Here is a 111,395-nt window from a genome sequence, read left to right as displayed (position 1 = left end):
AAAAAACATTCATCATTTTAACCATGTCGATTGCTTATTTCACCACCCTATGTGAACCTAAGAGGAGGAGATATATTGAGAAGTTAAATTGTATTGGTCTGTCAGTGCCCCTTTTCCTTACCTTCCTTTTTTGGGAAAAATTATCCGACTGAATGGCCCAACGTGAAATAGGCCTACCCTGATATCTACAACTATTTGATCGAATCACCAGGTAACAGCATAATTTCACCTACGATCAAAACACACACTGTGACTAAAATAATGGGACAAGTTAGCTTTTAGAAAGCTATATACCGGTATATATGTGTGCAAGTGTAGCTTGGGTCAATTGGTATTCGTCCAAAAGCTTTCTATATCAGATAAATGCTATTATTTTGAACGATGGTTTGTTGTAAAAAGAAAAGAAGTGTATGACATTAAAAGTATTTTGAGTGGCAGGATAGGATCCCAGAATTTACCCATTCTTCCTGCTGATGCTTCACGTCTTATTGCCTGTATCCACTTTTGTCTCCTTAAAGGCTGGCTTTTACGGTTCGGAAGCTTATAAAAATGTATTTCTGGGTTGTTACTACTGTCAGGATTTACTAAAGACACGCAGTGAAAAAAATAGCGTGGAAAGTTTTTGTAGATGTTTCCCTTTCAGCAGGGGCGGACTGGGACCAAAAAGTGGCCCTGGACTTTCTGGCCCACAGCAGCCCACCACATCTCACATCACAACACATTGACCCATTAATGTGCAGAATATTTTTTAACACCTAGCATACAAATATAACACAATACAAAAATAAATGCTATTTAAACATTTATTTTAGGTAACACAACATATATTAGGTCATATTTGTAAAACCAAAGGGAAACAAACAGAAGAACATTAAGACACACAACATTATTAATATAAAACTATAAAGACAGCATATCAGCTAGCTAATCAGGGGGAGCTAGAGCCACCAGAGCCTGTTGAACTGCAACTCTTCGCGCCAAATGACGCTAGGGAGTCGGCTTTCATCTGCGCGGCCTGGGCTGCGTTCCAGTCCAAAATTGTCATGCCCTTCACTTGCTAACTTCCCTCCGTCTTGTTCACTCGGATGTACGTCATTGCTTACGTTGCACGAAGGAGTCAATCTGCAATTGGCTGAATTGGAACGTCCTAAGCCCTTGCTCACTTGGAATCAGCCATGGAGTTGATTTATTATTTAAATTTTTTTTTTCCTTTAAGAATTTGTTTAATGCAGCATCAAAATGTATATAGGTGTGTTTGGGTTGTTTTAAATTAAATATAAATAATTAATATATCAGAGTTGTTTGTGGTGGCGGTGATTAGACGATATCTGCGGTGACGTCACAATTGTGTTGCATTGTGGTATATGGAGCTGCCTGAAGTGTACATATGAAGTAGACTCGCTCCCTCGGACAAAATCGAGGGAACAAGTGTCTGTCCATATAAACTTCCCTTGTCCACTTCACGAAGTGGAACGCACTTCAAAATGGCGGCAGGGATTCCCCGAGGGGAAGTGCTTAGGGAAGTTCGCAAGTGCGTGTCTAAAAGTGGACTGGAACGCAGCCTTGGTGTGTTTCCAGGACGTGAACGAGGGCGTGTTTCAAGATACGCAATGGAGTAGACCAAACTAATTAACAGGGAGAGAGGGCAATAATACACTCACATGCATGCACACGAAACACACTCCTTGTCGGCCGCGCCCGCGCGATCGATTCCCTCATCCATTTGCGTAGAAAATGTAATATTATGATTTCCGTCATTTTTTTTATATATATATTTTTATATATATTTGTGTACCGGGCAGGTGTTCTGACGATTCATGCTACCCATCGAGATTTGCTACTTAATGGTCATGCGCATGTGCAGACGCACAGTTTTTTATAACAAAAGGTACATTTTCATGTGTTATATTGTAATTTCCCTTTAAAAATGCTAACTAGCATATGAATATGTGTACGGTCAGCCAGCTGAACAATAATAACTGAAAGTTTCAGTTACTAAGGAAAAGTGTGCTTTGACAAGTCAAAGATGAATATTTGATGATAATTTTTAATTTTCACACCGTTTTAAAAATAAAAACAGTAGTCTAAAGTATACAGTAGCTACTCATAACTTAGAATTGTATTATAATTGTATTTCATATAATATTAATCGACATTCTGTGATCGATTCGCGTTACGGTAGCATTTTTCGACAAGGCAGCACAAATCGTCAGAACACCGGCCCCTATTGGCCAGCGGCCCACCGGGAAAAGTCCCAGTGCTCCAGATGGCCAGTCCGCCCCTGCCTTTCAGTCGAAAAATGTATGGGATTTAAATAAAATATGGTAGTATAGTATCATGCTACAGTGCATTCTATCAGTTGCAGTCCTGGCGCCTCCTCAACATACTGTACAATGCCATGTACTTTACATTCACATCACATGTTAACACAGAGGTCGAGTTACACTCATGGGATATACTGCAATTCACAAAAGTTCATTATTTGCATGTGCTTTAAAGCCTGGCCGGTTAAAAATTAGTCCGTGTCTGTGCCGATGTCCGTGTCGATGTCCGTGTGCCCGTGCCGTTGTCCGTGTCGGTGCCAGTGTGCGTGTGTCAATGCCGGTGTCCGTGCCGGTGTTTGTGCCAGTGACCATGTCATTGCCGGTGCCGGTGTGTCCGTGCTGGTGCCGGTTTCCATGCCAGTGCTGGTGTTTGTGCCGGTGTGTAGGTGCCGGTTTCCATGCCGGTGTCCATGCCAGTGTGTAGGTGCAGGTTTCTGTGCCGGTGTCAATGCCGGTGCCGGTGTCCGTGCCGGTGTCCGCGCCGGTGTGTCTATGCCGGAGCCAGTGCCCGTGCCGGTGTGTCCGTGTCCGTGCCGGTGTCAAAGATAGTTTTAAGGGATACAATTATTGACCGCAGGCCCAGGGGGACTCTGGTTCCTTGAATGGCATCATGGGCGAAGTGAGGTTAAACACTGCCATTCAGCCAAGTGACCAGGAGGAGCGAGGCACTTTGTCTCAGTCACAGTATTAAGAGAGACCTTGCTGGCACTGAAGGCATGTAGATTTCAACTAGACCATCTTTTTGAAGTTTTACCTTATACAATTTTACTTGTGTCAATTAACTTATAACACAAATGAAGTGTATTTTAAAATAAATTGATATTTTTATTCAACTAAAAAAAGTTTTATTGCATCACGATCTAAACAGTATAGTTTTCAATCCACATTCAGGGATTTTGTGTAATATTTAAGCAAGACCAACTTAACAACCCCAAACAAACAAACAAAAACAGGAATAATGTACCTTTTGCAGGTAGGATAATTATTTAAAATTATGCATGACTTTTAAATGTAGGCCTACTGCTACTGTTTGTTATTATTGCCCAAAGGCACTAGAGAATTACATAATTTTAGAAACATAATTTCTCTATCGTTTGTGCTCATTAAAAATTAAGAGATACGTTTTTCACTTAACTCTTAGGCTGTCCATTGTGATGATATGATTGCACATTCAGACCGCAAACAATACACTTTTTGATAAGAGATTACGACAATATTTGAAATTTTACCACAATTACCCTGGGCACTTAAATAAATATTATATTTATTATTATAACGTTATTATAATATCCAACATGTTTAATGTGATAATCACATTTTCGCTAAGCAACAAGCAAGTACATTAGGCCTAATTTACCTCAATCTAGAACCCTTATGGGTGTGTTGTATATGGGTCTGCTGCTAAGACAGCTTTAAATAAACTAGACAGAGTGCAGAGTCGAGGTTTAAGATTATGTTGTGGAGCCATGAAGACAACTCCAGTGGCAGCCATCCAAGTAGAGATGGGGGAGTTGCCTTTAGATCTCAGAAGAGACCAGCTTAGCCTGGTTTTTTGGGCAAACCTTAAAGGTCATAGGGAAGACCATTTGAGTCAATCTACATTGGTAGAGTGTCAAGAGAGACAGAATGGTAGAAAAAGTAGTTTTGGGTGGACTATTGGACAGAAAATAAATGAGATGGAAATAGCCTTGTTGGATATAAGTCCCACAGTAGTATTTTCAAGAGTTCCTTTATGGACTCTTGAAGATCTTTCAGTTGATCTCAGTCTTTTGGAGGAAACTAAGAATGGGGATATAGATAGTAATATGGTGCAGGGGTATTTAGTTGAAAGATATGGGGATAGGATTATAATGTACACAGATGGGTCCAAAAGGGATGGGAGAGTGGGGGTGGCTTTTGTTATTCCAAAATTAAAAGTAGCAACACAAAAAAGAATTAATGATAATTTAGCAGTCTATACAGCAGAACTAATTGCTATTTTAATGGCACTCTCTTGGGCTGTGAGTAACAGGCCAAGAAGTTTAGTAATTGCTTCAGACTCAGCGTCAGCTCTGATGAGTATTCAGAACATAAATTCACAATCTAGACAAGACATTGTTGTAGAAATTGTCCAAATGGCTAGTACATTAATTAAAACTGGAGTCAATGTTGGACTTGTATGGGTTCCTGCCCACAAAGGAGTAATAGGGAATGAGTTGGCTGATAAGTATGCAAAAAAGGCAACAGAAATGGAGTATATAAGTTTAAGCATTAAGTATAGTAAAGAAGAGGTGAAATCAATCATTAAAAGAAAGATAAAGGAGAAGTGGCAAGTGTTGTGGGATAATGGTCAGACTGGTAGGAGACTATATAATATCCAAAAAAGAGTGGGGGTGAGTAGAAGTACTTGCAGAAATACACAGGAGGAGAACATCATTTCAAGAATGAGACTTGGGCATACAGGCTTAAACAGTACATTATTTTTAATGGAAAAACATGCTGATGGGAGGTGTAGTGTATGTAACACACAGGATACCATAGAACATGCTATTGAAGAATGTACTAGATATAGTAATGAGAGACAACAGTTAATCCAGCAGCTAGAAGATGAAGAGATACCTTTGAAAGTAAGAGATATTTTGCTAAGGAATTCGGGAGATTTTTGTTTTGGGGTTTTATTTTCCTTTTTTAGAAGAACAGGTTTAATAAAGATAATTTAAGTGTAGGGAAATAATTTATCCAGACCTACACTCCATTTCAGAAGGTGGCGGTAATGCAACCAGACGTTATTTGCCAACCGCCATAAAAACAAGAAGAAGAAGAAGAAGAAGAAGAAGAAGAATCTAGAACCCACCGGAACTTTAGCAGTAGCGGCCTGTACCCGGGGAACTTTAATGTGTTGCACCAATAGGTTAGTGTTTTGTAACATGTTTTTGAAGGGTGAGTAATATGCACATACCTTCATCATTTAAACCAGGTAATGCTTCACCATCTTCTGTTTAAAATACGTGTTAAAAGCCGTTTTAATTACATATTTAGTCACGCGATCATTATATACACAGAAATGGGAAAGGATTGATAATCGGTTTAACAGAATGGATGTTAGCATGCTCAGTTACATTCTGGATGATTTAAAGTTGTACTGTAACAGGACTTTTTATTCTGTTGTATTGTTTGGTTATCGGGTTATCGGTAGAGAAATACTTAATTGTTGTTTAGATTGACTATACAGCTTAATGATGGTAAATTAACGTAGTAGCAAATAAAAGGCTTAAGTTATACTGTAAATTGTTTCATAATTTCATTATGCTATTTCATTATGCTATTATTCATTATGCATAGTTTCATTATACTATCGTTCAAAAGTTTGGTGTTGGTTTCTCACCAAGGCTGCATTTTAGTATTGTGAAATGTTACAATTTAAAAGGATATTTTAATATTAAATATAAAATATATTTTAATGTATTTTGAAAATGTTATGTATTCCTGTGATGGCTGAATTTTCTGCATCATTACTCCAGTCTTCAGTGTCACATGATCCTTCAGAAATCATTCTAATATGCTGATTTGGTGTTCAAGAAACTTTTATTATGATTATCAATGTTGAAAACAATTGTGCTAAACCATAATATGTTTTTCAGGATACTTTAATGAATAGAAATAAATAAATAAAAAACAGGATTCATATGAAAAACCAATATACAAGTCCTCTGTCACTTTTGTTAAATTAAATAAATTCTTGCTTCTTGCTGAATTAAAGTATTATTTTCTAAATGATTCTGAACTTTGAACGGTAGATGGACTTACGTACTTGTAAAAATATGTCTGTTAAATTTTTTATGTGTGTCATCATTTTCTTTAATAAACCATTTATTCACGTCTAGGTGCAAGGCCGCCTTTATTTGAGTTATGGACTGACACACAGTTTGTGTAATGTAATCCATCATTTAGTAATCATATCTGTCCTTGTCTTATGTTTTAGGTGAAACAAACCTGTCTTGAGGGGATTCCACTCGTAATTCTAGGATTATGCTATTACCGTTACTTCTTCGTGGGTGCACTGCAAAGCACTATATACAGGAAGCACTTTCTAGCACTCGGTTATGCTTTAATTGCTGCAACATCAGAGGACTAGCCACATCCAGCGTCCAGCTCTTCCTCAGGAGAACCCCACAGCGATTCCTCAACCAGTCACGAGGAGCTAAAACTCACAAGAGGAAACATCAGAGCCAGGAAGATGACTGGAAGAAAAGGAACAAGACCATCCTGACATACATTGCGGCTGCCGGAGTGGGAATGATTGGCATGTCATATGCTTCTGTTCCTCTCTACAGACTGTACTGTCAGGTCAGTATTAGATTGATAATCTCAAAGCCATTTTTGGTGGATTTATAGTATTACAATAACATGTTCCTCTCTTACTTCAGGCAACAGGACTGGGAGGCACAGCAGTAGCTGGACATGACACAGACCAAGTGGAGACTATGAAGCCAATTAGGGAGCGTATTATTAAAGTGACCTTTAATGCAGACACACATGCCAGCATGCAATGGAACTTCCGTCCACAGCAATCAGAGATTTACGTAAGATTATAACATTTTTTTGTGACAATCTTTTTATTCAGTTTTAAAATGTATTGTTATATGCAACAAACATTTGTGTATAATACAATATATATATATATATATATATATATATATATATATGACAGAGCAAAAAAATGATTTGTGATAACTTTGGAAATTTATTAAATTAAAAACTTAAATAATTGCAAATAAAGTATTCATTCCCTTCTCTGGGGCGCTTGTAAATATTACTACACTTCTAGTGGAGTTTACCTGTGGTAAATTCAATTGAATGGGTATGATTTGGAAAGGCACACCCCTCTCAATAAAAGGACTAACTGCTGAAAATGCAAATCAGAGCAAAAACCAAGCCATGACGTCAAAAGAACTGCCTGTAGACCTCAGAGACAGGATTGTATCAAGACACAGATCTGTTGAAGACTGGAAAAAATTCTGCTGTATTGAAAGTTCACAGAAGCATGTAGCCTCCATAATAATCCTTTATGGAAGAAGTTTGCACCAACCAGGGCTCTTCCTAGAGCTGGCCTCCTGGCCAAACTGAGCAATCGATGGAGAAGGGCCTTGATTAGAGTCGTGACCAAAGAAGCTGATGGTCACTCTGGTTGAGCTCCATGATCATATATGGAGATGGGAGAAATTTACAGATGGACAAACATCATTGCAACACTCCACCTATCTGGGCTTTATAGTAGAGTGGCCAGACTCAAGCTTCTCTTCCCTGAAGAGACAAGACAACCCACTTGGAATTTGCAAAAAAGCTCCTAAACGACTCTCTCAGACTGAAAAAAACGATGAAGGAAACCAGGCACTGCTCATCACCTGCACAGTACCTTCCTAACTGTAAAGAGTGGTGGTAGCAGCATCATGCTGTAGGGATGTTTTCACCAGCAGGGACTGGGGGACTCTTCAGGGTCGAAGTAAAGCTCAACGCAGCAAAATATAGTGTTAATGAAAACATAGTCATGAGCATTCAGAACCTTGCACTGGGCAGAAGATCCACCTTCGAACAGGACAATGACCCTATGCACACAGCTAAGACAATACAAGAGTGACAACTCTGTGAATGTCCTTTAGAGGCACAGACAGAGCCTGGGCTTGAACCTAATCGAACATCTCTGGAGAAACCTCAACATGCCTGTCCACCGACAGTCCCCATCCAACCTGACAGAGCTTGAGAGGATCTGAGGAGAAGAATGGCAGAAAATCGACAAATGCAGATGTGTAAAGCTTGTCACATCATACCCAAAAAGACTTTAAAGGTGCTTTAACTAAGTACTGAGTTAAGGATTTGAATACTTTCAGTTTTTCCTTCTTAATAAATGTGCAAAGTTGTCACAGATCTGTTTTTTTCTTGGTCATTATGGTGTATGGAGTGTAGATTGATGGGATAAAAAGTAATTTAAAGTACCGTAGTTTAATGCAGCAACATAAAACAATGTGAAAAAGATAAAAGGGTTTGAAGTTTGAACACTTCCTGCCAGTACTAAATATTGGGAAATATAGGAATGATATAAATTTGGAAATATAGGAATATTCAGGAATGCCCTTTTAATGTGGGAATTCCATAAACAACATGTTTTTCATATAATGTCTGAAGGTTGAGACTATCCAAGTTGATTATTCTATGTTTGAACGTTTTCCCAGGTTGTACCAGGGGAAACTGCACTGGCTTTTTATAAGGCACGGAATCCCACAGGCAAACCAGTGATAGGAATTTCAACCTACAATGTTGTACCTTTTGATGCTGGGCAATATTTTAATAAGATACAGGTAAATATGTGATGCATTTAAATTAATCCATACTAACATTAGTATTATAATCTGTACATTTATGTTACAATTTATTTGTTAAAGTTGACATCTGTATGCAGAAATGTATGTAATCTATCCATGTATTACCTTCTTAGCTCACTGAATAGTGTGCTAAATTCTAATACACTGCTTTGTTTTTCCATCAGTGTTTCTGTTTCGAGGAACAGAGGTTAAACCCACATGAGGAGGTAGACATGCCTGTATTCTTCTACATTGATCCAGAGTTTGATGAAGACCCCAGGATGGCACGAGTAGACAATATTATACTCTCATACACCTTTTTTGAAGCCAAGGAAGGACAGCGGTTACCAATCCCTGGTTATAGCTAATTATGCATTATTCAGAGACTTTTAATCAGAATTATCTTCAGGAGATTGTGTTCTGTAATCATTTTGATACTGATTACTACATGTGATAATGTCTGAATAGTCTGAATCAAATGGTTATATCAAAAATTTAAGAGTGATCAAAGCTGATCATTTGTCTGTGAATGTTATGGTTAAGACAATAAAATTTAAGCTCTTGTTTTTGCACAAGCTATAACCCGTTGATATCAAATCACTAAACTTGTATATGCAACATTTGTGCATTTGTGTCAATATAGTCCTTAGGACGCTAGAGGGCAGCATTTGTGCACGTTTATTTTATTTTGTGCACATGATTCAAAACTTAATTGCATTGGAGTGAAAACAATAACGTGTGTTGTGCCGCTTTTTTTGGTCATTTTGGAATAAATAATATTACAGGGCATGTAATGTTGCCGCTTAAAAAAATTAATCTGTGCTAGATTTTTTCGATATCATACAGCTGTAACAGATACATGTTATATAATGCATGTGCTCTCAGTGGATCCCCAGTGAACAATATTGAGCAAGAACACTATGCTGAAACATGTTTTACATAAGCAGAGATAAGTCACAGAATGAGATCATAGTTGATGCAGGGGGTCCATAAGAGGATATATGAAACAAAACAAAAAACTTATTTAATTTCTATTTTTCTAAATATTGATCTGTAAATGTAGTCGTGGATGTATTATAATAGTGTTAGATATAATGAAGTATATCATTAGTGTTGGCTGGAGTGTTTTTAAAGGCTGAAAACCTGATGCAAAACACTATCATGGTAAAATATACAAAAAAACTAACACGCATTAATGGATTTGATAGCCTTTTATTCTCAAACTTAAATATAGTTATAAAGTACTGCGATTTTAGAAGAGATAAACTACAGTAACCTGTCTAGAAACTACAATAATATTACGTCATTAAAGCACTACGTAATTCTTCGTGCCCCGGAAAACAACAAACCCGAGCACGCGCTTGTAGCGCGCTGGAGCGCTGACGCGGGATCAGCTGAGCCACCGTCCGCGCGACAAAACTTAAATGGATGAACTTACGGGGGCTGATCTGCCATCAGCGCTTATAGGATCAAAACAGCAGATTGGCCACACCCTCTCCAACACAAAATGGGCGTTTACGGGATTTAATGGACGCGCGTAATGTCCAATAAACAAAGAGAGCTGCCCTAGCAACTCCACACAGGAACCAATCAAGGAAAATCTAAGGATGAACTTACATTTTTCTGTTCAGGGAGGCTGATAGAAGAGATGGATCGTGCCAGAGAGCTCAATGGACTAGGTTTGCTCGAAATACAAAGATAAAAAAAAACATTAGGAATGATTTATTAAGATTAACATTTATTTTACAAGTATAAACATCTAATTTAAGAAGAGTCACTTGCCTTATGTTACTATACTCTAAACATATCAGGGTCTTTATTTACCTACAAATGTGACGCAACAGCATCAGTGGATCCACAACCAGAATCTTTGAACAATAGGACAGCTTTAGTGATGTACTGGACATGACATTTTAAACACAGAAAAGACTAGTGAAGAATACGCAGGTTTGTTTTTTAAAACGGCTATATTGTTCAGTTCTGGTGTCTTGAGAAATTTAACAACTCCATCAAGGGACAGTTACATGATGCACCAGAATGGGTCATCGGGCTGATGTGAAGATGAACCACAGGAGCAGCCCAGCAAAAGCTTATGATTTCCTCCTGAAATTCCTGCTGGTTGGAGACAGTGATGTGGGGAAAGGGGAAATACTGGCCAGTCTGCAGGATGGATCCAGTGAATCACCCTATGGATACAATATGGGTAAGTTATGATCCTTGTATTGTACAAATGAGACTAAAGTTGGACAGTCTATGCATTTTCAGGTGAATCTATTATTATGGATTCATTGGATTGTAGGTTTTTTAACATTTCTATAATGTATCATGATGTTCAGACTACTTGCAAAAATGTTACAAAAAAGCATGCCAAGCATCATGACTACATCAACACAGTTGTAAACTGTGTTTTGTCACGAGAAATCTTGTCAATATAGACAATTTATACTAAATAAAACGATTGTCCACTGAAGTACATTTATTTTAAATGTTTAATTTATTATTACAGTAAATATGCCACATATTTTTTAAACATTAAAATCACATTGCTCATCTAGCCCTGGCTTGCCCAGCTCTTATTTGCAGCCCAGTAGTTTGTAGTTATGAGTTTCTCCCTGTTTTGGAAAACTCTTCCCATGGGACAAAATCAACTGTAGTGAACTCCCCTCCCCGCCCCTTTGGGCTTTCACAGCTAAATAACATATTTTCATGCATCTTGTCTAAAAGACCGTCAACATTCTTTATGTGACAGAAGCAAGTGGCTGGTATCACATAACTAACAAAACACAACATCTTTACACGTAATGACTTGTATATCACTTATTAACTAAGTACCAATCAGCTCTCAGTGTGACTCCTTTAGGTCTGTTGATTCTTTTCTTAGTAATTTCCATTTCTTCAGAATGCTTTCAGGGTTTTATTGTTATTTCACCATGCATGCTTGAAAAGGAGGAACAATATGCTTCATGTGCACAATTTTCATTGTCACAGCATTTGGTCAAAGTCCTAGGTCTGATGGACAGAGTCTAATTTTAACAGCTTAGATTACACTGGAGTGATTTAGCGAGTAAATTGACAGCCAATCACAGGGTTGCCAGGTCTGCACAACTAAACCAGCCAATCAAGCAATCAGAATTGAGGGACAAGTTTACAGTTTATGTCAAGATTAGGTTTACAACCACTGTTAGGTGCTTCTACATCAGTGTTATTCACCTATCATTTCTCATTTTTAGGGATACCATAACCATATAACTTATGGTTAGGATTACATTTTCGGACAGGAATGTTGTTCCAGGGTCAACAAAATATGTTGACCCATGAAAACGTCTAACTCAGCAAAATCTGGATGTGCGGGGGTACCGTGTTCCTGGGGTTAAAAATCACGCTTCAGGGGGGACTACAAAAACAACGCGCGGCAACAGTGTAAAACTAGCCCAGTACAGCAGGAAAACCTGTGGACTTGGCAACACTGGCCAACCTGTTCATTATAGGGTCAGAGGCTGACCGAGATCTGGGTGGCTTGCACAGTTGTGTACTCATTTACCCAAGCAGCTGAGGATGCAATGCCAGCCACTTTTAGAAGAGGGGCAACAGGTTATAGATGGAACAAAAAAAAAAATCTTTAGAACAAGAGCCCTTAAATAGTCTTTGAATCGCTGGACAGGACTATTACTACATATTCCTGATGTCGACATGAATTGCCATTCGCAACCCATTTTACCTCTATAATGTGACTTCACGAGCATGCAGGACTTTTGTGGATTGTGAAAAGCTGACTTTCTAAACCAAAATGAACATCTTAAGTGTTGTCAACAAATAAGCATTTTGATTAATCATTACAAAAATAAGGTGCATTGATTACTAAGTCATAATAAGATCAGAAATGTGCATTAAGAAAGTAAATAGGGTCAAGTTTTCATGTTGACTTTAAACTCTTCTCTAGTTGCTCATTTCTAGCTCAACAGTGATGAAAATTTAATACCCCACCGCAGGCTTGTGAAAGTGACTTCATACTACATTCATTTACATACTCTCTAGAAAAAATATTGCCCCCGTTGGGCCAGTAAACAGCCCTGCCAGGATGCTAATACTTAGAAAACAGATTCGAGGACATTGGGTATGCAAGCAATTAATAGACTTGCTGGAGCTTTTTGCTGTTTAGGTTGCTTACCAGATTCAGAACACTTTCTACATCCTATTCTGCCATATTCTATAACTTTTGTATTTATTTTACATCATAACCTTGAGAGCAACTCACAAAATTCCTTATAAGTGCATACATGTACATGGTCGATAAACTGCATTATGATTCGACAGGGAAAGCTCTTGCCTAATACTCTTGCCAGCAGAAGTCTCTGTTGGAATTTCTGTTTATAGAGATTATTACTACTGGCCAAAGCTCTTACGTAACTGTGCTCTCTGACTGCTGAGCGAAATGCGGCTGAGGGGAATAAGGATGCAGCCAGGCTTTGCTGGCGAATGTGGCGATAAAGGAGTGGAACATTCTGATGTTTATCTAAACACTTGCATGTACCTCTCAAGCCATTTGTTTGTTTGAACAATGAAAAGGGAGCATTGACTCTTGGTTTTAAAGAAACAATGACAGTTGAAGCTTTGCAGCTGTTCTTCACCAAGAGAGAAATCAGTTCTGTGCCACTGAAACATTTATCCCACCGTCTTATAAATAACGAACAGGCTGATGTCTTGCTCAATGTGTTTTAGGTTATGTAATGTCTGTGGAGCTTAATCAGGGTAGATGGCATATTTAATTTTGCACAAATGAAAATGAGGCTGTGAGGGGTAGAAGAACAGTCTATTCTTTATGTTGTATTGTCTTAGATGAATTGAAAAGATTATAATGTCCGCAACACTGCTACTTACTCCCATATTTTAATAAAAAAGGCAACGTTTCGACCCTACTGGGTCTTCTTCAGGCAATTAGCAAAACACATTTGATACAGAGTTATATAGGCCTTACAATCTGACCCACCCCGTGATTTCAATTAGCTTGATTGGGTCTAAACAAGCCTAATAACCTCACTCATTAATTAATTAAGAGAACACTTGCATGGATAAAACAATCAACATACACAAGAATCAATTCCATATGCACATAACTTCCTACAATGTAGTCAGAAACATGCAATTAACTACCAAGAAACAGTGCATACTCACATATACATGATGTCATATATATATAAATCCACAACCAAATACATAGGCTACATAAATACACATTATATTATGACATATACATGACACAGAGCCATTCATGTTGTATTGAATGGCTAACCCTAACCTAACCCTAACCCTAACTTTTTGGATTTACTATTTGAACACAATGTCTCCTTATGGTCTTAATGAAGATTTTGACATAAAGCCATTCTTATAATGAATGGCTCTGTGTCATGTATATGTCATAATATAATGTGTATTTATGTAGCCTATGTATTTGGTTGTGGATTTATATATATATGACATCATGTATATGTGAGTATGCACTGTTTCTTGGTAGTTAATTGCATGTTTCTGACTACATTGTAGGAAGTTATGTGCATATGGAATTGATTCTTGTGTATGTTGATTGTTTTATCCATGCAAGTGTTCTCTTAATTAATTAATGAGTGAGGTTATTAGGCTTGTTTAGACCCAATCAAGCTAATTGAAATCACGGGGTGGGTCAGATTGTAAGGCCTATATAACTCTGTATCAAATGTGTTTTGCTAATTGCCTGAAGAAGACCCAGTAGGGTCGAAACGTTGCCTTTTTTATTAAAATATGGGAGTAAGTAGCAGTGTTGCGGACATTATAATCTTTTCAATTCAGTAGTCTTTTTTGTCCTGCACCTGCCAGAAGGTGGGATGTGCACACAACAACTTGTTTAAACGTATTGTCTTAGATCACATCTAATTTTAAATGATCACCAAATATGTTTTTAGTTTATGTTGCATTACCTTCTTGGATTTATACTGACACCTTGCAGCATCACACAAAAGCGACTCTTGCAATTATGGGTGCCATATTGTTTATTGGCCAGCATTAGGTTTTTGTAATTTATTAGTATTGGTCAATATTTTGGAAATGAATGTTTATTTTTGCATGCTAATTTGTCCTATTTTTACATTTAGATTACCTTTGCCGTCATCCAACACTCACTTACTTTTATATTTCAAAACACTAATAACTCTGCTAATATAATCTTTAGCAAATCTGAAAAGGTACATTGATTTTTCATACTGTATATTTTACTGCTGTAATGCCTAAATTAATTTATAGCATTGACTGAGTTTTTAGTATTTTATTTTTAATTGATAAAAAATAGTATCGAATTTTAAATAACTAGTGCTGTCAAATCAATTAATCGTGATTAATCACACATCTAACGTAAAAGTTTGTGTTGACGTAAAAAAATGTGATATGGCTCTGTGTGTGTGTGTGTCTATGTACATACACACACATATATATATATATATACAGTATATAGGCTATGTGTATAAATATATATGTGTGTGTACAATATATATATAAAAAAAGTTATAGTATACACACACACATTATGTAACACAAACTTATGTTAGATGCGATTAATCGCAATTAATTGATTTGACAGCACTTAGGCCTATATGATACTGATATGACTCAAGTGTTTATCTCAATGTAATTTACACATCCACATACAGTGGGGAGAACAAGTATTTCATACACTGCCGATTTTGCAGGTTTTCCCACTTACAATTACAAAGCATGTAGAAGTCTGTAATATTTATCATAGGTACTCTTCAACTGTGAGTGACGGAATCTAAAACAAAAATCCAGAAAATCACATTGCATGATTTTTAATTCATTTGCATTTTATTGCATGACATAAGTATTTGATACATCAGAAAAGCAGACCTTAATATTTGGTACAGAAACCTTTGTTTGCAATTACAGAGATCATACGTTTCCTGTAGTTCTTGACCAGGTTTGCACAAACTGCAGCAGGGCTTTTGGCCCACTCCTCCATACACACCTTCTCCAGATCCTTCAGGTTTCAGAACTGTCGCTGGGCAATACGGACTTTCAGCTCCCTCCTAATATTTTCTATTGGGTTCAGGTCTGGAGACTGGCTAGGCTAGGCCACTCCAGGACCTTGAGATGCTTCTTACGGAGCCACTTCTTAGTTGCCCTGGCTGTGTGTTTCGGGTGGTTGTCATGCTGGAAGACCCAGCCACGACCCATCTTCAATGCTCTTACTGAGGGAAGGAGATTATTGGCCAAGATCTCGCGATACATGGCCCCATCCATCCTCCCCTCAATACGGTGCAGTCGTCCTGTCCCCTTTGCAGAAAAGCATCCCCAAAGAATGATGTTTCCACCTCCATGCTTCACGGTTGGGATGGTGTTCTTGGGGTTGTACTCATCCTTCTTCCTCCAAACACGGCGAGTGGAGTTTAGACCAAAAAGCTCTATTTTTGTCTCATCAGATCACATGACCTTCTCCCATTCCTCCTCTGGATCATCCAGATGGTCATTGGCAAACTTCAGACGGGCCTGGACATGCGCTGGCTTGAGCAGGGGGACCTTGCGTGCACTGCAGGATTTTAATCCATGACGGCATAGTGTGTTACTAGTGGTTTTCTTTGAGACTGTGGTCCCAGCTCTCTTCAGGTCATTGACCAGGTCCTGCCGTGTAGTTTGGGGCTGATCCCTCACCTTTCTCATGATCATTGATGCCCCATGAGGTGAGATCTTGCATGGAGCCCCAGACCGAGGGAGATTGACCATCATCTTGAACTTCTTCCATTTTCTAATGATTGCGCCAACTGTTGTTGCCTTCTCACCAAGCTGCTTGCCTATTGTCCTGTAGCCCATCCCAGCCTTGTGCAGGTCTACAATTTTATCCCTGATGTCTTTACACCGCTCTCTGGTCTTGGCCATTGTGGAGAGGTTGGAGTCTGTTTGTTTGATTGAGTGTGTGGACAGGTGTCTTTTAAGAAGCCCTCCTGTTCTCCACTCATTACCTGTATTAACTGCACCTGTTTGAACCCGTTACCTGTATAAAAGACACCTGTCCACACACTCAATCAAACAGACTTACTGGTTGGTAGGTGATCAAATACGTATGTCATGCATTAAAATGCAAATGAATTACTTAAAAATCATACAATGTGATTTTCTGGATTTTAGATTCCGTCACTCACAGTTGAAGAGTACATATGATAAAAATTTCAGACTTCTACATGCTTTGTAAGTGGGAAAACCTGCAAAATCAGCAGTGTATCAAATACTTGTTCTCCCCACTGTATGTGAAATTTGTCAGTTTTTGACATCATGTACAGTTTTTTTTTACTGAGTGCACCTTTAAATATGGTGTCTACCCTGACTAAGGTCTATAGGAGTTTAATTAAGCTGTTTTAAATTCTGGCTGATCTGTTTGATGTTATTTTCAGGTCAACCACATCTCCACATGCCACAAAGCAGCTTGCAGTATATTTGATTTGTGTATAATTTCATGACTTTAAATTTCATGGGGATGGATCAGTAAGTGTTAGCATAACTGTTTCTCCCTAAGCTCTAGATTTTGAACACCATTATCCACGGAGGCTTCATCCTCATCCACTGACTCCCGTTGATCCGGCGTATGTGTCATCCCGTCAGAAAAGGTCTATGGCTCGCTGCTGGTTGTTGTGAGGGAGGTGAGGAGAGGTGCAGAGCAGGGTAATTGCGCGGGGAGACAGAAAGAGTTAGTGTGAAAAAAATCTGTCAGGATGAATCAGAGCTTGCCCACACAAACAGGAAGACTGCATCCTACAGGCAGACATTTTTATAAAGAAAAAAAAAAATAGTACAAGCTGGTATTATACAATATTTGTCTAACTGCATCACGTTGAATTAAATAATTCACAATAAGCCTTTTATCAAAAGCTTGATAAAAGATTGATTTAGTGGTGGAAAATATGATGTAAGCGCTGATCATGTTTATTTGATGATATTTTTGTACTTTAGTATGAAGAATCATCTAATTATCTTAAGAATTTATTGCTAAATTTTTAAAGAAATAAATGCTTTTATTCAGTAAGGACACATTCAATTGATCAAAAGTGACTGTGAAGACTTACATTTTAACATAAACACATTGTATTTTAAATAAATGCTGTTATTTTTAACTTTCTATTCCATTCAACATTGATAATAATAAGAAATGTTTCTTGAGCACCAAATCAGCATTTAAGATTGATTTCTGAAGGATCATGTGACACTGAAGAGTGGAGTATTAGAAATTCAGCTTTGCCATCACAGGAATGAATTACATTTCAAAATATTAAAATAAATTATTTCAAATTGTGATAATATTTCACAATATTATTTTTACTGTATTTTTCATCACATAAATGTAGCCTTCGTTAGCATACGAGACGTATTTTAAAAATCTCACCAACCACATATTTTAAATAATATAGTGAATGTTTCTCTGACCTAATCAAGTTGACAGATATTATTGAAGCATATTAATAATAGCCTGTTGTATCACAAATAAATAAATCTTTGCATTTATTAAGTATTGTAGATGCAGTCCTTTTGACTCCAAACAGAACTAATGCATACTTTTTCATGAAGGACTTGATACCCGATAGGCCTACTTTATTTTTATTGTACAGAACATGAGGGTTACACCTCACCATTTTGATATGCTGCAATTCCTTAAGAGTGACCTCACAGTTCACAGGGTGTCTTGGGATTGTGTTTGGTTCACTTGATTCCATTCTTTAGTGATAGCCATGGTGTTTTTAAATCCTCTTTCTGTCACCTTAATGGAATCTCCCAGTTGTTCCATGTATATTTTCACAGTGTTGGATTTCTTTCTCATTGCAGTGGAATGTGTGATAAGCTCTGAAATTCCCTATAGGAGAGAGCATTCAGAATGCCAGTGTGTATGTGTGTGGAACCTGGAACCCCCATGGAGGTGACACTAAAGCTTTCCAATCTCAGCCCAGACAAGTGTTATGTTCATAACAACAGACATCACTTAATCATAGTTGCTGTCATCCAAATTCATGATCAAAAGAGGGACATTGTAACTGTAATATTGGTGAAGACTAAAAATGCTAACTTTATTTGAACATAACATTCAAACTCTCACTGGACCACTCTACAGCTGTTCTCACCACTTGCTTTTCCCATTTGCAGTTATTAGATTATTAGTAGTGTTTTCTTGGGCATTACTATCACTCATACTTTTGATCATACTAGGAATTTGAACAAACCCCTGGTTTGTTTTATAACCCGTCCTGCACTGTTTATGTTATCAACCTGAATGATAAAGAAGTGTGAAGTCCGCACACTGAAAATTACTGCTCCAAAGGAATTTATTAAAAGGCAACGTTTCGACCCTCAGGTCTTCATCAGGCACAATATCAATGTAGAGTGAAGTCAACTTTTAATAGACACAGGTGACACACACACACACACACACAAATCATATGACAAGTAACGTGACAAATACAAGTCATGTGACAAGTCACACAAAAAAAAAATTACAAGTCAAAAAAAATAAAGTATAATAAAAAAAAAAAAAAAAAAAAAAAAAAATTACATCACTATAAAAATGGCAAAATGGCTAATATCAAAATCTTAATTCAACCCCTAAAGGTGACAAAGTGCTTAAAGTATTAATCCAAAAACATTCCCTCTGTAATAATTTCTTCTCATAATCTCCTCCTCTTGAGGATTTTGTAACCTTTTCTTTACCGATATACTGCAAAGCGCTGACGTTATGGCCTACTTGTCTAAAGTGAGACGCTGCGCATATCTCCAGTTCTAATATTACTGCGATGTTCACTAATACGAGTGCGTAATTGTCTGAATGTTTTACCCACGTATGCAAGACCACAAGGACAACGAATTAGATCAATCACATGAGTGGAAGCACAGGTAATAGTACCACGTATCCGAATATCACGACCCGTCACAAGAATCTTTTAGTTAAATCAATGGATTGATGAGTATAAGATTCATCCGTGCTACAAACTCTACGCACACGCTTAAATTGACTGATAGGTAAACTCTTAATTAAAGGTCTAGGATGGAAACCATCGCCTCTTAAAATAGTATTACGATCCGTTGATTTTCGGTACAGATCGGTATGGAGTTTCCCGTCACATATGTATACTCGAACATCAAGAAAACTAATGCTTACTGGATCGCATTCCATAGTAAAATTCACATGCTCAGTCCTTGAGTTTAGATCATTTAAAAACATCAACATCTCTGCAGGTGTGGCCTTAGTAATCATAAAAATGTCATCAATATACCGTTTGTAAAGTAAAATCTTAGGAAAAAAGGAATTTGACTCATTTAGAATAAAGTCATTTTCAAAAACTCCCATATACAAGTAAGCACAATTAGGTGCCATTTTAATACCCATTGCAGTACCTTTCACTTGTAAATAAAAATCGTCCTGAAAACGAAAAAAGTTGTTAGTTAAGACAATACTTGCTAAATCCAATAAACATGCTGTACTAGGTTTTACATCCACAGATCTTTGTGTTAAAAATTGTTCTAAAGCAAGTAAACCTTCAGTATGAGGGATATTGGTATATAAACTCTGAACATCAAAAATAGCAAGAAGCACATCATCAACAGCAAAGTCAGCACCATATAATGATTCAATAAAATCCATAGAATCTCTTACATAAAATGACAACATGGGTACAAATGGTACGTGACTTGTATTTGTCATATGATTTTTTGTGTGTGCCCAATTAAGGTGATCACCTGTGTCTATTTAAAGTTGACTTCACTCTACATTGATATTGTGCCTGATGAAGACCTGAGGGTCGAAACGTTGCCTTTTAATAAATTCTTTTGGAGCAGTAATTTTCAGTGTGCGGACTTCACACTTCTTTATTTGTTTATATCATTAGCCCAAATTGGGTGTTATGGATGTGCACACCATTTTTGTATTTTTTGATTTATCAACCTGAATGATACCTCAAATTGCGCAGCTTGTTTAAGAGAGATGCTTTTACTTTACTACGCATTCAGGCTTAGTTTGGCAGGGACAATATGTAAGGACCAGAATATCAATTAGACGGGATCTTAATGGGATCTTTTACCTTGGACAACTATAAACTGCCCAGAACCCTTTAACTACCGCTAAAAACCAATCATAAGAAATTAGTTGTTGTTAAGCAACACCCTGGCAACCAGTCAATGAATTAGCATCATGACAGTAGGACGGTACTTCACTTGTTTTGATAGTGAAGTGTCCATCGAATATGCACTTCGGAATCTTGGCAGAAGTATCTGTAGGGGGTGTGCGATATCACGATTTTTGATCGTGGACGATTAAAATGTCTTCACGATCTGCTTTTGAAGAAATATCGTAGTATCATGCTACAGTGCATTCTATCAGTCGCAGTCCTGGCACCTCCGTCCCAACATACTGTACAATGCGATGTACTGTACATTCACATCACATGTTAACACAGAGGTCGAGTTACACTAACGGGATACTGCAATTCACAAAAGTTCATTTTTTGCACATGCTTTAAACCATGCCGGTTAAACATTTCATTCGCGTGCTGATGCGCTGTTCTAACATGGGTTTTTCTGAGCACACCCGAAGTGCACACCGGCACAGGCACTTAAAAACCTGTCAAACAGCGCCTGGTTACTGGACTTATTATCTGTCTTATTGGGTTAATACTGTCAAATACACTCAAGGTTTACTTAAACACAGTTGGTTATGTCTAAAGTGAAAGCAAACATTTGAGAGAAAATCGGGTGCGTGTCATGCGTGTATATTAGATGCGTGCCGGTCTTAAAGCGACAGTAGCCTAATAGTAAACATGCTGCCGCTTGTCCGGGATAGTTTCCCCAAAAATGAAAATGATCCTTATTTACTCACTCTTGTTGTTCCAAACCTGTATTAATTTCTTTCTTGTGCTGAACACAAAATAAGATATTTTGAAGAATGTGGCCCGTGCTGTTGTCCGTGTGTCCGTGCCCGTGCCGATGCCGCAGTATGTGAATTAGTTTTGAAAAGATTTTGAAAAGAACATATATTGTAATGAGCAATGCAGTCTTGTTTGAGTTTTTTTATGCTTGCTTGCAGTGGATGAATGTAAATATGTGTGTATGTCTGTGTGTGCTTGTGGGTTTGTTTATGTGTACTTGCTGCTTGATTTGATAAATGTATATTTGTGTGAATTGTATCAAGGCATCTGTGTGTGTGTGGAGTGTGCGTGTTTCTGTGTTTTAACTCATTTCACGTTTTTGTCTCTCACTAAAATCAATGAAAAAGTGACAGTTTATATAGTCACTTTGAGGACAAACAAAATCATATTGATAATATCAATAATTTATAAACATTCATGTTCATAAAACATTAACAATAGAATTTGTAGCTCTGTGTTTTAGCTTTGAAATGCTTGCACATATTTCACAACCTGGCACACAACTAAGTTTTGAGGTTCCTGCTGATACCTTTCAAGACCTGAGGACAGTTGCATACATATAGCCATCATGTTAAGACTGTCTTATGAACTAGTATGACCAACTAGCAGTTAGTTAGGGGTAATCTGTCGTACTTTTCGGTATCAAATTAGATCAATCTGTTTTTTTTTATGTATCCGACTTGAAAAAGTTATGACCAGTCTTAATAAGAAAGGAATTTGATAGTAACACTATCTTAGCAGCAACCTGCCATGCGATGTTTATGTAATGTGTTGGATATTAAAATTAAAAATAAAAATTCCTGTGTTCTACAACTTCCTGTGTTCAATTAACTTTGAATACGATCACTTGATACTCTTAATATTATAATAGATGTAACTAAGTTGATGATGGTCCATGAACATAAATTAGCATATAAAAGGTAAAAAGTGGGCTTAAGCCTTGTTTATACTCACCGCATCCTCATGAGTGTGAAAGTGCGTGTGACAAAAATGACATCTTTGAAAAACATAATCGAAAAAATTACGTCAACCCCATTTTGCGTGGCGGTGTGCATGGAATTTTTTGTAATTTTGCATCTAAACTGGTACCCAGTTTGCGCTTGTCTAAATTAATTGCTTACATTTATAAAACAAGCCTACAATAACAAAAAAAAGAAGTCTTTATAATGAAAATAAAGGTCCATGTTTAATAAAAATTTTCATAAAATTAAATGAAAATGTTTAATGAAATTAGAAAATATTTAAGAGATATATATATACACGCTTCATTTAGTTTTATACATATGTTTTTTTTTATTTGACAGGGACAATGCAAACAAACATAGTGTCAAAACAAAGCTAGTCTGCTAGTGCTGCATATAAAGTTTATAGCAAATGCTAGTTTTCAACTCCTGTCCCTGGTTGGGCTTTTATACACAATAAAATGTACATACTTCACTACTTCAATTTAAAAAATATAAACATGATATATAAACATGCATATCATATACAACTCTTACCTACTTACAATAATTAAAAATGAGTACATGAGTTCTAATATCCATACATTTTTTTCTAATGTTACAAGTAATAATCTCAAGGTTTGCTGGGTTTTAAATGATTCTTTGGTTCTGGGTGTGGTGAAGCGTAATAAAAACAAACATTGTCACTTGTGTACCTTCTCACCGCTGCTTCCTGATGGTTTAACTTTAGAGCACAATTACTCAGTCACCCCCTGTCATTTCAAAGAATAGTACAACAGTAAGGGCGTCAAGTATAAACGCCTCGTCTGTTTGGAGAGGAGCGAGTGCAGTCGGCAGAGGCTCGCAGTACGGAGCCAGGCGAAAGTATATTAACAAGGCGTTACTTCTCCTGTCTAATCAGTTAGCCATGCCTGTGTTTTGTGATGCCTGAAGCTCAATCAGATTAAGTTAGGGGTCATATCTTCATTGTGATTGGTTGATTAGGTCCCAATCAGTGAGCAGAAATTTCTTTTATTATAAAAAAAAAAAAGATTGGTTTAAACCAAATACCATGTGTTGTCCGTTCCAATGGACTCAGGGTCTGAAGGGGTTAATGTGCTTTGGTTTGTTTGTGTAGGAAACCTGTTCGAAAACGGGCATAAATTACACACTTCACCTTTAAGTAATTTTGTTATTTCTTTTTCACTTGTAGGCATTGACTACAAGACAACTACCATACTCCTCGATGGACGCAGAGTCAAGCTCCAGCTTTGGTTAGTAGCTTTACAACACAATTACTTTTTCTGGTAAACCGGAAACCCATGACTGCAGCACCTGACAGCTCCTTGAAATACACGTTAAACTGTTAAATTTCAGCTGGATTTCTTCCTGTTATCTTCTTGAACTCAAACCGAGCATGAAGAGAGATTAAAGTTTCCATCACGCCTGTGTACTCTCAATGAGGTCCTTTTGGTTTCCAAAATATGAAGTGAACATGCCAAACGTCTGGCTATGTTAATTACAGCGCTCCTCAATAAACTTCCAGTGAAAAATTCAGCCAAGTCAATCCCACTAGCCATGCCTAGAAGTTGTTTATACATTCTGGCACATTTCAAGAGAATTGAGCTTTTTGCAAGAATCTGGAATCAATTATTGATAATCTGGCCTTGACAGACGAAGCATTTTAGAGCGAAGTGTTTGTGATGCTCCAGTCCTACCCACTGGAACATGACTGGCTTGGTGCTGCGCTCAGCCCTGGATGGTGAATGATTCATTTCACTGCTCCTACTCAAAGTCTGCTGCCCTGGCACCAACCACAGAAAGCTCCTCGTGTCACCAGGCAGAGGCAAAGACAATAGCTACAGACGTATTGAAGAACAGAAGTAAGATGAATGTGTTCTTTGTGATGCGGACCCTCTGTGTTGTGTTGTTTTTGCAGGGACACCTCAGGACAAGGCAGATTCTGCACCATATTCCGCTCATATTCCAGAGGAGCACAGGTATAACAGCAAAAAAATTATAAAAACACTTTACAAAAAAACAAATACAAATTTTGTATTTAACAATTTAACTTAACAATCATTTACAATATTTTAATATAATAAAAAAAACCTTTAAATTATTCATAATTATTTACTTTAAAATGTAAATAATAATTATAAAAATAATATTTGAAATAATTTATATATAATTGAAAAAATATTCTATTCATAATTATAATTTTTTTAAATGTAAAATAGTGGGAAATAATTTAATCAGTCACCATTTTTGGGGTTTGTGAGTAACGGATCTGTTTTAAATGTACACTTTTAAATTATTTTATTAATAATTATTCATTTAAAAATGTAAAGATTTAAAATAAATGTACAATTATATAGACAAGTAGACTTTAGGAAATGGGCTGTTGAATATCTCTGAAATCCCAGTGTTCCCAGACAGTTGTTAAACACCGCAGCCAAAGATCAGCAGTTCCTGTTGAAAGTGTGGTTTGGTGTAAATCGGAGTGGACTGGTATTGTTGACATGACATTTCCTTGTTCTGGCAAACACAGATATCCTAATAACAGCAACTCTTGGAGCAATGCCACAATCTTTATTGACATTACATCATAAACTTCTTTGCCAACAATTTTAGTCACATACAATATGAGATGATAAATAGTACTACTTCCAGTACCACATTGACTTTGAAAAACGTTTCCTTATCATCTGAGATGAGGATGAATGTGTTGTGTATTTAATTCAAACTCAAAAGCTTTGCAAAAATTCAATTTTTTCTTACATTTTGAATTGAAAATGCATTTAAGTTTCATAAACTGTATGTTATCTATAACTAACACAATTTGTTTCTCACAGGGTGTTATCCTTGTATATGACATTACAAACCGGTGGTCTTTTGATGGCATCGACAGATGGATTAAAGAGATTGATGAGGTAAAATCAGATCTATCAGATCCGAAAACTCCTATAGTATTTAGAGTAATAAGCATGTTTAACCTGATGTGCAATCTGGGTATAAACAGACATGAGGTCATCCTAGGGGTTTTGGAATTACATTGAAGATCTGAATAAAACATAAGCTAATCATCTTGAGAAGGTGCTAAGATAGACGTGTATCTCCATAAATCAGGAAATGTGCTGTTTTATGCAACTCGCTTATGATTATAATTGTTGCAATTATAAATGATAATAACAGAGGCTTTGTAACTAATCTGTGTCGATAGCAGGGGGCTGATGATGCGCACTGCGTACACTGACTGTGCGAGTTGTTTCAAAATTGCTTTATTAATAAAGTGATTGTCTTGACATAAATATAAAACACATCACGAAACCAGTAATGTCCTGAAGAGATCGTTTATAACCATTGATGTACTGTTTTATTTTTACCCAGCATGCACCAGGTGTTCCCAAGATCCTGGTGGGAAACAGGCTTCACCTGGCCTATAAGCGGCAGGTGACGACTGAGCACGCCCAGGCCTTTGCAGAGCGACTAGGCATCACATTCTTCGAAGTCAGCCCTCTCTGTAACTTTAACATTACTGAGTCCTTCACTGAGCTGGCCCGAATTGTGCTCATGAGGCATGGTATGGAGCGACTCTGGAGACCCAATAAAGGTAACAAGCCTCTATTGTCAGGATTCATACAAACAAAATAGATCATGTGTTTATTATAGGGCTTGCATTTACATTCAGACATACTGTATGTATATATATATATATATATATAAATCCTAAAATTATTACTATATATATATATATATATATATATATATATATATATATATACATACAGCATGTCTGAATATAAATCCTGAGATTATTACTAATTATATATAATTATATATATATATATATATTATATATATTGATGTTTGGCCTGTCAACTTCCTATCTTTTTTTATTTTATTTTTATAGTTGATATCACACTTACAAAATCAAAATATGGAAAGTGGAATAATATTTTGTAATTATCAGATGTATTTAATAGTTTTCAAACTGTTTCTTGGGTAAATAGAAATTTCAGTGAGTTTACAACACAGAGTATTATTTTCCTTTAGAAGACTTTATTTTTTTATCCTCTGTAGGAGGCATCAGGACTTTTTATATTTTGGGGAGTCTCTACAGGTGTATAGGTTAAAAAGACAATATTCCTATGAAATACAGTATATTTCTATGCAACTATTAGCGTTCTCAATATTGTTCTCATTATTACAGTATGTTTTTACATTACAAGTTAGCCACAAAACGTTAAACACTGTACAGTATAAGATTGGAGTACCATTGTTTGCATGTTTGCACATATTGTGTAATATACCAGGAAGTAAAAATAATTTAAACAAATCATTCACTATCAGAGTATCATACTTAACATAGTTGAGAAACTAAGTGAAATGATTTATTCATATATGCTTAGTGGAAGTTTAGTACAGAAATACAACATGCATCTTTAAAAAAAAAATTAAATACTATGTGTTAAAGAAGAAATCTGATGATTTGTGAAGGAAAAACAATTTTATGTCTGCTAGTGTCTTGCCTTCTTAGTTCTTGAGTTCTGATGTCTGATACAGGAAATATTATATTATTATGTTATATATTATATTATTATATTCGATCACAATATTAAAATTAAATTAAAATGTTATATTTCTATTGAAAATATAATTTGAATAATTATTGTAGTAAAAATGTCACTTAGATAAATGTCAGTTACATTTACAATTAGATAAACGTAAGTAATTAAGTCATATAAAATAGACAAAAGACAGATAAATCTCTACAATAGTCAATGGTACAATACCATCGTTGTTGTTTCACTGCACTTCCATCAACATCTCCCTATGACTCATTATGTTGCTGAGGTTGGAAATGTTCTCTCAGGGAATTAAACAAGCTTCACCATAAATGCTTTTGACATGAGATGATGCATTAAGGAACGCTGTCAGACCTTTTAGTACTGCCTTTTCTGAGAATGACCACATAAACAACAGCCATACATGTTTTTTTTTCTCAGACCAATGCTGCAATTATGTATAGACCAAATGAACGCTTAAGAAACCTGAAGTATGTAAAGCTTTGAGACTTTATACTGCTCACAGCGGAGACACCCAGTGTTTCAAATATCAATGTAACGGCATGCCGCCCCCACAGCACATTTCTCTTAATAATCATAGCTTTGCTTTATGCTAAAAAAAAAAAGAAGCTTGTAGGAACAAGATCAAGGAATATGAAAACATTTACTGAATAAAAGCATCATATGTTTATTTTGACTGGAGATTATTTAAAGGCCAAGGAATATGATAAAACCGCTTCTTGTTTCCATTGCATGACTTCATCCTTGTAAGACAAACAAACTGTTTTAAATCATATGATGATAGATGGCTTGCTAATCTACATGTGAATTTTGAATTTGAGCAGTATTTTATTAGAAAAAATCAAACATTTATCCTTCAACCATGCATTTTTCCATGCCTGTAAACTGAGGATGTTTTTAAGGTTCTTTGCTTTAACCAAAACCTGTTCTTTTCTTTTGTCCAGTGTTGAGTCTGCAGGACCTGTGCTGTCGTTCTATCGTTTCCTGCACTCCAGTGCACCTTGTGGACAAACTTCCACTTCCTGTTGCCTTAAAGAGCCATCTGAAGTCCTTCTCTATGGCCAACGGCCTCAACGCCAGGATGATGCATGGACGTTCTTACTCGGTCATAGCCAGCAGCGCTAAAAAAAGGAACGGAACCAAAAAATCCAAAATCATCTATCCGCCACTGAGCCCATCCCAGAACTGTGCACGGACGAGCTGCAAGATTTCATAGATCAATGCAGTTGCTGTACTTACAATACACACTCACAATGCAATTTAAACAAGGAGCTAGTGTTCAAAGCCACCACAGTCTTACAATAAATAAGAACGAGATAGAGAACTGTGGTTCGTGAAGTCTTTGATTTATTAGGTGTTTGACCAAACTTGTTAACAATGTTGGTTTGTTTGAAACACATCCTCCTGGCTATATCTAATTGGGATTGCCGGAGAGAAGTGCAAGAGAAGATCTGTTTCTAAGTGTTGCCAAGCCTTTATAATGCTCTGCATTGTTTAAATAAATGTACAAGTTCTTCTGTCTTGTAAATGTATTGATGGTACTGCATTTTCCTGTGGAGGACTCTTTTTGCTACTGAACTTGGACCAAGCCAGCAGGAGAAACAGACAGCTTTCCTCTTTTGTGATCACTTTCAAAATGGACTTTACTGATAAGTAATACCAGCTTAATTTTTCTTTAATACTTTTTTTCAGACACTTTTCAGGGGCTAAGAGAGAAAAGTCAAGGTTGAGATCGACACAGCTCTTTGTATTGTGTATATAATTTGTTTAGTTTGATACTACATTGTTAGAATTCTTAATTATTGTGATACACTTGATCTGGTACCAATATTGTTATTAAACAATACGTTTATATGGGAAACACACCAAAGACGTGGGAGATTCATGTGGCTTTATTTGTCACGTTGAAAACAATGCTACTATTTCAGATTTAAACTGCAAGCAAACAGAAATTTCTAACATGCTGTCATATCGGGTTTTAAATAAAGATCAGTGATAAAATCAAGAGGTCATGTAGTCTTTTATCAACCACGTGTCCACTAGAGGGCAATGTTATCTTTTAGGTGGTCTTGTCTCCAACTGGGTTTGCTACTAGTGCTATGATTTATACTTGTGTGGACGAGAGTGGAGGGATTGGTGAAAAGAAAATTAATGATTTTTCCAAAATAAACGAAAAATAGGCCGAAAAAAAAAAAAAACATGTTTGTGACATACATCAGCAAAATAGTGCAATACAGTTTAGGTGCCAGGGGCAATAAGGCTAGCGTAGCGGACGATCTGAAAGTACTATTATTGAACTTGAAGCTCTTATTTTTAAATAATTATTGTTATTAGTTGTCTAAATTGTACTTTTAGTGTGGGATAACTATTTTAGAAGGTTGAACTTTTCTGTTTTTTTTTTCAGGCTGAAAAATAGTCCCTCTCTTATCCTTCCGCGTATTACGCGAAAATGGCCGCGAACGCCATCCCGTGGTTAAAACCATATTATGTCTATGGTCAAAACTGGAGAAAAATTGGATGTAACTTTGCACGGACAAGGTTAGTAAGACATTTCATGACACTTATCTCAACGTGTACGCTTTAGGTTTGTGGCAATACTTTAAGTTTCGAAACTGTGTTTTTTCAAGTTTTGAACAACACATACTGAAGGTTTTATCCAGATCAAAACCAAGACTGGATTAACGTTACGTGGTCTAATTTTATTTATTTTATTTATTTATTTATTTTTACAAATCATTTTTAAGATTTGATCCAAATCCAATAGCTGAAATTAAACTGGGCCCTGTACTTGATTTGGAAAATAACCAGACTTTGATGGTGCACTCAGTATTTTTATTTTGAGCCTGCCAACATCAGATAAAAACTAGAAAAAAAAACAATTAAAATGTTTAGATTTTTTTAATTAGTAAAAAAAAAAAAAAATACAACTCACTAACAACATATAAACATTTAAATATTTAGGATAAAAAGATAAGTTATAGTCATCATGTATACACTGTACACTTTAAAAAAAATGTTTTAAAAAAATTCTTTATTGGTACATCTTTTACTTTAATGTTATGAATAATCTTGGCTTATTGTGTAAAATGAGTGTGTGAAGAGAACACAAATGTATTTCAAAAGGTTCAGATTAGGATTTAGTTTCCAAAGAATGCATCTGAACATGAACTGCAGAGGGCATACTTCACACATCTATGCGAATAGAACAGTATAACAGACCAGCTTTTCAAACCTGCTGAATACCTGGAGCCAGTTACATAGGCTATACATAGCCACTATTGTTAAGACTGTCTTAAGAATTAGTTTGACCAACTAGCAGTTAACCAAGAGGTAATTAGGTAATTAGCATTAGTGTGTTTCGGATTCAAATAAGGCCAATCTTTTTATATTACTTCAAATTAGACCAATCTTATCTTAAAAGTAAAGGTTCCAAAATGGGGTTTCCACAGTGATGTCAGAAAAACTGGAACTTGTCACAGCTCTTACATATTGTTGCCCTATTGTTGGTTTGATTGCTTCTGTTCTCCACATTTGTAAGTCCCTTTGGATAAAAGTGTCTGCTAAATAATTAAATGTAAATATAAATGTAGTCTGCAGTTTATGCAACTGGCCACTGCTTTGGATCCTGCATGCAACCTTCCAGCAATATTCGACAATTCTGTAAAAATGTGGATAGTCTGTCCAGTTCCAGTCTTGCCTTGCGGTTATCTTACATTCAGTGTTGCCTATTTCAAATGAATTATTAACTTAAAGAACATCGTCACATAGATGTCATGTAATATTCTTCCATTTTTCTTACCCGTTTGTCAAAATGTTGTCATACGATATTAGATGTAGTATCGAGGGGGATGGATATGGTATCTTCTGGTGACACTGTCAGGCTTGCACATGTATTAGCGATATAACATCATTCTGATATGGAATGATAAGGACACGTCTTTCTTCAAGGCACAGGGTGAATAACCCTGTCACTGAAAGACAAATGGCTGACCCGTACAGCTTATAGAAGGTCGAGAACAAGCTTGTGCACATGCATATGCTCTCATAGTGACACTTTGGATTAGTGGACCTGTCAGACAGGAGTTATGTTAGGAGTTATAGTATTTATTTATTTATTTATTTATTTCATGCATGAACAACCATAAGTCTCCTCTGGACTGGTCATTTGGCCTTCAGTTGTGTCCTGCCTCATAGTCATAAGCTTAAACAGGGTAAGCTGTCAAAAAGGTCAAAAATGTATTACATTTATGTGTTGAGATGTAGGTTTGTGGTATAAACGTGTTGCAAGGACACTATGGAAATCTCTCTCACACACATTAGGGATGGGTAATGATGGTTGACTAGACATCTAACATCCAAGTATAGTGCTTACAGTGTGCTGTGGTTTAGTTGTAAGACAGTTTGCACAGTAAACCCCTATCAGAGAGAGTGTGTGTGTGTGTGTGTGTGTGTGTGTGTGTGTGTGTGTGTGTGTGTGTGTGTGTGTGTGTGTGTGTGTGTGTGTGTGTGTGTGTGTGTGTGTGTGTGTGTGTGTGTGTGTGTGTGTGTGTGTGTGTGTGAGTGTGTGTGTGTGAGAGAGATTTTTATGTATTTTATTCAAATATTGCATCGTCACTTCTGGGATTTTATGGAATTATTGAGAAAATCTAAATTTTTACCCAGCCCTAACACAAAAATTAGTATAAAATATATTGAATTATTGAGAAAATCTAAATTTTTACCCAGCCCTAAAACAAGAATGAACATAAAATATATTGTTTAAAGATATACTTTATATTTCATGTTTAATATTCAGAGACCATTCGTAGGTTCATTTGTGTAAGCAAGCAGTGTAATTTGTAAAATTGTAAAAAAAAATTTTTTTTTTTTTTTTTTTTTTTTACACAATTGGCTCAACCAATGGTATGATTTTGGGGCGGGACTATCTATTTGACCAACCAATGGTAGATGAGGAGGAGTGATTGGGAAACCTGTTTGAAAACACTATATAGTGCTGCAGAAATGACATACTTTACCAAATAGACATTCAGGTTACCCTCTTACAACTGATTTTTTTGAATATATAGTTTTACACAAAATACTGGCAAGGGCTACAACACAAATGCTAATTTAACTTTTTATTCATGAACTTCAGTGTTCCATGCATCCACGTATTTCCCCTTATCTCGTAACTGCCATGAAAGCTGGAACAGGCCATTATTTTATTAGCTGTGTTCTCACATGTTTTGTTTCATAGATAATATTTGCACCCCAATGAAATATTCATGATGAGTCTCTCACTTTACTTTAAATAGAGCTCCAGCACAGCTCATGTCAAAAGCGTAATTTGCCTCCTTTGATAAATATTAGACCTAGACTTGTGGTGATTATATCAGACACATTTGCATATCCCTTCATACCAAGCTACATTATCCAAACAGTCAGATAAGGCATGTCACCCCAAGCCATGGTGTTTGGATGCTATATATCTTGCTGAGAGTGCGGTGAGCCAAAAAAACAGACAGATAGTCCACAGGTGTGGCTGCGCATATGGAGTCAAACTCATCCCACCTTGCAGACAGCCATCTGGCCAGCACAGAAAGATCTACTTCAAACGTTCGCTTATTCAGTTGTCCATCCCTCTGTCCTTCCAATCCCTGTGAAAACCTCTGTCTTTGTTAAAGTCAGAGTATCAACTCTGTTACAGTTGGCTGTTAATAATTAATGTGCAATTAATTCAGCTGTGTTTTAATGGACTTGTCAAACCTCGTTAAGGACCTATTTTTGGAAACTAGACCACCAGGTAGTGCGTGTGTACCTACAGAGTGCAGAACAGTCATGACTATGAAATATTTATAAGGACAAAAGATTTCTTTCATGCTTCTTTTTCCAGTTCAGATCAACCTACATGTTATTTTATCCCACTGGGGATCTTTACTGTGCAGACCACTTGAAGATGCCGATTTTCTTTTTATCAAAGGGAATACTGCTCTTTCTTCTCTTGTATGTCATCTCAGATTGGCAATACAGTGTGTGCAAATTTGTTAAGACAGGATGATCATGAAATATGTGCTTTAGTCTCTAAAGAATCTGGTTGAATCTGAATTGAGTACTTGAATGTCTCTCTCTCAGACAGAAGAGCACTTGTGTTGACATGTAAATCTTTTTTTTCGTCTTTTTTTAAATAAATCTGCCATACAGTGTAAAGCAGAGGTTTGTAGAGTGGATATAAAAATAAATTCCCTACAAATCTTGAGTGTCCTTCAAAAAATGCAATGAACAAGACACGTCTGTTACTGCATCTATTAGTAAGCTGTTTCCTTATGATGAGAATCAGATAGGACTGGGGAATAGAGGTTTGAAGTGCTGTTGTCTGAAGAGGTGTGTGTAAATGACTATCATGACTCTGGATAGTGATGAAGCTCTATAGCTATATGCATTCACATCAAGAATAGTAAATTTAGGCCTTTGTCCTTTTTTGTCCTTTATGATTTTCTTTCTTGTCAAAGCCTATAGGCCTATAGGTGGCGCTGAGGATCAGATGGTTTTCCTGGTGTTGTTTGATTGATGCCAGGTACAATTTGCAGGATTTCAGTTTTAGGGAGCCTCAAGCAAGTGCATGAGCTTATGTGGCTTAGAAGAATATATTTTGCTTTTTTTTTTTTTTGGTAAAAGGAGGATTTTGAGTGAAATAACTTCATATAGCTATTACAGATGGCATTTTCAGCAAACATAAAGACAGATCACATAACAAAATTAAGAGTTCTGTCTGACACAGATGATTAATTGCAGATTTTTAAGAAATTTAAACTGAAGGTTAAAGCCCCCCTAAGTAGGGTCTAAAAGTGATAGCACTGTTTTGAAAAAACATGAAAGTTATAACAGCACATGCATTTAGTCTGTTTTTCATTCAAAAACAAAATACGTTCCCCTGTAGCTGTAGAGCTCATGTGTTCATGCAACAGCATGAATTATCAAAGACTTGAAATACAGTTCTCTGCATGGACTACTTTTATGGTGCTTTTTTGGATCTTAAAGCGATACTTCACCCAAAAATTCTGTCATCGTTTACTCACTCTTAAGTTGTTCCAAACCTATGTGCATTTCTTTCTCTAATGGAACTCAAAGGAAGATATTTTGAGGATTGGAACCAAACAACATTGGAGCCCATTGACTTATTCCACTGTGTGGACAAAAACACTTGAGACATTTCTTAAAATATCTTCTTTTATGTGCCACAAAAGGAAGAATATCATAGTTTTAGAATGACATGAGGTTGAGTAAATGATGATAGAATTTTCATTTTTGTGTGAACTATCTCTTTAACATCATTTCTAACCTTGTACACCATCATACAAAACACATTTTATGATTTCAATCCAGGACTAGTTTATCAGCTCTATTTATGTCCTATGTGTATCATTTTTGTCAAATCACACTTTTGACTTCTGGATTGACTTAACTCTTCTGGATTTCTGGTTGTCACTGAAAGACAGTATTATACTGTCATGTGAAACATTTGTGAGGACCATGAGGAGATCGTATCCAAATGTGTACCATATTAAAACCTGTCTAGTCTGTTAATATTGTTTATAAGATGTTGTCATATGTTAGACTCTTAAAGCAATGTTACGGTCAGAATCGAGACTCTTTTGATTTTTTCCAGTTGCTTCTCAGGGGAGTAGTACAACAAACTTAACCCTGCTGCACGTTTCCTTCTCATTTTCCTGCTTCTCTTTCTAAAGTCTATCTAAAAATAGCCAGCAGCGCAGCAAAAAAAATCTGAAATGTCACATTTCATAGATGAAAGACGAAAGATTGGATTTATTTATATGCAAGGCAATATTTATATATTTCCACAATCTTGCTATTTTCCACTTTCAGTCCATCTGATTCAGTGTAAATTTGGCGGTTTTCTGCTTTTGGCACGCTAGCTGCTGATGCTAAGACACCTGATGGACAGGCAGCCTCCACCTGAGCCCTAAGGGGACACTTGACCGCACATTTTCTTCCCAGGATCTGGCACGGCTACCAGCTGAACCTGGGGAACCTAAACCATCTGCATTTCAATTTACAGATCAGAGAAAAACCCACATTTTTACTAGTGACTGAACAAGAGATTTTGTGATGTTACACACATGATCCATTGTATTTCACAAAACAACTCAATAACCCATTTCACCACAATTACAGTTCAGGCAGTTATTCTACAAGTGTAGGGACTTTGAAGCAATTTACTTTAGTTAACTAGTATAGCTGACTAAATTGCTTTGAACCGAAGCCCTGTATTGTGATAATTACAGCACGACAGTATAACTCGCCTGTGTTTCATTTCTCTCAGACACTGTCAGGGTGCATTATAGGTGAATAATCAAAAGTATATTGACATTCAAGAAAAACTTTCAAGCGCAATGAATTTTACAACACAGAGTCTGCCACAGACTTACACAATCCATATATTTCTTTACTGTATTGCCACAGGCTATCTGAGCACATCAAAGATAAACAGATTTACAAATTTGAGAAATTAAGATTGATAAGAGGACTAAATATCTTGTCTTAAAATGTAAAGAAAATTAGATCTTATGTTTCACATTAAAGAAAAGTAGATGTTTTTCAAACCCTTTTAAAACAAAGTTTGGAGATTTTATTTTAATGCCAATGACATGCTATTCGTCTCTTTTAGTTGATTTGTGTTAGAATTGTGACCTGCCTGGCGTCCCTTACCTTACCTTACATTCATGATGCTGCACACTGTGGTTGAGGAGAGAACCCCTGATATGACTTTGGGTGTAAATACTGTATGAAAGCGCTATTTAAATGACTCATTCATTCATTCATTCATTTTATGTCTCTCTCGTTGGTTGTCGCATTGACAAACTAGGGCAAATTTAAATTCTCTTTTTGAAATGGACAATCAGGAGCTTAGTTGAGGAAAGGTATGAAATGTATTATTTGTTTTATGTGTCTATGTGTAATGAAAAAAAAGAGCATTCCTCCCCTCAGCCTCACATACTTAATTGCAACTTTATATCTCACAATGCGACTTTATATCACACAGTGGGACTTTATATCTTGCGATTGCTATTTTATTTCTCGGGATTGCAATTTTATTACTCAGATTGTGACTTTACTGTAAATCTTACAGAGTAACTTTGTCACAGTGTAACTTTATTTCTTAAACTATCTAACAATTCCTATTTTATTCCTTTTTATTCCCAGGCATCCAAAAGAACGGCTTCCAAAAGAACTGCTGCTGTCATACATTATCAGAAAACATTATGCATCAGGTACTATTTTTAACTAAAATGTTCACTCTTTTTTTTTTTTGTCAAGTATGTGTTTAAATCCATTTGCTTGCCTTAAAGACAGTTCATCATGCATTGTAAGTGACTTCCAAATTCCAATGTGTCAAATGCACAAAAAGTTAGCTCAGTTCAGCTGGAGCATATCTAAAGAGTCACACTGGTTTCTCCTCCTGTCAGTATGCCTCATCACCTGGCCTGGTCTAAAATAGCACCACGGTATTTATAGTTTCTTAAAAGCTGCCATGTGCACAAAGTGATTTAGACAATTTAGAGAGTTCCTTTTGAGCAGACGGAAAATGAGAGGAGACAGGAGATCTTTAAAGCTGGGACAAAAAGGGAGGGGGAAAAAACACATTCTAGTGGTGAAAAAACACATTTGTGTTACATGACAGCATCCCAGGTGATCTTTTTTAAACAGTGTAGTATATTTTTAGTTTCATGTTTGAAATATGTCAGCAATCAAAGAATGAGAGGCTGTGTGTAGTTTATAGCACTGTTTTATAATAGTCTACTTCAACTGAAACACCAGGGTTCTGCCATTTAAGGCTCTCATAAATGGGAAAACCAGTATGGTTTTATCCTGGATTATTGATTACAGTAGAGATGAGATATGTGGAATCGTTCTGTCTCCTGACTGGTGGAAAGTTTAATTTGCAGTGTCAGGTGAGCAAAACTATTTTTTAACTAATGAAATTAAATCCAAACAAATCTTAAAATTAACTTTCCGCTTTCATCTTTCAACTAATTTAAAGTTTAAAATGATCCATTTCCATTTTGACATTATGTTCACACATTTTTTTGGTATGTGATCTTTCCTTGATACCTACCCAAGCAGAAAGTCCCTTGCAGTTAAATTTCTAAAGATATATCTCTTCCGTGACCAATAGATTGAATCTTTTTAATATACTAGCTCTTAAGAAAGAAAGAAAAAAGTTTATTTAACTATTTCTCACTTTCATCTCTGTTCTTTTCTCCTTAGGGTGAATCGCTTATGTTTTATTCATCATCTATAAGTCTTTTGTAAAAGTGTCTGCTAAAGAAACACTTTAAAAATCCACATACATGTATCCGCACACACACATGCTTGCATATGAAATAGCTACATATTACATGTGAAACTCTCTCGAATACTTTTACTACAGCTATTATACGTTTTTACTATTACAGCTATCGAGATTAACGAATCGTGAGATGTTTTTAAAGTATTTAGATCTATTCCATCACATAAAATGTTGCCGTGATGAGCATTGAGCAAGCAGATGACAGTCTGTTGATCGCGAGAATGAAGATCTTATCATTGCAACGCAGTTTCTGCTTTCTCTCTAATGCTTTCACCAATGCAAACAGATGATGTAGCCTACATACAGTAAGAGCTTTGTTGTGCAGTGTAACGTGCGTCCTTGATTTCATAACGAGTTGTCGAGATAAACTCGCGCTGTGTGGAAAGATTGTTCTTTGATCGTTTTCTGAATAATTTGTTCACAATTTAAATAAGATAATTTTCATCCTAAAAAGAAACGATGTGAAGTTGATATTTTAGTCATTGGCTTGACTTATGCATAAACAGTATTGAACGATTTTGAGAGAAAGATTACCTGTCTGAACTTAAACAATTATAGCCTGGTTAAAACCAGACCATTCTCAGTTGTAACTGAGTTATGGTCTGGCAAAGCGTCATAGACAAATCATTTCCAGAGGGGCGTCACCAACGGACGTCGCGGATAGACCTAAAACCAATCAGAGCGATGAAGGAGATGACGTATGCAGAGCGGTGGAGTGTTGTTCTTTGCTCGGTTTTTAACAAAAAGGAAACGTTCAAATCGCTTAAAACAGACCCGATAGCTGATTCGAACGAGTGATGTTCGACGGCGGCATCCATCTTTGTAATGTAGGCTACAAAATCTGCTTCAAAATCCCAGCGCTGTCCTCATCTGTAACGTAAGAACTACGGAAGCAATTGCAAGTAACAATATTTATTGGAAAACTCAGAACACAGTCCACAGACAGGCTAGGTAGAACACTCAGTACACGATCCACAGACAGGCAGGTAAGTGGCGCAGGGACTCGATGGTCAGATGGATACAGTGCAGGTGAAGTGAGGTGACGATCAACAAGACGAATCCAGAACATCCACAGGGAACAGACAGGAACAACGAAGGATACTGGAACGTAGAGGGATCAAACACCGGACATCACAAACAACGATCTGACAATGGAGATGAGAAATGGGTGAGATTAAATAGACCGGGATGATAGACTGCAGCTGGTGATGAGTGATTACTGAATGAGCTCTGATGAGCAGCCACGCCCCTCTAATCAGCACACACACACATGTAACAACAGAAACACGAGACATGAATGAGACATAGGATTTACCCACCGTGACAGTACCCCCTTCCCTAGGAACGCCTCCTGGCGTTCCCAGACTCCCTTACCTGTCGATTGTAATCATCGATAAGGGAGTGATCCAGAATGTCTCTAGCTGGCACCCAACTTCTCTCCTCCGGACCGTAACCTTCCCAGTCCACCAAGTACTGTAATCCGCGTCCCCTCCGTCTCGAGTCCAGAATACGATTAACCGAATATGTGGATTCCCCATCTACGAGGCGCGGCGGGGGGGGGAACCGGGACTGGCGGATTAATGCGAGCATAAAAGACGGGCTTAATTTTGGAAACATGAAAGACGGGATGGATTCTCCTGTACACTGGAGAAAGATTCAGGCGGACTGTCACCGGGCTAATGATTTTGGTGACAGCAAACGGGCCAATGAATTTAGGTGCAAGTTTATTCGAAACGGAACGGAGAGGAATATCCTTGGTAGAAAGCCACACTTTAGAACCGACGACGTATACGGGAGGCATCCGCCGGTGGCGATCGGCTTTGGCCTTGGTGCGCGCCCCCACTTGGAGTAGAGTCTCACGGGCTCTCGTCCAAGTGCGATGACACCTCTGGACGAAGGCGTGGGCGGAGGGGACCGCGACTTCGGATTCCAGACTAGGAAAAATTGGTGGTTGGTAACCTACACTACACTCAAATGGTGATAGGCCCGTGGATGACACTGGCAACGTATTGTGGGCGTACTCCACCATAGAAAGTTGCTGACTCCACGAGGAAGGATTCTTGGACACTAAACATCGCAACGTTCGTTCCAAATCCTGGTTGGCTCGCTCAGTTTGACCATTGCTCTGGGGATGGAACCCAGAGGACAGACTCACAGTCGCCCCCAGAAGTTTACAAAACTCTCTCCAAAATTTGGATACAAATTGGGGTCCTCTGTCAGAAACCACGTCTGTCGGGAGGCCATGAATCCGAAAGACGTGGTCAACGACAAATTGACCGCTGTCTCCTTGGCTGAGGGTAATTTGGGCAAGGGAATGAAATGGGCCACCTTTGAGAACCGGTCCACCACGGTCAAAACTACCGTGTGACCCTGGGAGGGTGGGAGGGCGGTAATAAAATCTAGTGCGATATGGGACCAGGGTCTAGAAGGCACCGGCAGCGGTTGGAGTAACCCGTCCGGAGATCGATTGGAAGTTTTACCTGTGGCACAAACTGAGCAAGCCAATACAAAACTGCGAACATCACAAGCCATGAGAGGCCACCAGAATCGTTGCTTGACTAAAAACATAGTACGATTGACTCCTGGGTGACAAGCCACATTGGAACAGTGACCCCACTGAATAACGCTGGACCGTAAACTCTCCGGCACAAACAACCGGTTCGGTGGGCAACGAGTCGGAGGCGTTACCCCTTCTAAGGCCTTCTTGACCTTCGATTCCACCTCCCATGTGAGTGTAGAGATGAATAGATTCTCAGGTAAAATGCACTCGGGAGTAGACGGGCGATCGGAACGGTCAAAAATGCGCGATAAAGAATCGGGTTTGATGTTTTTGGAACCCGGGCGGTACGAGAGAGTAAAGTCAAAACGTCCGAAAAAAAGAGCCCACCGAGCCTGCCTGGAATTGAGTCTTTTAGCCGTACGAATGTATTCCAAATTCTTGTGATCGATAAAAGGTACCCCCGACCCTTCTAACCAGTGGCGCCACTCTTCCAATGCTAACTTGACTGCCAACAACTCTCTGTTGCCAATGTCATAATTGCTTTCGGCAGGGGACAAACGATGGGAAAAAAACGTGCAAGGGTGCATCTTGTCCAGTGTTGGGGGTAACGAGTTACAAAGTAACGGATTACAGTAACGATATTACTTTTTTGGGTAACGAAGTAAAGTAACGCATTACACTAAAAATATCGGTAACTACACTACTTTACTATACTATAGGAACGCGCTTTCCTGCGTTACCCAAGCCGTGTTTGCTTGTGTGTAAAGTTCTGTCTAGTGGTGCGTGCGCACCGTTGCCATAGAGATCAATTTGAGTGACATAGCTGCCGGTGCGAAGGAGAGAGGGAAATGGAGACGGAGACGGAGACAGGGGGTCTCTGCAGCGCGAGTCTCCGCTGACTGCACGCGCACCTCCCCAAACGGACGAGGCGTTTATACTCGACGCGCTCGCCATTGTACTATTCTGTGAAACGACGGGGCGACTCGAGTAATTGTCCTCTTAACCATCAGGAATCAACGGTGAGAAGAAGAAAGGTCCACACGTGACGATGTTTATTTTAGTAGGCTACATCACCACCAATAACACTACAAAAAGAATCGTGTACGTAAAATCCAGTAAACCCTGAGATTATTACTTGTGACATTAGAACAAAATGTGGATATAAAAACATGTATGTAGACTATAGAACTAAATCAACGATCTCTTAAATAGTTTCTAATTTCACTAAACATTTCATTAAGTTTCGTGGACATTATAAAACATGGATATTTCTATTAAAAATGCTTATTATGCTATTGTAGGCTCATTTTGTAAACATAAGCAACTGATTTAGACACGCAAACTGTTTGCCGGTGCGGTCACGGTGAGACGTAGGCTACATGCTCGGGCAGATTCGGCTTCTTGAAGTCGTTCATCCTCGGATTCGGCGCCGCGCGCGCTGTTACAAAAACTCTTCTCAAGTCTTGGAGCACAGCAGGTAACACAAAACAAAATGAACAGGCTTGTTGCAGGGTTCATTGTAGAGGAATGCTTCCCCTGCCGACTATTGAATCGCCAAGAAAAATGCATTTTAAATTAAGATTAAAAATGTAAAAGTGACCTTTATTTTATTATTTTTCATTGACCACTTCATTTTTTTTTTTTTATTGCCATGAGTCGAATAAAAAGCTTGTTTTGTTCTCAGGAGAAGAGTTTATTCTCATGTTTCCCAAAGCCTGTGTTTTAAAACTTGTGTGTTGACCCCATTTTAAAATGACCGCACCATAGCCTCCTTTATCCTGTTGTTTGTGGATTTTACAGTGAGATATATTTCCTTGTGCAGACAGGGATATTGTTCTTTCATATGGTTTTACATGCCATTTTGTATATATTTATACAATAAACACTATGTAGACAGGCTAAGTGATGATAGGGCTATGATATTTGTCCATAAATTAAGAAACGGGAAAGTAAAGTAATAAGTAGTGAAGTTACTTTTCAAACGCAGTAACTAGTAAAGTAATCTCATTACAATTTACAGAAGTAACTAGTAACTAGTAACTAATTACCTTTTTTGAGTAACTACCCCAACACTGATCTTGTCGTCTGAAGGAGAGCGCTGGGATAACACTGCACCCACCCCCACCTCTGACGCATCGACCTCCACCACGAACTGACGTGATGGATCAGGGGTTATCAGGATGGGAGCTGAAACGAAGCAGCTCTTCAGTTTGGCAAACGCAGCTTCTGCTGCGTCTGACCACCTGAACGTCGTTCTGGGGGAGGTCAAGGCAGTCAGAGGCGCGGCTAGTCGGCTGAAATTGCGAATAAAACGCCGGTAAAAATTGGCGAACCCCAGAAACCTCAGTAGGGCCTTACGGGAATCAGGACTTGGCCAATTTACCACAGCCTTAACCTTGTCAGGATCCATGCGCATTCCCTCAACCGAGATGATGTGACCTAGGAAAGGAACAGACTGTGCATGAAACACGCATTTCTCCGCCTTGACAAAAAGCCCATTCTCTAACAACCTCTGAAGCACCTGTCGTACGTGTTGCAGGTGTTCCTGGAGAGACGATGAAAAAATCAATATATCATCCAGGTAGACATATATGAATTGATCGATCATGTCTCGCAACACGTCATTGACAAGTGCTTGGAAGACCGCTGGGCTATTGGACAAGCCGAAAGGCATGACCAAATATTCAAAGTGCCCCCTAGGGGTGTTAAATGCGGTCTTCCATTCATCCCCCTCCCTAATGCGGACCAAATGATAAGCATTTCTTAAATCCAATTTCGTGAAGACGGATGCTCCTTGCAACCTCTCGAAAGCTGAAGACATCAATGGCAAAGGATAAGTATTCTTTACCGTGATGTTGTTCAGCCCCCGGTAATCAATACAAGGTCGCAACGATCCATCCTTCTTCCCCACAAAAAAGAACCCCGCCCCCGCAGGAGAAGAGGAAGGGCGGATGAACCCTGTTGCTAGAGAATCAGAAATGTATTTCTCCATGACCTCTCTCTCTGGGACAGAGAGTGAATATAATTTGCCCTTAGGCGGAGACGTACCTGGCAATAATTCTATAGCACAGTCATAGGGACGATGTGGAGGGAGAGAATCAGCCCGAGACTTACTGAACACCTCCTTCAGATCCCGATACTCCGTGGGCACGTTAGATAAATCCACGGTCTCCTCCTGTAACACATGAACAGAAACAGACGGACAAGCAGAGACAAGACAGGACTTATGACAAAAGCTGCTCCAAGCCGCTACGGATTTGAGTTGCCAGTCTATTTTGGGATTGTGACGAGTGAGCCATGGGTGACCAAGAACTATGGGTGCAAGCTGAGTGTCCAGGATGTAGAATGAGATGGTTTCTGAGTGATTGCCTGATGTGGTGAGGATGATATCTTCAGTAACCAGAGATATGGTGGGGAGTTTCTGACCGTTGAGGGCGTGCACTGCAATCTGATGGGTGAGTGGTTTGAGGGGAACTTGGTGCTTGAGTGCAAAGTTGTGATCCATGAAGTTTCCTTCGGCGCCCGAGTCCAGAAGTGCATGACAATCGTGACGGTGGTTGGACCATCGGAGTCTAACCGGAAGGAGAGTCGATGTCGATGAGGTCTTCTCGGCGGAGATCCCACCCGATAGTAGCCTCATACTTACTACCGGGCTGGGCCTTTTAACGGGCAGTTGTAGGCAAAGTGTCCCGCTCCTCCACAGTACAAGCAAAGGCCCTGGGATCTCCGCCTTTCCCTCTCCTCCCGGGAAAGCCGGGCTCGACCTACCTGCATGGGCTCGGGATCGTAGACGGGGCTGACCGCGTCCCCACCTCCAGCACGGTGACCCTCCGATTCCGCCGAAGAACGGTAATTGGGATCGATGTCCTTGACGTAACTCGGCCAGCAATCTGGCCGCTTCTCTGCCTCCCAAGGCACGGTCGAAGACCCGTTTCATTTCGTCGGAGAGCGCTTGGAACGAGGTGCAGCAGTCTTCCTGGTTTTCCCACACCGCCGTTCCCCATAGTGCCGCTCTCCCAGTCAGCAGCGTTAGCACGAAAGCCACTTTAGTTCTTTCCTCCCGGAAGGTTCTGGGCTGGAGAGAGAAATGCATGGAGCATCTAGTTAGGAAAGCTCGACAAAAATTGGGTTCACCTGAGTATGTCTCTGGGGCTGGTAATCGTGGTTCCGACTGGGAGGGGTCCACTGGTGGTATTTGGGGAATCGGCGGTGGGACCGGCGCAGCGGGAATACGCAGCTGTTGGACTTGCTGGGTGAGCCCGGACACCTGCGCCACTAACGCCTGAACAGCACGAGCGGTGTCGTTGATATTTCTCTCTTGATTCTCCATCCGCCGTCTGCTGTTATTGACGAAATCCTCCAACGTCTCAGGATTGTCACACGCTGCTTCCATTTCTGGTCAGATCGTTCTGTAACGTAAGAACTACGGAAGCAATTGCAAGTAACAATATTTATCGGAAAACTCAGAACACAGTCCACAGACAGGCTAGGTAGAACACTCAGTACACGATCCACAGACAGGCAGGTAAGTGGCGCAGGGACTCGATGGTCAGATGGATACAGTGCAGGTGAAGTGAGGTGACGATCAACAAGACGAATCCAGAACATCCACAGGGAACAGACAGGAACAACGAAGGATACTGGAACGTAGAGGGATCAAACACCGGACATCACAAACAACGATCTGACAATGGAGATGAGAAATGGGTGAGATTAAATAGACCGGGATGATAGACTGCAGCTGGTGATGAGTGATTACTGAATGAGCTCTGATGAGCAGCCACGCCCCTCTAATCAGCACACACACACATGTAACAACAGAAACACGAGACATGAATGAGACATAGGATTTACCCACCGTGACATCATCGTGTAAAGCCCGCCCCAACGTTTCTGATTGGTGCCGCGATTTTGACGGATTGGAAATGGGCTTGAATGAGCTCTTTGCCAGACTAACTTTTAGAGCAAATCTAAATTTGCCAGAAGTTGTCTGGGTTTTCCCAGGCTAGAACAATTAGGCTACACATCAGAAATTGTTGCTTGGTGGCTCGATCGATTTATTTTCAGACGTTCATCGAGGCCAGCTCTGTATTGGCCCAAGTTCAGGAAACAGTCGTCGGTGAAATGTTTGGACCATAAAAACTTAGGGAAGTTGTGTCGGCGCATTTCCAGAGAAAATAAAATTAACCCATTGTATCTTCAGAGGCTCGGATGAAGGAACTAAAAAATACTTCTGTGTTCATTTGTACATCTGAACACTGATCAACTGCCATGCTTCGCTCGTTTGCAAGCCATGATATCTCTTAAGGGAAAAACTCAAATCGCGCTCGCGCGTTCGTACTTCCTAGCTCATTTTCTCATGGGCGAGCCAAATTCTCTGTGTGGGCAAACCAGAGAAAGGGGAGGTTACCTTTCCTCCGTATGACGTCATACGGAGGAGATTGAAGATCAGCCCGTCTGAGCTTTCATGTTCTCAAAGGCAGAGAAAGATAGCCAAAGCTCGGTTTACACCGATTGAAATTTTTAGCCACTGGGGGACCATATAGAGGCTAGGGGAACTCATATTAATGTTAAAAAACCTCAGAAAGTGAAAATTTCATGTCAGGGGACCTTTAAAGTTTCTTATGCTCACTAAAGGTGCATTTTATTTGATTTTTAAAAAAATAGTGCAAACAATAATATTGTTAAATATTATTGCAGTTTAAAATAACTGTTTTCTATTTTTATATATTTTAAAATGTAATTTACTGTGAGGGCAAAGTTGACATTTTCAGCATCATTACTCCAGTCTTCAGTGTCACATGATTCTACAGAAACCATTCTAATATGCTGATTTGGTGCTTTTTATAACATGTTCTGTCTGAATACTTGATTTTGATTGGCTGGAGGGTGTGCATTAACCGCTACTGAATCGCTACATTATATTTATCAGCAACAAGGGGGTATAGCAACACTGTTTTTGAAGTAATTAAACTCTCAGCTTCATGTTAGTATAGAGAGTGAAACACTGCACAGACACAGGTAATTCACACACGCATCTCTCTCGAAACATAAGTAAAGAAAAAAGAAAAAAAGCAGGCATTACTCGAGTGTTCAGTGATCCTTCAGAAATCATTCTAATATGCTGATCAAGAAAAATTTCTTATTATTTTCAATGTTTAAAAACTGCTTAATATTTTCGTGGAAACGGTGATACAATTTTTGAGGATTCTTTTACTAATAAAAAGTTAAAATGAACAGCATAGTATTTAAAATAGAAATTTTTGTAACAATGTAATATTTTTACTTTTACTTTTGATAAATTCAATGCATCCTTGCTGAATAAAATTATTAATTAAATAAATAACAAAAAAATCGTATTGATGCCAAACTTTTTAATGATAGTGTGTTTATGAATACTCTTATATTTTAACTCTTTCCCTGCCATTGATGGAATTTTCCGGCTATCCGTGTTTTCACCCTTATACGGTAGGGGCGCTATTACACATCTTTTAAAAGAGTACAGAATCTCAAAACACAGGCAAAAAAGAAGCAGAAATTAGCAATAGCATATGTAAGCAGATGCATTTGTAAAATAACACAATTATCAACGTTAAACAGCATGTAAATCAATACCGCCTAACATTACAGAATGAAATGTCGACCCAGATGTTTATGGACTCGATCTACTCCATCTATGTTTTGATCATCGTTCTGAATCTGATCCAGGTGTAGTCTTTAACAAAAACATGATTTTCTCAGCTTTTTGCTAAAAAATGTTGCTTTTTTTTATAAAACGTACCCACATTCAAGTGTTGAGAAAGAAAATGCATGAAGCTATTATAAAGCAATAAACATTTTTTTTTTAAAGCAGGGGGTCTGTTCTTTCTTTTGATATATTTTATGTTCACAGATATTCCTACAACAAAATATTCTGGGAGCCATGAAATTTATGTGAAAATGATCAAAAATGTTGGCGCTGGCTGGCAACTTTTAAAAAAAATGCCAGCAGGGAAATTGTTAATATAAAATTCACATTGTCCCTATGAGAAAAACAGCTTGATAAACAAATAAATAATGTCTTTATAAAAATCTAGAAAGGTTGGTTTAGGATTAGGGGATAGAAAATGTAATTTGCTTAGTATTAAAACGATCCGATAATGGTAAAACAAACATTTGTGTGGAGAACGTGAATAGATTTGGCAATAGCTGTCTGACAAAAAGCTGTATTCACAGTAATCCAGATCTGAAGGACAGGCAAGGTTGAAGGATGTGGAGGGACAACTGTAAGTGTCAGAGACAGAGAGAGAGAATCAACAGGAAACTTGCCTGTTGGACCTGCTCATCTCTGAGCGACAGGAAAGCTTGAAATGAAAGAGCATTTAGATTGCGGCAGGAGGATAATGGCAAAGAGGGTGGGAAAGACAGACAGAAGCAGGAGTAATAGAGGTAGAGGGAACAAACAGGATAGGGAAGTAAAGAACAGACATGGTGAAAAGGGACTCAGGATGGAGAGAGAGAGAGAGAGAGAGAGCGAGAATAAAAGCATGGGAGAATGAGGAGGGGGGAGGCAGGATAAATCTGTACAGCATCATGATTAGGTATCAGAAGCTTGTTCTGTGGTCTGGAGAGCAGAAGGCAGATCACATCAAACAGATGAGATGCTCAGCACATCTGCTCTACAAACTGGACAAACATCATTTGTGAATTTGTATTTATTCTGGAATGCTTTCATGCTTTTCTCAGCTAGCACTACAAGAGCTGCAAACTTTTTGGAAACCGGACTAAAACCAAAAGCGGCACCTGCGGATATAAAAGATTCTGAAGATAAGCAACACATTTTGACAAATTAAGAAGCATCTTCATGGACTTCCTTCTCAAAATCAGCAGACTACAACTCCAGAGACGGAAAAGGTCACATACACAGCTCCAATCTTTCATTCCAATCTATTTTAATCAGCTGTGCTCTCTTCCCAGCATCCTTCTCATTTCATCATGATTATTCCCCAAGGTTGGAGAACTAGGTTGGTCGCAATGGAGCGGACGGAGGCTATGGATGAGCGGTTTGATTGAGGATGAAGGGTTAGTCCATGCCAAAAACTCTCTTTTTTTTTTGACTGATGCACTTTTAAACGTACTTTTCAGCTTCCAGTTCACATGCTACAGGCATATCACAACTTTAGGCATAGGTAAACAAGATCCACGTGAGATTTATTCAAGATTTATAGAGTAAGACACCACCTCTCGCATTCGCACGCCAATCCGTGAGCACAGGGTGTCACCGCCACGCGGCTCCCCACCTGCTCTCACACCTTTCCTCAGTCAGAGATCACAACTGCAACTCTCCAGCTGTCTCTCATCGGCGTCACGAGCCGGCGAAGCTGCCAACAGCTGTTTCTACTCTTTTTTTGGACACTTGTCTCTCTATTTCTCGCTAATTCCCTCCATCTCTTTCCTCACCGTGTCACTGACACCATCTTTAGTTTGACCCTCTTTGCCAGGAAGGGAGAGGGAGAGAAATGCCATCACCACAGCAGGGTCTTCAGCTGCCACACAAGTAGACTCACACAAGTGTTGAGAGAAGGAGAGAGAGACAGTGCGAAAGATAGAAAAGGCCAAAAGGAGGTGAGAGGAAGCAAAGGCGAGAAGAGGAAACAAGAGGAGGCGGAGACGCACAGCTGAAGAATGTACAGCTTGGGGTCGGGCTCGGATGCATCCAGACGGCACAGGTAAGGAAACTCCCTTTTATTCAGTCCACTGTTGACAGCTAGTGTACAGCTTCGCTCGACCTTTGTGCATGAAGAGCGGCTTTCCGTCTCTGGGTCTTGTGTGCGTAGCAGGGGGAATGCCTGCGGGGCTAAATCTGCCATAGTTAACAGGTGGAGCGCCGCTCTTTCTTGTGGCTGCTCGCTCGCTGAGTGCAGAAACAGTCCTCGAAAGCGTAACCGGGAGAGTGAATGAGGTTCTGGAGACCTGAATGCTTTCTGACACACATACCTGCACTGGCAATTGGGAATGTCAGAGGCGTGCATATATCAGCTTGCAGTCTGTGTCAGTGACGTTGGACTTATTTACACACAGTTAAAATGGGAGAAAGAGGGAAACTGGGTCATTTATGACAAATTGGGTTAAAAAACACCTGTTTTTAATCTTAAACTCTTTACATTTGTAGAAAAATTATAGCAAAGGGGGTCGAAGGCTTTTTTCAAACTCAGTAATCGTGTTTACATATTATAGATATAAATATACAGTAACACTGTTCCATCATTAATGAATAACTACACCGGAACGAATGAGTAACGCAATAATAACATTCTAGTAACTGCTATTAACTAACAAGAAACTCTGATTAATGAATTAGTAAGTAATAGCGCTCAGTTGATTGAGGTATTTCGCTATTAGCTAATCAATAACTATTATTTTTTCATACCTCCCAGATAACTACTAAGAACTACTATAGACAAATTCATAATTAATGTGAATAATGCATAATTTATAATTAATTCTGGTCAAAACCATTTTAACCCACTAGTAATGACTCAAGTGTTACTACATCCTTTTAAAGGAATTATTATTTGGATTATTCAGTATTCCAAAGTGAAAAGCGCCCTAGCAATGACTGGAGTCATTGTAAACTTTTGAGGTTTTTGTAAGGTTTTGAAAAGCAATGAGTCATGACTCAAGTGTTACTACATCCTTCTAAAGTAATTACTAATTATTTGGAACAGTATTCTAAAGTGAAGATCATGGTAACCCACTAGTAATGACTAAAATGTTGTTACATCCTTCTACAGGAATGACTAATTATTTGGAAAAGTATTCTAAAGTAAAGATCATTATAACCCACTAGTAATGACTCAAGTGTTACCAAATCTATCAGAACGAATTACTAACCAATACTTTACAAAAGCCTCAAAAGCTTACAATAACCTCAATCATTGCTAGTGGGTTGCCATGATCTTTACTTTAGAATTATTTATATATTATGCATTATTCATGATGATTATGAACCTGTATATAGTAGTTCTTAGTAGTCTTCTGGGAGGTATGAAAAAAAAATAGTAGTTATTGATTAGATAATAGTGAACTACCTCATTCAACTGAGCGCCATTACTTACAATTTCATTAATCAGAGTTTCTTGTTAGTTAATAGCGGTTTCTAGAATGTTAATATTGCGTTACTCATTTGTTCCTGTATAGTTATTCATTAATAACGAAACAGTATTCTAACGTGTTACCAAATATACATATTGGAGACAGGAGATTGGCCAAGGTCAAAGAAGGGAAATTGATTTTCTGGCTGTCTTGATGTTTTTCTTATGATTTATTTTCCTCACAAATGGAATGTGACGTCCTGTAAAGTGTGTGTATGACAGTGACAAAATGAGGCTTACCGTTGACATATGTACAGTATGTGCGTATTTATTTATTCATATATTTCAATTTGTTAGATTAGAAGTGATAGAAAGTGAGAGATAGAGCCAAAGTATGTACATTCATAAACATTCTGAGTCATTTATCACTCAAGTATCATCTGTTGGTGTGTGTGTGGTTTTGTCTCAAGAGAAAACGAGAGCCTACTCGAAAGGTCTGACATCTTATTGTGATTTATTTATTACAGACACTTCGGCCCCTCTTAGCATTCATAAGACTGAACCAGTGATTGTTGCCGAAAAACACATCCGTTAATGTCCAATCACAACTGTTTGGAGTGTGACTAATACATCACTATTAACATCCGATTCTGTCTGCGCCGCCACACAGGTTACAAATGCTGGCAATGGCGATACTACCATCTGTATTTCAATGTCAGAATCTGACTCACTGAAACCTGTATGATTATGGCTGAACAGGTGAGATCACAGAGATTTGGAAAAGTCAGCTGATATGTGATGCATGCAGATTTGGGGAACACTAATGTCTGCTCCGACCTTGACATTTTGAGCTCTCTCACCTTGGATCACTGTTAAAAATGTATACAGCATGGGGTGGATTTGTGTGGAATACTAAATAAGCAGGTGATCTGTTTTTGCTATACAGTTGCTATACACTTCACTGTAAACAAGTAATGGTGTACCTGTGTAGTTTAGAATGAGCTTAATTTGTGACAAATTTGAGGTTTGTGTAGGCAAAACTTTGCTGCTTCTTAAAAACTTACCTCATAATGTTTGCGGTCCATTGAGTTTGTATCTTAGCGGTTGCTCACACAGTGGTTAAAGCAGACGGTAACATCTGGACAGGAGGGATTCTGTCATAACCTCTGTGGCCGCAGCTTAAAAGTTAAACTTACCATGATCCCACTCTTCTCCTGTGTAATTGAAGACCAATACAATAGCAGGTAGCTTGTGTCCCACATTACAGAAAGCAGGCATAGCGAAAGCCACGTTGAGACGAGGAATTAGCTTTGTGTGAGTTAACATCACTCAAGTGAGAATGTGTTTGGGATCGTTGCTAGAAATAGCAGCAATAGTGCAACTCCAAATGTAATTCAGCTTTAAACTTACTAACACTCTTGTTTGTGGTGGAATTTTACCTCGGAGAAACATACATCGACAGAACGCACAAGATGGTAATTCGGTGCTAATATAACACACCATCTGGCTGCTGTGTATGACGGTCTGTGTATGTTTTATGGCTCTTTGATTGTGATTTTTGATGGTTGCAGATGTCAGTTTAACCACAAATGCGATTAGTTCAGCAAAATGTGTAGTTTGTAGTTGGAGTGATGCCCACTCTACAACCATTTGAAGTTGTGCCGGATGGGACATAAACGTATATTTTTTGTACTTTACCAGATGAGAGCAGTTTTTTTTTTTCAGTCATTTGAATATTTTCAGATGATTTTTTTATTCAGATGTTTTGCAGTGAGGAAACATTACTGTAACTGTTATTATTTATACTTTTCTGTCCAAACAAAATAGTTTTCATGCTTTCAATTTCTTTTCAAATATGCCCATTCTTGTTGTGGAGGTTGTTTAATATTTCTGTTCATTTGACTACCATTTACATTACAGTTTGGTTTATGGTCTAAACTGAATGGTGGATGTAAAGGTTGTAGTTGTAGAGGTAAAATGTATTAAAAGCCATTGTGCTTTAATCAGCTTCACTCATCAGACGCCGCGTGGCCAGCTGGCACCCACAGCTGGTGTTTTACTTTGAAAATATTTCTATCTGCGATTATCTACATGGAAGGTGCAGATTAAATTTTGCGATGAGTCGTGTTTATGTGTAATGCTGTGAATCCAGTGAAGTGCCTTACAGTAACACAGGCACCCCTGTGCATTTATCACAGACCTGCACGATCACTATTCATATACTATTCATGTGAATTCATATGAATTCACTATTCATCATATAAGAAATATACTTTCTGTCTTTATATTATTTCATAAAAATATAACATTATTTATATTTATATATATATACAGTATATACTCAAATGGGTAGTACAATAGGACACCAATCCAGTCCAATGATGGCATAAAATAGAATGGATGTCAGCTGTTTTTTTTTTTTTTTTTTTTTTTTTTTTTGTCTGACAGTGATGAACTCTTTCATTTTCTTTCTTTTGTTGATTTGTTTGAAATAAGAACACATGCTCTAACTGTGTGATGTGATTGTCCATGGGATCTATGGTCAAACACATATCAAAGTGGCCATTTTAAAAGAGATCTGAAGACTTGAAAAGGACATGAGAAGATCACTCCAACAGCAGATCTAACAGACTCAAAAGAGGAGTGTGAATATATTATCGTGCAGCAGCCTGACGGTGTGTGTGTGTGTGTGTGTGTGTGTGTGTGTGTGTGTGTGTTCCATTTGCTGTCATCAAAGCAAAGCTGCAGGTGTCTCACTGCTGTTCACAGTGTCACGTGCAGCAGGCCAACGAACACACTCACTCTGAAGACATCCAATATAGGGGTGTTTCTTCATCTATTGGCACTTCTGTCCCAGAGGTTGATTGTTATTAAAACTTACAGATTTCAACTTTTTTTCTTTCTTATATTAAGGTCAATTAAAAGTGTCTTGGAAACTTTTCACCAGGCATTCATTTAGTTTTGCTACTTTTTAAATACTTTTAAAAACTTTAAAAATGTTGTTATTATTTTAGTGTCAGTTAACATTTTTCATGTTTTTTTCTATATGTCACAATCATTTGTTAACAAACAAGTATTCATTACTTGAGCTCATTCTGCCTTAAATTATTACATTGTTCAAATTAGTACATTAGCTAACTGTGATTGTACATGTACATTTCTTAAATACATAACTTAGACAGTTACCTCTGATAACAGACCACTCTAAGTTGTAATGTGGACTCATTTTCTGTAAAGCTGCTTTGAAATGATGTGTATTGTGAAAAGCGCTATACAAATAAATGTGAATTGAATTGAATTGCATTTTATTTTTAATAACCCTTAATAACCCTTTAATAACTTAACTATAATAACCCTGGATGAAATATGAAAACAAAGTAAATCTAAGGTAATTGTGGACAGAACTATTTTTTTGGCGTAATTTCCAGTCAAGTTGTAATTTTGTCAAATTAACTGTGAAAATATATTTTATTTAGGATACGTAATATGTTTTGTCTAAATGTTTCAATTTGTCTTTTACACCATAGAATGCTATTGCTATTAAACACAATGGGAAATGACATTGTGGTGAAAATGCTCATGATATCAACTTTTGGACAATTAAACTATAGTGACGGTTTGCAAAGTGTGTTTTACCAAACTCCACAAGACCTGAAGTGCCTAGTTGAAGAAACACCCTATGTATATTTTTGAAATGAAAGACACACATTTCTTTCTTTTTTTACCTTACTCCTCTCTGTCGTGTTCCCTAGAAACTCGTACAGCTGTTGCTATGTTAACTCCGCTGCTTGGGTAAGTGTGAGGATTTCATTGAGTTACGACGAGCATACAAATATGCTCATTGATGCTTTTCCAGTATTAAGTGGAGTTTGAACAGTGTCTTTTTAATGAGGATTTTTTTTAAAAAGCAGACAGAGAGGGAAAGAAAGAGAGAGGACAGAGACCATGACGGCTTTAACTCTTTCTGAGTGTCTGTGGTTTCTCATGGCAAGTCTTGTGTTTGGTTTTTGTTGCTTTTGCACTTGGAATGCATATCTCCTTTCTTACTTAACCATCTGTCTTCCACTTGTGCAGATAGTCCCACATTGGGTGAGGAGCACTACTAATAAAGTCGGTAGCAAAACAACGCAGTACAAATCATAAAAGCGGACAAGCGAATCCTCATGCATTCTTAACGTATTATATACCCTTAACGTGGCAATTTGGTTTATTAGCAGCCAGATGTATTCATGGGAGCGTTTTAAGGAACATGATAGCTATCACAGTGTGAGTTATGCATTTTTCATGCATAGTAATTACAGTCCATGGTCCAACAGCTAGCTCTGATAGTTTAATAGGCTGCAGTGTCACATTCGTAAGATGTTGGCATGGATGGATGGGCCTAACCTTTAAGATTCTAATTCAAGTGCATCTCATCAGATTCTGGTTTAGTTTGCTGTTGAAAAGAAAGTCCTTGCTCTTTCCTACAAGCCAGTTTAATTTGTGTGTACTGTAACACACTAAAGTGTAGCGGCAACCTAATGGTTAAAGTTCAGCACTGGCAGCCCAAAGGTTGCTGGTTCATTTCCAAGTAGCTACGACCCAGAAACCGGAGAGTTACTGAGATCACTATCATGCTCTATCACCATGGTTACCAGTAATGCACTTGACCCGAGGTCGCTCGACTCGCTCCAAGGGGCCTGTCCTTGAATTACTAGACTTTAAGGTCTATACGGTCACTTAAGATTAAGACAAACAATATATCCTATAGACCTTTGCACTGTAAAGATATCAGTGGTTCACAAACTTGCAGTGGTGTGAATTGAAATCGTTAAACAAGCATTCGTCAGGGTTTTTTTCTCACTAAAGGTGAGCTTTCAATGACCCACACCATCTGCGGGTTGGGAGATCAGGGACCGGCCCCTGTGAAGTGTTGAAAGCTGAGTTTAGATGTGATTCCCTGCTGGATATATTGTAAACCTCCCACTCAGCCTGCTAATGGCCTGTTGTTTCACAAAGGCGCATGCACACACTGTGACCAGAACACATGCAATCCGAGATTATGAGTGACAGAAATAGACATCCAGACCACGTGAGTGGTTTTTAAACACAGGATTACTATACATTAGAGCACAATTGCTCTTTATTTATGCTACACGAGGAAACAATTTCGTATTGCGTGCCTGTCATTTGTCTTCAGTATAAATGAATTAAAATAAATAAGTTACGTTGTTTGTGTTAGAATTTAACTTGTCAAACCACAAGGATTTAATCAAGATTATTCTCATAATTGGAAGGGTTAGTTCCCTTTCGAAGGGAACTCAACAATACGTCATCGACGTTATGGGGAACGCCTCAGGCGTGACAGGTGTCTGAAATCACTATCAAATCACGTCAATCACATTGACCGGCGACAGCCCGTGAATCATTAGCGTGAATGATTAACGTGCGACCTGGAAGTATATAAGGGCGCCTTGCAAACATGACAAATCATCTCATCGTCTTCAGGGACTGTTTTGTATGAAACGCTACTCAAATTACGAAAAAGGTAGGATGAAACGCACAGCAAAAGCAGATTGTTTTCGTAAGTGTGCCGACCCGTGTCCGAGGTTTCTGACACCGGCTGACACACACGAGCTGTGCGTTTTTTGTTTGGGAGAAGAGCACGCACGGGAGGTTCTCGAGGGAACCTTCTGTGCGAACTGCGAGCATTTTTCTCTTAAAATGCTCCGCTCTCGTCTGGCCCTCTTCTCGAGTGAAGGGGGCTCAGCATCTGTTCCTCGTGGTGCAGGTCCCGCTCGTGCTGAGGCAGAGCGGCGACTTTCATCATGGGGTTCTCAGATGGAGCTCGTCGATCGCCTTGAGAGGGCTGTAAACCTCTCAGATGATTCGACGGCTGACGAGAGCGAACTGCAGGTCGATGATGGGGAAGATTACTCACCGACTGTACCTGCAGTTGCGGCTCTTCCGGACGCGCAGGAGATGGTTGGGGAGGTTTATGATCAGGAAGATCTTGAACCTCCTCAGCCACCCTGCCCCATGTATGCTGAGCTGGTGGATGTTATGGAGCGCGCTGCTCACAGGCTGCAGTTGCCTTGGCAGCGCGCTAGAGGAGGGGCCGCTCGCGGAAGGCTCGATGATCGGTTTCTCCCCGGCCATACACCACCAGCTCGGGTGAGCCTTCCATTCCTTCCTGATCTACACATGGAGATTGAGAAGGCATGGAAGAACCCATACTCTGCACGTATTCACCAACATCAGCGGGCCAGTTTCGCTGATGTTGAGGGGATCGGAGAGCATGGGTATGTGTCAATGCCGCCCATTGACGAGACGTTCGCGAACTATCTCGTGTCTGGGCGGGCAGCGACACTAAAAGCTCCAACCCTGCCATCCAAACCGCTGAAAACAACGGCTCGTTTGAATGGCAGAGCATACACGGCAGCAGGTCAGGCCGGTGCTGCACTTCATACCATGGCGGTGTTACAGGCGTACCAGGCCGACCTGCTGAGGGATCTCGACCAGGGGGCAGGGTTGTCCCCTGAGGCGGTGGCTGAGCTGCGCCGCACCACAGATCTGGCTCTCCGGGCTACCAAGCAAACCGCTGCCGCGATCGGTCGGTCGATGGCGGCGATGGTGGCCACGGAGAGGCATCTGTGGCTAAATCTAGCTGGCATCGGGGAGAAAGAAAAAACCTTTCTCCTCGATTCACCAGTTTCGCCTTCCGAACTCTTTGGCACCTCTGTAGAAGCGGTGGTGGGGAAGTTCAGGGAGGCGAAGGCGCGCTCAGCAGCATTTAAAACATGTATACCGCTGAGATCCGCGTCCGCACCCAGGCCTCCGAGCCTGGCCTGGCCCTTCACAGTCTGAGGACCGTAGGCAGGGCCAGCGAGCCAGTGTCGCCTCTCGTGCGCCCCCTCCCTCAAGGAGCAGGTCGCAGAGGAGGCGTGACTCCCGCCACAGAAGAGATTTGAGGGAGGTTATCCAGAACAAACGCTCACGGCGTCGGTAATGGATAACCTCCCCGGAGGGTCACGACATTCTGCCCTCTCTCTTCTGACCCCCAGGCGTTCATTACATCAGGCCTGGGGATGGGCCTATGATGAGAACTATGTTCTGATGGCCCACCCGGGCCTGGTTGGTGGAAACGCCCCTTTCAGGCATGTAAAGTGGCGGTTCCCAGGTTCGTATAGAACTTCTGGCGAGTCTTCACTTTGCACGCCGCAGGTGAGCTGCTGGTCTTTTCAAGGAGTATATTTTTTGTGATAAAAAATAACATATTTTTCTTTACAGACCTCGTTCCCTGTATAAAGAGTTATGGGGTCATGTCAAGGTAATAAAGGTAAGGTAACTTTATTGGATTATTAGGGCCCTGAAGTTCCCCGTTAGGTGGCCTGAACGATAACTATGTTAGCCTTTGGGCTGTTAGCCACCTCAGGGTAGAGTAGTTGGTCTCTCTCTGATAGTATGTTTTACTTAGAGTGTTGACTGACGCTAGAGCTTCAGATAGATCTTATGTCCGGCCCATGGGACCGTTTTGACTTTTCTGAGTATTTCGCCCCTTGAGCTCTGTTGAGTTTTCATTAGGTTGAGCGTTCTGCAGCCCTTTGTATGGAATAATACAGACTATATTCTTTAGTAGGCTGTGGCTCCTCTGAGCCCTCAGATAGATCTATGCTTACAGGTTGGCCCTCACCAGGGCCGCCTCTGTAGCTGGCCTAGGCTGTGCCAGAGATATTAGAGGCGTTCTGCTAAAATTAGCATTTCTTCCTCTGACCCTTCACTTTGTGAATGTAGGTTTTTGGCATCCCTGTATAATCAGCCTCCTCCCATGGGAGTCGTTAGGCCAAGGCCCGCCCCCTTCTCTGCATTCTGGGGTGACTAGAGTAATGCAGCGTGGTGCAGAGGATGGTTTATAAGGACATGGTAGGCCTCAGTTAGGCCTCCGTGGTATATAAGTCCTTTTGAGCAGGGTTAGGCCGTCTTTCGCTTCACGAAGAAGACTGAGTCTCCTGCCCGACCCTGCCGTGCAGAACTGGCCTACGGATTTAGGCCGCCAGTGTAGGCTTCACTAATACCTTGCTGAGCTACTGCTCAGGCTGTGGGTTGTAGGTGGTTGGCTTTCATTCAAGCCCCACTCCCCTAGGTTGGGCACAGATGTTTTTCTGTTACCCCCAGAGCCGCTGGCAGGCCCGCACCCTGGTAAACTCAGGGTGAGGTGTGAGTATTCCCCTGTGATTCAGGGTAGGTCTGAGCACTTCACTCCCAGTTCTGTTTTTATCCTACCTCGCACTACTATGGCTCGGGTCGAGTATGAAGTAAGCCTTCACTTCTTCTTTGGTCGAAGTTCGCGCCCCTGAAGCCAGAGCATTGCCCTGTGCTGACGCCCATGCATAGATGGTAGGCCCCTGACTAACTGGGGCCTCCACTGAGGCAGAGTGGCGTATGTTGTACTCCCCTTGTTCTAAGGGTATTAGCTCTCTATGCTGAGTACACTGCCATGGGCAATGTGATTAAAAGGGCTGCAGCTGGCTGGCCTTAGCAGGCCGCCTTGGAACTGTCACCCGGACTCAGCTACCAGTTGCTATCAGGTAGTAGGCCCCTCAGGCCTCCCTGAAGGTGAATTCCCACTTAAGATGGTTATCAGGTAGTAGGCCTCACCCGGCCTCCCTGAAGGCGAATCCCCACCTACATTGGCTATCAGGTAGTAGGCCTCACCAGGCCTCCCTGGAGACAAGCCCAAGGACAGACAACTGGACAGCTAGCCTGACTTTCTATCGGGTAGCAGAAAAAGCTCCCAGATATTATGGCTGTCAGGTAGTAGGCCTCACCAGGCCTCCCTGAGGGTGAGTTCCCCACGTACTATCGTTATCGGGTAGTAGGCCTCTCTAGGCCTCCCTGTAGGTGACCACATACTGTTGCTATCAGGTAGTAGGCCTCACCAGGCCTCCTTGTGAGTGGTTCCCTAGCGGTGCTGGGTTCAGGAAGCTAGTGGCCTCTTGCTATCATTTCAGCTGGCCTTATCAGGCAGCTGCTGAAGGCGAGCTTGCGCCCTGGCTCAACTAAAGTGTTCATTCTCTGCTACTGGTTCCCTCTCGGAACCTCTTTCCTGCCTACAGCCTGGTTTTGCCTACCAGGGGGACCATATGCTCCCCTCATTGAGGGTCGCTGTGAGCACGCGGACTCCTGAGTCTGGTCAGACGGTCGTAGACCTCTCGTGAGGCCTCCCAGTTAGATCAGCCCTTAGGCCTTCAAAGGCCTCCTCAGTGTTTGTAACACAAGCACTGGGTAGATCCATGGATCGAGTAGAGAAACTCCCCTCGCTGGTAAGGGTTGGAAAGCACTTGCTGAGTCATACTCTCCGGGATATCCCGTCTCTGAGATCCGGGCCGAGTGGTTCACTGCCAGCTTCGCAGTCCCTCGGGTTGGATGCCTTACTTAAGGCAAGTGTCCAGAGGCTCTGTCTTCGGACAGACAGGAAGTGGCCAGACTAAGTGTCTATGCTCTGACGCCAGGTCAGGCCGTCCTGGTGGCACTTCGGGGTGAGTATGTTCCCCTGAATAGTGACTGGCTGGGGTTCCTTCGGGTTCCCTAGCCACATTCCCTAGAAGGGACCCCTTCTAATTGAAGTTGTGGTCCTAGGCCTTTGAGCAGGCCCAGGTAGTCCTTTCATTTAACTATGTTTATGGAGGTTTTCCTGTGTGGCTTATAGCTTAGGCTATGACCGTAGGGAATGCTGTCACTGACAGCCCAGTATGACCTGACGGTGAGTGGTTCTAGCGTTTCATTTGAAATTGCTAGTTCTGACAGTTGTCACTGCCTGAGGGCATGCACTCCCCTCAGCATGGCGGCGTGGGTATATCGTTCCCCATAACGTCGATGACGTATTGTTGAGTTCCCTTCGAAAGGGAACGTCTCAGGTTACAAATGTAACCTTTGTTCCCTGAGAACAGGGAACGAGACAATACGTCTCCCTGCCATGCCTCGGGGCTTGCCTGCCGTACAGTCCCTTCAGACGATAAGGTGATTTGTCATGTTTGCAAGGCGCCCTTATATACTTCCAGGTCGCACGTTAATCATTCACGCTAATGATTCACGGGCTGTCGCCGGTCAATGTGATTGAAGTGATTTGATAGTGATTTCAGACACCTGTCAAGCCTGAGGCGTTCCCGATAACGTCGATGACGTATTGTCTCGTTCCCTGTTCTCAGGGAACAAAGGTTACATTTGTAACCTGAGACGTTCACCTGAAAATGAAAATTATTCCATAATTTTCTCACCCTCAAGCCACCGTATATGACTTTCTTGTTGCAGCCAAACATAATCGGAGTTATATCTAAAAAAAATCCTGGCTCTTCCAAGCTTTATAATGAGAGTGCATAGTAACTGAGATTTTGAAGAACTCACTCTCTCGTGAACTCGCGGACGGACATTACCGGAAGCTAGTGATTACAGTTTATAAAGTTATAATTATGGATATTTTTCTTACAAAACCGCATCACTTCGATTCAGAAGGCCTCTATTAACCCCCTGGAGCCGTATGGATTACTTTTATGATGGATGGATGCACGTTTTTGGGCTTCAAAATCTCAGTTACTATTTACTCCCATTATAAAGCGTGGAAGAGCCAGGATATTTCTTAATATAACTCTGATTATGTTTGGCTGAAAGAAGAAAGTCATTTTACACCTAGGATGGCTTGAGGGTGAGTAAATTATGGGATAGTTTTCATTTTTGGGTGAACTAACCCTTTAAGTGTAGGTACTGTGTTTACACATACAGTTCCTTTTTAACAACAAAACATTTTTTTGTTTGTATAATTATTAAGTTTGGATTTTGTGTGGATGGCACTTGTAGGATATTATTTGTGTGAGCATAATATAGATTTCTGAAGCAGTATTTTTTATTTGTCACTCATCTCCACAACAATGCACTTTACAACAGTGTCCTATTTTCATCTCACGATGAACGTACAAAAATCAATATTGCTGAATTATCACTGCTGTCTCCCCTTATAAAAATGTAAATGTACACTGTGATTCAACAGTTGTGCTCCTTAATATTTTTGAGGAAACTGTGATATATATATATATATATATATATATATATATACTTATAAATAAATCATACACACTTAGAGAGAATACAAGTCTGACATTTTATAAACTGGCAAACAAGTAACAATTCTGAAATGCTAAGTGTTTGCTCTCTTTCTTTATCTCTGTCTGTCTCTCAGGCTCTAGGAGGCTGAAATGGCCACTCCTCAAGGGTGCTGGGGTCCCTCTCTTCAACTCCTCTTCTTCTTTCATCTGTTACTCAATGTAGTGCCTCCCTGTCTGGGACGTCCATTCTTTGGCCCTCCTTCGGTCAACGTGGCTGTGGTTTTCAGTGGTATGGCCCACCACAGTGAGATCAAGGGCCGTCTGAGTCCAGAAAACTTCCTAGACATGCCCCTGGAAGTGAACCCCATCACCGTGCTTGTGAATGACACTAACCCCAGGGCATTACTCACACGTCTCTGTCAGACTATGGCAGCAGAGAGCCTCCACGGAGTGGTGTTTGAAGATGACGTGGACTCAGAAGCTGTGGCACAAATCTTAGACTTTATCTCCTCTCAGACGTCCATTCCCATAGTAGGCATCAGTGGAGGTTCTGCAGTTGTCATCCCACATAAAGTAAGTGTTTGAAAAGGTGGCAGCACGTAGATCTTAGGGATCTGTCAGCTAAGGAAGAAGGTTTAATAAGAAATGGGAATTACCTGAGATCACAATCCAATCAATATTTAAGTTACTACGAAAGGATTGTCCTTGCAACTATAAAGAACATTTGGATAACCTAAAATTACATTTTAATTAAGTTTTTCCCCATTTTTATTTAACCAACTACAGAAAAGTGTATTCATTGGGTCACATTTATGAAACACAAGCAGAACAAATATCTGTACAAATTATTCATTAAGCTTTTTAAACGTAAAACATTCAAAATGGTCACATTAAATTTAATGCGATGGAAAATTACTTCACAGAAAATCATTCATAAAACTTTTCGGCCTCAATTAAATTTTACAAGTAATGTCTGTGTAAATTGTTTGTAAAACTTTTTGTATATAAATTTTCACATTGAAATGAATACAACAACTTTCATCAGAAAGTGTTTACAAATAATTGCTTTGTGACAAACACATTTCTATGTGAATCATTTGTAAAACGGAATCATTTGTTGTTGCATTCCGACAGTTTATGCACCAAAAAATTTTTTAATTGTAACTGAATTACACCAATTCACCCACAAAAATGTAATGATTTACACCTAAATGTGTTTGTTACACAGAAAATCGTAATGAAAATGTAATTAAATGCAGTAATCATGCATACAAAACAACATTTTGATTATGTTTCATGAATTAGGTTCAATGTGTGGCCAGCATACCACTTAAGTTTCAATAACATTAGCCTTCATTCATGAACATAAACAGTAAATGTATTAGAATTATGACAATGTAAGTCCCCTGTGCTTTACTCAGAGTACAGTAAGACTCAGCTTGAAAGAAAAACATTAAAAAATGTATTTCAAATATCAAATCAAGATTTAATCAGGGGTATCTGTGAAGTAATTTCAGGGACGCTGTTCTCACAGCTCTTATTAGACACAGCGAGTATAAAATAACTGCTGTGAGGTCGACAAACGTTAGCATGTGCATGTGGTTTGTGTGTGTATTTTCCAGCTATCCCCCTGTACTGATATGCTATTGAACAGATGCGTGGAAAAGTGATTTTGTGAGGTGTGAAAATCAATATGTGTTATGATGTATAACCAGCACCCAACAGTTGTGTCCTATTTTCCACTGTTTACTGAGGTGTGGAAACTTCTGAATTACATCAAAAAATGATATAAAATTACAGCTGTTCAATGCCCATTTTTAAGGCAACTGCGTATAAGACTTTCATGACTGTAATTTTACATGTAGTGAAGGCATTTTGTGTCTCGTGGCAGCTTAAACTTTGTTTAAATGAAGTACAGATGACTGTCTTGTCTATTGGAAAAAACACAATGCAGTCTCCAAGGTCACATATATTCTTTGGATTTAACTTTTGAAAAACCTTCATCACCACAACTCATAAAAGTTTGAAACAACATGAGGGTAAATGATGACAATGTCCATTTTTGGCCTAACCAATCCTTTAATTTGATCAAACATTACAAAAGGCTTGTGCAGTTGTGTCGCTTTTTCTCTATTAGTGCATGCGGTGTGGATTTTGCAGCATCTGATATCTGAAATCCACAAAAGAAAAAAGTAAACTTTTAAGACAGTAAAACAATCATTACGCATTCAGACTGGCAAAAGATGTATATCTTTAAATGAGAAACACAATAGCCCTTGATTTAATGGGACAGATGAGTATCTTCAATACCAGCTATAGAGTGGATGACTCCTTCCTGCCCAGCTGTCATTTTCAAATGCCTTTCAGACTTGCACGGATTGCAGAAAAATAAGATTGATAAGATGTTTAAAGTGGAACAGAAAGCCAAAAATATGCGTTTTGTCTCCAATGTCAGATAATTTTGTAAGAACTGGATTAAAATGAAGCATCCTGGCAGGGAATAATTTTTCAGGACTTTAACCATAGACCAAGAAATATGAAGAACCTGAATAATTTGCCAAATCTTTTGAACAGCCCAATGACCATGTTCCTATTTTTATTAAAGAGCACTGAGGGAAAACCTGAAAAGAATCCCTTGCATCCTTCATATTTATAATTTCCAATTCTCATTCATGTAATAAAGTTGTAATATTTCGGACAGCACACTGACTTCAGGAATAGACTTCATAGTAAGGGTTCAACATATAAAATATCAATCAAATTAGAAAAATTGCCACAAAGAAATATTTGCATAAAGCTATGATGAACCATATTTCATACCTCATTTCCAGATTGTGGATTAGGCATTTAATCTCCTTTGAGAAATGCGTGCATATCATATCATAAATTTGATGCGATTATAAATTTCCTGTTGTATAGGCTTGCGGTGGGCGGAGGCAGAGATATGCGACATCCTGTTCTACTTTGTTCGAATCTGGTCATGTTATAGCAAGACAATACCATTGTATGTTGCACATGTAAATCCCATGCAATTGAATAAGCTGTGGCTGATTATTTAGTCTAGCTTTAGGGATTGGACTGTGGGTCACAAACATCTGCTATGGGATTTTTTCATGAAATCCCAGTAGCATCGGACACTATCAATGGCCAAGTGCCTTCCAAATAAATAAAGTGAGCTTAAAATATCACTTTGGCACTTGATGTTACAATCTGGGTGGAGCTTCCCTTTTTGGTAAGTGGGTGCCAGCTCCAGACATTAGATAAAGCCTGTATGAAAATTAAAAGAACATGGCCTGAAATTTAATGTACCGTATTAATTTACTTAACAATAAAAATTCCAGGAAATATTAAATATTATTATATATTTTAAAGGGTTAGGTCAGCCAAAATTGATACATTTGTCATCATTTACTTGTTCCAAACCTGTAGGACTTTCTTTCTTCTGGAGAACACTATAGAATATATTTGGAAGAATGTTGACTTTTGAAGAATTGACTTTCATTGTAAGGATAAAAAACATTATTCAGAATATTGTCTTCTGTGTTTTACGGAAGATAGTCAAACATGTTTGGAAAGAAAGAGGGTGAGAAAATCAAAAAATCTCTGTGACTTCTCTTATAAAACAACAATTATTTTTGGTAAATGAATGTTGAATGGCAAACATGTCGGAGATTAGCTGACAGGTTGTCGATTCATTAAATTCTAAGCTGTATTCCTACAAAAGCAGTGTATTCAGTGTAAGCCTCTCCTCCATTAACATTCATAAAAAAAAAAAAAAAAGTTAAAATATTTTTCTAAACATGGAGGCTTGCCTTAAATCACCTTTGCTTTCTAGAAATCCTAAAAACCTTGATTAGCATGTTCAGGTGTGTTTGATTAGGGTTGGAGCAAAACTCTGCAGTAAAGTGGACCTTGAGGGCCAGAGTTAAGAATGCCTGGTTTAATGTCATGTCTGAATAAGTGACTGAGGGTGCATGGCACCTATCGAAACTCATGGGACTAAGTTCATGCCCAAAGTGCACATATAGGGAAAGTCCTTGAGGGATAATCCCATTTTTCTGCGAATGCAAGTTTTTTCAGACGTGTTTTGACTGCTATGGCATAACTTCCAACTGGTCTTGCTGAGGCTCTTGAGTGCTAATCGCAGGAGAGCTGAGTCTGGGTGATTGTATAACTTCTTAAAGAAAGAAAACTGGCGGAGGAGGAGGACCAGTGAGTCCCAGAGCACCTGACCTCTCTCTCTCCAAGAGGTAGCCTACTTTAACCACAGAAGTTATTTGAAGGACACCGGATCAGTCTGTCAGGTAAGGGGAAAGCTCTTAGTCAGAGAGGAGTCTTGGGAAAATGTCTCTCGGCTCCTGACACTCCCAGACCTCCACACCCATTTTTCTCACTTTGGAACTTAATTGGACACCACCTCCTCCGGTACCTTTGAGTCATCTCATGCTGTGCGGTGGAAGGAAATGCGTTTGGCAGTGTAGGGCATTAGGACGCTTGCTTGTTTGAAGTTAACTAAGTGCAAGTGAAATTAAAACAGCACTAATAGATCATTTTGGATTTTTTACATGCACAACTGTGGCTTGATATTGACGCTAAGTGTTATTATTCACACATTTTTACATGCAAATATAATATTGCGAATTTTTTTTTTCAAACAGCACATCACACCGGGATTATATTGAACAGCTGCATGGATAAACGAGTATTAGGTGTCAAGTGTAAATCTATTCAATAGGATTACAGAAAGAGGAATAATGGTTGAAAGTCAGGCAATAAATCAAGTCCCTACGCGTGGCTGTGGTACAGATAGGATCAATAGTCTAGTGAATTGTCTTTGCGTTGTAAATCCAATTCTCGTATCTCATACTTTGGAACGTGTTCAAGGTTAATGTTGCTCAGTAATACATGTTATTTCAATGGTATGAGAAAGTCCCATGTACCATGATTGAGTTACTATGGATCTCCTGTATATGTGTGCAACCTGTAAAACTGAAATGCAGAACAATTATAGTGCAGTGTGAGTTATGGTTCCCATCAGAAGCTCATTCATTGGTCAATTTTAAACATTGACCAATGAATGTTTTGGGGTGACAAAAAGGGGGGGGGGGGGGGGTTGGGAAGAAGTAAGCCATTATTCCAATCTTCAGTGTCATATTCAGAATGCAGTGTTGGGTAGCTACTTTGAAAGTGTAGCTTGTGTCACTACTTTTAAATCGCTCATAATTTAAAGTAGTTAAGCTAGCCTTTTGAAATAGTAGTTAGTTACACTACAAGTAACTAACAAAAAGTTGCTAACTACATTGAGAGATTTAAAAAATACCTTGTAAAATATATAAAGTATATTATATATAATATTTAATTTATAAATCAATCACAACCATGTTTGTCTGGCTCAACAGCTCTTGCAGAGACTTAAAATGGTGAATCGTTTCTTTTTGAACTGACTGAATTAGTTTAAAATTTGACCTTAAAACGTCCTCTCTATTTTGGAAAGTCTGATTCCTTATAAAATCAGTTAGTTCAAAATGAATCACAGTAATGAATCAAACTTTCCAACGATATATATTTGAGAGAGGATGTATTAAAAGCTTAAAGCAGTATAATGTGAATAGAAAAAACACTTGTTTGAAAACCCCTACTGTTAGAAAAAGGAAACTTTGGAAACTGCTGAGCTAATGGCAGGTCAGTAGACAAGAGCTAAAGGCAAGTTGCTATTTTAATTCTTCCATAACACTGCCAAAATGTTTCAATTACTAATTTAAGTAATTCAAATAAGTAATTTTTTGTCATGTGTACAAGTTACCAAGTACAATGAAAAACTTACTCGAAAGCTACTCCAAAATACAATAAACCTAACTGCCATGAACACAAAAATATACTTACAGTACACAGACATTACAAAATAATTGCTATGCAATAAGATTTTTGCAGTGACAAGATTAAGTACAACAATAAATGATCTCAATGTGAAATAAAGTGAAAAAAGGGACATTTTGACATTATGAAGTGTACCTAACACTAACATAAGTGTTAAACATTAGTGTGCGTTGAACAGTTTTATGGCATTGGGGTAGAAACTATTCCTGAATCTTGTAGTGCATGTTCGAATAGTCCTGAGCCGTTTGCCAGAGGGCAGAAAAGAGAAAAGTGCCTGTGGCAGGTGACTAGTCGTTCATGAGGCAGCGTGTAATGTAGACGTCCTCAACTGCTGGGAGTCTTTTTAGCAACCCTTTGTAGGGCTTTCCTTTCCTGTGTGGAGCAGCTGCCATACCTGGATGCAATACACCATGTAAGGACAGAAAAGTGAAAAAAGCTTTTTTCAGACGCCTAGGGAAATAAAGGCATTGATGAGCCTTTTTAATGATGGATGCTGTGTACTCAGTCCATGTGAGTTTAGAAGTGAGGGTGACCCCTAAGAATCTAATGCTGTTGACTCTCTCTGCTTTGTCCCCTCTGAAATAAATGGGTGTGTGTACCTTATTCTGCTTCCTAAAGTAGATCACCAGCATCTTAGTTGTACTGACATTGAGAGACAGGTTGTTGTTCTGGCACCATTGTCCCAAAAGTCTCACCTCTTCTCTGTAGGCTGCCTCGTCATTGTTGGTGATCAGACCCACAATGGTGGTATCGTCAGCAAACTTTATAATGGTATTGGAGCTGTGAACGGCCACACAATCATGTGTAAACAAGGAATACAGCACAGGGCTCAATGCGCTTCCCTGTGGCGTGCCAGTGTTGAGGGTCAATGAATGTATAGTTTTACAATTTTCCCTCAGTTATTAGCATGTTAATTGTAACATATCTTCAGGTTTGGTTATTTTGGTAGGTCCATTCCTTGGAATGATTGCATATATCTCTTAAAACGTCTTAGTGTCCTTAAGTAATAATTTTATGGTACCCACACAAATGATTGTAGTTCCTTTATCTTCTGTCTTGATTCTGCAGGCTGAAGGCTCTACCTTTCTCCAGATGGGATCTTCTATAGAGCAGCAAATAAATGCAATGTTCAAAGTGATGGAGGAGTACAACTGGGGTAACTTTGTGGTGATCACCAGTTTGTATCCCGGCTACGAGACCTTCGTGGACTACATTCGCTCCTTCACGGACACCAGCTACTTCCTGTGGGAGCTGCAGGATGTGCTGAGCTTCGAGATGTCCGTGGGGGCCAATGACATCCGCACACGTAGGCTACTACAGCAGGTGGACTCGCAGGTATATCTAGTGTACTGTTCCCACGAGGAGGCGCAGTACTTGTTCAGGATGGCCTCTGATGTGGGGCTTCTGGGGCCTGGATACATCTGGGTCATCCCCAGTCTGGCTGTGGGGAACCCTGAAGCGTCCCCTCCTGACAGTTTCCCAGTGGGCGTCATCAGTATTATCACAGACCGCTGGAGGAAAACACTGCGCCAGAGGGTTCGGGAAGGAGTGGCAGTCATTGTAAAAGGGGTGTACAGTTTCCACAAGCACAGAGGATTTATTCCTGAGGGTCACAGTGACTGCAATAGTCCTGCCAAATTGAATGCCAACAATTCTCTCTTCAGGTAAGACTTTTTCAGACTGCCAAGTTTAGTAAAGGTATTTTTGAAAAGCACCTTCAGATTGTTTTTTTTTTTTTAAAGGATTTAAAACCCATGTCTTCCCTTGTGAAAAATAAGTACACTTTAGCATACTTTTAAAAAGAGAACATAGTACAGAATTAGTATACTTTAAAGGGGTCATCGGATGCAAAATTCACTTTTATATGGTGTTTGCATTCAAATGTGTCTTTGCAGTGTGTGGACACAACCACCATGAAAAAAATCCATTCACTCCTTTTTTTAATCCTCAAAAAGTCTGAACACTCTCAATAATCAGGCGGTTTGGATTTTCTGAGCACTATGATGTCATAGTGCTCATGCTCCGCCCACGACCACTGACGGACTGTTCCGTATTAGCATATTCCTCAGCCATTCGACACCCCCTATGGAAGAGAGGGGTGGGGTGAGCAGTTGCTCCATTTAAAGAGACATGCACCGAAACAGGTCACTGAACAAAGCTGTTTTTGAAGAGGTAAAAAGGGTGTTGTTTTACACAACCATTGAGGAATTTTAACCAAAGTATATTACAAACTTTACATGAACACCCTAAAGAATCATACCAACTTGTGGAAAATGGGCATCCGATGACCCCAGAATATTGAGTGTGAACAGAATGTAATGTTTTCGGACTCTTAATTGAATGTTATTTGCTATTAAATGAAAATGTATTGTTGTGTAAATTTATATTAAATGCAGTTAGCTGAACCTTAGAGTGCTTTTTTGACCCACTTAGGGAGGACTTAAGTACATCTTTATATGTAATTTCATAATCACTTCTTTTGAAATATGGTTAAACTGTTCTTCCGAGCAGTAAATGTACTGACAAGCATTTATGAACTAAAATATATGTTAATGTAATTTAAAGTTCGTTATTAGAAATGTAATTACAAGTATATTTAAATACATTTATATATTTAAATATACTTGTAATTACATTTCTAATAACGAAGTTTAAGTTGACATTTAAAATGTACAGTATTAACTTTAAATGTAATATCGAATAACAAACTACTGTTCAAATTATTATCAAGTACCTTACATGTGTTTTAGTATGTTAGACCACACATCTACACGTGCACTTCTATAAAGCATGAGAAAGGATTATTAAAGCATAATGATTTAAAATGTACTTTAAAGTAAAACTTTTAATTTGACATTATTACAAAGGGCACTTTGTACTTAATTGTGTTAAGAAACATTCATGATGAAAGTGTATTCTTTTTAGGACCTTTATTTTAATATTATAATATTATCTCTCATTATTGTGATTTATTGATCTTCATCAATATCATGTCTTAAAAGAAATAGAAAAACTATATCATAAACATCCCTTTGGAATATCTGGAGTACTCTGACTGCCAGTAATGTTTTATGAACCTGTCATATATTAAGTCCTTCCTTGGCCAGCATTGCCCTATTTTTTGTCAAAAATGTTGATCACATCAAATTTAACAGGAAAGTGTGGGTGGCAAATTTACAAATACTCAAAGTCCTGACAATTTGAATTTTCACAGCTTAGTTGGCCGCTGGAGATTTCATCATAAACAGCTTTCCAGACAAAACATTGCATTTTTGCACTTTTTCTTGTGGTCTTTCTCCCTTGTAATGAGACTGGGAGATTCTCCAGATTTCCTTGTTAAATCTGCCATTCACCTGGGAGTCACCGTCCTCATTAAATAGTGTTCCAATTGCCTCTCCGAGCTTTCTGTGATCAAGCGTATCAGAGACACATGAGTGACTGGGTTCTCCATCCGGAATGTTCCCAGGCTTCGGTGCTGTTCATGTGTCTGCCCGTTTCTCTGGCATAAAAAGAAACGTCTGTCGGAAGACAGTTTATAAATCTTTAAAGAACTGGCTTTTCAGACGTGTGACTAGTTGGGCAGTATCAAAGGATTCATCAGGCGGCAAAAAGGAATGTATTCTCTTGGGGGAGAAAAAAACATTATATTAGTAGGATGGTCTGAGTTGACATGGAAAGATGGGTAGAGGAAGGAATGAAAATTGCATATTTGCTTACCCTAATGTTATTTCATGTATCTTCTTCACGTGGTTCTTTTCAATACACAACAAAAACCGACAACGAAAAATGGGCAGTAAAAGCAAGTTAACTCAAGAACCACTATTGCATGTTGTGTACAGTGAGTTGAACTTGAGAACTGGATCATTGAATGAATTGTTCTTTTCAATGAATTGTTCACAAAACTGACTGATTCGTTCACAAATCAGAGTTCAACTCAGTGACTCGATGATCAAATCACAGCAGTTGTCAAATTAACAGCTCACAGGAAAGGAAGATTATTGGTGAATAATCTTAAATTTCCATCTGTTTGTCATGCATTGTTGTGTAGGCTACTTGTATGGTTTGTTTGTTTGTTTTTTTGTCATTTTTCATATTTTCAGACAGGTGAACTTTGCACTGCCTGTGTGAAGGTTTTTTTTATAAAGAGTAATTTGAAATGACACGAGGGTACATAAATGGTAACAGGATTTAAATTGTTGCTATAAAATTAATTTAAAATCATATTTGGGCATATTTGTCCAATATAATGCATTCTTTTGCATAACTGAGATTGAATAGTTCTTTATAAGCTTTGTTGTTTACAAAGGAGCTATACATATTAGAGAAGGTGGAAAAGATGGATATAGAGTGGTGTATTTGGGTTCCTCTGAGGATTTTGTTGTTTATAGTTGTATAGTCATGTCATGATTTTAGCCATTATTGAAATGATGTCTGAATAATGATAACTGCTACTGCACTTTTTATCATTAAAATTGAATGACAGTGTTAAATCCTGCCTCATGTTCTGCTCCACCAGTAGCTGGTTCTATAAGTGAACAATTCGTTTAGTAAAAATGTTCAGGTCTATGAGACAAAGAGGATTAAGAGAGAGAGAATGAATACTGTAAATGTATTAGTGTCTGTACTCTCTGATTTATATTCATTTGACGGTGGGGAAAAATATTATAGGATTGTATTTGAAATGTCCTCCTTTCTGCCTAATAGTCTTCTGTCTCATTTCAGAGATTGAGAAAAATTATACAAAAAGCAATTATACAATCACTTAAAATTCAAATCGACTTTCTTTTTGGTTTACTAATTTAAAGCTACTAATTTGTTCTACAGGCATATGCGAAATGTGTCATGGGAGCATAAGGACCTCTCCTTCAACGCTGATGGCTATCTCACTAATCCTTCCATGGTGATCATTGCTTTGGATCGAGAGAGACACTGGGACAAGGTTAGTCTTATGATTAGATGGAACAATAACAATAATAATATTCACCACACAACGCTGGAATATGGAACATACACAGATCTGGAGATACAGTTTCCTTAATTGTTTTATCTATTCCTTATAGTAAGTGTTTGGAAGTCATATCTGTCTATTTCTGGAACACCCATTAGAGTAACAACACTACAGATAATATAAAGACTGAAAAAATAATAATAAATAATTTCGAGTGACTACATTGTACTGTAGTGACACTGGGTGGTAGATGCCAAGATGCCAGGGAATGCACTGGTTTTTGGGAATGCATAATGTTTTCAACATTGATAATAATAAGAAATGTTTCTTGAACACCGAGATAACATGTTATAATAATTTCTGTACTTTTAATCAAATAAATGCAGCCTTGGTGAGCATAAAATACTTCTTTCAAAAACAAAACAAAACAAAAAATCTTACTGAACCCAAAACTTTGAACAGTAGTGTAAATATAAATAATATTTAATATTGTGTATTCCCTGTCAAATAAACTAGCAGAATAAGAGTATCACAGAAGATATAATCTATATGATATATATAGTCTAATATAGTTATAATTGTATACATTATAATACTTATTATGTATAATTTTATTACATTTTTCCCTTTTTATTATAAGATATTGGCAGCTATTTCACTGATAGGTTGGACCATTTCAATATCTTTGCCTTTTTAGCTTTTATTAATCACAGATTTTTAAATTAATACATAAAGAATCAGAAAATCCTGCCTCATAGGCTCCTCCAACGCTGGACATTTATTACTGTCCACACCAGGTCATGATGCAATTACACTTGGCTTTCTGAAACAGCCCTTTCTTCCTCACATGGCCAGCCCTCAAGCACTTTGGCCTCTGTGATAGGGACATGTGTAGGCCGCCTGGCAATGTGTGAACACCACCTGACTACAAAAAGAGATTAGAGGAATAAACAGAGATCGGTCATCACGCCCTCTTCTCTGTGGATTAGAGGATACGGATAAACGTGCTCAGATTCTCAGTCCTGTTGATGGCTAGTAGATGACAACTAAATTGAAAGAACTTTTGTAACCTTGTTTTAAAAATAGGGTGTAAATGTTTTCTGTAAATTTCAGGGGCTGGATTGACTAAATTTGTTTGCCACTTGTTTGTGTTATTTCAACAATGCAATTAAAAATAAATATTTAATTTAGTTAACTCGCTCTTTTTAGCTCAAACAAGCCTCCTTTCTATGTAAATTAGGCTCATACATTGTGCCTTATTCACAAAAATCCGTTCTTTTTGCCAGGCAGAACTAGCATTGTGCTGTTAACAGTCATGTGTGGGAATTCAATTTAAAAGAGATGTTTGAGTACATTTTTAATTGATCATGACAGCAGTAATTCATCAAATGATAATCAGATGATGGAGAAAACCATTATAATTTGGGCATTTATTCAGCCACACTGTCGACGTGCACTTGTGCACTTAAATAGCTGAATCAAGTGTCCGAACCTGTGCAGTTCCAACATTGTATGCTAGCTTTTGCAAGTCTGCTCTATTTAGCTTGACATGCAAATAATGTTTTTGCAGGTGCGTTTGCTGATTTGCATAATTCCTTTAGTAAATGAAGCACTAACACAATGCAGACAGTGTGTGCAAATAAACTGCACAATTAGTGGGAGCAATTCGTACAAGTAGATGACAAGTAGATTTACGTGTAAAGGAGCCGCAAAGAGCTTGTGTTATTTTTGAAAAGTTTTGATCGATTTTTCTTTTAAATTCAGTCTTTAGTTTAAACTATCGCCTCTGGCCTTCATGGCTCACCTGACCCCCCTCTGTGTGACATAACAGTTTATCTATATCTGGCCACCTTGCTCTGTAGCCCCTCTCACGCTCCCATTGACACTCTCTGCACCACCTCACTTTCCCATGCTGTGCACACCCTGCTCATGTTGTGTGCTGAAGTCATTAGCTAGATGAACCATTGGTTCACTTTTTTAAAGTACAGGTGTACTGACAGCACAGAGACTGTTTTTCTCTGCTGGTATCAGGATAGTATCTCCAAGACAGACAAAACCCAAATGACACAGATCCTTCCTGGAAAAACACTGCTTTCGAAAAAACATCCTTGTGCATCTGTGCTATTGTGAGATTTTGAAGGAAATGCTTCAGGATCCAGATATTTTGCATTGGACATCAGGTGGCGACCTGAAACAGTATGAAACGTAAAACACAAAAGTAAAAGGTAAACAAAAACAATGGCATCCTCTGAGAAATCTGTCTAATTTGTTTAGCTTCTGTCAAATATAGAGTTTGATAGAACACTCTGCCTACAAATACAAAGTTCTGTCCTTAACTCAATCTGCTTCCAATCACATCTTCTCTATAGGTCACAGCTTCCTGCTGTATCAGTAGCCAATGAGCTCACTGCTCAAACTTCAAATACGGGTCAGCATTTTGTCTAGCAGTTGCAGCGCGCTTTCAGAAACCCTCCACCTTCCCCAGCTCCACCTGTATAGATCTGCTACGGGTAATTCATGAACGCTATATTGTACAGCAGCAGCATGTCTTACTTGCTCACAGCAGCGTGTCGTGTATGTATTGGCAGTAGCAAATCCCAATAACCAACAGCAGCAGCAATAACAGCAGCATCAGCGAAGCAGATCCGTCAAAACCAAACATCAACATTCTCATCCATTACCATGCCAAACACTCAGAGGGCCCTATTTTAACGATCTGAAACGCATGTTTCAAAGCGCAAAGCGCAAGTAACTTTGTGGGCGGATCCCGGCGCTGTTGCTATTTTACCGGCGGGATAAATGCCTCTTGACTTGCGCCTGGCGCAAATCTAAAAGGGGTTGGTCTGAAGTAGCTTCATTATTCATAGGTGTGGTTTGGGCGTAACGGGAGCAAACCAATAAGAGGGTCATATCACATTCCCTTTAAGAGCATGATGAACGAGGTGCGCTTGTTCCATGGCGCAAAACTATTATAACGGCTCATTACAGGCGCGCTTCAGAATTGGTTCACAGCCGAGGAGATCGATGTTCTCGTCAGGGCCGTAAAAGAAAGAGAAGTGACATTGGGGATGGGACAAACCCACCCAAATTAGCTTCGGTTAAACATGCATATAATAATCGGGGTAAATGTGTAAGCTTTATGCCTATTTTTCAAATTGTCATGGACACAACAATGATTTCCCTCGTGTTTTAATATTTTTCCTTATAATAATATATCATTTGCAAAAAGTAAAATGCATCTGTGTAGATGAGAGAATCATCTACAGTGTATGCACGTTGTTCACACTCTGTATTATGGCCAAACATGCGCGCTTAAAATAGCATCTGAATGTACGCGCAACGCGCCACTGACTTTAGACTAGGTTTTTTCTGGTCAGTGGCGCAATTGTTTTCTGGAACTGCAAAATAGCACTAGGGAATGTTTGCGCCGAAACACGCCTCCTTTTTGCGCTGAACCGCCCAGGGAGCGCAAGTTCATTCCCTAGTTTACCGACGTGCGTCTGTGGAGGGAAAAGTCCGCTTTGCGCGGGTGCAAAATAGGAATGATAAATGCGTCAGTGTACAAAGTCATTTGCGCCGGGTGCAAGATAGGGCCCAGAGAGTTGTCTTAAAGGGATACTTCACCTCTGGAAAGATGAATGTGTATTTAAAATGGGTCATTTATGTAGAAGAAATGTGAAATTATTTTTGAATTTGGAGCTTTCTGGACTGAGAAAAGCCAGAAAATTTATTTTTGGCTTATGTGGATGAAAGACAACAACTCCCAGAATGCACTTGCTTCGCTGCCCTAGGAGGCCACGCCTACCGGTAACACAGCGCAGTAGTTCAACAAGTCTAGGCTACTAGTGAGTCTCCATGATGAGTCTGCCCGAAAATGTGTTTCGAGATCGCCCAAAATGTCCGGGATTCGGCTTTTGCGTTCTACAGTCGCCATTCATTATGTTTACTGTGGCGAGCAGGACGAGACTGAGGGCCGCGGGAGAACGACGCGAGGCACACGGTCTCGCATCTCTCACGGAGGAGCGGGAATTTTCTTAGCAATGTTAAAACGCACATCAACCGATCACTTGTTTAGCGTTCATGTAAAAACTACATTCAGATTCACCAATCGGAATGAATTCAGTTAGATTGAAACAAAAGGTGTGCATGTAAACAATGAATGGCGACTGCAGAAAGCAAAAGCTGAATCTCGGACATCAACGGCCGGACATGTCCGGGAAAAAGAGGATGGTAACCCCTACTACTCAGCTTTCTCCACAGAACAAGAGCCTGCTAGCTTAGCTTCCAAAAAAAGATGTCTGACACTATGTGTACATTCTGTGAGTGAGAGCCCACCCTCTATGGGCGGGTTGAGAACAAGCGGAACAGCCCCTACTACTGGCTGTAGTCTTTAGCCTCTGGCCAAAAAATCCTCCGATGACGCAAAATGACGATTTTTGCGTCATCGGAAGGTTTTTTTCCAGACAAAAAATACACAAATCTCTCGTCTCAGGGGGATATGAGGGTGGAAAGCATGGTAATTCGAAAATACTACAGGTTTTCTACTAATACAAAGCTTAATGCTAAATCCTGAAGTATCCCTTTAACAGAACTAAGTATATGGGGAGTATTTAATGGTGTTTTCGTCTCATTTAAAGGTAATAAGGTAATTTTACTGTCTTAACTATCCACAATTATATGGTTAGTTGCATTTTATATGGGCATTTAATGTTTGTTTGTTTTTTCCTGCTGTCCACAACCCTTTCAAAACAGACCTGCAACCCATTTTCGGTTGTGAACTGCAATAGACAAAATGCTGTTGTAGTTTAAGTGCATGATGACTTGGTTAAGTTTTAGACCACAGATCTGTATATAGATCAGTGGTTTGGACAGACATTGGCTTTTGAAAATCTCAGTTAAAGAATCCCAGATATGCTAGGCAGCTGTAAAACGAAATAGGCTATTCCAAATAACAGATATCTACTCCGAACGAAATCTGGTTTGTGCCTCAGAATGAGAATAGAATACCCTGTTATTACAGCCATTTTAGTCTGCTGAATTACTATACCTCTCATTTTCACTACACAGCCTATTTCAGTTGCTGGTCTGAAAGTGCTCACTAAAACAGGTATAGACAGAAATAACTGCTGGGCTTTGTCTGGATTCATTCTTTACACATAAAGAACAGTTTCCACGACGCAGCCCTCATTTAATGTGCAAATAAAATGTTCTTTAGTGCTCTTGTTGTCATTGCTAATGATCAGATGTGATGTGCCACCAGGCTGTCATGTTATCCACACCTGGAGTCTAGAGATTGAATCTATTTGTTCTGCTGAAGTTTATGAATGATTCTTCTATAAATCCCTGTTGCCGAGGCTTATCACGCTCACTTCCCCTCACAGCTAATACCATAACCAAACATGGATTACAATTCCCAAGCTGAAAAGCCTCGGCTGCATTTGGGAAAGGCTGTCAAACAGCTGCTGCACAATTAGTGGCAACACTTTCTTGAGCTTTCCTGTCTTTTGCCTTAAAAGGATATGCAACAGTGCATCCTTCTTTAGCTCTTTTTACATTTTTCTTTAAACAATATGCTGCAAAAAATGGCTGTTCGCTCAAAATCTGTAGCAGGGGTCAGACATTCAAGAAGCAGTCACGTAATAACCCCAGCTAATGGACTGCAGCTTTTTAGATAGAGGAGTGTATGTTCTTCTCTCATGTCACTTTAAAACAGGGTCACAGAGACGGACAGCAGGTTCGTACATCTCCCCCTTGGTATTTGGGTGTGACGCATTGATTCTTGGGAAATTTTAGTAGAGGCACGCCTGAGTCAGACTCTCCATAGTCTCTTTTAAGCTGAGCTGGACCAGTGGGTTGAGCTCTCTCTGGATAATAGGGCTTTTCCACAGTCTACAAACAGCACTGTAAAGATTCCCCATGAGCCTCTGAGCCCTGGGAGATTTACGGCTTTGTGCAACACCTTCATTACTGGAGTAGTATAAATTCTAACCATTATTACAAATTCATTTTAAGTTCAGTGGAAAAAACAAAAAAAATAAGAGCAATAAAAGAGAATAACATAAGAGAGCTGTGGGATATTTATTTGATTATTCATCATGCTGATGATGTGACAAACGAATAATGATAAATAATGATATGTTGATAAATACAACATACCCGTGAGGAAGACACCATTGCACTTTAGAACATTTTCCTTTATCACATCTGTCGAATGTTTGCTTGTGTGGTTTTGCCTATCCAAAGACAAGGATACAAGGTGATGGAACCCCCTACATGGATAAAATTAAACCAGAAATTACAAACATTGTCAGGGCTTGACATTAACTTTTTGAGGCATTTGTCCTTCGGACAAGTACATTTATGTTTCTCTTGTCCATGCACAAAAGTCACTTGTCCGGGTAAAGATTTATAATTTTATCTAGGGCTGCACGATTTGGGGAAAATGTCATATTGCGATTATTGAGTTCAATATTGCGGTTGTGATATGCGATTGCGATATAATAAACAAATGGTTTCATGAGTCAACTTGTTTGGTTCTAAACCAAATGCACACACAGATTAGTGATAATTCTGAAATTAGCAATAACAATTAAATGATTGATAACACCTATAATGATCAATAAGCCATTGATGTCTGGATAAAAATTAACTGTCTAACAGGTAGGACATATACAGAAATTGAATAAAGTTATCAAACAGTCTGGGCTGCATAAATTATAAATTATATATAGACTACTACTTATTGAAGCTACACAAGTTCTTTAGTCAAGAGCAGTGAGTAATTTTCTCTGTTCCCTTTGTTCTTTCAGGAACTTTACTGACAGAACGCTTTATTGGTAGCTGGCCCTTTAAGAGCAGCCGCTGGGACAGAGACGCGGATATCACACGCGCCTCATTCTCTCACGAGTCACAACTCTTTATGTCCATCATAAGACTGTTCTTATGTTATGAAGATACTCGACAAATGACATTTTTGCTTAATTGTGTGTGTTGTTGATGTTCGTTCAAGCGCGAAAGAGAACTTCTGGCGCGCGGTCTGTGCATGCATACTGGCGCGCGTCTTTCTGTGAGTCACAGGACATTCACAGGCAGCGCGAAAAAATGTGTTCGTTTCAAATCGGTAAAATTAAATCTGTAAAATAGACGTAACGAGTGGCACATAACGTGAAGTAACATGGCATTTTATTTTGTTTGAAATTGAACTTGTCCGGTCGGACAACTAATTTTCTCTTCTACTTGTCCTACAAAAAATCCACTTGTCCCGGACAAGCGGACAAGCCTTAATGTCGAGCCCTGATTGTCTTATACCATCATTCCATCATCATTTTATCATTCCAAAAGCGTCCACCTTCAGGTTGTGGTACGTGTGTCTTTTCGCTGTGAAATCTTTACTGGTTTGTTTTTTAACTAACCGTAAGAATATCTTTTATATTATTAGTCATATTTGAAGATTAACACTTTTTCTTACGTTTTATTTTTGTTCAGTTTGGGCCTCTGAATAAAATGTAGGTGTTTTTTCTCTCCTCAAGTATCAGCTCTTTATTATCCTATATCATACCAAAAATGCCAAATGCATCAAATATGATAGTCAACTAAAAAAAAACCTTTTTTTAACCTTTTCTGACAGTTATTTAATATGTCAGGTTTTATGGTTAATGAAAATCTAAAAATGCAAAAGGATTTATGTGAGGGATAGCTTCAGGATTAGGGCATAGGAAATATAATTAGTATTAAAACAGTAGAAGTCAATGAAGAAATGTCTATATATGTTTTAACCTTTAACCATTCATAAGGTTTAATCCACATTTAAACCTCTTCTGAAACCCTCCACAGGTAGGAAACTATGAGGGAGGGATTCTGCAGATGCGTTACCCTGTATGGCCCCGTTATGGGAGCTTCCTGGAGCCCGTATCTGACAACCGCCACCTGACCGTGGCTACCCTGGAGGAGAGGCCTTTCGTCGTCGTGGAGAGTGTTGATCCTGCCACGGGCACTTGTGTGCGCAATACTGTGCCGTGCCGTCGGCAGTCCAACCGGACTGAAAGGTACACCTGTGAATGTGACTTCAAAAGGTCAACATCTGTGGCTGTTGTTTATGAAGGTATTCATCAAATGAGGTTGTTTATGAGACCAATATCTAGAAAATTTCATAAAGAGCCCAGTCTCCACATTACATTATCCTCTCTCTGCTGCACATTGCAAATGTACTATTTGATTACATTGATCTTTAAAATGAATTGTCTCTTATTAAGGGGAGCAATAAAGAGTGTCCACTGGATGGATTGTACCTAGTACAGGGATAATAGGTACCCATTAATAATTATAAAATAAGCAGCAGCAACCTTTTCACTTTCTAGAATGAGTCATTAAACAAACAAGAACATTTGAAACCGAGAAAGAGTTTTACTAAACTTTAGGTGGAAACGTCTAACATTTAATATTAAGAACGCATTCTGCCTACAGTATACCACTGTTTTATATAATATTTCCCAGTTTTTTCTGATATTAGATAGCAGAGCTGAAAAAAATAAAACCCAGACTGCTAATTAAAAAGAAGTCAAATAACGCCTACACAAAACTGGCAAACATCCCCATTTAGTAATATGCCACGAGAGTCACTTAGCATATGCAACTTGTTACAGTCCAGCAAGCCTATTACACACTTTATTGGGATGTTGCATCTGCAAGCTTGTAGAGAGTTTAAAATGCAGATAATTACTGAACCTTACTGAAGTATTATTTATTTTTAAGGGATAGTTCACCCACAAAATGAAGAGAAAAAAAACACATTATTTGTATGACTTACTTTCTTCTGTGCTGGAATCTTAAGAATATTAGTCCTGTTTAGTTGCTATGTACTCTAACCCTTTTATGAGAACATCACCTTATAGCAAAAGACTGTTAAAAGTACGTACTTACTAGTATTTTTTTAGTCTATCTAAAAAGGGAAATGAGACACAACTTAAGCACCTTGGAGGCTCCCAAACTTGGCTACTAAATTTTAGTGCTCTCATTGAATGCCACCCATTCTTATCTTGATTTACCAGAGGGCTTAATGATTTAAACAGAAGCTCATTGGACTGAAGACCTATTATTAGGAATTGTTTTGCTCATTCCAGCAATTAATCCCTCAACCCTCCTTGCCCTAGGCATAAACTTGCTATTTAAAATCTGTGACTCCTTGATCACTGTAATTTGCTTTCCTCTGTGGATGGAATTCTTAGACATGAACAATAAAATAGTGTAATTCCAAAAGTTGGTTCCTCCAGGTAAATGAAAGCAGATTCCGTGAATTGTGTAGCTCTGGAGGTAACACATGCTGAGTGTGTCATGCCCAGAGAGAGAGAGAGAGAGAGAGAGAGAGAGAGAGATGACAGGCTCATTATGGCTCCATGCTGAGGGGAGAGAGTGTAAATAAATCATAAAGCAGAGTAATCACCCCATGGGAAGCGTGTGATGGCTGAAGGGGAAACAATGATCAATAACTGTAATGGTGACGTTCTGCTCTGGGCCCATCACAGACCTTCATGCTAATTGGCACCCATGTTCAGAAAGTTCTGAAAAGTATGACAACTGCTTTTAATTGGACCTGAGGTAACAATGGGCATTTTTTTATGTTTAAGTGAATTTATGGATTTATTATACAATGATTCCCAATTCTTGTCTACCAATGTGTTTACACATGCCAATTAGTCATTTATACAAATGGGAAAACTATTATTCAGGATTTAAAGTAAGTGTATACCAAAATATGGTTGGGGAGAATGGGGTTTGTTGTCACAGGTTTTGAGTCAAAAGTTCAATTACGCAAACACACTTTTTCTCAAGCACTGGCTTTGTATATTGGTTTCAAACTGTTAAATAATTTGATAATTCTCTCCTTAAACGGATAGTTTACGTAAAATTAAAAATGTTTGTCATCATTTACTCACCCTCCAGACAGTTGGTTACCAGACAGTTGACGGTAGCCATTGACTTCCATAGTAGGAAAAAAAAATAGTATGGAAGTAAATGGCTACTGTCAACTGTCTGGTTACCAACATTCTTCAAAATATCTTTGTTTGTGTTCAACAGAAGAAACTCAAACAGGTTTGGAACAACTTGAGGTTGAGTAAATGATGACAGAATGTTCATTTTTGGGTGAACTATACCTTTAAACATAAATTTTTTACATAATTTTGTCCAAATGTATCACTTCCATGCATTAGGACAAGATTCAGCACTTATTATTGTCCCAATGTTGCTGTTTTATAGAATTAATCTGGTGGCAAAAACAATGTTAATGTTTCCATCAATTTTGTTATTTCACGAACTACATAATTGTTTTAATATTTAAATATAAACTATAAATATAATTTATTTATACATTTGTATTTGGGATAATACACATATATACAGTACACTACAGTTAAAGAGTTTGTGGTCAGTAAGATTTTTTTTTAAAAAATTAATTATTTTATTTAGCAAGGACACATTAAATTGTTTAAAAGTAAAGACTTTTACATTGTGACAAAAATAAATGTTGTTCTTTTGAACTTTATATTCATTAAAGAATTCTGAAAAACATTATAACATTTCCACAAAAATATTAAACAGCACAAGATTTTTTCTTGAACACCAAATCAGTATATTGAATGATGATCATGTGACAGTGAAGACTGTAGTAATGGCTGCTGAAAATTCAGCTTTTGCCATCAAAGGAATAAATAAAATTAGAAAGAAAATTAAATGATAATAATATTTCATTTTTTCTGTATTTTTTAAGACGAAAAAAGCAGCCTTGGTGCTTGAGCATAGGAGACTTCTTTCAAAAACATTACAAAATCTTACAGAACCCAAACTTGGTAGTGTAGTGTGATCTAGGTCTCCCATATGGTATACTCTTTTTAAAGTTCAGCAGCACCAGCGGTCACTGCCATTTATGATGCCATGTATATCAAGGTCAGCAGACTGTGGCACTATTGTGGCACTGTGTTTGGAAATGAAATGCATTAGTCTACCACAACCAAATCGATGTGCTTCACCCATTTCTGCAATAGATAGGTCAAGCCACTGTACATCTCTCAAACAGCTGTTTCACATTAACTGACTGTATGCAATGATAACAAAGATCCATATCCTTTGTTTAAAGGAGAAATAATTGATTGACACTCCCTAGGATGCAAGTGTGTCTGTGTCCATTTTACCAGGAAACTGATGCACTTTGTCCCTCTGTCCCTTGTGTTTTGTGTGTGTGTGTGTGTGTGTGTGTGCGTACGTGCGTGCATGCGTGTGTGTGTGTGTGTTTGTTTGTTTGACTGATTAAACATCTCATCCTTAATTCACAGCCCACTTAACCCAAACTGCCAGCGCCATTTGCAGGTGGTGAGACAGGCTAGAAAAGAGACAGGCTTGTTTATGTTATGTCCAGATCGCTTGCAGAGGAGACTCTCATCTTTCCAAACACTTCATTTGTCTTTCTTTGTTATGGTTGCTGCCAGTGCCGCACACCCTGCATTGCCGGCCCTCCGCCCCAAGTCCACTCCCCGTACAGCTCATTACGCAGGAGGTCTGGGGGAGGTTAGAGGTGATGTATCATTATTGCTCTCAGAGTTTCTCTGCTCAGTGCCTCCAGCATCTAACGGTTAATGGAGGCCATCGCTTTTTTCCGAACATTTTATTGTGAATGCTCACAACCAAGCATTACATTTCTATAGATTCTGGGCTATGGGTTTTTAAATCGCAGCAGTTTGTTGAAGAGAGCAGTGTTTATTTGCTTTTTGAGCCTGTATTTATCTACTTATATGTAGCTATTATTGATATGAGTAAACATTATTATGTAGGCTATTTATTGTTCTTTTCAGGTCAATAAGAAAGAAAAGCCCTCAGACGTACTATACATTAGTGGCCAAAAGTGATGTCTGGCCTAGGAAAATTTTCATTCAAATAATATAAAGAATTTGTTAAAGATTTTGTAAGCATATTGCATAGTTGTGCTTGGAGTCATTTTTTTTTTTAATTTGTGATAATTGAAATGTAAGGCTGGTGCCAGTAAGTCTGATCGACCCCTCGAGGAAACAAAAGGGGCTCCTGAAAATTAACACTTGAACTATCTCTTGCATGTGCAACAGGAACTTCTGAGATGCAGCTCACACCTCACACACACTACTTCCCTTGCATCCCCCCCCCCTCCTCACCTCCCTCAGATCCTCCATTCTAACTACCTCCTGTATGTAAAACAAGAACCCCTTCAAAGTGTGAACCCCTCTAGAGGGGACCAAAATCTAATTATAATGACAGACAACACCATTTGGTAAGAATATTAAATTATCTGGGTATATAAAGAAAAGGAGCAGAAAAGTTCAGGGAGTCTGTAGGTTGACTGCCCACACAATCGCTGTGTGTAATTTTCGTTGCCAGGTAATACTTTACAAATTCCTCGATTTCTGTATGATTAACTGATGATTTCATGAATTGGATTTTGAATTGTTGCTTCATTACCTGGTCAATAAATTGTAAACGTTTGATTTTATTCTGATGACTCTGAACTGTTTTTTCCCTATTAGATTATCGGATTCGTATATTTCCACATCTTTTGGTCAGTTTTAGTGACGGCTAATTTCCGATATCATTTTAAGTGTACTTTAACGAGGAGACAAGCTATCGCCGACTAGTATCAACAAATGTTGATTTGATCTTCTTAGTTTCCGGTGTGTCTATATCCACTGTTTTAAGTTAGTGATTACTTTAGATCTATGTGCGTGGTCTCGGCCACGGGTTTGACCTGAAGTCAGTTTAAGAGAAGTGAGTTGATCGGCTTGTGTCTTTCATGGTGGTCATTCATCCCTACTAAAGTAATTCACTGATTTAACTTCTAGAGGAGGCGCTTCAAGGGGACTATATATATGTCTTTGATTATGTGCGTGTGAATACGGCAAATCTTAGATATTTAGTCAAACTTACCTCTGATTTAATGATTGGACCTGACAGAGTGTGTCGTGCAGCCTTGAGAGAAGGGCTGCAGAGCGATATAGTTTCCTGATCTAAGCGGGTAAAATATAATCAGAGTTTAAAAGAATAATCAAATATTCGTTCATTTTAATGATACACAGATATCATTAAAACTTTATTCATTTTTGGAGTCAGATGAAATAACGAGAAAATACATAAGAAATTGTGTTCCATTTAATCTTATTGTGTTGCGTAAAAAGGAAAGGTAAGCAATACGCAGAGTAACCTTCTTCCGCTGATTGGATGCCGCATTTGGACCAATCGAGCCGGACTTTACATGCCAAATTGTGCGGACATCATTTTTAACCAAGCTGTCATTCAAAGAAATTATGAACACGTGCAAAAACAAGAGAACCAATGGGATATTAATAATTCATTATGTTGTAGTCAATGTATGCTTTTTCCTGTAAGCTTTTTGTTTTCCATGCATTTTTTTTTTTGCATAGTAAAATTAAACCTGTAGCTGTATAGTTGCCTTTTTTGCCCAAAAATGTTGTCAGATGAATACCAAGTCCAATGTTTTGTTCTTCCCTAATATTTATAATATATAAAATATTTTCCTCTTATTTTGATTGTTTAATCAAACTTGAAATTGTTTAAAAACAAATAACTCTTCCGGACATTACCATAAGAATTTCCACCATAGGCGAGTTGTTGAAGTGACCCCAAGTGCAGCTTTATTTACAAAACTGTAACAAATAAAAATAAAAACAAAACACGACATGACTTGACTTGACTTGAAAATGTTGTTTCAGCTTAAAAAAGTAAGTGATCGTGCTGCCTTTAAATTTTAAGTTTAGGCAACTTGAAATGTGAAGTTGTACTAAGTTACAACTTGGATATTTGAGTTGACTAAACTTAACATTTAAGGCAGCACTTACTTTTTTACATTGAAACAAACCCAAAACTAAACGTTATACAATCAGTTTTGGCCACTACTGTTGATTCCATTGTACCTCTGTATATGAAGTCTTCTTCATAATCTTTTATGGCAACACATATCATTTCCTCTCTCCATACTCATGTCTGTATTATTCCAGTTATGATTAATTAGTCTTTCTGTCAGTAATCTTTCTTTCAGATGTGTGTCACACCATATGTTTTCAATAGTGCTGAAAACAGGCGCGCTCAACTCCCAAGACGTTTTGTGGGTGCGAGTTATAAAACAGTAATCAAAATAAAGATGAAAAACCGCACTCTCTAGTTGCATCTCATATATATTTATACCATGTCCACACAGACGCGTTTCGGCCTAAGCCATCATCAGTGAGTGTGTGGTGTGAAACAAAGAGATTGCTTTTTAACATCACAGGTGAACCCCATTAACATCCAATCAGCAACGTCAGGTGCATCAAGTTACCAACATAAAAACACACAAAGAGTAACAACAAAACAAATCATAAACAATGCTCACATGTAAACATTATAAACAATTACAAAAAAAAGGAAGAAAAAGAAAAAAAGAAAAGAAAAAAATATATATAAGAAAATAAAAATAATAAATAAATAAAAATAAAACAGAAATAAACACCAGGTTAAACATGAGAATTAAATTAATAAACTTAAATTACAGATTAAATTGTTTACAAGAAACAGTTTAACGTCAGTTCTTCATTTAGACCATTTGGGTATACCGTTTGAAGCGTATAAATCCAAAAAGCCTCTCGTTGAAGGAGATAGCGCTCCCTATCTCCACCCCGTTGGAGAGATTTAACTAACTCGATGCCTTGAAATTTCAAAGTACAAATATCATGCCCAAATTCATTAAAATGTCTAGCCACTGGTGACTTAATGTCGTGATTACGTATGTTACTTTTATGTTCGTGTAATCTTATTCTCAACTCTCTTTTTGTTTTACCCACATAACAAAGCCCACATGGACATTTAAGTAAATACACAACAAAGGACGTACGGCAAGTAATTCTCCCTCTCACAGAGAATTTCTTGCCAGTCAGTGGATGTGGGAAAGAATTACCTGTAATCATCGCATTACAATTCGCGCAACTCCTACAAGGGAAATTGCCCGGATCAAGGGCTGTAAGCCAGTTAGTAGGCGGAGTGTAAGAATCAGCTCTGACCAACATATCTCTCAAATTATGCGACCTCTTATAGGCAAAAAGTGGAGGGTTCTGAAAAGACTGGCCAATCTGTGTATCACTAGATAAAACATGCCAGTGCTTATTTACTATTGATTTAATCTCACCCGAAAGGGGAGAAAATGTCGTAGATAGGACCACTCGATTATCTATAATGCTTTTTTTCATAGATGGAGGATGGTAACTTTTTGAATGTAAAAAATTATTCTTATCTGTGGATTTACGAAATACTGTCGTCTGTAAAGCCTGTCCAGTAGATCTAAAAATCTTAACGTAAAGAAAGGATATAGAAAACATACTGTAGCCTATTCCAAGGAAAATCGTATGGAGTCAAGTCTGGAATTTAGAAATTCATGAAATAGATTAAGTTCTTCAACTGTTCCACTGAAAATAAAAAAACTCATCATCAATATACCGAAACCAGCATTTCAAACAGTGGTGTAAAATATTACTTGGAGAATAAACAAAGTCTGCTTCAAACTTGCCCATAAATAAGTTTGCATAGTTTGCATAGGGCAAATGGAGATCCCATCGCCGTGCCTTTAACCTGATGATAAAAACTGTTCTCAAATTTGAAATAGTTCATTGTCAGCACTGTATGTGCCAGATCCCACAGAAACTTTGTTGGAGGCTTATCAACATCTCTAGATTTTAAATAATGTTCCAATGCACATGAACATGAATGCATGCATTTACTGAATGAGCACTGTGCCACTGTTCGTCTGACTGTTTGTACTGTATTATATATATATATATATATATATATATTTTTTTTTTATTCTAAACTGTTTTAATTATTCTTATTTCTTTTGATTATTTTAATTTCTTTATTCTAAACTGTTTTAATTATTGATATTTCTTTTGATTTTTTAATTTCTTCTATGTAAAGCACTTTGAATTACCATTGTGTATGAAATGTGCTATAAAAATAAACTTGCCTTGCCTTGAACCTAGATCGTGTGGAATGTTGGTATAGGCTACAGACTAGTTATATCCATAGATAGTACATAACCAATCATCATCTGATATATGGACATTTGTCAGTTTACTCAAAAAATCAGTAGTGTCCCTTAAATATGAAGGTAATGTCCAGACAATTGGCTTAATATACCAGTCTACATACTGAGAAATGGGTTCAGTTAGGGATTGGCTACCGGCCACGATTGGACGGCCTGGAGTAGTTCCTTCACATTTTTTTGGGATTTTCGGCAAGGTGTAAAATACCAGTCGTACTGGATGAGTTTGCAATAAAAAGTTAAAATCTTCCTTAGTGATGTGATTGTCTGATTCGCCACCAATCAGAGTTCTTTTTATCATATTAAAAAAACGACTCGTCGGATCACAAGTAAGGGAGGAATACAATTCCTGATCTCCAAGTTGATTCAAAATTTCGTTGCGGTATGAATCCTTGTCTTGTATTACAACCGCACCACCCTTGTCAGCAGGCTTAATTACAATCGAGACATCTTTACTAAGAGCCCGCAAAGCTTCACGTTCTCTAGTCGAAAGGGTCGGGTAAAAATGTCGATCTCTTGTTAATAGATAAAAAACATCCTGATCAACCAGCCGGCAGAACGTCTGAACCGAAGGGTTGGATACAGGGGTATAAATGTACTTTTTGGCCGAAAACGGCTCTTCTCCAAATGTTCTTTAGGATAGGTTCTAACTGTGGGCTGGACTGAGCTGGTTCCACAAGTAAAAAAGGACTTCAATTTAATTGATCTAAAGAATTTATATGAGATGCAACTAGAGAGTGCGGTTTTTCATCTTTATTTTGATTACTGTTTTATAACTCGCACCCACAAAACGTCCTTGCTGATTGGATGTTAATGGGGTTCACCTGTGATGTTAAAAAGCAATCTCTTTGTTTCACACCACACACTCACTGATGATGGCTTAGGCCGAAACGCGTCTGTGTGGACATGGTATAAATAAATATATATGAGATGCAACTAGAGAGTGCGGTTTTTCATCTTTATTTTGAACACCATATGTTTTGCCCTAGAACCATGCGCTTTGATCCTCTTCACCAAATGTTCAATGGGAGTATGTGGATCATAACCTTTTTATATGGTTCCTTCCTAAATGGTTTAAAGGACATTTAGTTACCCCAAAATAAAGTCTGTCATTATTTACACCTATATAATTTTCTTCTGCAGATATTTTGATGACTGTTTTCCATGCAGTTACAATAAACATAGACTAAAAGCTTCAAGCTTCAAATAGGACACAAAAGCACCCTAATAATAACGTAAAAGTGGTCCATATGACCACAATTTTTGACACAAATTCTCGCATATAAGCTATCATTTGGCTTCTGAATGCTTGCAATGTAGCATACAAGTTGCTTGGAATAATGTTTCTTTTTGGGGTGAACTATTACTTGTTTTTAAAGAAAGATGAAAAATTGTACTAAATGTTTAATATATAATTATTTTTATTTTATTTTTATTGTTTGTGCAGTATAACCGGTCACACTGAGCCTTACACCAAACTCTGCTGCAAAGGCTTCTGCATAGACATCCTAAAGAAGCTCTCACGCACAATCAAGTTTTCATATGACCTTTATCTGGTCACCAATGGGAAACATGGCAAGATGGTCCGTGGCGTCTGGAATGGGATGATTGGAGAGGTATGAAATGGCACATTTTCTCTCTCTCTCTTTCTCACATAAACGCACTCACACTTCAAACATGTCAACAGTTCAGTGCTCATGGGAAATGAGCTAAATTAACATCTGAGAATATAAAAATAAAACAGCTTACAGCGTGATACAAGAAATAAATCAGCTTCCTATGACAGTGTCAACACGTTTTTCCTAACATTACTCACACCCTGTTTTCTTTCTGTATTTAACAGATCTCCTTAAACCACCAAATATTGCAGCTAAAGTTATTAAGTGCATTCATGGAGCATAACTGGCTTTAAAAGCGATCTCGACACATTCCATCCTGTGACCTCCTGCTGCGTGTAGTGTCACTTAATCCGGTGGTTTAGTGTCTTCTACAGCTGCTGATCACTTCATCGGTTTTCATCACCTGCATCTGCTTAAACGTTGATGAGTTTAAAGATAGCAAACCCACGCTCCACATACAAGGCTTAAATGCTTTTCACACTGCGAGAGAAATAGATCATTACATGAGATAAATAATTATTATACAATAGCAAGACAGAAATTACGGGCTGACATGAGTGTGATATAAGGAATTGTATTCATGAGCCTGATTGCGGGTGACGGAAAAAACAAATCTGTCAACAATGATTTGCGATGTTAGCGATTTGCGAAGTTGTGTAATGAGACCTAGTGGTTCATGTCCATTTCCATTCCTTGAAGAAATTGGAATCTGGAAACCAGAGGCTAATAATAACAATAGTCTTAATTGTGATATCCATAAAAAAACTTTCAAACTATGTCAGGTTTATAGTGGGTATTAACCCACTGGTAACACTTTAGTTTAGGGTCCAATTCTCACTATTAACTAGTGAGACCCTAATCTAATGTGTGACCAACCTTTGTATTATATTATATTATATTATTATATTGTGACTAATAGTACATTGCGTTTACTTGACTTTAATGTTGTACAGAGACATTCTCTACGTCCAAATATGTGTACTTCTCAAGGATATAGTATGTGAAAAGCATTATGCCAAATGAGTAGTAAGTATAAATAACCAGTATGCGAAAAATACTCTTTACACTGAAATTCTGAAGTGCACATCCAATGGACACTTTGCACACAAGGCCATGGTAGAGTGGTTATAATTGTAAATGGCAAAGGTGTAGGTCACAAGACAACATCAACATGGCATATAGTATGTCAGGATTGTATTTATGCTACACACATGCATATTGTATAGAAATGACTTCCTTAATGGCATAGAAGTAAGTTCTTCATTGAGTGTTGAACATAAGTTTGAAATTTCCACCCTGAAATTGCACGGGTCTCCATTATTTAGCTGTTTCTGATGACTGCTCTAAAGTTTTCACTCACTTTCCCCTTGTTCAAGGTCTTCTACAAGCGTGCAGATATGGCAATTGGCTCTCTTACCATCAATGAGGAGCGGTCAGAGATTGTTGACTTTTCAGTGCCATTTGTGGAGACTGGGATTAGTGTTATGGTGGCCAGAAGCAATGGAACAGTCTCACCTTCTGCCTTCCTGGGTGAGGAGTCTTCATTATCCATCCATTTTCAAGGACACACTCACACAGTTTATGAGAGATGCTTGAAGGTTCTCAATATCTTGTTAAATATTTCCTACCCGTGGCGTTTTGATTAGAATGTGATTAAATTCAAATGTTATGCCTTTGTTGGATTAAATCTAGAATAAATCCTAGATAGGACAAACATTTTCTACTGAATCACCAGCTCTGAACACAAACAAAGGCATTTTGACTCTGCTTAACATTCATTTGTTCTTTATTTTTTTCTAATTGCACAGCATTTACATCACAAACAAAAACAGCATTATGTGCAAGATCTTAATCAGATAATCAGCTGAGTTTTGTATTTTTGGTCTTTCCCTCTGTCTTGCAGAGCCTTACAGTCCAGCCGTGTGGGTTATGATGTTCGTAATGTGCCTGACTGTTGTGGCAGTCACCGTGTTCGTCTTTGAGTACTTCAGCCCTGTTGGGTATAACCGGAGCCTTGTCAGTGCCAAAGGTCAGCCTTGGTTTTTCAAACAGTCTTTTCTCTATCAGGCACAAAGCTAGGAGAGGAAGAATAGTTGTGGAAGCAGCCTAATCAATCCACATAAACCGAGCTGACAGGGTGTGTACTTGTCTCCTAGTGTAAAAGGTCATTTTTCTGAGGTTTAATTAACGTTTGTCGCTTTGCTAATTTGACTTTGATTGATTGCTTGGCTTTTCTGTGGCTGTGTGTGAGATACAAGAACCACATTAAGAACTGATGTCAAGGTGGAACTAGAAAAGAATTTCTTTGCCCATCTATGACTAATTCAATCAAAATGGCCAAGAGAACATCTGTTATATAGGATGTGCATATGTGTATTATAGAAATAATTAAGTAATTCAAATATATATACACATTAACGTTCAAAAGTTTTTGAGTGAAGTCTCTTAAGCCACCTAGGCTGCATTTATTTGATCAAATTATATTACTTTTCTATTTTATTATATTTTAAAATGTACTTTATTCCTGGGATGGCAAAGCTGAATTTTCTGCATCATTACTCCAGTCTTCAGTGTCACATGATCCTTCAGAAATCATTCTAATATGCTGATTTGGTGTTGAAGAAACATTTCTTATTAGTAGTGTTATTGGTTACACTTTACAATAAGGTTCATTAGTTAACATTTAGTTAATCTATTAGCTAACATGAACTAACAATGAGCAATACATTTGTTACAGTATTTATTAATCTTTGTTAATGGTAGTTAATAAAAATAAAGCTGTTCATTGTTTGTTCATGTTAGTTCAAAGTGCATTAACTAATGTTAACAAATACCTTTGATTTTAATAATATATTAGTAAATGTTGAAATTAACATTACCGGTAACTAAGATTAATAAATGCTGAAGTATTGTTCATTCTTAGTTCATGTTAACTAAGGTAGTTAAATAATGTTAACTAATGAACCTTATTGTAAAGTGTTACCGTGTTATATTAGTGTTGAAAACTCTTTTTTTTTTTTCGAAATGGGGATTTTTATTTATTTATTTAGAATTAGCATTTATTAGAAATAGTTTTTTTTCTAACATTGCATATGTTTTTACTATCAGCTTTGATCAATTTAATCCATGCTTGCATTAAAGTATCGATTTCTTTTTTTTAAAATTACTGTTCCCAAACACTGCGATATAAATAGAAGACAATATTCCTCCGCCCAGGCGAGCAACCACCAAGAAAAGGTGTTAACACCAATTCTCGCCCAGGACAACTGGAAGCTGCTAGGGACTGGAAGATGCTGGCTGATCTTGACCAACGGCTTATTTTTCCACCTGAGATTGCCACCACTAACCTACGACCAGATATTGTTTAGTGGTCTGGATCAGCACGCATTGTTCAACTGATAGAGTTAACAGTGCCATGGGAGGATGCGGTAGATGAGGCATATGAGAGGAAGAAACTGCGGTATGCTCATCTGGCCACTGAAGCAGAACAGCGAGGATGGAGAGTCCAGGTTTATCCAGTGGAAGTGGGTTGTCGAGGTTTTGTGGCACACTCTACAACCCGGTTCTTCAGAGACGTCGGATTCAGTGGCCAAGAGTTGCGTCGCACAGTAAAGAACTTATCTGAAGCAGCAGAAAGGAGCAGCAACTGGCTGTGGTTGAGACGGAAAGATTCTAGCTGGCTGTGTACAGGCCGCCACGCTACGGTTTCGTAGAGTTCTTGAAAACTTGAAGAGTCTGTTGGTTTGTTTGTATACGTTCCTGTGGATATTGCGTGAATGACGGGTGGTTGGGTAGATATTGTGTTTTGCGGTAGGTGATATGCCATACGGAACCGTTGTCCACTGAAACTGCATATTAACGCACCAGTGGGGCTCGACAGCCTTAGTCAACGGGTTGGCGCGTATGGTTGGGTCGCGGATTGTGATATTGTGGTTAGGTCTCAGCAGCAGGAGGGATGTAGAGGTCAGTAAGCTGGGCTGAGTTGAGTGGGGGACGGAGGGGGGTGACTCTGGGACGCCAGAGTCACTGTCGAGCCCTCTTGAGGTGTCGTGGGCTAGTCGACGAAACACTGAGGACGGAAGGTGCCCACTTGAAGACCCTAGAGATGTCCCCTACTCGGTTCAATCCAGACGGTTGTCGTGCTGGTCCTGTAGTTGCAGCCGTCGCGTGCGCTAACGCGCCAAGTACACTGCTGCCGTTAACGCCGGACAGAAGGGGAGTCACACTACCTTATGGAAAGAAGCGTAAATGGATGGAGAAGCATAGTTTACTGTAAAGCTACGTCTTAGTTTTGCTTATCTTGGCGAAAGCCGAGTACAAATCAGCATGAAGTTTTAACATCTACTCTCGTGTAATGGAAATCATAATCATAATTATATAAATAATTAAAATTAAATGATTATTTATTTTATACATGCTATAAATGTGTCTCTTTTATAGCCCCTGGGGGTCCAACCTTCACCATTGGAAAGTCCGTCTGGCTCCTGTGGGGAATCGTCTTCAACAACTCTGTTCCTATTGAAAACCCCAAAGGCACAACCAGCAAAATTATGGTCCTGGTTTGGGCTTTCTTTGCTGTCATCTTTCTCGCCAGCTACACAGCCAATTTAGCTGCCTTCATGATCCAAGAGCAGTACATTGACACAGTGTCTGGACTTAGTGACAAAAAGGTAAGTTGTATGTAATTGTAAATGAGCTGAATGACAGCGGTGCTGTATTTGGATACCTTTTGATGTGTTTTTCTTTGTGTAAGAGCATATATGGCAGAAACAAAATGAGTTATGAAAGGCCTTGTCACACCCAATATGTTTATTTGGAATATTAAATATAAGATTTTAAAATAAAACCTGAAATCATACTGTGACGATCTGCCAACAGGGCTGAGCCTGGTTAGTACTTGGATGGGAGACCTCCTGAGAAAACCAGGTTGCTGCTGGAAGAGGTGTTAGTGAGATCAGCAGGGGGTGCTCACCCTGTGGTCTGTGTGGGTCCTAACGCCCCAGTATAGTGACGGGGACACTATACTGTCAAAGAGCACCGTCCTTCGGATGAGACGTTAAACCGAGGTCCTGACTCTCTGTGGTCATTAAAAATCCCAAATTTTTGGCCAAAATTGCCCCTTGGCCTCTATCCATCATGGCCTCCTAATAATCCCCATATACTGATTGGCTTCATCACTGTCTCCTCTCCACCAGTAAGCTGGTGTGTGGTGGGCGTTCTGGCGCAATATGGCTGCCATCGCATCATCCAGGTGGATGCCGCACATTGATGGTGGTTGAGGAGATTCCCCCTTCCAGAAAAGCGCTATATAAATGTAACGAATTATTATTTTTTATTTATTATTACAATTACAGATATTTTTTTTATAGTAAAATACTATAAGCGACAGAAATCCATAGAATTATGCAAATGAGAAATTAATTGGACTTTAGGAAAGAACAACAACAGATTAATCATTCATAGATTAAAAAAAAAAAAAAGTGCTTGGAGCCATGGTAATATATGTTAGCAGCAACATTATATAGTGGTGTTGTTGTTGTTCGCAAGCGTGCAGAACTCAGCACTGAACAAAAACGCTGCCGTTTTAAGCGATGAGTGGATTCTAAATTAAACCTCTTATTGGCCATTGTGTTCAAGAGATCAACAAACAAGTCAACAAACACAAATACGCTCTTGAGCGTTAGCCAAAAGAGTTTCGCCAATATGTTGTTATTATTACAGTATTAACTGATGGTGCTCTTGCTTTCCTTTGAGGGTGCTTATCATTTGACTGTTTTAATTTTTTAACAATTTTTTTTATAATCAAACATGAATTGGACCTGGGGTTGCAGACTCCCAGTTGAAGACCCTTTGTCTAATATGGTCACTCAGAGCGAATTACTTTATCCCCTATACTATGTGCATTGTGTAAAATGAGTCAACTCTTGCCAACTGTCCAAAGAATCAGTAAGGAAAATATATAAATAAAAAAGCAGTACTTCGATTTACTTTTCCAAGGTCACTACTACCTGGGCAGTAGTAGATTCTGTGTAAAGTCCATGTAATCTGAGTTGATCGACACTATTAAGTTTAAGATGCAACCTGCCTCAGCTAAACAATTGAAATGTCATTTATTCCTTTTTTGGTTTCAGTTTCAAAAACCCCAGGAACATTATCCTCCTTTTCGCTTCGGGACAGTCCCAAATGGCAGCACCGAGAGGAACATTCGAAGCAATTACCCTGACATGCACACCCACATGATAAAATACAACCAGAAGGGTGTGGAAGAAGCTCTCAACAGCCTTAAGACAGGGTGGGTTTCAGCAATAACATTTTATGTGTGTGTGGGTATGTGGAAGAGCTCTGAATGCTAACAAAACGGTACTATGGTGGTACCATTTACATGGTATTTTCAAGGTGCTTCAAAGAATATCATGGTACTACCGAAGTACATGTCCAAAAACATGCTACTTTTCTGATAGTGAAATGTTTTGTTAATAATCTGTTCTGATTTACTCCATTGGTCATTATATACATCATTTAAAAGCAATTTTGTTAGATCTAATGGTCAGTGAAACACTGGTGGGAAACATAAATAATGTATCATCCACCATTTGTCAAGGAAAAGGGGAGTATAAATTAACAAGAGCTAATTATTTACTTGACATAATTACGTGTAATTACTAAGCCATTTGCCTTGGGCTCATTTCTGTCCTCTGTGTAGGAAGTTGGATGCCTTCATATATGATGCAGCAGTTCTTAATTATATGGCTGGCAAGGATGAGGGCTGCAAGCTGGTCACCATTGGTAGTGGGAAGGTGTTTGCTACCACAGGCTACGGCATTGCTCTGCAGAAGGACTCCCGCTGGAAGCGCCCCATAGACCTGGCTCTCCTCCAGTTCCTGGGAGATGGTAAATTGCACTTGGGGGAAACTGGTCAACACTTAATATCCTCCGCCCCCAGCATGGAAGCTATAAAATTCCCCTCTTACTGTAAAAAAAAAAAACTTGATGTGCTGAGAATTGAGAGGTTATGAAATGTCAGCGCAAACTACAGGCTTAAGAAAACCTCCACTGAACAGTAGACACTGACTCTGTTCTAAAACTAGTGAGCTACTTTGCTGCCTACATTTTATTTATTGATTTTTTCATGCTTGACACAATGTATACTTAACCCTGAAGAATACATGCAATATTGCCCAAACAAAGTACCTACTTTTCGGAAAAGCCTTCATTGCGGGAGCGCACAAATTATGCCTTAAAATGTTGTCTAGGTAGGAAGCTTACTAGGTTTTGGAGCAGAGCACATTTGTGGTTCTTATAGTATCCACTTGTTTCTGTCATAGTTGAGTAGTCTTTGACTGCCGCTGTTTCTGGCATTGTTCCTGACCCTGTTTCCTTTCATGCAGGGGACACACAGAGACTGGAAACAGTATGGCTGTCTGGAATATGTCAGAATGAGAAAAACGAGGTCATGAGCTCTAAACTAGACATAGACAACATGGCAGGTGTTTTCTACATGTTGCTCGTGGCCATGGGCCTCAGCCTGCTGGTCTTTGCTTGGGAACATCTACTTTACTGGAAACTGAGGCACTCTGTCCACAAGTCTGATCACTTAGACTTTCTACTGGCCATCAGCAGGGTAAGATTGCCTTGTAAATTTACATTTCAATATTAAGTCATTTTTAGATTCAGACTAGGCTAGGTATAATACCATTTAACACTGGTCAAATATTTTTACCCAGCCCAAATCATAATGCACAGTCTGTTGTATTTAGGCTACTTGTTTACTAAAAAGGGATATTTGGGTAAATTCAATCAATCAAATAATTCACCATAAGGAGGCACATTAAACTTTGACATCAAACAATGAACTGATCTTTGTCTCTTACAAAAACATAATCTGGTACATTAATCATTATGATGGAGAAAAATACTGCCGTGACACGAATTAATCCAGTGAAACGCCCACAAAATAACATTTCTCTGTAGGAATACACAGTCACTATTCACTTTACATTTCAGGGCATATACAGCTGCTTTAATGGCGTTGAAGACTTTGGCAGATCTACCAGCATACAGAATCCAGATCTCACTGCCAATTACGCCCAGGCCAACATGCTGAAAATGCTGCAGACAGCCAAGGACATTGTCTCCTCAGCCAAAGTGGAGAACTCATTGGATAACGCCACCAAGACCATTGAGAACTGGAGCAGACACGGCGGCAGCCTCCCAGCACGTATCCCACTGGTGACCACAACTGAAAAGGTCCCTGGTCACTTCTCATATATCACTAACGTCACGGAGAACCACATACCTCACATGCAGCGTTCCATAACTCCACCTTTCACGCAGCACATCAAAACCACTAGCCCACCACCGATGGTAAACCATAGAGTTCTAACACGGCCCACTCCTCTTCGCTACACACTTCCCGCCAGGACCAGGGGTCTCTACGACGGTATGCTTCCTGTATCCAGTCTAAGCACACCTCATCTAGCCATGCATGATCCTCCATCCGACCTGGCCCATCCTGGTTCTTCCTTTGTTCCATATAGAGACATGTACACCGAACACCACAAGTCTTGTCACAATGATTTGTCAGATGCCGTCAGGAGGAAAAAGAGACCCCAAAATCTCATTGTGGAGTCCATGGATCTGAGGGGGCTTCACGATTATAAAGACCAATCAACATGTCATACCGAAGCAAACAGTTTTGCTGAAAACCACCTGTCCTCTTCCTTCGGCGAAAATCCTTTTGTAGCAGCGGACACAGCTTGTAATTCCTGTGTCAAAACGTACTTTGACCCTGCGTTCGATGACATACCGTTGATAGGGAAAAGGAAGCTTCATCGCAGACCGTCGTTTCTGAAAGCCACTTGGGGCCCCGACAGAGTCCGGTTCCAGAATGACAGATCCACAGCAGCAGCCTCCTCACGAGGAGCTATACCTGACCTGTTCCCTTGTGTGGATGTACACGGACGGGTGAGGAACACCATGTGTTACGCCCAACCGATGGATCACACCTCCCTTCACGCCTTCCGGCGAAACACCAGGAAAAGTCAGAAGCTGAGACACAGCCAGTCCACCAGGCTTCCCACCTACAAGGAGGCGATTTTCCACAATGTGGCAGCTGTCAGGAGAGCGTCAAGTTTGGTGCATAGACCCTATTCCTACCCAGAGCTGCCAGTCTACCAGAGCCCCCTGTCATATGGACCAGCTGAATTATGCAACATCTTCCCCTGTATGGGACATCCTAGTGACAGTGTATATGGAGGGTATAGGGTACCCACACACCTACAAGATGACCATCTAGTGCCTGTTCCAGGCAGCAGGGTGGTTCATACCAGCCCTATTGTGCCCATGACATGGGGCAGAATTTCCAGTTTGGAATCAGAGGTGTGAACTTGTCCTTCCATGTGCCAATTATAAATTATTTGGCCCACAAGCTTCTACTGACCAATACAATTACTTTGCCTTTAACGCGAGCAGAAACACAAACCATGATACTGGGTTTAATTTGTTTTCATGTTTTTTTTTTTTTAAATTAACTTAATATTATTTTTTTTTTTTTTTTTTTTTTTAAGTGCAATAATGTAATAATTGGGGGAAGTATATAGGGAAACCGTCAAATGCCATCCTAAACTTTGAATGAATGAATTTATGGACATGTAGAACTGTAAATGATTAGCCGTTCTTATCTCTGTAGTCCACAAAATGCAATATATTGCTATATGTATTGGACTGGACGAAAGATATTTTTCTTCAAAGATTGTAGTAGAGAAGTCAAACTGAGACACTAAACTATACGAAGTGTTCATTTTGAAGTACATTTGGTATTATACACTGTAATTCTCTATGATACTGAATTTTGTAAACACTTAAGACATATTGTCCAATATTTTTTATTTTAAACAGCAGGGCTATATAAGTGGATTTTCAGGCTCTTACATTCCCTTTCTGTCTCTCGTTCAATGTCCAATCTCCTCTCTCTCTCACTCTGCTGTGAGTGGGCTTTTGAAGAAGAGCAAATTGAATGGTACTCTAATATTAGCATCATCAAGGATCTTCACACTTTAATAAATTACAAAGGACCATCAGTTAGTCCTTTGTAACTGCTGTCTTCTTTAGATGGCTGACGGATATAACTCTTTGAACACTGCCTTTTATATGCAGAGCCACAGCATATTTTAGACCGGTTTTAACAGGGATTGGCTGTTTGCAGTTGTGACACGACGGAAAGAAGCATTACCTTAATAATGTCCACAAAAAAAAAAAAAAATTGCTGACACCCATAAGATCAGGTTTGGGGTAGAGTTTTGCTGTTGCCATTGGACGACTGCTACCAAGTCTGTTTGACCTGCATTCTGAACCTCACATACCCACGAGGAAATCTGTCAGTGCCTCAAAATAAACTTGTGATGCTCCAGAGTGTGAAAGAGCAAGAGAAAGATGGTGCAACGGATGGAAAAGAAGAGAAACTAGGAAATGAGAAACCACACTTCCTTCAGTTGGGATTTAAGCTACAATATCTGAATGTTTATGAGCTTATGGGGCTCATTTGAGGTTGTCATGAGTGTCTCATTAAAGCAACTCTGTGGAGTGATTATACAGGAGGACGTGTTACCAAAAAGTGTCCTTTACTCTAGGATTTCATTATTTCGGCTGTCTCCATCGCACGTTGTTCTCGCGAAGCCCAAGGTGACCTAGGCTGGGGTAATTATGCTGTAAGGCTTTTGTTATCTCCCGATAAGGAGCCCTCTTTTCAAGCATTGAGTGAGGAGCATTTTTAGAATCTAAACATCGAGAAACTTTACATTTTTTCATCACAAGCTTTTCTTTGTTATTGCCATATTACAGTTCATAGCACTGCAGCAGTGATTTAATCTTCAATACCGCCGTCGTGCACAGATAGATTTATGTACCACAGGATAATTGTACTTTTTTCATAATGTTTCACTCAGTTCAGTGACTGACATCAAAAAAAGAGGCCTGCTGCAGAACGACCCACATTTCGTTTTCATAAAAAACCAAACACGAGGACTGAGGAGAGGCAGGCTAAAGCCATCATCATCATCATCATCATCATCATCCCAGCAAAGTCTTATTTCTCTGTGTTCCTGAAAAGCGTATTATTGAATGATCTTGCGAGTTGATAAATGATTCAATACATGCATATAAAAACATCAAGGGAGGCTGGGGATCGTCCTCTGGAAGAAATAAGCAGCAATATATCAACGCCACAGGTAGCTGTGGTGAAAAATGAAATGCATTTAAAAGTCAAGGGGGCCTAGTCTCATCCAGCTTTGAGAAAGATGCAATGGAATGACGAGGCAGACGTGTGTTTTCACGTTACAATTAATAATTCACATGTTCATAATCGGTCTGATCGTTTTAAAGATTTGCTTGCAATTTCTTGTATTTCCACTCAAGTGGTATGTATTTGTGCGCTTTTATCATAGACTTTTAGCCTGGATGCCAGCCCGAACCCCGCCCAGAACATTTTTTGGTCGGGAAGTTCGGTCTGGACTCGATCCATTGAGGAGTAATTATGATCGGTTCAGAATTAGTCGGGCCAATCAAATTGCCAGGGCGGGCTTTAAACGATGATGGACAGATGATCTGCAGTTACGTAATCATCACGTTATCAAAGAGCGCTTTTGTTGAACTGGTTTCCCTCAGAGATGACTGCAGCTGGAGAACTGAGATGTATAGATTCCGCTATTGCGTCTGTTGTAAAAGAAATCGACAGCGCATTCATTTTAAAAGACGAACAGAGAACTGCAATCAAGGCATTTGTCGATCGGAAAGATGTGTTTGCCGTCCTTCCTACGGGATTCGGCAAAAGTGTATTTTATCAGCTGGCTCCGATGGTCGCTAAGAAGACGGGACGCAATGAAAACCCTGCGGTCGTTGTGGTTTCTCCTTTTGTCGCACTCATGGAGGACCAAGTAAAAGAAGCAACACTCATTATTTTACTACTTCTTCCAGCGTGCGTGTAGTTGAGTTCTGTTGACATCCAATTGAGTGCAGAGTTTTTTTTTCCTGGTTCGGTTAAGACACGCCTCATAATCAAAGCCCTATGGAGCAGTATCAGACTCACATTCTGACTAGAATATGAGTATGACGAAGTCAGGCTAATAGACTTTAACACTGGGGGAAAAAATGGAGTAGAAACAACTTTTTCACTAATTACAAAGAAACATTGGATCAAACATGAAATTTCAAAGTAGAAAGAATGAAATAGTATTTTCTTGCAAACATACTTTGTGTTATTTACTGTTAATTCTTTATTGTCACAGTCCATTGCTTTTCTTTTTCTTTCCATAATGGCTATAAGGAGGAAAGGAAATGCACGCATTTACAGACACGCTCACAATACAACAATTACTCACATGTCCACTGTCACGCCTTCATATCATTGCATTTCTCTGAAGCATCATTTCAGGGCTGCAAATTGTCCCAGATGCTGCTGGTCACCTTGAGCCAAGGGCTTCACAGCCTGGCGGGAGAGGGGAAAGGCGATGGAGAAAGACACCACAGAGAGGCTGGCAGTCTGAAATTCCATCAATTAACCGAACAGGCTAATAAACGAGAATAACTCGCTGCCCGCAAACAACAATGAACAACTGGAAATATATTCTTTTTATACTCTGTGTTCTGTTGGTTCTGTCGGTTTGGTATTGAATGTGGTTACAACATGAATGATGTAAGTTAATGTAGGTTACCACACAATCACAAGTACATTGTCTGCACTGAGCTTATCCAAATCAAATGAGGTGATTTTTATCAAGTTGCTAGCACAATGTTAATTAACCTATATGAGTATTACGTGTACTATGCTGTTCTGTGTGTTTTATCTCATCGAAGAGTAGCAGTGATATCAGGAATCCAGGGTCTGTCCTAATCTATCAAATCTATAATTAAAGAGCTGTAACTAAACGTTGCACATTAAAGAGAATTATTCCCCAAAAAATACATTGTTATTAATTTTAATCACTACTTGGAAATGGGTTCCAATGGTATAATCAATAGGGGGTTTTTTGTTTTGTTTTTTGTTTTGAACTGGTTGCTGGATATTTCGTTGTTTTGTAAAAGTTTACATCTGTCCATTGGGTTAAGTTCTACAAATGTTTTGTCTTCTGACTCATATCATACTCATGGAGAGACCTAGTGCTCACTGTTTTAATTAAAGGAAGTCTGTGCTGTGTGAATTGATAGTTCCCAACCTTTGTACTTATCATCTGTTCTAGCTCTCGTCTGCTCAAAGGGATGCCGTGATACGACAGCGGGTCACAAACGTTCATTTCTAACTGACCTGATTCGCTGCCTTTTCACCCCAATCCTGCCGAGCCTTCAGCCTGTGCTCATGGGAGCGGTTGTGGGGTTATTAGCTTTGGTTAACCATCCCATTTGAGACGGCTTCGTCGAATCAAAGGCACGTGCCACTGTCTAATTATTTAAAAGCATTGTTTCAAATGACAGCTCTGTGATAATAAAGGGATGATCTTGTCATTGGAGGCTGGTTATCTTTGTCTCTCCATAATTAGACAGGCTGTGGCTGATCTTAAATGACAGAAACTTTGAGGTAATCTAACATCGCAGAAAAATAGAAAAGTTTTAGTTTTAGATTGACCCATTTAACTAAAGTATGTTATGGCCTGAACAACACAAGGATGGTTTAAAATGAGAATGTTGATAGCGGTGAAAACTGTAAATAGATATTTCAGTTCTACTGTTTGCAACCACTCTGCAATTGCCAGAGGTTTTATCTTTAGATGGAGTTAAAAATGAGTTTAAGATGAACAATTTCACCTTGTGTCAGGAACGGCTTGACTAGGGCCATATACAAGCAATAGATCATCGGTTGCATGGGCAGCAGAGAATAAAGCAATATAGGATGTAAGAAATGGATATAGCCTACTTGTGTGTTGGCCTCCAGACATGGAATTGAACATATGGATAGTCTGAGCAAAGTCTGAGATTTTTTTCATTTTCCCTCAAAACTTTATACATTTTACTGATGATAGCAGCATCGTACACTCAAAAGTTTGTTCAATTTATTTTTTAAATGAGCTAATGCAACAAAAAAAACATTTATTTTTGTCACAATGTTTATTAAATTACATAATTAAACTATATATGTTTAGGATTTAAATATGTAAATTATTTGATACTTGTGTATTTGCCTCCGGACATGGAATTGAACCGATGAAGAGGAAAATCTGAAACTTTTTTTCATGATTTCCTCAAAACAAGTTTTCCTTCACATACAAACAACAATGTTGTCAATAGGATCCCTGTTCACACGGATCTGTAAAAACGACCAAAAACGCATTATGCATGCCAGGCCAGTAGTTGGCGATGTCACTTTGTAAATAAACACTAAGCGCCTATAGACAGCCTAAGTCCCTCCCCTCCGCTTCCGGCTTGGACCTTATTTCGGAAAAAATATGCAGCCCGTTCTCATCAAGGGGGTAATCCATCGACCGGAAGTTGAAGCCGGCCGGGTGCCGCCATGTTGTAGCAGAACTTCACTTGCGTTAGCATTTCCATTGACTCCAATTCATTTTGGCGTCACTTTGACAGCGAATAACTTTACATCTGAGGCGTTTAAAGACTCCATTTGTCCATTATTTATTTCTAAAGAAACACGACAATGTATAAAGGGCTCCATTACCTTCTATGTTACATTATGGCCCCGTAGAAAAAGATTTAGTAAAAATAGGCTAACGATTGCGTCATAACCACTCGACTCTCTGTCGCGCTGTACAGAAATTACCGTACAGACAGGAGGAGAAGCTCGCAGGCAATCGGGGGGACGTCCCGTCAAGGGAGAAGCCCATAGATAATGAGTCCATAAAAGCAACGGAATACTTACTCCTGCTCACTCATGCCAAAGAACTCTTTGCTCAAGTTCCCCGTCTCTGCCAGATTAACGTTGGCAGTTTTCACGCACAGCTACTAGAAGATTAACGTCTGTCAGACAGGTTGCTCACGTCATCAAGCTTAGTTTGAGTCGGTCTGAGTCTGCGCGTCAGGAACGGAAGTTCTCAAAAATCGCTAAAAGTGGGCTTCAACTGTCTCAACTGAGTTCCAATGAGATCGCTCTGTCCATTTCTTTTACTGTCTATGGTTCTCATCCCAAAGCGTAATATATTGACTCTTTTGACAACGCACATGGCACCCTTTAGCGTCATATGAGACGCAGATATATGGCGCCTCCTAGTGGTCTAACCCTAACACTACCCCAGACCTAAACCTACCCAAAACCGAAGCGTGTTATATTGACGCTAAAGGGTGCCATGTGCGTTCACTGCGTTGGATATAGACGCTTTGTCAAAAGAGTCAATATATTAAGCTTTGGGATGAGAATGCGTTGAAATATGTATGGTAGTAGTCAATGGCGAGAGACAACTTATCTTTTTATTCCGCCTGAACTGTGCCCTGAATTACACATATGATGTTTGTCAATTTAAAAGATAATTATGAAAGTCAAGAAAATAACAGTTTGTCATAAAACAGAAGAGTAACATTTAGTTTTATGTGAAAATCGCTCAATGAACTACATCTCCCGGGAAGCGAAACAACGAGCGAGATCCGTTGCTCGTATGTGTGCAGTCTGGTACAAAACACTCAGGCATGACGGCGTAACATTGCGATTATAACGTAAGACTATAGAAAAAATGAAAGTCGTTAGCTTCAGTAAAGTTAGCTTCATTCATTGAGAGAAAATGTGCGACTTTTGGGTTTGTACGTATTTTCACAGTCTTATAGCCTACCTCAACAGTTTTACATCAAACTGCGACTTTCTTGACTTTAAAATGTATCTTTTAAATTGACAAACAGCATATGTGTAATCCAGGGCACAATTCAAACAAGATCAAAATATTTGTTGTCTCTCGCCATTGACTACCATACAATATTTTTACGAAATAAAGTCCCATGGTGGTCGACCGGAAGGGGAGGGACTTAGGCTCTCTATAGACTGAATACGACGTCACTGTTTTCACAAATTAGCATAGTTTACACGGAGATAATAACGGTATGGGTTTCAGAAACTTGCATTTTGAATCCTGTTTTCAAAAGTTTGCATATTTCAGGCCCCCAAAACGCCGTTGTTGTGTAAATGAACGACCAAAAGTATTTTGTTTTTAGTTGAAAATGGTGTTGTGTAAACGCCCCCTAAATAACACAAACTAATACATTTTTAGTTTAAATATAACAAAGTGTTAACTAATAAAGTGTTAACTGTTTTTATTTATTAGCCTACTCGGAACAAATTAGCTCGACCCAATGCAAATCGTTTTAGTAAATTACAGATTTATAATTAAATGATACACCTCAATTAAATATTTAAATTATAAGTTGGCCTATACACATCTAAATATTTTAACTTAAATGTAGATATAATTTAAATATGTAAAAAAGTAGTAGATTACTCAAGCCATTTGTGTTGTTCTAAGAAATGTAAGTTTCAAATTATGACAGACAAATGTCAGTGTGTAGTATTCCTGTCAAAAGGTTAAAGTAAAACCGACCTGAATAAAGCTGCATTGTTTATCATGATCGTTCATTTTGTCCTTCCAAGGTGACAGCCCCAGCAGTTGGCCGTGGCTCATAACATGGCAGCAAATTAACATCCCCTAGGTTGCCATGCCATAGGCCGTGATTTGAGTGAGACTACACTTTAGCAGCTTGCAGTGAGCACTTGGATACATATTCATTTCTAATTAAGAAGGGCTTGAGTTTGAACCACCGACCGAGTTTACAATAAAAGCCTTTCTTTAAGCAGCAAACGCATTTACTCACCCTCGTGCAGTTCCAAACCTCATATGATTATCATTCCTCTGCGAAACAAATGATGAGAAATATTGTAAAATATCCTGGCACAACTCTTTTACCAGCAATCCATGTTTTCACTGTTATATGATAGGGGGCGCTATCACGCTACTTCTGAAATAGCTCATAATCTCTAGATTCAAAAGCAAGCAAAGAAGAAGTAGAAACAAGCGTAGAAGAATCAAGGGGGTAATCCACCAGCCGGAAACTGAAGTCTCCCCGGGGGCCGCCATTGGCTAACAAGCCTTCACCTGCATGGGGCACGTTCAAGTTCAAAACGGTGCGCAACGTTTTGCTACGGTTTCCGTTGTTTGTCGTAAGTTTTATTGTAAAAATATAGGATATCAACATAATGATGTAGTTGTTTATATTTTTAGCTTCATTGCAAGTGTATGACATTTGGTATAGAAATAAACAATGGCAATTAAGTGCTTTTCCTAAAAATTAGAAAGAACATACAGGGTATTAAAACAGTTTGAACTACAAATAAAGTCAGTACGTGAGGCTTAATAGATGTGTTTTAGTCTGAATTAGGTAAGATGTGTGATTCCATTTTAGTTTCCACAAATCCCTTCACTCGATTGGGATGTTCTCTTGTGTTCTGGGCGGCAAGTGCAGTAACTGTAACATCGGGCATATTTTGTAGTATTAAACACATATTTATACCGACTTCATCAGGCTCCGAAAATTCTTCACAAAGAACACAAAGAATGGCCTTTCTCAGCTGCCATAGTTGCAACTCTTGCGTCATCAGAACAGTGCGTTCAACGCATCACCGTTTCTGTTTAAAAAACGTTGTGCAACGTTTTGTCGGGGCTGAACGCAGCCCTGCTGTTAGCATTCCATTGACTGCCATTCATTTTGGCATCACTTTGACAGCGAATAACTTTACATCTGAGGCGTTTAAAGACTCCATTTGTCCATTTTTTATTTCTAAAGAAACACGACAATGTATCCACCTTATTCTGCTCTAAACAATGCGCGCTGCCATGACGACGACTCCGGTTGTCAACTTCCGGTTCGTAGCGATCGACCGGTAAGTTACTAGCAGAGAGAGAATGAGTTCAGGTTCCACATGTGCTGTTGTTGGTTGTTTTAACAATTCAAAGAAGATACAAAACTTTTTAGAAACTGAGTGCTTCGAGCATAAGATAAGAAGGAGAGAATGTCCGTGTCCGGTTCCGTATCAGCTACATTCAATGCCAGAGTGTAGACATTTAGAGTGGTTAGCTGCGCTAAAACTGAAACATCCACCGAAAAAGGTGTACGTCTGCTCGCATCATTTTGTTGACAAACGCCCCACGGATGACCATCCCAACCCGGAATTATACCTTGGATATGACAGACCAGTGGTGAAGAAGAGACGTGCAATTGTTCGTGTCGAAGCGACAGGTAAGCCACTTTTAATGTTGAATTCTGTTGAGTTAACGTTAGCTACCTCCGGTTGTTTACATTTTACAAAATATTTATTTTATCTGTGGGCAGCCTAACCTATATTTTTACAATCAATATGCCCCAGCCTGAAATATTCGTGTCATCTGTGGGCAGTCTAACCTACATTTTATGAATAATATGCCCATTATGTGGATAATATGTAATAATTTTATGTAACACTATGCCCATTATGTAATAATATGCCCATTATATGCCCATAATGTGTTTACATTTTTACGAGCTCCACCGGCCTGAAATATTCTTGTTATCTGTGGGCAGTCTAACCTACAGTTTTTTTTTTTAACAATATGCCATTTATGAGTAAATATGTTAAAAACATGGCCATTAATGGTTTATGCCTTTGTCCACCGAATGTTACTGTAGGTTTAATGCTATATGAGTGCTATCTTTATGTGGGCTAGGTAGTTGTTAGCCTGAGCGAGGAAGAGCTTCCATCACCATTTATCATAAGCTTTTACTATAATGTTGTCAGTGTGAGAAACATGGACAGAAAGAGTTTAACATGTAGCCTATGTGCTCTTTTTTTTTTACAGCAACAGCAGAAGTGACAGACCAGGAGGATGAGGGCATACCTGAAGTGCCACAAGTATCATACAGCACTATTTCCACCCAGTGGGAAGATCCATTGCTTTGGGACCACAACTATGGTGAACAGCAGGGTGCTGATGAGACAGCCAAAGATGCCACAACACAAACTGAAGATTTCAGCTACTCCATGCTTCAGAGTGATGCCGATTCATTCCTCTACACTGGAGTCTCACTGGAAACCTTCAACTCTCTTGTTTCCACCTTAGATGGATTTGCTGAAAGGGCTTTTGTTTTGTCAGTGCGTGATCAGATACTAATGACACTGATAAAATTGAAATTAAATCGTGTGCTGGGTGACCTTGGTAGGCAGTTTCATGTGTCTCAGAGTGTTGCCAGTAAGGTTATCTCCTTCTGGATTGATAAAATGGAGGAGGTCTTGCGCCCTCTTATTATCTGGCTCCCAAAAGAAACCATTAAGGCCACTATGCCAACTGCATTCAAGAAGTTTTTTCCCAACACTACCTGTGTCATTGACTGCAGCGAAAGTTTATTACAGAAGGCGAAAAATCTTGACTCTAGAGGGGAGTCCTACAGCCATTACTACTCGCACAACACAATCAAATACCTTGTTGCTGTTGCCCCATGTGGCTTAATCATGTTTATCTCAACTGGATATGGAGGACGTGCCAGTGACAAATATATCACTATGAACTCTGGTATCTTGGACTATTTAAAGCCTGGAGACGAAGTCATGGCAGATCGTGGGTTCTTGGTTCGTGATTTGCTGTTTGAAAAAAGGGTCAAATTGGTTCTGCCTGCTTTCACTAGAGGGGGTGCCCAGCTAACTGAGGAACAAGTCACAGCATCTCGCAGGATTGCAAATGTTCGGATTCATGTTGAGAGAGCAATCAGACGACTTAAAGTATACAAGATCTTGTCTCAAGTAATACCAATAAACATGACCCCCAAAATTGAAAAAATCCTCAGAATCTGTGCGGCCCTCGCAAACTTAAGGGGTGATCTCATCTGTGAGTAATAAGTGAAAACAGTGATGTTCTGAGGTTGTAGTTTCATCTGCACACACACACACACACACACACACACACACACTTTACACATCTACATAAATTGCTCCTGTATATTTCATATTGACACTCGCTGCCTTTTTTAATTTTTGACTGTTTATATTTACTCTTTGTATGAAATTTAGCCTGAAATGGTTTTGGATAGTCATGTTAATTCAAAAAATCTTGTATAATATGAATTACTGTTTTTTTTATATTTTTTTTATATATATATATATATATATATGATATTTGTATTTTTGTAATTGAATTTGTCATGAAAATAGCTTTGAATGCTGATATGGCATTAAATAAAATAATCTGAATCTGTAAGAAATTTGTTGTTATTATTTGAGTTTGTGTACAATAGATTTTATCAGATTTGCATACAATTTTACATGAACAACATTATGTATTCATAAATATTCACTTATGTACAACAATACTTATGCTCAGCATTTTTACATGTATAAAATTGTTTGGGTAAAAAAATTAGTTTTCATACTGTTAACAGCAGCAGCACCTAACAGTTGTTTTGTGATTTGAACTAAATGTTTCTGAGGGATATTTTCTATTAATTCATTATGCTCATGTATCTGTTCTGCAGTTTCAGTCGCTGACCAACAAATTCATCCACAAGCTGGGGCAACATTGTTGAGAAATAAAATCTCTTCAGATGTCCTACCCTCTCCAGAACATAGGGCTCATCAAATGGTACAGTGAACATAACTGTGTCATTTGGGCTCCAGATAAACAATTTGGCCATCTTCAGACCGGCACAAAACATGCCTAATTGTATCTGCATGTAATATCCTCGACTACCGGTTTTCTGAAGTTGTGGTACTCCATCTACTAGCTTGATGTCACTGCAGTTATGGTCAAGTTGATCCAAGAGGGTAGAATGGAGTTTACTTGGGACGGGACATTTTATTTCGAGTAGGACAGATGAGTCAATTACCCCATCTGGGCTGGCTGACAACCATGGCTCTGTGACACTAACAACGATGCCCCTGTGTGTAATACTCATGCCTTGCTCTCGAAGTGCATTACCAGCAACCACCTCATTCTCCTTACCATAGTTTGTGGCATAGTTGCCACGAAAGGAGGGGTACAGGTGCTCTGCCATAAACTTATCAGGATTGGTGGATGCTCTAGAAGGAACCTTTTTAGCTGAACTTGCAGTTATTCTCAATTTTCTTGCATTGTGCCACAAATCGGAAGAACTCTGCTCCCTTGTTTCAGATTCTAAAGTAGAAGCCTGTGCACAGCTCACTTGAACATACAACTCATAGAAACTTTTACATGTCTCACATGTGAGATCAGAACCAGCATGTGTTTGATGGGGTCTTAAAAATCTTGCATCTACTGCAGTATTTGCAAGGCTACAAGGTTGCTCTACTGGTTTTACACTGTAACACTTGCCCAATAGACTGTTTTTTAACAAGAAAAGTGGCTTTGTTGGGTCTTTGTCTACATTATTTATCAATTCTGCTTGTGACATATATTGTGGGGTGTTTGGTAATGGCTGAGCACCTGACACACTAATGCTAAATTCATCTCCTGCCCTGTGGTGGCTGAAATTTATGTCCCTCAGTCGTTTTGGCTCAAGGTTCCTGACTGTCCCTGCATTCCACCTGCGCTGCTCATCTGTACATGCAAGCCCTGTCTTCCCGGTAGTAACTGCATTCTCAACCTGTCATGAGCACATTCACCTAAAACGTTACCAGAATCTGCTCTATATGCTTTTGCCATGTGTTTCAGATTGTGTCATCCCCACATCGCTAAACTAAATCGAAAAAAACATGCATCAAATGTGATCTGATCACGTTATTTTTTATTAAATCACAGATAA

The 111,395-nt window shown here is 38.9% G+C and overlaps 4 protein-coding genes across 5 annotated transcripts; all 4 read left to right on the top strand.

Moving 5' to 3' along the window:
• Positions 1 to 5,158: 5,158 nt before the first annotated feature.
• On the top strand, positions 5,159 to 9,225 carry LOC130102815 (cytochrome c oxidase assembly protein COX11, mitochondrial). 2 transcript variants are annotated; one of them, XM_056268867.1, is made up of 5 exons: positions 5,159 to 5,243; positions 6,286 to 6,650; positions 6,731 to 6,886; positions 8,534 to 8,659; positions 8,848 to 9,225. In XM_056268867.1, exons 2-5 carry the CDS (start codon positions 6,333 to 6,335, stop codon positions 9,028 to 9,030), a joined length of 783 nt encoding a protein of 260 aa, XP_056124842.1. In that variant the 5' UTR covers positions 5,159 to 5,243; positions 6,286 to 6,332; the 3' UTR covers positions 9,031 to 9,225. The 2 variants fall into 2 exon arrangements, with proteins under 2 accessions (XP_056124842.1, XP_056124841.1); XM_056268866.1 differs by having other exon boundaries at positions 5,192 to 5,280.
• A 1,068-nt stretch (positions 9,226 to 10,293) lies between these two features.
• rab40b (RAB40B, member RAS oncogene family) lies at positions 10,294 to 29,135 on the top strand. The gene is made up of 6 exons (XM_056268860.1): positions 10,294 to 10,865; positions 23,755 to 23,815; positions 24,481 to 24,541; positions 25,397 to 25,474; positions 25,932 to 26,154; positions 28,075 to 29,135. Exons 1-6 carry the CDS (start codon positions 10,700 to 10,702, stop codon positions 28,344 to 28,346), a joined length of 861 nt encoding a protein of 286 aa, XP_056124835.1. The 5' UTR covers positions 10,294 to 10,699; the 3' UTR covers positions 28,347 to 29,135.
• An 18,717-nt stretch (positions 29,136 to 47,852) lies between these two features.
• grin2cb (glutamate receptor, ionotropic, N-methyl D-aspartate 2Cb) lies at positions 47,853 to 99,178 on the top strand. The gene is made up of 13 exons (XM_056268859.1): positions 47,853 to 48,686; positions 61,264 to 61,702; positions 68,075 to 68,670; positions 71,831 to 71,945; positions 79,788 to 79,999; positions 89,504 to 89,672; positions 91,052 to 91,205; positions 91,579 to 91,704; positions 94,116 to 94,345; positions 95,807 to 95,967; positions 96,379 to 96,566; positions 97,064 to 97,296; positions 97,680 to 99,178. Exons 2-13 carry the CDS (start codon positions 61,280 to 61,282, stop codon positions 99,057 to 99,059), a joined length of 3,987 nt encoding a protein of 1,328 aa, XP_056124834.1. The 5' UTR covers positions 47,853 to 48,686; positions 61,264 to 61,279; the 3' UTR covers positions 99,060 to 99,178.
• A 9,284-nt stretch (positions 99,179 to 108,462) lies between these two features.
• LOC130102823 (uncharacterized) lies at positions 108,463 to 109,515 on the top strand. Its single transcript, XM_056268875.1, has one exon. It carries the CDS (start codon positions 108,463 to 108,465, stop codon positions 109,513 to 109,515), a length of 1,053 nt encoding a protein of 350 aa, XP_056124850.1.
• Positions 109,516 to 111,395: the final 1,880 nt, after the last annotated feature.

This window comes from Rhinichthys klamathensis, unplaced genomic scaffold, assembly GCF_029890125.1.
Source record: "Rhinichthys klamathensis goyatoka isolate OS25496 unplaced genomic scaffold, OSU_Roscu_1.1 h1tg000277l_1, whole genome shotgun sequence".
NCBI classification, from domain to species: Eukaryota; Metazoa; Chordata; class Actinopteri; order Cypriniformes; family Leuciscidae; genus Rhinichthys; species Rhinichthys klamathensis.
The sequence above is the reverse complement of the archived record's forward strand: the minus strand, read 5'-3'. Positions and strand labels throughout refer to the sequence as shown.

Excerpts from the sequence above, each read along its gene's own strand:
- LOC130102815 (XM_056268867.1), top strand. The coding sequence starts at position 6,333 with ATGCTATTACCGTTACTTCTTCGTGGGTGCACTGCAAAGCACTATATA. Across the intron at positions 6,887-8,533 it reads CACAGCAATCAGAGATTTAC|GTTGTACCAGGGGAAACTGC; the intron begins GTAAGATTATAA and ends ACGTTTTCCCAG. Across the intron at positions 8,660-8,847 it reads AATATTTTAATAAGATACAG|TGTTTCTGTTTCGAGGAACA; the intron begins GTAAATATGTGA and ends TTTTTCCATCAG.
- rab40b (XM_056268860.1), top strand. The coding sequence starts at position 10,700 with ATGGGTCATCGGGCTGATGTGAAGATGAACCACAGGAGCAGCCCAGCA. Across the intron at positions 10,866-23,754 it reads ACCCTATGGATACAATATGG|GCATTGACTACAAGACAACT; the intron begins GTAAGTTATGAT and ends TTTCACTTGTAG. Across the intron at positions 25,475-25,931 it reads GGATTAAAGAGATTGATGAG|CATGCACCAGGTGTTCCCAA; the intron begins GTAAAATCAGAT and ends ATTTTTACCCAG.
- grin2cb (XM_056268859.1), top strand. The coding sequence starts at position 61,280 with ATGGCCACTCCTCAAGGGTGCTGGGGTCCCTCTCTTCAACTCCTCTTC. Across the intron at positions 61,703-68,074 it reads CAGTTGTCATCCCACATAAA|GCTGAAGGCTCTACCTTTCT; the intron begins GTAAGTGTTTGA and ends TTGATTCTGCAG. Across the intron at positions 97,297-97,679 it reads TTCTACTGGCCATCAGCAGG|GGCATATACAGCTGCTTTAA; the intron begins GTAAGATTGCCT and ends TTTACATTTCAG.
- LOC130102823 (XM_056268875.1), top strand. The coding sequence starts at position 108,463 with ATGTGCTCTTTTTTTTTTACAGCAACAGCAGAAGTGACAGACCAGGAG.